The 144,179-nt window shown below is 41.1% G+C and overlaps 4 protein-coding genes across 14 annotated transcripts; 1 reads left to right on the top strand and 3 right to left on the bottom strand.

Moving 5' to 3' along the window:
* Window positions 1-51,534: 51,534 nt before the first annotated feature.
* Window positions 51,535-71,425, bottom strand: LOC115853383 (putative methyltransferase-like protein 21E). 2 transcript variants are annotated; one of them, XM_060287925.2, is made up of 5 exons: window positions 65,214-65,276; window positions 58,209-58,305; window positions 56,390-56,556; window positions 55,161-55,278; window positions 51,535-52,374 (listed from the first exon to the last, which is right to left on the bottom strand). In XM_060287925.2, the coding sequence occupies exons 2-5, from the start codon at window positions 58,291-58,293 to the stop codon at window positions 51,971-51,973; spliced, it is 774 nt and encodes a 257-aa protein (XP_060143908.1). In that variant the 5' UTR covers window positions 58,294-58,305; window positions 65,214-65,276; the 3' UTR covers window positions 51,535-51,970. The 2 variants fall into 2 exon arrangements, with proteins under 2 accessions (XP_060143908.1, XP_060143909.1); XM_060287926.1 differs by lacking the exons at window positions 58,209-58,305; window positions 65,214-65,276 and adding an exon at window positions 71,012-71,425.
* A 579-nt stretch (window positions 71,426-72,004) lies between these two features.
* On the bottom strand, window positions 72,005-100,963 carry ERCC5 (ERCC excision repair 5, endonuclease). The gene is made up of 15 exons (XM_030856778.2): window positions 100,443-100,963; window positions 93,419-93,594; window positions 92,394-92,509; window positions 91,890-91,976; window positions 90,773-90,833; window positions 88,307-88,450; window positions 86,143-86,350; window positions 84,690-85,805; window positions 82,643-82,890; window positions 82,167-82,286; window positions 81,779-81,992; window positions 79,693-79,837; window positions 75,638-75,838; window positions 74,403-74,487; window positions 72,005-72,713 (listed from the first exon to the last, which is right to left on the bottom strand). The coding sequence occupies exons 1-15, from the start codon at window positions 100,528-100,530 to the stop codon at window positions 72,123-72,125; spliced, it is 3,600 nt and encodes a 1,199-aa protein (XP_030712638.2). The 5' UTR covers window positions 100,531-100,963; the 3' UTR covers window positions 72,005-72,122.
* A 2,949-nt stretch (window positions 100,964-103,912) lies between these two features.
* BIVM (basic, immunoglobulin-like variable motif containing) lies at window positions 103,913-131,109 on the bottom strand. Of its 8 annotated transcripts, none has more exons than XM_060287781.1 (11): window positions 130,714-131,109; window positions 127,250-127,850; window positions 120,948-121,077; window positions 117,201-117,296; window positions 116,802-116,906; window positions 116,489-116,583; window positions 109,513-109,669; window positions 107,521-107,607; window positions 106,474-106,570; window positions 105,532-105,620; window positions 103,913-104,244 (listed from the first exon to the last, which is right to left on the bottom strand). In XM_060287781.1, the coding sequence occupies exons 2-11, from the start codon at window positions 127,725-127,727 to the stop codon at window positions 104,196-104,198; spliced, it is 1,383 nt and encodes a 460-aa protein (XP_060143764.1). In that variant the 5' UTR covers window positions 127,728-127,850; window positions 130,714-131,109; the 3' UTR covers window positions 103,913-104,195. The 8 variants fall into 8 exon arrangements, with proteins under 8 accessions (XP_060143764.1, XP_060143760.1, XP_060143761.1 ...); XM_060287777.2 differs by lacking the exon at window positions 130,714-131,109 and adding exons at window positions 128,349-128,441; window positions 129,568-130,657 and having other exon boundaries at window positions 103,913-105,620; XM_060287778.2 differs by lacking the exon at window positions 130,714-131,109 and adding exons at window positions 128,349-128,383; window positions 129,568-130,657 and having other exon boundaries at window positions 103,913-105,620.
* A 112-nt stretch (window positions 131,110-131,221) lies between these two features.
* POGLUT2 (protein O-glucosyltransferase 2) lies at window positions 131,222-142,463 on the top strand. 3 transcript variants are annotated; one of them, XM_030856788.2, is made up of 10 exons: window positions 131,222-131,738; window positions 132,972-133,177; window positions 134,913-135,118; window positions 135,294-135,371; window positions 136,415-136,587; window positions 136,707-136,944; window positions 138,316-138,525; window positions 139,227-139,316; window positions 140,481-140,588; window positions 142,242-142,463. In XM_030856788.2, exons 1-10 carry the CDS (start codon window positions 131,557-131,559, stop codon window positions 142,257-142,259), a joined length of 1,509 nt encoding a protein of 502 aa, XP_030712648.1. In that variant the 5' UTR covers window positions 131,222-131,556; the 3' UTR covers window positions 142,260-142,463. The 3 variants fall into 3 exon arrangements, 2 of the variants coding, with proteins under 2 accessions (XP_030712648.1, XP_060144072.1); XR_009559793.1 differs by lacking the exon at window positions 142,242-142,463 and having other exon boundaries at window positions 138,316-138,530; XM_060288089.1 differs by having other exon boundaries at window positions 140,481-142,463.
* The last annotated feature ends 1,716 nt before the right edge of the window (window positions 142,464-144,179 follow it).

The following is a 144,179-nucleotide window of genomic DNA, read 5'->3' as shown; positions in this document are numbered from 1 at the left end:
TGGAAAAGATGAACGTTTGAATCAGCAGACTGAGGAAAGATTATCCACACCGGTACGGGGGGGCATCACCCAATTCGTTGAGGCCCCAGGCAGACTAGGACTGAGACTCACACCACCAGCTTTCCTCATTCTCCAACTTGCAGACAGCATGTCGCGGGACTTCTCAGCCCCCGTGAGCGTGTGAGCCAATACCTATAATAACACCCTTTCAGCTCGTTTAAACTTCCCGTCTCATTGTTCCACTCTTCCTCCGCTGATGAAGTGATGCCCCTCAGGCATCACTGAGCACCAGCTAAACTGAAATGCTTTCTGTTCAGTAAACACTCATCACACAACCCCAACCTCCAGCTTTCATCCACAGTGTTGTCCAGGGAAAAGGCTCTTCCTTCATAATACATGCTTCAAAACCTACTCATCATGGTCTGACTCCAACTCCTTCCTTAAGGCCCTGAACAGAGGAATGCCTCACCTCTGTGTCCACAGAGCACCTGTCTGCCCCTCTCTTACGGCTCCTGCAATGTCATCCACCTGTATATATTCTCTCGCCCATTGGTCCAAAGGCTTTTCAAGGACAGAGACCATGTCTTACTCTTCATGGTAGAACCCACTCTGTTGAGCCCTGTACCTTAGGTATGAGGTATTCAAAAATGTTTGAACTGAGTTAAATTCACATTTTTAAACTTTTATAAATGTTGATATATTTTCTACTTCTATTAATTCTTTTAAACTACCCCACCCCCAAGACATAACATACAAGATATTATGACACTTTTTTTTGAGAGTGCTACCTTAGTAGTTGCATTTTAAAGACAAAAGAATCGAAAAAGACACTATAGGCAGCATTGGATTTACATTGCCTTGCACGTAAGTCACTCAATAATCATGTTGAATGAATAAATGTGGTCGTTTAACTGTTTAACCTGTCATTAGTACCTACATAGATTTACAGCGAAGGTCAGCGAAAGTCACTTCTGATAATAACACAGAAGAGTGATGTTTTGCAAAGGATCTTCTGGATGTGGTGTCAACTTTGATCTCCTCTTTAAATACAGGACATTAGTTTTAGTCTTTAAAGTGTACTTTGAAATCCTCTGATCTTCTCTAATGAGCCACTTGATTATACAAGCTTTGCTTCATGTTTCAGAAATGAACCCGCTGTGTTCATGTTCACCAGAGATGGACTCGGGATATTTGAGTAGTGGAGCAGACTATTAACAAGCAGTTATTCTTGTTTTACTTTTGTTACCACAAAACAATTCACTTCAGCAGTTTTTACCTACTAAAAAAAATTACACAAATTAGAGCGTGTCTTTAAAAATGAATCGCTTCTAAGTAAACCTTAGATGCAGTTAGAATTATGATACTTATTATGAAGAGCTGTGTCGCCTTCCATTTGGCGCTAGTGACAAAGGTTAAAAATGCCCTCCTATAAAATACTGCATAATTAAACAGAGCAATTTTGTAATTACCCACTACAGAACTGGATAAATTCCAAGTTTCATAATTATTTCAACCTACGGATGAGCCACTTGTGCAAAAAAAAAGTCCAAAAGATAAAAGAACAGCATTTCTCTTCAGTACAATTTAGTTTCCTTCCCATTTCTCTCAATTTGTTCAGCTACTCTTCTAAAAAACTTAAAGTAACTAAGAGCAAACAGTTTTCTGCTCCTTGTGTCTCACTCCTCCAGTAACGATGCATAGTTATGGGTATAGAATATCAGTGTTTCTGCGTGAGAATTGCTGAAACCCAACACGAGAAATGAGACGTAGAAGTGGTGCGTGGTCTATTGAAAAACTCAACCCCCGCCATCAACAGGTGCAAGAATGATGCCTAAGGAGATGTTGAGGGAACTCATTATAGTAACCTGATAGAGACAAAACTCTGTTAAAGGCAAACCCCTGTTTCCCAGTCGGATCAAATTACACACCAGACAGGCAAATTCCCACCACGCCACCTTCCTTGTGTTGAGCTTCTGAAAATTTCAATCTAAGATACACACTATCCCCTCAACTTCCTGAAGTGCCAAGGGGACAGGCTCTCTCACCAAGCTCCAAATATATGTCCAGCTAACTCAGGGTCCAGCCCCACTTCCCCTGTCAATGGAGGACATTGCCTGTGGGTAATTCTATAGAGGGAATCCATTACACACAATCCAACACACCCTGAGGTGACCAAGAAAAAATCTTTTTTAGAAACCCTCAGAATTTCCAGGTCACTGAATGAATTTTAAAATCACAGTGATGATCAAGTACTTTCATCAAATACCTATGATATACCTTAGGCATTTTGCTGAGTACCAATGCTAATACCTTGGCCAAATTTCACCTTGAGAAGGTACCCTTGTTTATTATTCAGTCGTTTTACTCTGAAAGTAGTATTCTTGCTTTAGCTGCAGACCACTGAATAAATGTTCCCAGATGCCAAGAGGCTGGGTGGAGTTACTATAAATGAAAAATCTAAAAAGTGATGACACCTGTTGAAGTTGGATTCAGATCTCACTATTAGAGCATGATAATCACCTTCCCAGGAGGTCACGTTTACCTTCTAGAAAAGTGCAAAACAGAATACGTTAAGCAATGATTCACAAAGTCCAAGTTCAACGTCCTTTAGGGACTCACCTCAGCCTGAGCATTCAGACCAAGGGAGAACAAGGGTCATTACATGAATATAGTGGTCCAGGCAAAGTGCCCTGGATTTGTCTTTCAGCCTCCTCTCTTTCTGAGTTTTTGTATAAAAATATAGGACTAGGGGGCTTCCCTGGTGGCGCAGTGGTTGAGAATCTGCCTGCTAATGCAGGGGACACGGGTTTGAGCCCTGGTCTAGGAGGATCCCTAGTTGCCGCGTAGCAACTAAGCACGTGAGCCACAATTACTGAGCCTGCGCGTCTGGAGCCTGCGCTCCGCAACAAGAGAGGCCGCGATAGTGAGAGGCCCGCGCACTGCGATGAAGAGTGGCCCCCGCTTGCCACAACCAGAGAAAGCCCTCGCACAGAAACGAAGACTCAACACAGCAAAAATTAATTAATTAATTAATAAACTCCTACCCCCAACATCTTCTTTAAAAATATATATATGGGACTAAATGATCTGATCGCTACACAAATTGAACACCCAGTATAAGTTTCAACTGCAAACCACTTGGAGCAATTTTAGATTTAGATGCTATCTGTACGAGAGCGTGCGTACGCTTAGTATGCCACACACCTTTCTAGGGGTTTTATAAAAAGTTATCATTTTTAATCCCTATGACAAGTCTTTGTTTTTTTGTTTTTTTTTTTCATGAGAAGGCTGAGGTTCTAAGAATTTAAGTGACTTTGTCAAGGTCACCCAATAAGGAAGCAATATAACTGAGCATCTGTCTCCACAGCCCATGGTCCTTCTACTAAGTCATGTTACCTCCATGGATTTTAAGTTCAAAATGCTGAGTTTATGTTTCTTAACCTCTAAACCTTATTTTCTTATTTGTAAAATGGTAACATTCCCAGTCACACACGGCTGATAACTGGCAATGAATGATGGGATTTGATTTTTCTGTCTCTTTCCAACATACCACATTCAAAAGAAACCAAACATTTGGCCTTCCTCTGCCACTACTTTTCTTCCTCCGGTCTCCTCCTTCTCAAAATTTGGGGATCATCTTGAAGGCATGTTTCCTCTCAGTGACATACATCTTGCACTTCAAAGAGACCTGGTAATTCTACCTTCAAAATATTACTCAAAACCATCACTTCTCTCCACCCCCAGCCCTACCCCTAGTACTGGTTGCCATCATCTGCGGCTGAGGTTAAGTGACCTCCTCCATCACTCAAACCCTCCAACAGAGTCAGAGGGACCTTTTGGAAAAAGAAATGCAGGCCAGGGGCTTCCCTGGTGGCGCAGTGGTTGAGAGTCCGCCTGCCGATGCAGGGGACGCGGGTTCGTGCCCCGGTCCGGGAAGATCCCACATGCCGCGGAGCGGCTGGGCCCGTGAGCCATGGCCGCTGAGCCTGCGCATCCGAAGCCTGTGCTCTGCAACGGGAGAGGCCACGACAGTGAGAGGCCCGCGTACCGCAAAAAAAAAAAAAAAGAAAGAAAAGAAAAAAAAAGAAATCAGGCAGTATTACCTCAGTACTTAAAACACTTTGGAGACTTCCTATTTCAAGATCACTGTGATCTTGACTCCCAGACTCTCTCCTAGGCTTCTCATTCATTCATTCTGTTTTTCAGATGTATCAAGTCCTTTCCCACTTTGGGGACAGCATACATGCTGTTCCTTCCGCCCTGAGCACTCTCTTTCATCATCCCACTTCGTAGAGACTGCCTCGCTGGAGACGATTTCCTTGCCCCTCCACTCCCGTTTAAATTGAGCTCCCCTCTTACCTCTTTCAGAGTTCCCCACATTCTTTCAGCTGCAATAACAAAGAGATCCAAAGAAACAACAGCTGAAACAAGGTGGGAGTTCATTTTCTCTGTCACATTAGTTCAAAGCTATAAGGAGATTCTGTCATCCTCAAAATGCAGCTTCCATCTTGAGGTCCAAGGCTGCCATTTCAGTTCTCATTATCTTCCAGCAGGAAATAGGAAAGGGCCAGAGGAAAGATTTCTCTTCAGGACTCCAGAAACGGTAAAAGTCAGTTCTGTTCATATCCCGTCGGCCAGAACTTAGTTATTCGGACAAGCTATAAGAGATAACAGGCGTTTGCTGGTGTTTCCCCAAAAAAACTCAGGCATTCTATCATTATGTGTTCTCTTCACAGGATTTATTTCAGTTAATAATTACTTATTTACTTGGTTCGTGATTTGTTCAGCGTCGCTCTCCCCCTGTTAACCAATGTTACTTCTGGCTTCCTAACCAGAGAGGCAAGTCATCCTTCTTTCATTCCTCAGCCACGATGATATCAATCCCTTCTTTCATTCCACAATTATTTGAACATCCACTCTCTTTACTCTGCTGGCCACCAAGAATACAAAAATATATAATATAATCTTGTTTCCCGAAGAAATTTCAAAGTCTATTTGGGAAACAGGCTAGAAAATAAACAATTCGAATGCAGCAGAACAGGTGCTATAAAACAGATATGCTTAGAAAACTACAGGAACACATTTATTGAACACCTGTTGTTACCTCATTGCATCTGATACTATTATCATCAGATCATCTGAACTTTAAAGACAAGGAAGTTGAGGCTTAGAGAGTTAAAGTAATTTGCCCAAAGTCAGACATCTTGAAAGTGAGAAAGTAGAATTGCAACTCAAGACTATCTGATAACGAACTCATTCTCTTTCCCATCAACGAGCACTAATGCAATTCTACTTTATATTCTAATGCAAGTTCTTCTCTTAAGGTGGTTCCCAGCTCTGCCTCTGCTTGTCCACAAGCACCCAGCTCCAGTCAGGCCCCTACAGTGTCCTCAATACTTTAATGTAATGGTCTCCTATGCTCTTTGCCTCAGTGGAGGAACCCTGTCACTGTGGAAGGTAGACAGCACAGAGAAAGAACACCTGTGTTTGCTGGTGTTCCAGTTACACATTGCTGCAAACTACCCCATAACGCTGTGGGTTAAAACAACTAGGTATTATTTTCTCTCATGGTTCTGAGGGTTGACTGGGCTCAGCTGGGTGGTTCTTCCTCAGGGTCGCTCATGCAATTGCAGTCAGGTGCTGGCTGGGCCTGGAATCATCAGAAGGCACCCTCGCTCACCTTTCTGGTGCCTGGACTAACGTGGCTGGAACAAGTGGGAACTGGGCAGACCTGTCCTTGTGGTTTGCTCTTGCCACCTCACAGCATGGCAGACTCAGGGTAGTGCTGGGCTTGCCACGTGGCAGCTGGCTTCTGCAAAAACATGCTTTCTAAGAGGCCAGGGAGAAAGCTTTAGGATTCTTTTGATCTAGCCTTGTAAATTCCAGAATGTCACTTCTGCTCAATTCAGATAAATCGAATAAAGTCGAAAGCACTAGTCCAGATTCCAGGGAAGGCAAATTAAACTCTACTTCTCAATGAAAGAAGTAGCAAAAAATCGGTGACTTTCTTAACTAACCTCATGTGGAATGAGACAGATCTCTGTTCAAATCTCACCTTTGCCACTTACCAGCTGTGTGGCCTTAAACCAGTTACTTAACCTCTCTGAAAACAGTGTTCTTATCTGTAAAATATTGAAAAGAGTATCTATCTCATTGGGTTGCTGTGAGAATCTAATGAAATCCAGTGTGTAAAGAACCAGGTACCAGGCAGGTAGGTGCTCCGTAAATGTTAGTATTCTTTCCCCATCATGATCCACCCTCGCTCCCCAGCAGGTGGCAGAATAATTTCCATAAGCGTTTGTTAAATGAATGAACAAATGAAACTATGCAATTCATAGAGCTTCCAAAGTAACCTTCCAACACTATTTGTCATGTCACTCTTGTACTTAAGAATGTAGAGGACCTTTCAGTTGCTGCATGGAGTTACCCAAAGTCCCCTGCTGTGCATTTAGGACTCTGGGACCTCGCAACCTCTGCTGTCCTGTGACAGGCCTCCCAGCCCTCTTGCTGGCACAGAGCACAGCACAACATGGTCCTTACAAGTACCCCTCACAAGTACCCCTCACTGGAGCAACTGAAAGAGCCCCCAGTGGGCAAAGTTAAAGCAATCCCAGCAACAAAATGAATAAAGTATCAATGCTACTGGGTTATAACCCAAATTATAAAATAAATATTCATGCAACCTTACAGACATAAAATAAACCATTGAATAAATTAATAACGGGGGAGAAGAGACAAATATCTTGTGCAGAAGAATTCCAAATAATTTATGTAAATATTCCTCCCTCAAAAAATAGAGCATAACTCCCCGCTCCTTAACTATGGGCTGCACGTGGTGACTGCCTTCCGAAGAGTACAATATGGAAAGGGAGAAACCTGGCAATCACCACCACAGCCAGGTAATCAAGGTCAACGTCAACAGCTGTAAGTCATGTTGATGGTATGTACCCTTGCTGTGATGTGATGGGAACAGTGCTTCACTTCTCTGATCTTCGCCAAATCCATAAACCCCGTCTAACCGTGAGAAAAACATCATACAAATCCTGAGGAATGAGCACTTGATGAATACTCCTCAACACTCTCAAGGTCGTCAATTATAAGGAACGCCTGAGAAACTGTCACAACCAAGAGGAGTCTAAGGAGACATGACAACTAAATATGATGTGGTGTCCTGGGTGAGATCCTGGCACAGAAAAAGGACATTAGATTTTTTTTTAAAACTGAGGAAATCTGAATAAACTATGGACTTTAGTAATACTAATGCATTAACACTGGTTCATTCATTGGAACAAAGGTATCACAGTAATCTAAGGTGTTAATAATAGGAGGAACCAGGCGACGAGTCAGATCTCCCTCGACTCACAATGGGGTTACATCCCAACAAACCCCTCCTCAGTTGAAAACATTGTAAGTGAAAAATGTATTTAACGCATCTAACCTACCAAACATCACAGGTGAGCCTAGCCTACCTTAAACGTGCTCAGAACACTTACATTAGCCTACAGTTGGGCAAAATCATCTAACACAAAGCCTACTTTATAATAAAGTGTTCAATATCTCATGTAATTTAGTGAACACTGTACTGAAAGGGAAAATCGGAATGGCTGGCTGGGTGCAGAACGGTTGTAAGCGTATTGGTTGTTGACCCTCGTGATCGCGTGGCTGACTGCGATCCAGGGCTCACTACCGCTGCCCAGCATCATGAGAGAGGGTTGGATCGCATGTCGCTAGCCTGGGAAAAGATCAAACTTCAAAATTCAAAGTATGGTTTCTACTGAATGTGTATTGTTTTTGCACCATCGTTAAGTTGAAAAATCCTAAGTGGAACCATCATCTGTATCTGGAAAATCGGTGTATTTTCTTCTCAATTTTCTGTAAATCTAAACTTACTCTAAAACCTAAGTTTCCATTGGAAAAAACAACAAAAACTAGCCCTTGCTGGACAATGTCCTCCTACCCATTGCACAGAAAAGACTGATGTTTTCTGTGGCTCTAACATAGTGGTCACAGCAGGGGAGGCTCAGATCCCGGAAGCTGACCTGTCTTTGTATCTGGGTTGAGGTGGAGTATGGTCTACATAAATGGGCATCACGTCTTCATGCTAAACCAGCCCAATTCCTTCCTTTTGTTCATGCCACAAGCATCTCCCAGTTCCCCAAGTTCAAGACTTCAGAGTCAGCCTCTCCTTTTTTTGTCCCATTTTCTAAGCCCCGTCGCTTCTAACTCATCATTTTATCTCAAATCCAGTACATCAACTCAACACCATGGTCTAGTTCAGGCCCTCAGCATCGATCATCCACACACTTTTATAATTCTCCGTGCCCCCAGCCTCTCTCCAGTTTCAATCTGTCCTCCAACGTCACCGGAGTTAGCTTCTCCAAACAGGTATTTGATGGTGCCAACCCTGCTTAAACGTTTCCCACTCCTTTCAGATAGAATGCACACCTACGAGCACTCACAGAAGATTCTGTACTCTCTGACCCCAACCCACATTTCCACTTCCTTTCCCAACCCCTCCCTCTGATACACCTTAAACTGAAGTCACACCAGGTTGCCACTGCACTTCACAAATACATTTTGGATGCCCAGGACTTCGAGCCTTCGCATGTCCTTAGAGCTCCGACAGGAATGCTCACGGCAGAGGATACCTCTGCTCACAGCTTTCTCTCACTCCCCCAGACAGGGACTCTCCCTTACAGCGCCACCCACGTGATTATTCCGATTTCCACAAGAAGAATCTCGCACATGTGCGGACCACCTGCCACCCACCTGTGTCCTCCACACCTACAACAATGCCTTTCCATGATGGGAACCCAATTCACGTGCGTGCACGCTTCCACTCAGCAGCTCCCCGCAGCCCCGCTGGGCCACACTCCCTGGGTCCCCTTGTCGTCACCACCCTCCACCTCCCACCCCCATCAGAACCTTCTTTCTGAGATGACCACACCCCTGCTCACTCTGCTGAGGGTCAACCAGGACTGTCTGCAGCAGAATTACAAAAGAGGTGGCACCTTGAGCTTAGCCACAAGGCAAAAGCACAGGAGGCAACACAACTGGTGACTGCCTCTCTCCTTAGTAAAATATATTTCCTTGTGTCGCTGACTTGTGTCCTTTGTATCCGGCTGACGAGATGAAGCAGCTGCAGCCCTCAAGGGGACAAGGGAAACCATCTGCTTTTCCTAATAACTCTAGCATTCCCGTGCTTCCTCTCCGACTAATGAAAGCTACAGATTCCAACAGAGAGCACAGGAGTGGTCGGTCCCTGCCCAGCCCCAAGCCCAGAGGCTGGTGCCCCACTAGCCTGGCTGACGTGTCAAAGTCTCCTCCTGGCCCTCAGAATCGATGAAACACTCCCCCAAAGCAGACAGAGATACCATCAGATCACAGGTCAAAGAAAGGAGTAATGAATTGCTTAGAAACCAAATTCATAAGAGAGGAAATTATAAAATGAATTTCCTCAAATAAGTCATACAGAAAGTCAAACATGTTCACACAAATTGGTTTTAAAAACTAAGCTTAAAAATTGGGCCCTGGGGGGCTTCCCTGGTGGCGCAGTGGTTGAGAGTCCGCCTGCCGATTCAGGGGACACGGGTTCGTGCCCCGGTCCGGGAAGATCCCACATGCCGCGGAGCCGCTGGGCCCGGGAGCCATGGCCGCTGAGCCTGCGCGTCCGGAGCCTGTGCTCCGCGGCGGGAGAGGCCACAACATTGAGAGGCCCGCGTACCGAAGGAAAAAAAAAATTGGGCCCTGGGGAAGATGGCGGAAGAGTAAGACGCAGAGATCACCTTCCTGCCCACAGATACACCAGAAATACATCTACACGTGGAACAACTCCTACAGAACACCTACTGAACGCTGGCGGAAGACCTCAGACCTCCCAAAAGGCAAGAAACCCACACACACACATACCTGGGTAGGGGAAAAGAAAAAAGAATAAACAGAGACAAAAGAATAGGGACGGTACCTGCACCAGTGGGAGGGAGCCGTGAAGGATGAAAGATTTCCACACACTAGGAAGCCCCTTCGCGGGCGGAGACTGCGGGTGGTGGAGGGGGAAAGCTTCGGCGCCGCGGAGGAGACCACAGCCCCAGGGGTGCGGAGGGCAAAGCAGAGAGATTCCCACACAGAGGATCAGGGCCGACCAGCAGTCACCAGCCCGAGAGGCTTGTCTGCTCACCCGCCGGGGCGGGCGGGGCTGGGAGCTGAGGCTTGGGCTTCGGTCGGAGCGCAGGGAGAGGACTGGGGTTGGCGGCGTGAACACAGCCTGCAGGGGGTTAGTGCACCACGGCTAGCCGGGAGGGAGTCCCGGAAAAAGTCTGGACCTGCCGAAGAGGCAAGAAACTTTTTCTTACCTCTTTGTTTCCTGGTGCGCGAGGAGAGGGGATTGAGAGAGCGGCTTAAAGGAGCTCCAGAGACGGCACGAGCCGCGGCTAATAGCGCGGACCCCAGAGACGGACATGAGACGCTAAGGCTGCTGCTGCCGCGACCAGGAACCCTGTGTGCGAGCACAGGTCACTCTCCACACCCCCTTCCGGGAAGCCTGTGCAGCTCGCGACTGCCAGGGTCACGGGATCCAGGGCCAACTCCTCTGGGAGAACGCACGGCGCGCCTCCGGTTGGTGCAACGTCACGCCGGCGCAACGTCACGCCGGCCTCTGCCGCCGCAGGCCCGCCCCAAACTCCATGCTCCTCCCACCCCCCCGCCCCCCGGCCTGAGTGAGCCAGAGCCTCCGACTCAGCGGCTCCTTTAACCCTGTCCTGTCTGAGCGAAAAACAGACGCCCTTCAGCGACCTACACGCAGAGACGGAGCCAAATCCAAAGCTGAGCCCCTGGGAGCTGTGAAAACAAAGAAGAGAAAGGGAAATCTCTCCCAGCAGCCTCGGAAGCAGCAGATTAAAGCTCCACAATCAACTTGTACCCTGCATCTGTGGAATACATGAATAGACAACAAATCCTCCCAAATTAAAGAGATGGTCTTTGAGAGCAAGATTTATGATTTTTTTCCCCTTTTCCTCTTTTTGTGAGTGTATATGTGTATGCTTCCGTGTGAGATTTTGTCTGTATAGCTTTGCTTCCAACATTTGTCCTAGAGTTCTATCCGTCCGTTTTTTCTTTCTTTTTTAAAATGTTTTTCTTTTATTTTTTCTCCTAATAATTATTTTTTACTTTAATAACTTTATTATATATTATCTTATTTTATTTTACTTTATCTTCTTTCATTCTTTTTTCTTCCTTCCCTCCTTCCTCCCTCCCTCCCTCCCTCGTTTCTTTCTTTCTTTCTTTTTCTTTCTTCTTTCTTCCTTCCTTCCTTCCTTTCTTTCTTTCTTTCTTTCTTCTTCTAATTCTTTCTTTCTACTTTTTCTCCCTTTTCTTCTGAGCCATGTGGCTGAAAGGCTCTTGGTGCTGCAGCCAGGAGTCAGTGCTGTGCCTCTGAGGTGGGAGAGCCAACTTTAGGACACTGGTCCACAAGAGACCTCCCAGCTCCACATAATATCAAATGGCGAAAATCTCCCAGAGATCTCAATTTCAACACCAGCATCCAGCTTCACTCAACGACCAGCAAGCTCCAGTGCTGGACATCCTATGCCAAACAACTAGCAAGACAGGAACACAACCCCACCCATTAGCAGAGAGGCTGCCTAGAATAATAAGAAGTCCACAGACACCCCAAAACACACCACCAGACGTGGACCTACCCACCAGAAAGACAAGATACAACCTCATCCACCAGAACACAGGCACTAGACCCCTCCACCAGGAAGCCTACACAACCCACTGAACCAACCTTAGCCACTGGGGACAGACACCAAAAACAACGGGAACTACGAACCTGCAGCCTGCAAAAAGGAGACCCCAAACACAGTAAGATAAGCAAAATGAGAAGACAGAAGAACACACAGCAGATGAAGGAGCAAGATAAAAACCCACCAGACCTAACAAATGAAGAGGAAATAGGCAGTCTACCTGAAAAAGAATTCAGAATAATGATAGTAAAGATGATCCAAAATCTTGGAAATAGAATAGACAAAATGCAAGAAACATTTAACAAGGACCTAGAAGAACTTAAGATGAAACAAACAACGATGAACAACACAATAAATGAAATTAAAAATACTCTAGATGGGATCAATAGCAGAATAACTGAGGCAGAAGAACGGATAAGTGACCTGGAAGATAAAATAGTGGAAATAACTACTGCAGAGCAGAATAAAGAAAAAAGAATAAAAAGAACTGAGAACAGTCTCAGAGACCTCTGGGACAACATCAAACGCACCAACATTCGAATCATAGGGGTTCCAGAAGAAGAAGAGAAAAAGAAAGGGACTGAGAAAATATTTGAAGAGATTATGGTTGAAAACTTCCCTAATATGGGAAAGGAAATAGTTAATCAAGTCCAGGAAGCACAGAGAGTCCCATACAGGATAAATCCAAGGAGAAATACGCCAAGACACATATTACTCAAACTGTCAAAAATTAAACACAAAGAAAACATATTAAAAGCAGCAAGGGAAAAACAACAAATAACACACAAGGGAATCCCCGTAAGGTTAACAGCTGATCTTTCAGCAGAAACTCTGCAAGCCAGAAGGGACTGGCAGGACATATTTAAAGGGATGAAGGAGAAAAACCTGCAACCAAGATTACACTACCCAGCAAGGATCTCATTCAGATTTGATGGAGAATTTAAAACCTTTACAGACAAGCAAAAGCTGAGAGAGTTCAGCACCACCAAACCAGTTTTACAACAACTGCTAAAGGAACTCCTCCAGGCAAGAAACACAAGAGAAGGAAAAGACCTACAATAACGAACCCAAAACAATTAAGAAAATGGGAATAGGAACATACATATCGATAATTACCTTAAATGTAAGTGGACTAAATGCTCCCTCCAAAAGACACAGATTGGCTGAATGGATACAAAAACAAGACCCATATATTTGCTGTCTACAAGAGACCCATTTCAGACCTAGAGACACATACAGACTGAAAGTAAGGGGATGGAAAAAGATATTTCATGCAAATGGAAACCAAAAGAAAGCTGGAGTAGCAATTCTCATATCAGACAAAATAGACTTTAAAATAAAGACTATTAGAAGAGACAAAGAAGGACACTACATAATGATCAAGGGATTGATCCAAGAAGAAGATATAACAATTGTAAATATTTATGCACCCAACATATGAGCACCTCAATACATAAGGCAAATACTAACAGCCATAAAAGGGGAAATCGACAGTAACACATTCATAGTAGGGGACTTTAACACCCCACTTTCACCAATGGAGAAATCATTCAAAATGAAAATAAATGAGGAGACACAAGCTTTAAATGATACATTAAACAAGATGGACTTAATTGATATTTATAGGACATTCCATCCAAAAATAACAGAATACACATTTTTCTCAAGTGCTCATGGAACATTCTCCAGGATAGATCATATCTTGGGTCACAAATCAAGCCTTGGTAAATTTAAGAAAATTGAAATTGTATCAAGTATCTTTTCCGACAACAACGCTATGAGACTAGATATCAATTACAGGAAAAGATCTGTAAAAAACACAAACACATGGAGGCTAAACAATACACTACTTAATAATGAAGTGATCACTGAAGAAATCAAAGAGGAAATCAAAAAATACCTAGAAACAAATGACAATGAAAACACAATGACCAAAAACCTATGGGATGCAGCAAAAGCAGTTCTAAGAGGGAGTTTATAGCTATATAATCCTACCTTAAGAAACAAGAAACACCTCAAATAAACAATCTAATCTTACACCTAAAGCAATTAGGGAAAGAAGAACAAAAAACCCCCAAAGTTAGCAGAAGGAAAGAAATCATAAAAATCAAATCAGAAATAAATGAAAAAGAAATGAAGGAAACGATAGCAAAGATCAATAAAACTAAAAGCTGGTTCTTTGAGAAGATAAACAAAATTGATAAACCATTAGCCAGACTTATCAAGAAAAAAAGGGAGAAGACTCAAATCAATAGAATTAGAAATGAAAAAGGAGAAGTAACAACTGACACTGCAGAAACACAAAGGACGATGAGCGATTACTACAAGCAACTCTATGCCAATAAAATGGACGACCTGGAAGAAATGGACAAATTCTTAGAAATGCGCAACCTTCTGAGACTGAACCAGGAAGAAACAGAAAATATAAACAGACCAATCACAAGCACTGAAATTGAAACTGTGATTAAAAATCTTCCAAAAAACAAAAGCCCAGGACCAGATGGCTTCACAGGCGAATTCTATCAAACATTTAGAGAAGAGCTAACACCTATCCTTTTCAAACTCTTCCAAAATATAGCAGAGGAAGCAACACTCCCAAACTCATTCTACGAGGCCACCATCACCCTGATACCAAAGCCAGACAAGGATGTCACAAAGAAAGAAAACTACAGGCCAATATCACTGATGAACATAGATGCAAAATCCTCAACAAAATACTAGCAAACAGAATCCAACAGCACATTAAATGGATCATACACCATGATCAAGTGGGGTTTATTCCAGGAATGCAAGGGTTCTTCAATATACGCAAATCAATCAACGTGATACACCATATTAACAAATTGAAGGAGAAAAACCATATGATCATCTCAATAGATGCAGAGAAAGCTTTCGACAAAATTCAACACCCATTTATGATAAAAACCCTGCAGAAAGTAGGCATAGAGGGAACTTTCCTCAACATAATAAAGGCCATATATGACAAACCCACAGCCAACATCGTCCTCAATGGTGAAAAACTGAAAGCATTTCCACTAAGATCAGGAAAAAGACAAGGTTGCCCACTCTCACCACTCTTATTCAACATAGTTTTGGAAATTTTAACCACAGCAATCAAAGAAGAAAAGGAAATAAAAGGAATCCAAATCGGAAAAGAAGAAGGAAAGCTATCACTGTTTGCAGATGACATGATACTATACATAGAGAATCCTAAAGATGCTACCAGAAAACTACTAGAGCTAATCAATGAATTTGGTAAAGTAGCAGGATACAAAATTAATGCACAGAAATCTCTGGCATTCCTATACACTAATGACGAAAAATCTGAAAGTGAAATAAAGAAAACACTCCCATTTACCATTGCAACAAAAAGAATAAAATATCTAGGAATAAACCTACCTAAGGAGACAAAAGACTTGTATGTAGAAAATTATAAGACATTGATGAAAGAAATTAAAGATAATACAAATAGATGGAAAGATATACCATGTTCTTGGATTGGAAGAATCAACATTGTGAAAATGACTCTACTACCCAAAGCAATCTACAAATTCAATGCAACCCCTATCAAACTACCACTGGCATTTTCACAGAACTAGAACAAAAACTTTCACAATTTGTATGGAAACACAAAAGACCCCGAATATCCAAAGCAATCTTGAGAACGAAAAACGGAGCTGGAGGAATCAGGCGCCCTCACTTTAGACTATACTAAAAAGCTACAGTAATCAAGACAGTATGGTACTGGCACAAAAAACAGAAATATAGATCAATGAAACAGGATAGAAAGCCCAGAGATAAACCCATGCACATATGGTCACCTTATCTTTGATAAAGGAGGCAGGAATGTACAGTGGAGAAAGGACAGCCTCTTCAATAAGTGGTGCTGGGAAAACTGGACAGGTACATGTAAAAATATGAGATTAGATCACTCCCTAACACCATACACAAAAATAAGCTCAAAATGGATTAAAGACCTAAATGTAAGGCCAGAAACTATCAAACTCTTAGAGGAAAACATAGGCAGGACACTCTATGACATAAATCACAGCAAGATCCTTCTTGACCCATCTCCTAGAGAAATGGAAATAAAAACAAAAATAAACAAATGGGACCTAATGAAACATCAAAGCTTTTGCACAGCAAAGGAAACCATAAACAAGACCAAAAGACAACCCTCAGAACGGGAGAAAATATTTGCAAATGAAGCAACTGACAAAGGATTAATCTCCAAAATTTATAAGCAGCTCATGCAGCTCAATAACAAAAAAACAAACAACCCAATCCAAAAATGGGCAGAAGTCCTAAATAGACATTTCTCCAAAGAAGATATACAGACTGCCAACAAACACATGAAAGAATGCTCAACATCATTAATCATTAGAGAAATGCAAATGAGAACTACAATGAGATATCATCTTATACCAGTCAGAATGGCCATCATCAAAACATCTACAAACAATAAATGCTGGAGAGGGTGTGGAGAAAAGGGAAAGCTCTTGCACTGTTGGTGGGAATGTAAATTGATACAACCACTGTGGAGAATAGTATGGAGGTTCCTTAAAAAACTACAAATAGAACTACCATATGACCCAGCAATCCCACTACTGGGCATATACCCTGAGAAAACCATAATTCAAGAAGAGTCATGTACTAAAATGTTCATTGCAGCTCTATTTACAATAGCCCAGAGATGGAAACAACCTAAGTGTCCATCATCGGATGAATGGATAAAGAAGATGTGGCACATATATACAGTGGAATATTACTCAGCCATAAAAAGAAACGAAATTGAGCTATTTGTAATGAGGTGGATGGACCTAGAGTCTGTCATACAGAGTGAAGTAAGTCAGAAAGAGAAAGACAAATACCGTATGCTAACACATATATATGGAATTTAAGAAAAAAAAATGTCATGAAGAATCTAGGGGTAAGACAGGAATAAAGACACAGACCTACTAGAGGATGGACTTGAGGATATGGGGAGGGGGAAGGGTAAGCTGTGACAAAGCGAGAGAGTGGCATGGATATATATAAACTACCAAACGTAAGGTAGATAGCTAGTGGGAAGCAGCCGCATAGCACAGGGAGATCAGCTCGGTGCTTTGTGACTGCCTGGAGGGGTGGGATAGGGAGGGTGGGAGGGAGGGAGACGCAAGAGGGAAGAGATATGGGAACATATGTATATGTATAACTGATTCACTTTGTTATAAAGCAGAAATTAACGCACCATTGTAAAGCAATTATACTCCAATAAAGATGTAAAAAAAAAAATTGTGCCCTGGACCACTGAATACCAAGGGGGTATTCAGTAAAGCCCTTTCTTTGTTTTCGTACAATTTGTCTAATAATTTGAATTATAAAGCACTTGAGTTTTTTCCTCTAGTTTCCTGTTTGTTTTTCACATATATTATCTCTTCTCCTAAATAGTAATTCTTCTTATCCTTCAAAACACATCAGGCTAATGATTCAGTGTGGAGGGGTGGAGTTTGGCACAAAATTACTAGAGACCAGTGCTTACAGGTGGGGCCCAAGTCTGCTTTATATCAGTAAAATTCCGAGTGGCATGGACATCTACACACTACCAAGCACAAAATAGATCGCTAGTGGGAAGCAGCCGCATAGCACAGCGAGATCAGCTCGGTGCTTTGCGACCACCTAGAGGGGTGAGATAGGGAGGGTGGGAGGGAGGGAGACGCAAGAGGGAAGAGATATGGGAACATATGTATAACTGATTCACTTTGTTATAAAGCAGAAATTAACACACCATTGTAAAGCAATTATACTGCAATAAAGATGTTTAAAAAAATAAAATTCCTCCCTTGCTGAAAAGAACTAAATTTTTTCCCCTGGGACCTAAACCAGTCCCGCATGATCCTGATAAGACCTGATGTGGTTCTATACCCAAAGTAGAAATTCAGTGAATGTTAAAAGGCTAGCATTGTTTTAGGCTACAATTTTCTTAAAATTTTTTAAGCAAATTTTATAAATAAGTTTGCCAATGTCAAGAGCAACAAATATCGTAATAAGAATCAAAATCAGAAATACCGTAGTTTCTTATTTCAGCAGGTTCTACATTTGATCATTAGAAAGCAGTAATGTAAAATGCTTCTCTTCTTTTTTGCTCTCCAAACTGATATTTGCATCAGAGTTAGCAGCTGATAACAGAAAGGTTATGAAACTTCTGGCTAAAATTAAAGTGCCAAAACTGAATCTTCTGGATAATGAGAAACTGATTGCCTCTATTACTGAAGAGGAAATGAAAACAGCAATAGAGAAATTTGTAAGTAGCAAGCCTCCCATGATGATGAGTACCAATTGGAAGAGGATAAAGCTTTTGAGGGAGAATCAAAAGACCTGTTGTGCAAGATTTATGAGGACTGTCTACTTATAAGACCCATGAAAGCCCCAACGCAAGAGCATTTGTTCTTGTAATCTGTCAAAAGTTCCAACATTTGTCCTGTTTGCTTAATTAATTGCACTGGAAAAAAACAAAAAAAGCCCTCCAGGTAGGAACTGGATGAAATAATTCAGCTTGAGATGGGCGGCAGTTTTTTGCATGGCTGCACTTACTGTACGTGCAAAATTTCTAATTTGCAAGTGCCAGCAAAGAGATCAGACCTCCCTTCTATAGCAACTTTTGAATTTGCACAGAAGCCTTTATCATGTAGAAGAGAGGTATTTGCAAAAGCTTTTAAACTAATTTCATTTTCAAGAACTGTAGTAAATGAAATATAAAACATGAGCCCCTTTGTTACTACATCAGTTACCAGTAAGGGTGCTTCCTTCTCCCTGGGAAGAAACATGTGGTACCTAGATGCCTTTTCACTTCATTTCATCTGTTGACAAAAGAAGTTTATGTTCAATTCAATAGTGAAGTGATTCAAGGTAAAAGTTAAAAGTCAACCATCCTTGGTAACTGTGTACTTCATTTCACAGTAATGTGTTCATTCCACTTTTCAAATTACTTTTAAAACCTGGCCTCATCAAAGCCAGCAGAATCTGCAATTAAACACTTAACAGAAAAAAAGACAAAGACAAAAACTAACTGCTTAGCAAGTCGCAAAGAATAAAATCCAAATCTCTTCAGCTAAAGGCAACTTTTCTGACAGACTGTCTTCAAGTAATCTTTACAAACTTTGCAGTTGATCGTTTATTTATTCCCTTCGGTTTTTCTCAGAAGATAGCCCCATACTCACTCACAAAGGAAAAGAGAAAATTCCATGTTATTTCAGTTGCTTCTGAAATCACCCTACCAGACAACACAAGCACACTTCACATCGTTCACCTGAGAAGAACTTGACTATGGTGACATCAGAATCTCCCCACACTCCCATCTCTCAGCACCTTTTGTTTCGATTTGACCTGAAAAGCCCTTAATACAGATGAATGGCTCAGAGGGCAGGTTCTCCTTAAGGCAAGATTTTCCAGCCTGGGAGCTTATTTGACTCAAAATATTTATTTCCTTTCCTTCGTATACAATTATTAAGAAATTTTATTTCCCAATGAAGTAAAAGGTTAACTATAGCATATTAGAGAGTGAGGAATTGTACCCCCATGTTCACTGCAGTATTATTTACAATAGCCAAGATATGGAACCTAAGTGTCCATTGATGGATGAACGGGTAAAGAAAATGTGGCATATAGCATTAAAAAAGAGACAATCATGCCTTTTGTGACAACCTGGATATACCTTAAGGGCATTATACTATATGAAGTTAAGTCAGACAGAGAAAGACAAATGCCGTATGATCTCACTTATATGTGGAACGTAAAAACAAACAAACAAACCAAAGCTCGTAGATACACAGAACAGATAGTCAGTTGCCAGAAACACGGAGTAGGAGTGAAATGGGTAAAGGGAGTCAAAAAGTACGAACTCCTAGCCATAAAATAAATAAACATGGCAACTACAGTTAATAATACCGAAGTGTATATTTGAAAGACGCTAAGAGAGTAGTTCTTGTACGTTCTCATCACAAGAAAAAAAATGTGTAACTGTGTGGCGATGGACGTTAACTAGATTTATTGTGGTGATCATTTTGCAATATATTCAGACAAGGAATCACTGTGTTTTACACCTGAAACTAATAGTGTTATACATCAATTATATCTCAATAAAACAAAAGAATCAGGAATTAGTAAACCTAGGTATACTTAAGGGTACTTATGGAAAGAATCTTTTAAAACATTAACAACTTTGTTATAATACACATTTGATTTATAAACTGATTTTTTGACATTTTCTTATCCTCTGTTTGCATGTGAAATTAATATCTCTACTTTTCAAATATCAAAACCAGGCTAACTAAAGAACTATTGTAGAGTTTTATGGTTATAGGAATATATTGTTATTGCACTTTGCCAAAACTATTACACATTACTGGAGACGTCATAACAAGAAACAAATTGCTGGGGAAGGTATTAACTATTTAGTATTTCTAGCCCATATGGAAATACTAATATTATGTATTCATGAAGATATGATAGGTATGTTTAGTACGAAATTAATATTCTCTCCATGGAATGGTTGGGTTTTTTTGGTTTCGCTTTTGTTTTTAGCATTTTGGCCAAATGCTCATAAGTACCAATGTCTTTCAAAGTTAGCACAGGTAGGTCTTCCTCATGATATAATGTATTGGGGAGACTGCATTCCAGAACAATTTATTATGGTTATGAGAGCTATTTCAACAGATTGGCTGACCCATCAAAGAAGGAGTATGCCAAGCACAGAATGGTAACGAGGCATTGCTCAAGGGGTGGCCAGCTTTCGAGAAATTCTCTAGGGTTTCATTAGGGGCCACACACTTACCACTCAGAATTATCAGACTCCAAGGCCTGTTGAGCCAGTCCTCAAACCTAGATGCAGCCTGAAAGAACGCAAAGCAGGCTGAAGGGCCATGCTCGAATGGGAAGCATTGGTGTCTGTGTGTGTTTGTGTGTGTGTGTGTGTGTGTGTGTGTGTGTGTGTACAGCATCTGTGCCTACATTTGCCAGAAGGTAGAAAGAATCAGAAGAGGTGACAAGTGAGCTACATCTTGAACAGTGACTCAGAGGATGTCTTATGAATAAGGAGGGAAAAGCCCTCCTGTAAGGGGGGAGTGAGTAGCGCGCAAATGCACAGCGGTCTGAGCAAATCCGCTGCGTTAAAGGACAGCAAGATGTTCACAGCGGCTGGATTGTAACGTGAAGGGGAAAGGTGTGGTGTAATGTCCGTTTCTCCCGGGAGAGCTGACGATTCTGGAGGACCATCCTCCAGGACTGGCTTAGAGATACCAGCCAGGGCACGTGACCCTTTAGGGCCCAGAAGGATGGCCTGGGAGGGGCAGAACGGTATAATGTCGGCAGAGACTGTGGCCCAGATTCTGGAGCAGATTGCCTGGCTCTGCCCCTTTCTGGCTTTGTGACCTTAGGTGTTTTACTTACTCATCTGTAAAATGGGAATAGTCAGAGCATCTGTCGTAGGGTTTTTATGAGGATTAAATGAGTTAATTATTTGTAAGGCATTTTGCAGGCATCAGGCAAAGAGTAAGCATTACTTAAGTGCCTGGTAAATAAAACAGTGCTTGCGGCAATTAAAACATCAGCCCTGGGCTTCCCTGGTGGCGCCGTGGTTGAGAGTCTGCCTGCCGATGCAGGGGACACGGGTTCGTGCCCCGGTCTGGGAAGATCCCACATGCCGCGGAGCGGCTGGGCCCGTGAGCCATGGCTGCTGAGCCTGCGCGTCCAGAGCTTGTGCTCCGCAACGGGAGAGGCCACAACAGTGAAAGGCCCGCGTACCGCAAAAAATAAATAAATAAACAACAACAAAAAATCAGCTTTTTATCAAGAGTACTTGCTCTGGATTCCAGGCTTGAAGAGAGCCTGGAATTTTTTACAAAAAGATACTTCAAGGATCACTGAGGTCTCCTCAGTCTAGAATCTTAACCCAATAACTTGCTCAAGGAAGAATTCCAGTCCTGACCCATGTATTTAATTGAACTGAACCTTACGCAAGAAGTTATGGGTTGTATCCTAAAGGTGGTAAGTACTGAGCTCCTCAACAGAAATTGAATATGAGTCTCTTGGCTTTAGGAGACAGGTTAGGAAAAAGACATTAGATGGATGGGTCCCAGGCAGAGCCAGGAGAAAAGCTGCTTCCCTCAGGACTCTCTGATTATCCTTTTCCTCTTTGAAAAGAAATCATTCCTTTTTATAGGTTCTTCAGAAAGAAATACAAGGTTATTAAGAACATTTTTTAATTCACATAGCCCAGATATTTTGGGGTAACTGTGTCATATTACTGAGTTATGTGTCCAGATTGTATATTTAAAAAATTGCTGTATATATATGAGCAAATGAAAAATGAACTGTGAAATTCCTTATAATTGCAGCTGCAGTCTCCTAAATGGAGCATTAAAAATTTTACAGGAACCTCTGGGTGGCACTTTGTCTTCAACTTAAGCCTGTGTGGCATGAGAGTCACACAAACCTCATTGAGACAAATAGAAATGGGGGACAGTTTCCTAAATTGTTTGAGATTTCTATGGCAATCTACTGTCCTCTACTCAAAATAATGAAAAAGACAATATGCCAATTTCATCACATTAAAAGAAATGCATATATACATGTATGTGACACAAAATTCTGACTTTTAAATTCAGTCATACTAATGAAAAATATGTCAGGACCAGCGTCTGTTAAAAATTAATTACTGCAGTTAACAATTTTAGAATAAAAATCTCTTTCCAATGTTTACAACTTAGAGACTTAACATTTCCTTAAAATGCAAATTAATTTGAATGTCTCAGCCTATCTCTCTGCCACCACAACATCATTCTTCCCTAAATAAAACTTTACCTATAAAAATAATGGGTGAGAAAACCTGGATAAAAGATAACTTATATGTATTGATAACTTGGGCTGGATGGAAACCATGATGGATTTTCCTATGTGATTTCTGGAAAAAACAAATACATCCAAAGATGCTCCATTTAACTAAATAATAAAATTTCTTTTGAAAAACAATAAGAAAATGAAGTCAGGAAAATAAAAAGAAGAATGCTTTCTATAAGAGACTAACAAAAGATGTCTCATGTCACAAGTTATATTACCTTTCAATACAACTGTGCTCCCTAGTGGGGACTTCTGAAAGGTTTCGTTTAAATTTTTTAGAAGTTCGTTTCATGTAAGCATCACCACATATGCCAAATGATCCATTAAGGATACTCCATTATAGCTTAAAGAGTTTTCAGTTAAACACACAGGGTATCGTGGCCTAAGATGCTAAGAAAATACACAGCTCATTTCCATTTGATGTAACTCTGCAGGAAGATATTATCCACAGAACATCTGCTGCATTAAGGCAAGCATTTATACAATGCCTTCAGAACAATTTTGAAGATTCTGACCTCCCTGGACCAAAGTCTGTCTGTCTTAAGGTTTTGGAAAGTTGGTCAATTCTCATTTTCACACGTGAGATCTGTGTATACAGAGGGTGCATTGCAAACATGCCTAAGGATTTAAATTATATCCTTGTGTTTCCTCGAGAACTTTCTACCACCAAGCCAACCCACCCTTCTGACCCACACCTCCAAGACCTTCTGTCTCGGGTCTCTCTCAAGCTGGGAATGTCAGAGATTAGAGTATGGACTGTCTGAACTTCTCTCTGACTTATTCTGCTCTCTATGTGCCATCCCACTGAGAGTCAAGGGTCCTGAAAACACCTTTGAGTCCAGATTACATAAGGAGTGTCTGCATGCTTGGAAAGAAAACCAATAGCTGCAATTCACTGAGAACATCCTAGACTCCAGACACTAAGCCTACCCTGAGAATGTTCTGCCACGTGAGCCCCTGAAGCCTGTTCAAAGTCAGTGGTGCAAAAATATCCCCAGGGGATCTTGAACAAGTGCAAAGCCAAAGATGCAAAAGGAAGTTTAGACAGCTTACTTCTGGAAAGTAGAGTTCTCCTTCATGGTCCTTTATGTTTTGCTTTCTTTCCACTCATTTGCTCTCGCCATAAATCACCAAACTCAGTTACACAGGATGGAAAGAATGCCAAGAACCCAACTAGTCTGAGAGAGATCGGGAGTGATGTGAGGGGGCTATAAGGACCAGGGAGGACGTGAGCCCTTATCTTTAGGATTTTCCATAAAAGTGGAGGCAGGGAAGGAAGGCATTCTAAGTGGGTGATGGCAGGATGAACAAATCTGAAAGACAGGAATTGCCACGAAGTATTCAAGCAACAGAGAGCACACCTGCTTCACCAGGTGGAAGGTCTGTGTCGGGGATCATTGGGGTGGTTGAGGCCAGATAGAAAAGGTTCTTGAATGTCAGCCTAAGGGAGCTGGAATTTAGCACACAGAAATGAGAAGTCATTAAAGGCTTTTGAGATCATGAAAACCACATTTCAGGAAGGCTTATCTGATAATGATGTGCAGAAGAGATTTGGAGGGACAGGGTGGATTGAGGAAAACTGGAAAATAGGAAGTATCAACGTGCCCTCAGCCAAACCTCTGCCTTTAGCTCCGTTTGGTGACTTGGTGTCAGAGGGAGAAACCCAAGCAGGGGATAAATAAAGAACTTCCCCCATCCGTCTCACTGTCTCCCCGCTCCCCAGGGCTAATCCCACCCCATCCCCTAGCACAAACACCCCTGGGAGAATCCCAAGTCCAGCTCTGTACTCCTCCTCTCTTTATTCACTTGCTGAAGACGTACAACTAGATAAAGAGAAGCCTTTCCTTTTAAGGGCACTGGATTCTGCTTAGCTGATAAGGACCCTTTAAGATCAGCAAGTCCTCACCTGGGACAGGGCCAACTAAATAGATCTGAATTGCCCTGGATAAAAGGCCTCAGTCTACAGAGCCTCCTTATCAAAGCTACTAATCTTTCTGAGTATTCTTCAAGCTGTACTCAGCCCTACTGAAGTTTTCTCCCACCTGCTTGTCAAGTTTGAGGTCAAGTTTGAGGTCCACAATGTTGCCAAATGCCAGGTCAGACGTGCCAGTCTCATTCTAAGGACAGCACACCTCTCTTTCCAGCGAGACCTGTGCTGACCTCAGCTTGCTTGACCTTAACTTGTCTCTCTAGCACTGCGGGTTTCCAGTGACCATAATGGACCTGACCCACCTTCTCATACTGGTGCGGTCACCTAAGGAAGTTGCAGCCATCCAGTCATAGGTGGGAAGGTCTGACACACATTGAGAGCAATGGAAGGAAAAAGGAAGCTTCCATCAAAGCATCCTCGACTTCTCCTATCATACCATAGTGAAAGGGCTAGAGTCAAATCATTCTAGAAGATAAAATGGACAGATCATTTCCACGGGGTCTTGTGAAAGTCAGAATCATGTCAGTGGAATTCAATCTTAAAATGCCTTTGTGGCACTGGTATTAGGTAAAAGGCCTAGAAACTCATAGTGATTATGTGCACAGGCAAAAAAAAAAAAAAAAAGAGAGACAGAATGAAAAAGAGACTTCTTTGCTTTTCCTCTTTCAAAGAGATGTAAATTGGGTCATTGAAGAAAAACTCAGAATGCTGGCCCTCAAGAAATCTTCATCACTAAATTCAGGTCGATTCATTTCTTTCCTGTTGTACAAATCTGGAATTTTTTTAATAAAATATTTACATCCTAAATGAAGTTGAGAGAAGGCAAAGAACAGAAAAATGGAATTGTTAATGAAAGGCAGTGGAAGATAACAAAGGTACTGAGGGACTTTGTTCTATTTAGGCACCTACATAAAATACTACAGCCTAAAAGTAAGATATCTATAAGCAAACACAACCCAAAGTCCTGAAAATGCAGATGTGTCTGACAGTGATACCCAGGGATGTATGATGGAAGGTCTGAGTTTGTTCTTTCATTAAACAGTTATACCTTTAATAACAGGAACTTATTAAAGTTTAAGGAGAGATAATTGAGATCAGTCTTGAGGACCAGAATGAGTTTGGCAAGTGGAATAAAAGAAGAGAACATTTCTCATAGAGAGAAGAGAACGAATTAAGGCCTAGAAGCATAAAGGGGCAGGAAGCCACTTACAACTCTTCTTAGCCTGTGTTCATTCCAATGGAGGTAAATGACATTTGAAAAGTATAAAGAAATGAACAAATGTAAGGAATTTTATAATTGCTTTTATCCTTTGGAAGCTGAATTTGTACAACTGTATTTCATTCTAGAGATACCAAAAATAGTATAGCATATAAGTGAAACAAGTCAGAGAAAGACAAATACTGTATGTTATTACTTATATGTGAAATCTAAAAAATAATACAAACTACTGTATATTCAAAACAGAAACAAACTCACAAATATAGAAAACAAACTAGTGGTTACCAAAGGGGAGAGGGCTGGCGGGGAGGGGCAAATTAGGGATATAGGATTAACAGGTACAAACTACTAGGTATAAAATACATAAACAAGGAAGAATCAACATTGTGAAAATGACCATACTACCCAAAGCAATCAACAGATTCAATGCAATCCCTATCAAACTACCAATGGAATTTTTCACAGAACTAGAACAAAAAAATTCACAATTTGTATGGAAACACAAAAGACCCCAAAAAGCCAAAGCAATCTTGAGAAAGAAAAAGAGAGCAGGAGGAATCAGGCTCCCTGACTTCAGACTATACTACAAAGCTACAGTAATCAAGACAGTATGGTACTGGCACAAAAACAGAAATATAGATCAATAGAACAGGATAGAAAGCCCAGAGATAAACCCATGCACATATGGTCACCTTATCTTTGATAAAGGAGGCAAGAATATACAATGGAGAAAAGACAGCCTCTTCAATAAGTGGTGCTGGGAAAGCTGGACAGCTACATGTAAAAGAATGAAATTAGAACACTTCCTAACACCATACACAAAAATAAAGTCAAAATGGATTAAAGACCTAAATGTAAGGCCAGAATTATAAAACTCTTAGAGGAAAACATAGGCAGGACACTCTATGACATAAATCACAGCAAGATCCTTCTTGACCCACCTCCTAGAGAAATGGAAATAAAAACAAAAATAAACAAATGGGACCTAATGAAACTTCAAAGCTTTTGCACAGCAAAGGAAACCATAAACAAGACAAAAAGAAAACCCTCAGAATGGGAGAAAATATTTGCAAATGAAGCAACTGACAAAGGATTAATATCCAAAATATACAAGCAGCTCATGCAGCTCAATATTCAAAGAAACAAAACCCCAATCCAAAAATGGGCAGAAGACCTAAATAGATATTTCTCCAGAGAAGATATACAGATTGCCAACAAGCACATGAAAGAATGCTCAACATCACTAATCATTAGAGAAATGCAGTTCAAAACTACAATGAAGTATCACCTCACACCAGTCAGAATGGCCATCATCAAAAAATCTACAAACAGTGAATGCTGGAGAGGGTGTAGAGAAAAGGGTACCCTCTTGCACTGTTGGTGGGAATGTAAATTGATACAGCCACTATGGAGAACAGTATGGAGTTTCCTCAAAAAACTAAAAATAGAACTACCATACAACACAGCATTCCCACTACTGGGCATATACCCTGAGAAAACCATAATTCAAAAAGAGTCATGTACCACAGTGTTCACTGCAGCTCTATTTACAATAGCCAGGACATGGAAGCGACCTAAGTGTCCATCAACAGATGAATGGATAAAGAAGATGTGGCACATATATACAATGGAATATTACTCAGCCATAAAAAGAAACGAAATTGAGTTATTTGTAGCGAGGTGGATGGACCTAGAGACTGTCATACAGAGTGAAGTAAGTCAGAAAGAGAAGAACAAATACCGTATGCTAACACATATATATGGAATCTAAAAAAAAAAAAGAAAAGAAAAAGGTTCTGAAGAACCTAGGGGCAGGACAGGAATAAAGATGCAGACGTAGAGAATGGACTTGAGGACACAGGGAGGGGGAAGGGTAAGCTGGGACGAAGTGAGAGAGTGGTATGGACATACATACACTACCAAATGTAAAACAGATAGCTAGTGGGAAGCAGCCGCATAGCACAGGGAGATCAGCTCAGTGCTTTGTGACCACCTAGAGGGGTGGGATAGGGAGGGTAGGAGGGAGACGCAAGAGGGAGGGGATATGGAGATATATGTATATGTATAGCTGATTCACTTTGTTATAAAGCAGAAACTAACACACCATTGTAAAGCAATTATACTCCAATAAAGATGTTAAATAAATAAATAAATAAATAAATAAATAAATAATCTTACTATCTTCTCACCTGTGAGGTCTGTTCTGATCTTCCAGGCAAGCAATGGTAGTATAGTAGTTCTGCCTTCTCCCTTCTTATAATTTTTGTTATCTTCAAGCAGTGATCACTCCTCTCACATCTTCTTGTTCTGAGGAGGTTAATTTAGAAATAACTCTTGACCTCTTTTTCCTTTTCCACAAGCATTCTTTCATTCTGGGCTTAATCCTCTTAGCCACTATTCTTTGTCTGTTATGGCTATTCAATAAATATTTGTAAATTTTTTAAAAAATTTAATAAATTAAATAAGATAGATAATCAACAAGGATATATTGTACAGCACAAGGAATTATAGCTGTTATCTTGTAATAACTTTTAATGGAGTATAATCTGCAAAAATACTAAATCACTATGCTGTGCAACTGAAACTAACATAATATTATAACTCAACTATACTTTAATTTAAAAAATAGTAGGCATATTAGGGGCATTATCCCTTTGGTAGACCATAGAAAAACTTAGTACCCAGGTATTTGCTCCTGAACAAAAAGAATAAAACAGTGGAAACTTCTCCTTCTTCTGCTCTTTCACCAAGTCATAAATTGCTCCTTAACTGAGCTCAGGGTCTCTACAGAGAAAAATGGAGAACCACAAAGGAAGAGTAGAAATGCAAAAGAGAAATCTAATAATTTCTTGAAACATTTTATCTACTACTATCCCCTCCCCTCTGTTCAGTGGTTCTTAATGTTGCTAGGTTCTGGATTCTTCCAAGAACCGATGAAAGCTGTGGACCCCCTCCCCAGAAAATTGCACATGTTGGTCAAAGTTCAACCCAAAGAACAGAATCCACTTGGGAATTGTATTTTGTATTTTTCACCCACGACAGAACAGAAAGGCTCCCTGGATGGCAGAAAGTAAGTTAAAAAGCATAGAAAAAGAGTAAACAGAAAACAAGCACAAAAATATCTGCACACATGTAGCCTATCCAAGGGCTCCCAGCTCAAAACTTCGCCATAGAAATAGAGACCTTAAAACAACAAGCCCAGGATGAGATAAGACAGGGAACAAAGCACTCTGCATTAAGCACCAAAGAATGGTTATTCTTTCATGTCAACCTGTCCACCCTGCAAAAGCTGAATTGTACAAGCCACCCTGCAAAAGCTGAATTGTAAAACCAACAGGAGAATACAATCATGTGACTTGATCTTCAATTTCCTCATCTGCAAAGTGGGTACAATAATAAAATCGTACCCTATCTACCTGCTGGCATGGCTGTGAAGGTCACCATAGAGAACATATGTGCAAGAGTTCAGAAGCTCTCAAGTGGCTATTATTATTATGTCTGATCCAAGATATAGATCACCTTTACGGAATCGATAGATACTTCTATAATCCACTTGAAAGGAAAGGCTATTACTACTGAAGTGCTCTAATCAATTAATAGTAAATAGTGCATTCTAAAATTAGCTGCCTCAACATAAGTCCACTAAATAATATCTGACTGATCAAGTAGCATTTCCACGAACAAATATCTATTAAACACGGGTGAATCTGCAGCAATGTTATTATTGAACCAGTATATATGGAACGCCAGATGCTCCAGAATATTACTCACAGGAAACAAGCACAGGGAGCTGAAGTTCAGCCTCCTACTGGAAACGCACTTTCAACTCAAGAGAGCCCATTGGAACTCACCACCCTCCCCTCAGCCCAAACTCCCTCCTCTCTCCTTTTCATTCTCACCATCCATAGCATCCCTGTCCACCTGGGCTTTCATCACTTTCCATTCCACTTTCCCCTCCTTCAACCCCCATATTCAGTTAAGCAGCAAATCCTGTCATTCAACCACCAGTTGAATGACACGTGGCTAAAGGCAGTGGTGTCCCAGACTGGAAGAAACCTGGATTGCTGAGTCATCACTACAAGGACAATCACCCTGAAATTTCAGGATTTACCTTAGCATAATCAAATGCATAATTAAGGTCCAAAGATAATCAGTATATCTAACCTTAGATGATCTTAGAATAATTTAAGTTCAGACACCCCCTTCCCATCTTACACAACTATGCATCCTGACTTTACCACCCTTCAAATTCATGGCTATTTTTCTTGTCCTCCTCCTACTTACCCACATGATTGCCGTTCTTTCTTACATCTCATGCCTTTCTTCTGGGTTCAATCTTCTTTTTCCCAAAGTAAATTTATACTGATGTTTTTAATCAGGAGTTTTGTTGGTGGAAAACTACTCAGGCTTTCTTTATCTCTAAACCTCTTTATTTTGCCCTGCCTCTTGAGATATAGTTTAACTGAGTATAGAATTTTTACTAACTATTGCTTTCCCTTGGCACTTTGAAAATATTATTCCATTACATTCTAGCATCTATTTTTGCTGACGATAAGTTTTATGTTAGTTTAACAGTTATTCTTTTGTAGCTGAGCTATATCTTTTTCTCTGGTTGCTTTTAAGATCTGTGTGCCTTCGGTGTTTTGAAGTTTCATCAGGATGTGTTTAGGTGTGGGCTTATTTATTCAACTCAGGATACACTGAATTTCCTAATCTGAAGACATATGCCTATAATCAATTTTTTCAAAGTTTCAGTCACTAAGTCTTCCAGTATTTCGCTTTCCCCTCCTTCTCTTCTTTCACTCTGGAACTTCTACTAGAAATATGTTGGACCTTCTAATTCTATTGTCCACATCTCTAAACTTCTCTTTGTTATATTTCTATCTCAATCTTTCTGTACTGTATTCTTGACAATTTTTTTTAGATCAATCTTCCAGTTCACTAATTCTCTCTTCATCTGTTCACTAAAACTGTAGCTCTATCTGGACTTTATCTTACCCTCTGAGAATTTTATTTCAAAATCTTTTTTTTTTAATTTCTAGAAATTCTATTTTGTTCTCTGTCAGATACATCTGGGCTACTCTGATAGTCTTGTTCTCATTTTGATAACTTATGCATTTAATTGTGCTGTAGTCACTGTCTGATACTTCTATCACCTGGCCTGCTTGGAGCCGAAGCCCGTTGTTTGTCTTCCTTGCTGACTCCTTCAGGAAGAACTGTTTTCTACCAGCTTTGAGTCTCAGTTCCACAACTGAATAGGCATGATATCTTGGGTAAATTACCTAACTAAATTCAGTTTCCTAGTCTGTAAAATGGAATTAGGGACTAATTCCTGTTTCGGAGTATTGCTGCAAGTGTTAAATGAGGTCATATGTCCATAGCCCTTAGCATAGAGACTCAGCTCTAAAAACATCACTTCTGTTACCAGTGCTCGGCTCTGGATTCTCTCTAGTACCTACCACAATGCCTGCTACTTGTTGGTGCTCAGTGAACATCTGATGAAAAAAACAAAAAAGTAGATGAAAAAACTGAAAGTTAAATCAGTTATGGCAAACCTTGCTATAAAGAATTATCCAAATACTAGTACTCCTCGGGCTACAAATGCCTAACTTATAAATACCTCAAACATTCATTCATTCATTCTCTATACAAGAACGACCACTGTTCTAGTGATGCGATAAATGACAATGAATGATACAAAGCGCCTGCTCCCATGGGGTTTGCATTCCAGTGGGGAGGATCTGACACTAGATGGAGCATTTATTAGATAATTGATTGATAGATAGATACATAGGAAGCAAAAGGGGAGGAAGGAAGGAAATAGATAATGATTAAGGCTTAGTCAGAGAATTAAACTAAAGTGATGCACTGGGAAGTAGTTGGGTTAATACTTTAGATCTGAATGGATTTACGCTATAGTAACACTGAGCTGAGATCTGAAGGATAAGAGAGGACCAGCCATTTGAAAAGACGAATCAAAGCATCCAGGCAAATGCGACAATGAATGCAAAGGCTTTTAGGGAGCAGGCTTTGCTCTTTCAAAAATCACAAAGGCTAGTGTGTCTAGAATGCAGCCACATTAGGGGACGATGGTCTAAGACAAGGTCAGGGAAGTAGACATGGGCCATATTATGCAGGGCTCTGTAAACCAGGGTAAGGAATCCGGAGTTTATGTCACCAGTGCTGGGAAGCCATTGGAGAGTTTTGAACAAGAAAATATCATCTGAGTTCCATTTCCAAAATACCACATACCGATTGATGCTTGAGATGGAGAACTGTTTGAGCAGATGCAACAAAACAAAACAAAACAAAAAAACAAACAACAACAAAAAAATGAAAGCTGGGCAGTTGCATCCTTTTTTCCTGACCCCCAATCTACCCTGAAACTGCTGTCACTGCCACCACTACTTTACCATCACCACCAGTGTCCACACACAAAGCTCTGGTCTCATAAGGCCATCTGGTGACCAGATTCGGAAGTGTTTGATCCTGTAGCCTCTGAAAACACCCACATCTTCCCAGAAAAATCCCCCAAAGTCTTCTAACTTCTCAAATCAAACTCTTTCCAGTCCTACATTTAAAAACATCTGTTATTCAATTTAGTTATTTTCTTTCTTTTTTTTTTTTTTTACAAATAGAGAGCAATAGGATCTTTTATTATTTTTCACTGTAAGTAAAACAAAGTCTGGACTAGGCTCTAATGTCATAATCTTATAAGGCTATAATTTTATTAGTGAAATTTAGTATTAATCATAGTAGGTTTCATGGGGGGGACAAAATGAGCCTGAAGTTATTCCTCCCCTTACAAACCACTTACAAACACTTCTAGAACATAACTAAGGGGTAACCAAGATAATTTATGATGTTGCTTTACTAAAAAGGTTCGAAGTCAATCTCCTGTGTGTATTTTTAGTTCAGAACGTGGTCCACATGTGTAATCATAACATCTGGAACAGCTGGTATGTGCCGAAAGAAGTTCATGATATTTTTTTTTCTTTGCTTAAGATAGTAGCAGTTTGAAAGATGAAGCTTTGTTTCAAAGAGGAAAGCTATTTATAACTGGCAGTTGGCAATTGTTAAAGCTAGTTCTGGCTAAAATATATATATGAAACGAACTGCCCTTTTCAGCGGTGTAACGGTCAAATCAGAAAACTCTCAACTTTCTCCTGGCTAATACAAAGCAGCTCTTTTTACATTCATTTAAAAATATTACACCAGGGCCACCAATCCCCTTTTGAGAGTATTTTTCCACTTGCAATAATGTGGCTAATTGCAATGATATAAGGAGACCTACTTTGCTACACTGATATTTTCTTGTCCATCAAATTGAAAGATTTTAAAAGCGATGCTTACTCACTCAACTTTATTCAGGAAACTTTGACACATTATAGCAAGTCTGTTAAAAATTTATCTCCCTGGGCATAAAGAGCTCCTGCTGCTTTGCTAGGCGGAGCTGGAGCAATGAATTTTTACTCCAGACATGACTAGTTGACTCTTACTTTGGGGATGCTTTTGGGTCTTCCCACATCAAAGCGAGATCTGGAAAAGAAGTAGTAAAATTCCTCTTTGTGGGAAAATTAATTAACATGTGATTTTCAGTATCTGTTAGTGGATGAAAATAAGACAGGTCTGTTGAAAAGCACTGCACTCTTGGTAAAGACTTCTTTCTCCCAGCTCAGCCTTCTTGCTATCTTATCCCAAAGTACCTCCTCTCATGGGAATACTCTACATGAAATGAGTTAGGGGTCTTAGCCCTCTTCTTAGCAGACACTTGTCACAGAATCTTTCACCACTATCAGCAGCAATTAGCACTAACTGGTACCCTAGACAGCAGTGGAACAGGAAGGTCAGTGATGGAGTGAGCAGGCCGAACGAATTACCCTGTCGCCCCTGGAAGTGAACTTATCAGTTCTGTGCGGAGGTGCTCTGTTCCTGCTACCACTGCCGGGCCTGCGAGGTGGATGAAGGAGGAATTTATTCTCTGAGGCTGTCCAACAAGAGTACTGGGGAAGGTCAGGTCACGGAGTGGGTCAAACAAAGCTGTTGAATTATGACCACTAAGCAGCCATCACCCCAAATTACCTCACCTCTTCCCGTCTCTCCCTGTCGCTTGAAGTTTCTTCCTATAATGTTATAAATCCAGTCAAAGCAAGTGCTCTGTCAGCATTTTTCTCTCCCATCCCAGAGACCACACTGTTTATACTCATCGCTGTACAACAAGATCACTCGGAGGTTGGGAAGAGACGTCATCATTTGTCTTAGCTTTGCTTCCCTGTACATTCATCCTCCCTCCTTTCAGGAGACACAAGGGGGGATGGTGTGAAAATAAGGAAAAGAAGACCTGTGCAAAACTTTCCCTTTGTAGAATAGTCATTCCACTAAGTGCCCTTGTGTTTTGTCATTCTAATACCTTCACCATAGCTACTTTAAGTCAATGGTTTGAGAAATCCTTGAGCGAATTGTCAGGGAGTAATTAATAACTCTTTCCTCGGCTACAAGTAGCCACCAGATGACTTGGCACCACTCATAAGACAGCAGAAGGCAAAGGAATGTTGGCATCCTGCCACCTCATGAAAGTCACTCCCCCCTTCCACTTAACTCAGATGCCAGCACTTTCCTGAAGGCTGAGAAGAGAGGAACAGAAAAGGGAGTGGGCATTTGATTAACAACATAACAAATAAACCAGAGCACCAGCGAATAAGTCAGTGCCCTCCCGTCCTCCTAAAAAGAACAATACATTTGAAACTCAACCAAAACTATTCACTTTCCACCTTTGCGTTACCTAGAAAACACTTCTTATCTGAGTTTTTAAGCATTCACTTGGAGAAAAGAACCAAGAAGAAATGGCTGACCTAGAAATAATTCAGCCTTGCGGGGATGCCGGAGCCCAGACATTAACCAAAGCCAAGAGGGACCTTTCAGGACCATTTATAACCAGATCAATATGTCAACTAGTCTTGCCCTCAACTCACTCAAGCTTTTGTTGGAATTGAAAGATTAGCCCAGAAAAGAACCTGCCAGAACAAATGTGCAGGAGACAAATTTGTTCTGCTTAGTGTTCATTTGCCTTCCTCAGAGGGATCCAGGATGAAGTTAATGAGGTATCTGGCCTGGACATCTTTTATTCTCATCCACTGACAAAACACCTGACAATAGAAAATGTTCCGCAGCATTTGTGGAATGAAAGAATGGGTAAATACCTGGATGGTCATGTACAGGTTAGTAAAGGAATAAACTTTATAGCAATTAACCGAGCTCATTCCATTCAGCCAAACTGATGCTCTTGGCTAAAGCCCAGAATTAAAGTGCCTGGAGCAAAATGAAAAAGGTGTAACACTAGCTAGAGGGTGACGTTCTTTCATTTATTCAATCAACAAACATTTATCAACAGTTAGGATGTGTCAGCCCCTGCACTAGGCACTTGGGCACAAAGATAAAAAGCATCGACTCTGTGTCAGGCAGAGTTCAGTTTAGTTGAGAGGGTGGAGATGAGAACAAAGAATGACAAAGCAGTGGGGAATAGCTCTCCTCGGTTACATCAGGAGGGTCCCGGGGAAGGGGGCTACCAGCCCTGGGAAGGTGATTGAGGAGGGACATTTGAGCTGGGCCTTTGGAGGGTGAGCAGGAAACCAAGATGGAAAAGGAGGATAGTGTTCCAGGCTGAGGGGGCAGGCGGAAGAGAAGGGGCTCCTCGGGAAGAGAGAGTGGTTGAGTGTCCAGTTCATAAGGAAAATGAACAGGGTAGAGAAAAAAGGAGGCAGAAAAGGTGGAAAGAGGGGAAGAAAAGTTGTAGGGACTAAGAAAGCATGTGGGGTGGAGTGTGGGTGACCAGGGCCTGTGTGCTAGCGAGAAAGAAGTTTGGACTTGAGTCTACAGGCCACAGGGTACCACAGAGGAGTAAAGTAGGGGAGTTAGCAGCTCAGATCAGCTGGAGGACCATTTACCTAATTCGGTTGGCTGGGTCAGTATCCCTTTGTTCCTGTTCACTTCCTGGGTGTCCTTCTGGAAGTTTGAATGAGTGAATGTTCGCAGAGAGATTCTGTTTTTTTTAAAAAACAACACAGTGTGGAAAATAGGTTGGAGTAGAAGAAAAAGTCAAAAAGACCGCTTATGGCTATTTCAAGGGCAACACTTAGGAGGTAAAACGGATAAGCCTTGATGACTAAACGATCTACGAATTAAGAGAGAAAATAGACTTGAAGATGACTCAGAGGTTCTAGCGCAGTACTGAAATGGTTGAAGAAATGCTTATCAGAAGAAGACTAGAACCTCTATTTTTCACTCCAAATAAGAGGCACTGGGCTCTCAACATAGATTCAAAATTTTCATCACTGTGTTGAACTATTACATGCTTAAAGGCATAGGCCAATGGCAGGTTTCCCACCTGTGCCAGAAAACAGCAAGAAATACTTTGATCCTGACAAGCCTTACAGAGATCAAGGAAAGTATTATCTTAAAATACTGCAGTTTAGCAAAGGTATAGTTTTTGTTTTCTGTGCCTATGGTGCATGAGGAAGCAAAGGCGACGTTTGGAATTAAGGATGAAAATGCATTTCAGTGATAAAGCCCCATGTTCATTCATTGCTAAATTCCTGATTTTAAATGCAATCTCAATTTTACCTCCCCTGAGAAAAGCACGCATTTTGTTTCTGTACTAAAGTTAGAGCTCAAAAACCTGTGCGAGGTCCAGAAACAACGGACAATGATAGAAAAGTGAACCATGTTTCGTATGAATATGAGACAGACAGCGGCAGTGGCTTGTCTGGGCCAGGGTGGCCCCTCCCTCGGTCCTCCTCTGGCCCAGGCCTTGGGGACCCAGACCTGGGCATTATTCATTTTGCCTTTGGCACCCAGAGCACAGGCTTTCAAATATGCAGACAAATGGATGGACATAGCTATGCAAATAGCCTCTTCCCTGTTGCGAAATGTACCTGAAAATCACATTTTCCCAAGCTTGCCCTCAGGCATTTTAAATACTCAAAACCAGGTAAATGTTTCAATTTATGCTGAAGTTTGCAAGTACTCCACTATGTAGAACTTTTACTCAACTCCAAAAGGAGAAGGTTTTGGCTTCTTCTAATTATAAGCCAATTAAGTATAGTTTTGCACAATAAGGTATTTCATTTGGTTTTTGTTCTGTATCAAAGTGACACAGGAAAATTATTACTACTTCCTAGCTGGTTCTAGCCATTGGTTTTATTTTTTGTTCTTCCTCTTTCTTTTCTCTTACAAACCCCGGGAATCAAGGGTAAAACACGTTTTAATAATATTTATGTTACAAATGTAAACACAGGGAAGTCAGAAAATATTTTAATAAGGTTTTCAAAGTCATTATAACTCATCCAAGCTGTTCTCATGCTAAATCCTATATTCTTGTCCTGTTTTCTAACTACATAGTTTACTGAGGAAAGGATAAGTGTGGGTAACCCCTGTTTGCAAAGAGAATCTTCATTTTTAACTTCTGTTGACTCACATTTGTAACCCAGATAAAACGAATGACTGAATTGTTTTACTTATACTCACAGGGAAGGCTTCATTTTTCTTACTCTATTACTTGGTAACACCTATCAAGATAGCTAATTGAATTGACTATTCATAATCTACTCTACCTCCTCAAAGCCATGTTCTACTTCCCCTTTGGTTTACTATCTGAAACATACCAAAGATGACCTGAAGCATGAGTGAATTTAAATCCCATATGAATTGTGCCAGCTTTTGTATTTTGCCTTTACATTCAAGAAGAGCTTTTTTCTTTTTTTTTCAACTCCCAGGCCACCAAACCCTTTTATTAATAAGCTGCAATAGAGTGAGATTAGTAACAATGATAATCACAAACATCTCTGTTTATTGAATACAACTTGGTAAGCAATGGTGTCAGCACTTTTTATCCACTTACCTCGATTAACCTTCACAGGAAATGAAAGGTTCACTGCTCTTTCTCCATTTTTAGCCTGGTGGACCTGGGTCTGGGCTTGGGATAGAAACCTGCCCACTTCCATCCAGTGAATAACTGGTAGATTCCCTCAGGTGAGGGGTTCAGAAGGCCCCCTGAGTGTCACGAGGACTGACTGACAGACTTCACATGATGTCAGTGGAAAGGGGTAAACTGCAGACTCCAAGCTGGGGATGTTTCCCAGTTTCTGTGAAATCGAAGGGGGTAGGAGGGGTCAAAGTGTTGGAATGTTCTAGAAATTATAAAAGCCCAGCACTCCCCCTTCCCCCTGAGTAGAGGGGACCTCCTCTGTCCAACTCCACACAGAGCCTGTTTGCTCAGGGGACATACTGGGAGACAAGGAGGAGGGAGCTCATGTGCACAGAGGTGCCAGCCTTCCCACCCAATTTGGGGCCTGCAGGACTCCTGGGGTCTGGTGAGAAGGCTGGATTTGGCATTTCTGCCCTGTTCTGATTGCCTGTTTCATGACCTTGTTTGCTGCCCAGGTCGGAGCAGCTCCCTGAGCCCATCATGGGGTTGTCCTTCCTGCTTCTCCAGTCACACGATCCCAAGTGACATTCCAAAACATTGCTCCAGGGTCTCTGCTTGGGTTGGGGGAAGGGCTGGCATAGTTCTGTGCATTCAGTTCCCTCTCCTAGCATGAAATGACGGCAGCCCTCTCTTTCTGCAGCCCACCAACATCACCTCTCCGGGAAACTGGAGCCTGGTTACAATGCTGGGACACACTTCCAATGGGATCAGCAAAAATCAAGTAATCCTTCTCTAATTCCTCTGTGCTATTTTGGACAAACTGACTAACCCCAATGCATAGAGTTCCCTTGTTGCATCTCTGGATCCATCGAAGCACCCAGGAATGCTGGGGGGCGACACATCCTGGGTTACAGAGGAGGATCCTGACTCCTCTGGTCTTCCCAGACATGACAGCTGATGGGAGGCCTTAGGGACCAGTCCCCTGCAGAGGCGTTAAGAAGAGCTTTTTTCTGACTTCTCATATAGAGACGGAAGAAAACAAAAAGATGGGCCAAACTAAGCCGCCTGCAGAGCGCCCTCTAGTGAAAGAACGAGGATGCTGCCTTCCAACCCGGGTCCTGCCCTGACAGGATTTGTTAGGGGAAAACCACCTCGTCTTCCTGAACCCTGCACAAAACATTTTAAGGATCTAACTCCCAATGCAACAGATATCTTGACATCTAATCACAGCTGCCTGGTTGTATTACTGTTACTCTATTAAAATTCCAAATCAGCTTATTAGTGTATGCATTTCTTCCGTGAATAAAAACAGGAATTCTAACAGAACTCTCCTTAAGTCGGTAACAAAGCCGGAAACCATCAAGATGATAAGGCACTAAAACCTGGAGAATTCATCTTTAAATTGCTATCAAAGGAAAGAAAAACCAAAAGTGTGGCAGTCATTCAATGTAGCAACAGCCTCTCCTAATAAAAACCAAAATGCCATGGGTGCAGATATTGACTAAGACAAAGGAGCAAAGTTATGTCTATTAAAGATTATTCATCTAAGTGGCCATTTGACAAACCTTAGCATTGTGAGAACGTTAGGTACATTTAAGGTTTCACTTTGTATGGCCTGTTTCCACAAAAGATTTGAAATAGTTCAAAACAAGATAGTACGGTAAGATGATCTATTGAGAGAAATAATTTCTCTAGAAGGAATTGAAGTTAGAAAATAAAAGCTTTTCCCCAATGACATTGGGAGGCACTACGTGCTGCTTTAAAGCTGCATTGTCAATGGAAATATGGCTATGAGTGGTGTCTACAAAGAACTAGACACAGAGCGCAGACCCCTGGGAACACTGGCAAGGGCTTCTATGACCCCCTAGGAGAGGCAGTCACTTCCACAATCCAGCAGGAGAAGCAAAGCCCCACAGATGGTGAAAAAGCACTGTATACTTAAGTAGTAACAGTATCAGCTGCCCTGGAACAAAAACTCTTCCCACTTTTTCCAGACCAAGCAACTCTGGAGTTCTTGAACAATATATAGAGTAGAGCCATCCTAAGATTAATACAATGTTCTTCCGCTAACCCTAAAGATTGAGAATACCGGTGTGTTCTTAATCTATTTTTAAAGTGAGAAGTATCATTTTTTTCACACCGATATTGTGGTTCATGTCTGTCTTCATAGTAAAATATAAACAGACCTAGGAAATTCAACTCAAATAAAAACTGGACTAAATATGCCAACTCTAGTGGTCAAAATGGCTGTCTTTGGCTCGATGCTATTTTGAAATGATCAGGTTGCATTGAACGGTAAGTAGGATTTCTTTTAAAAGGGAAAGTTCCAAAGCAGGTTTATTACTGTGACTTAACTTGAGCTTTCTGAAGAAAACATAAATGGTTTTAAGAAAATATTGAATGTGGCTTTCAAATCCCCTAAATGAATCTACATATATAGGAAAAATGTCTAACGTCAGATAGGAAGATCACATTCCTTCTTGACCCTTCAGCTAGGAGCCAAGTTCAGGTAGGTACTTATAATTTCCCATCTCCTTCAGGTGGATGACCACTCCCTACCTATTACTCAACCCTAGCATGGGCTTGAGTAATTTCATCAGTTAGCAAAAGGGAAACATTGGACTCTGACCTCGCAAAGCAAATAATTCTTTGAGTTTATGGCGGATAGGAATTTCCGCAGGAAATCCCATACTCTCCCTGGGTGGGCCCAGACATGTACAGCAATGCATTTCACTACTGCATTTCCTGTAGACCTGAAGTCTAAAGTCAGATTCCTAGAAGCAAGATTTCTTGATTCCTTCCATATCTATGAAGTACAGCCACTGCCTGCATTCCATTGTTAAAGTATTATGTTCAGAAAAAGTGCTTTCCATCTAGGTCAGACCACCTCTGTAGCACTGCCTCAAGCCTGGAAGACCACAATTTAAGAGGAGATATTGAGTAATTGGAGTATGTCCAAGGAATATAATCAAGATTCTCAAAGTAATGTCAAATGGCATATGATTGAAAAAGAACTGGAAATGTCTGCCTTGAAAAGGACAGACTGTCTCATGCTTCTCTCATTGCAGCTTTATAGAAAAGCCTTGTTTTGTATAGAGAGGCTTATTTTTTGTTAGATCTAAAAGGCAAGCAAATTTCAGTTCCATATAAGAAAGTACTTTCTCATAATTAGAATATACTGCATTTTCAGAAGATGATTTCACACTAAATAAGAGGTTGGACTCCTAACCTTGAAATTCCAGGTTCCTAATAGTCTATATAGCTGGTTAGTTCTTTTTAAAAAAATATATATTTTTTTGGCATGAGAATTCTGAATCATTTCTGGAGTCAATAGTTTCTTCTAAAGCAGCTCAGTCAGACGAAAACACTTGATTTGATGCCAGTAGGTACGATTCCCATCACCTTACAGATGGGGTAGTAGGTAAAACCAAGAAAGCATGGACTTCAACGTTTGACTTAAGTTCAAATCCTACTCCACCATTTGTAGCCTGTTGTGACCTAGGTTACCTAGCTTAACCTCACTAAGCTTTCATTTCCTCATCTGTAAAATGGGATAATACTATTTAGGTACAAGATCCTCGTAAGAATTAAATGAGATAATGAATATAGGGAGCTTAGCGAAGTCCCTGTGGCTCAAAGAAACTCTTCAATAGAGGGCAGCTGTGATATCAGACAATTCACAGCCCTTCATTGCCCCTGCACCCCAAGCACTGCACTGTTTGAAGATTTTCCACATGCATCCTAGACATCCACATACAGAGGAAGGTGGGTGGGGAAAGGGAAGGACAAAAAGTTTTGTATGCCTCATCCATATACAAATAAATACCTCTGAACGCACACACATTTCTTCTTAAAAACTTTTTTTGGTGTAACTGTGGATTCACGTGCAGTAGTAAGAAATAATACAGAGACATCTGATGTAGTCTTTATACGTTATACGCCTTTTAATGTCATGTTATTTTCTTATGATGTTAGGCATTGTTGTCTGGTATTTTCCCTCCATCCAACGTATTGACGCAAAAAGTGGAAATAACAAATGTTGCTGAAAGCACTGAGAACCTGGGTGAGTCTGTGAGTCACTGTTTGGGGCCTGTGAGTCACTGTTTTTCCCTTCTCTCGACACATCTAGCCCCCGGTTGGGTCTTCCTGTCTAGGTAACACCTGCCCACTGCTTTGTGGACAGCACAATCCCTGTTCTAGGACACTGAACTTCCTGGGTTCCTGGAAAATGGTGTTTTTTGTGGCTTGTTGAGCAAAGGGTGTGGTTTGTGTTGAACATGGTAATATTCCGATTTCTCTTGATTAATCAATTAATATTCCAGTGCTGAGGTGAGGTAGTATGTTTTCTTTCTTCCCACAACAATTAATTAATCTGTATTGGCTGAGCCCCAGAGAAAATGTATCCTAGGATATATCTGGGGTTGGTTTCAATACAGTTGGGGGCTTTCAGGTGGAAAATTCTCCATTTAGCAATTACATGCAATGAGAAAACTCGGAATTCATAAGTGATTCAGTAACTCACAAGCCACGGAGTGCAATAAAAGCCACAGAGGGACAACCTGAGCTGGATTCGTCACCTACACCAAACCAGTACTTCTCCCAAAACGGCTAATGAACAGGATCTTGTAGGGAGATTTTTAAAAGTACAGATTCCTGTACCAAAATGCACCCCTACCAACCCCTGAAGGTTCTAATCCAGTGGGTAAAGGCAGGGCCAGGGAAACAGTATTTTCTCTAAAGTTTCACAGGGGTTCTGAGTGCCAGCCAGGGTTGAGAACCACCGCTCTGAGCCAGCAGATCAACACGATGCCTGTGCACTCGTATTAGGAAAGAGAAAAGGAATGCTTCCCTCCAACCCCACTTTCAGAATATTCCAGTTGCTTTTATTTTTAATTATTTTTTACAGTGATGATGAGGAGTTCCAGTTTTTCAAATTACTTCACAGAGATCATCTAGTTGGAGGTATGATTAGGCCAGTTTCATGGAAGAATGTGGCTCTAGTTCATCACAAATTTGAAAAGAGAAAAAAATGCTACACCCCATTGCCAGAATATTTCACTAGTGGCAAAAAAAAAAAAAAAAAAAAATCTCACCAATGCCAACATCTTCTAGCTTATTGGGCAGGTGGGGAAGGTAGGTGACAAATGGGGTGCTTGCCCAGATACCTACCTACTGCGGTGAAACCAACAACTCCCGCACCCCAGGCCTGACAAACTCCTTTGCACCACAACAAATCCTACCCCAAATGCTGTCACTCTTGTGTATATGAGAACTTTCCCTCTAAAAAGACAATACAAGAGTTGGGAGCCAAATCTCTGGTGCTAGGAGCATCTACACATATTTTAATTAAGAGCCCATTTGAATATGGAGCTATTACACACTGTAGCAATAAAATTAAACACTGTCACTGTCTGTTCTTTAATAGCTTACAAGCATTTTATATTCAGAGTCCCCAAGCTAGAGTTTCAAGAAATATCCCTTTAGTTTTTGACTGTGAAACAATCTCCATATAATTTTTCATACTTCCTTTTCACTTCACAGACTATTTATAACCACACTTAATGAGCTAGACTCAAAATGAACATAAATGGTACATCAACATAAAAGAACATTAAGGGCAAGCAAAAAGGTTAGTCTGTATCATACCATGCTGATAAAGTTGTCTTCCCAACAACTTAGAAAGGATAGAGCCTACGGGAATATATGTAGGGGGTTCATGGAAGGTCCCACGGGGTAAAGTGTTCATTCGAGGAAGAGGGTGCATTTTAAGATGTGAATGATCGGACACAGAATAGGGGAAAGGGCGCATCTTCTTGATATGCCAAAATGCCCTCGTTTCAAATGATTAACACTCAAGGTTGAAGTGTCATGTATGACAACAGCGGTTCTCAAAGTGTGGTCCCCAGGCCAGAGAACCTGTTAGCGATGCACATTCTCAGGCCCCACTCCAGATCTGCTGAATCAGAAACTCTGGGGTTGGGACCCATCTAGATGTGTTTACCAAGCTCTCCAGGTGATTCTGAGCCACGCTCAGGTTTGAGAACCACTGTATTACAAGAAATGAAAATATGGCCAGATATTTATAGTCTTCCCTCTCCTCCCCTCCCCTCCCCCTCACACACGTACACAAACACACACACATGCAGCCAGGAGCACGCATACAGTGTTCAAATAACTGGAAACCAGCCCTTGTTTTCCCTTTCCTGGGAGACTTTATTTCCTTTCGTGTGCACAGCGCTGAGGCGGGGGTGGAACTTAAACAATCCCTAAAGAAGGCAGACGGCACCACGTATTTATCACATTTTACTGTGCTGTATTTACCCCTTACCGCTTTGGGTCCATTTGCATATAATCTTTCATAATTCAATTCACTTGTTTGAATCATTTCTTTTATTTTCACTTATTTATTCAGATAGGGAAGTTCATTTTACAGATCACTGGGGCCTCCCAGTGGCAATGTTTGGTAATTTCAGACTCGGATTTAATTCCCCGAGTTTTGCGGGAATGGTATCCAAATCCCTAGCCTTTCACCTAGTTGGTAGAAGCAAAAGATAGAATCAATGCACGCTTTTTATCTGAAGTGGATTTTATGGGCATTCGAGCTGACATGTCCTCAGATGCTGGCTTCCACTTCTTGCACGTATCAGACTCCACGTTCAGGCACTTGCTGAGTAGAGAGGTCGGTCCCCGGGCTTCGGTGTCTGCTGGTCAGTGCACACAGGAATATACGTAATAAAGAAAGAGAGAAACTTATCCTGCGATTCCTTTTCCTCAGTAATCTTGAGGTTTTCTCTCTATAGAGTTTCCTCCCTACCATCCCGCCCTGGAAGTTGTCACTGCCCCGGGTAGCCAAGTCCCGCCGGAAGTTTACATACATCCTTCTCTGTTTTCTGGAACATTCTGTGGTCTGGCTCGCATCGCCATCCAGCGGCAATGACCAGGGTCCTCTGAGCGGGGCCCTCAGGGACAGCCCCTGACAGCTGCCCTGTGCTGGCGTCACGGCAGCAGGCACCGGCCCGGCCCCGCCCGCATCGCCTAACACTCCGTCAGTGGTCCAGGCCTCTCGCTAGGGTGTGAGGCTTACTCAGCAGTATCAGTATCGCCCTCCCGGAACAGCGGGGCCTGTCAACGGATAAACCTCAGGCTGATGGACGCCCTTGGCCGTTTCCACTTAGCCAAGTACTCTGGTGTCCTTCCAGTCTCCCCGGCACAGCCCCGGTGCCCTCTGCTGGGGCTGCAGAAGGCCACGCTGCCTGAGTCAGTTCTGCCTTCACCTGGGAAGATTGCTGAAAAGGTGGTTTCCTGGACTGGGATGCTCCCCTCACCCCGCGGCTTAGCTCCGTGCTGATGCAGAGTGAGCCTTCCCCCCTAGGAACAGCCCTGTAAACAGCCGCGTCACTGACAGATCGGATGAAGTTCTAAAGTCCAGCCCCGCCCCCTTGGCCTTTCCCGCTGAGGAGTCACCTGAGGGCATCCTCTGCCTTCACCTCATTCGGCCTGAGCTGTTTTAAGATCACTACATATCTTTAAATTAATCTTTGTCCGATTTCTTTTTTTTGCAAAGAAAATTTTATTTAAATCTTTGCTTATACACTCATTCTCCTAGTGATTTACTGTTCACAATGCAGATACATAGCAATAGTATCCCACTTACGCTAATTTGTACAAATAAAGACAGCATTCACTAAATTCAGAGCAATTAGTGAATTGCTCCGAATTAGCTAGAATAAAATTCAAATTCAGGATTTTCTTGCAAGGTTCAGAGTGGAAAACGGACACAGGGCAGTTCTCGAAAAGAGCAGAAGCTTTGGTGCCTTAGAGACCGAGGTTCCCATCCCAACCGGACACACATCAGAGAAGCTGCTCAGCCCCACTGAGCCTCAGTTTCTTCATGTGTAAAATGGGCTAATACCTCCAGGGTATTAGAGGTATTCAGTGAGCTCTATGTAAAATATCTAAAACAGAGACCAAAGCTGTGAGTATTCCGTAAATGGAGTTGTTTCAGCAAGGATTATTAGAAGCTACAATTTTTCCAGAGAGTGGTTCAAGGGGGTTACTCTCGGCTTCCCAGAAAGCGCCCCTGTCTCCATCTCCTTTCCCAGCTACAGGTTATTTCTCCAGGAAGTCTTCACTGACGCCCTGGTTGTGGATTAGTTCCCCTCCTATCACCACACCTGACACTGCACTGAAAACATGTCTGTCTCCCCCTCCATGCATTGACTTTGCTGCATCTGCCCATTTGCACTGAACTTGAAGCCTCCAGGAGGACTGCCCCATCCACCTTGTTCACTGTGTGTCTACAGCCCCTGCTTGGGGTTTCAGTAAATACTGAATGAATGAATGACAGCCATTAGATGGCTACCTAGAGAAGAAAAATAAAATATCAAGAAAGTAAAAGGTATTTACATTAGTTATTTTGCATTCTTATAATTGCCTTTAAGTCTCCTTGAATTACCTTCAAAAAAATATGAAATCTGTTCCCAGCCGCTCTAGCACTTTGCTCCCCCCACCCCAAGAATGCTGCACATTCTTATTATATATTATATTTATTAGAATAATTGTATAATTATTCCAACTAATTATAATCATATTAGAATTATTCCTCTTTTGAATACATGATTATAAAATATGTTTATCATGTTTGACACCCTTCTCATTCTTAAACTGACGACATATTAATCACAGAGATCCTAAGGAAGAAGGAAATCCTTGCTAGAAAAGTGTTAATAATTTACTAGTTGCAAACTGTACTTTTACCTCTGAACACCAGGTGGGTAAAAAACGTTACTCATGTTTGTTAATCTAAGAATTTCTTACATTTTTATGGCCTGTTCTTTGGGCTTATTTATGATGGTTTGGGACAAAGAGAAAACCTTTACCATTATGATTTATACTCTTCCAACAAAGGAAACACAGAAAGAGATAAGAAACCCAAATTAAACCATGGCATCAGATAAGAAAACCCAAATTAAATCACCACACACACACACACACACACACAATCCACTGAAGGTAAGGGGTGACTGATAATTTAAAATCAAAACAAAGAAGAGTATAGACATACAGACTGTGGACAATGAAAATATGGAAATTTTCAAAAGCCTAAGCTACAAAATCTAGCATTACCAAATAAAAAAATTTCAGATGCCTTGTGTCCTGTATTTGTGGCATTATAAAATAATGCCTAGCCATTAAAGTACTTTTATATGCCTTATTTTAGTTTTAGTCAGTTTGTGCTTTTGTTTAGAAAATCTAACAATACATTTTGGTATGCTAAAGTGTTAGTAATTAGCAGCAGATAGCCAATATTTTCCTATTTTTTTTTTCTGTTAATGCCATTTATCGAAAAATTGACCTGGACATCTGTTTTCATTTTTAGTGATGCTTTTAAATTCCTTGATGGTTGAGTGCCAATTCTAAAACTTGATTGGATTTCAAGGAAAGACAATTGCCTCAGAAACAAAGAAACTGAGAGAAGTGAGAGGAAAAACTCCTGCCTTCAAGCTTTCCCAGTATAAGCACTGTTGATGATAGAGGCCAAAGGTTAGTTCAATAGCACAGGCAGTCAATGGTGTGTGCCCAGCAATCTAACTACAACATATTACGCAATCTGAGTAAATACTCATGTCCAGGCCAGAAACTCTTAGTAAAAGGAGTTAGTATGACCACAGAACTAATTGATGCTACCTAAGGCCACCTAAGACACAACTGTTCCATTAATACAACCATGCAATTATACAGAACACTGTCTTTGATTATGTGTGAAACTTGGAAGCAGAGCACATACTGAAATTGGGCTTGCAGGTAAATATTCTAGACTTAATTTCACATCACAAACTCAAAAATGCCAAAACCTGGATGTGGAAATCATTTGTGAACTATTTCCAGACTCCATAAAGCAGACATGAAGAATTAGGTCCACACACAAACACACCACCAAATATCTATGATTTTTCAATTTTGCTTTGCCCGTATCCCCTACGTTTTGTGAAAGGATTTACCTGCTGCATTCCCAATCTTATTTAGTACTGCCTTATAATTTGGTGGAAAAAATGTACATATTTGACAATTTTTTTACTTCCTTCACATGTAGATTTCCATGAAAATTAAGTTAAAGTGGAATTGAGAAAAGAGGCACAGTATAATTAACTTTCTTCTAAACTTATCACTAAGCTTACTTATCTGATCTACTTAATTTGACTTTAATCCTTTTATTTCTAGAGCCCAAGGTCCCAAGATTGTTTTCAAAATTAGTACATGTAAATATTTTCTTGTATCAAAATCCTACCCAGTGGATATGTTTTACTACCAAAGGATATTCAGAAATTACTTATCTGCTCTCATGCCAACAGCAATGCTTAAAGCAAGTTGGACGTGATCTCTGTGTACAAAGACCAGGCATTCACAGAGAACACCAAGCTGCTGGAATCTGAGGATTTAAAGGAAAAAAAAGGAACATTCCATTCTGTTATGTTTCCTCATCTTCTTTCTTTATTCTATGGCTCCAAATCTCTTAGGAAGTCACCCAATGCCATAATTCTTTATCCAAAAAGAAACCAAATATTAATCTGGCATGAAAACCAATGTTTTAACATTCTGGTAGACAAAAATTGGTACAAATGAAATAGGATAGATCAGTAAATTCTAAGACAGAAGATTTGAGTACAGTATTTAGTTTCCTAAAGTCAGCGGATATGGCCTGGGGCACAAAAACTCTCGTGTTTACATGCATATAACAGAAATTTTAAGCTGCAGAGTATTGCCAGCAAGTTGGTATGTCTGCTGTGAAGCAATAATGATTCTGTGATAACCTCTATTAAAACCTTGACAGTCAGTATTGTTACTCTATTAGAAACCCAGAAAGTTACTGCAAGAAATAGACTAAGGTTTTCAGTAGCGTAGTTTAACCTGTCAGAATGAAAGACAGAAAGAAAGAAAGAGAGAGAGAGAGGGAGGGAGGGAAGGAGGGAGGAAGGAAGGGGAGCAAAGGCAAAATTCACAGTAAATTCTCTTGGGTTAAAGTTAACACATCAATTCCTAGCCATTAAAAAAAAAAAACTGTAAGATAGAAAAAAGCTACTCAAATTACATCTTTTGGAATTCAATTATTGTAAAATTGAATCTAGAAAAGTGTGGAGAAAAGATAGCACAAAGATAAAAGTAGACAAACACGCAGAATGGAGTGAAGCAGGAGAGACACAGGGTATGTGGGTGGGTGCTCCAATTTGCAAGGGAATGCTATAAAACAGAATAAAACAATGGGTGTTGAGCACTGTGTTTGACAGACTGACACTTGGAGAAAGAGGAACTGTTAAGAACCACACAGCTGGCTTGGTTCTAACACAGTCTTTGAAAGAAGGACACTTTAGTCTAACTAAAAATAGCTTAGTAGTGATATACAACCTTTTTTTAGCAGAGGAGCCATTTTTTTCATTTGTTACCCCAAGATTCATGCTGTTTCACCTAAAACCCTCCTAGAAGCCTCTGAGGCAGCTTCTCGGAACCTTGAGACTCTGCTGGCCGGCTCAAAAACCACAGTGGCAGTAAATTCTTTGAGTCAACAGACCCGAATATAATTTGGGGGAAGGAGGGCAGAGCCTCGAAAACATACCTCGGGTCTAGCTGTGTCTGACCTCAGCGCGGCCACCTGGGGGCTCAGTCCTCGTTTCAGCTCCTGTTCACTCTTTTGCTCCCTGCGTGAGCTGTGCAAACGACCTCTCAGCCGATGACTCTGATGTTCTTTGTTCTGTGATGTCCAGCAGCTCGGACCAAACACTCCCGAGTCAGCCTCACACTCATACTCAACATGGAGAGAAGGTCGGTGGGCATTAGCTTCCAGACTCTTCTAGAAACGACCCCTTCTCGCCACCTCCGGGCACAGTCCCTGCGGGGGCCCGGGCTGCCATCCCCACCACAGCCTCCCCGCTGGTCCCTCCGCCCTGCGTAGTATCCTAGGAACATCAGCCGGAGTGGTCCTTACACGGAGGGGTAACTGCTTCACTCCTCCACTCCAAACCATCCCGCGATCCTCCGCTTCACCGGAGGAAGAGCCAAGGTCCTCGCAATGGCCTTGAGGTTGCAGCTGCCCTGATGTGCTGCTCAGACCCCTCAGGAGGACTCATCGCCTCCACGCGGGCAGCGCTGCTGGCCGGCGGCCCTGGGCTGTCAACGTCCGCGGGCATCGCCTCACCCGACCCCCCGGCGTAAGTCACCTCGCCCAAGGTCACAGCCTTCCCGGGCCACTTGCGTCCAGTGACTGTGCGACACGGGTTATCAAGGCTCAGCAGTCTCAGCGCCCCCCATCCCCGCCCCCAGGTCCACAGCCCCATGGGGGTGGGTCGGCTGAGGCCGTGCACGGCAGCTCCACCTTGCCCCGCTTCCTTCTGCCCCTTCCACAGGTCTTGATCCCCACGACACTCCCTAAAAATGGCCTGCACATCAAATGCCGCCTCCTGGCCTGCTTCCGGAGAACCCAGCCTGCCACGAAGGCCCCGTCCCGCCGCCGATACTGAAGCTTCCTAGCCTCCCCGCTCGCCCTGCTCCGAGCTCACTGGCCTCCGATGTTTCCTCCTGAGGACCGGTGGGCTCCGGCTTTAAGGTCTGGCAGAGATGTTCCTTCTGCCTGGGACACACCTCCCCAGATACCTGCACTGCTGCTTCCCTCACCTCCTTCCAGCTTTGCTTAAATGTCACCTTCTAAATGAGCCTCCCTGACACCAGAGAAAAAGATTCTCATCTTCTCCTGATGCATTTGCTTACCTTTCCAGGTACTGATTTCACTTGAAAGAAATGACTTCACTCACTTACAAGAGTTGGAAAATTACTGTTTTAAATACATAAAGGCAGAGCAATGGTTAAAAAAAAAAAAAACACGGGCTCTGGACTCAGACCTGGGCCTGAGTGCCTAGCGCTGCCACTCTGCAGCTGTGTGGCTCCACCCCTGGTGGCCTCGGCTCCTTTACCTGTGCAGTGGGGATACTGATATTACATAGACTCTTAGAATGGTTGTGAGGATTAGTTGACTTTATGTACACAGCAGGCTGTGAAAACTATAAAGGGGCGTATAAATACTGGTAATTATTGAGAGATGACCCCAGGAACCGTGCATACCAAAAAACCCACTGAGAGTACATTTGCATCCTGGCTTAAGGTCAGAGTCCTAGGAAATAAACTTTTCAGCTCTGTTCAACCCTGAGTAGACTGAGAACTTCCAGCAAAGCAGAAAGGGCTGGGCAAGGACCACCCCGAGGGCACAGAGCCTGCCTAGCCAACATCACCGAGAACCCGGAAGAGTTACCAACCGCTAGTCTTCTTATGTGGTACAAAATCCTAATATTTTGCTCTTCTTGCACTGACTTTACTTACTTCAGACTTTATTCTAATCTCTAAGGTCCTTGTGAAAAAAAAAAAGCACATAGGATTTCAAATATCTAGGTCTCTATATGTTTATCAGAAGAGCTTTAAACTTTAAAACCAGCCATATGTCTGGTTATTTGAGATTAGAGACTGAAATCTTTTCATGTGTATTTTTATACACACGAAAAGTCTTTATATTTATTTCTCTTTCTGTGATGCAGAATAACTGTACTTGGCCTAAAAATAAAACAATGGCTCCTCCAAAATCTCAACTGATTTTATGTCTTCTTCCATTCATTTTTCATTTACTGGAGTGAAATGTCCTTGCCTGTAACCTCGAATCCACCAGCTTGACTGATTTCAGAGGGTGTGCTGGAGACCCACCCTGCCAAGCAGAGAAGACAGACCACCAATAAGCTGGCACTAATGAAGCCACAATAATCTAACATTGACCATTACCTTCTCTGTCTGCCTAGTCAGATTTATTTGTAGAGCCCACTATAGTCCATTTCATTATTTCTAAAGAGAGAATCACATAAGCTTATGTTTAAAACATTTTAGACATACTATTATTAAAAACCATCATTCTACAGTTATACATTAACAATAATTGCACCATTTATTAAGATGATAATAATTATAAATAGTACTATAGAAAGATAAGGAAAGCAGACATTGTCCTAACCAATTACCACACAGAATGGCTTTGCCATCCTATACACCTGTGTGCTATATCTGGGAAAATCCCTGTCTGGGGCAAGGTGCGTGTGCACGTGTGTGTGTGTGCGCGTGCGTGTGTGTGTGTGTGTGTGTGTGTGTGTCCCCTTGGGAAAGTCAGCTATATCAGATCATCCAGGTTTTTTGTTAAAGCAATAATAATCACTAGAAATTGCCTTCCCTTTCCAAGTCCTCCTCTGAGGATATCATGCACTCCTCCAATTTTTCTTCATAGCTTTATACAACTTAATATTCAGGCTAGGGAAACTGGAAATCTCCTCCAGGTTAAACAACTCCTTAAATCTATCTACAAATTTATCTTCCTTCTCCAACCTGAATTTCATGACCCAGAGGATGACGGTGGTTTCTTTGCACAGATGGTCAAAAGTAATGAGGAGTTCTTCCAGAAATGGATGAGCATAGACAACATCGGCCGCCAGGATGTAGTCAAAGTTGCTGGAAGCCTTGGGAAAGTTCTTGTCTAAAGCTACACCCCAGGAGAGCTCTTTAACCTGAGGCAAATGCTTACATTTCATTTTGGTGTTTTGGGAAATATTATATTGCAGGTTTCCAAGTAACTCAGGTAAATCTGTGGCAGTCACATGTGCACCTGGGAAACAAAGGACAGTAGGAAAAGTAACCTTCATGGGATAAGGTAAAGCAATTAGGTTTCAAGCCACCATGCACTTTACAATTCTGCACAAATGCTAACCTCATGTCAAGGACTGGTCAGTACACACAGGAGGGAAATCCCTTCAAAATGGATGCTAAGGCACCTTTATGCCTCTCCTTACAAACAATTAGATTCCCCAGGCACTTCTGCACTCTGCTGCGTTTTTCTGTTCTCCTGGTTTTTTGTCTGTCTTGTTTTGTTATTGTTGCTGTTATTTTCTATTTATCTACTTAAAAAATCAAGAGAAAGGGAAATTCAAAGTATTTGGTACCCTCATTGGAACAATCAGATGTCACAATTGAAAGATGAAAGGGTTCTTCACTAAAAGAAGTCTGAGCCCCAGTCATGTGAGACCAAACGGGTGTATATAACACTGGGCATCGTTATCGTTGACCAGGAAGTGCTCAAGTGTGAGAAATGGAGGGAGGAGAGAAAACTTTTCAATGTCATTACATGGAAAGTATCAGGACACCCATGTTCATGCCCACATGTAGTGCTCATACAACCAAAGATCAGCTGGACCCCATTATAAGTCTATTCAGCTGGACCCCATTATAAGTCTGTCTCTTCCCATTAAGAGATGTTAAAACCTAGCTACAACCCACATATAGTGCTCATACAACCAAAGATCATAGACACAGGACAGAATGCTCAGATGAAGAAGAGATAAACAATCCCCAAGGTAAAAGTGAATACTGGTGGTCATTGTCAGGAAGAAATCAGAAAGCAAAAACCAATAAAATTTGGCCCTTAAAGTGAACTTTGAGCAGTAGCAGAGCCTGAAAACAATGTGTAAATAAGCCTAGGATTGGCTGTTTCTACATCATCAGACATGAAAGAAGAAATGGAAGGGAAGTCTAGTTCAGCCCAGACTGGTTTACAGCCCATTCTTCACCCAAGATGGCAAGTTTCTCTGGCCACTGACTGTATTTTCTGGAACATATTAAAATGGGAGGAAAATAAGCATTTCATTGGTAGAATCACAGAGATATGAATCTCTACATTCTAGTGGGGTGGGTGGGTCTATCATTTTTCATAAATCTTTTTAAAATCCCAAGATAAGGAAGGACCCCCTCTGTCCCCCGACCCTGCCCATAGGAATAGAATCTATCTGACTATTAAGATCTTTGTGTCTAGAGAGGTAAATATCATCACTGACTAAACAAAGTTTCCACCTTTTGATATTTGTTTCAAGTTATAGGAGCAGACCAAAAGGATCAAACCATAATTCAAAAAGACACATGCACCCCAATGTTCATTGCAGCACCATTTACAATAACCTAGGTGTCCACTGACAGATGAATGGATAAAGAAGATGTGGTACATATGTACAATGTAATATTACTCAGCCATAAAAAGGAATGACACCGGGTCATTTGTAGAGATGTGAATGGACCTAGAGTCTGTCATACAGAGTGAAGTAAGCAAGAAAGGGAAAAACAAATATCGTATATTAACACGATGTATTATGTATGTGGAATCTAGAAAAACGGTACAGGTGAACCTGTACCGTTCCAGGGCAGGAATAGAGAAACAGACGTAGAGAACAGACATGTGGACACAGTGGGGAAGGGGAGGGTGGGATGAATTTGGGGATTAGGTTTGACATAAATACACTACCATGTGTAAAATAAATAGTGGGAACCTGCACTATAGCACAGGGAGCTCAGCTCAGTGCTCTGTGATGACCTAGATGGGTGGGATGGGGGGCAGGGAGGTCCAAGAGGGAGAAGATATATGTATACATACAGCTGATTCACTTTGTTGTACAGCAGAAACTAACACACTGTAAAGCAATTATACTCCAATAAAAAAATATTTTTTAATTATGAATGAACAACTTCCCAAAACACAAATTCTGCTCTTAAATGAGGAAGCCTTCAGGAATAAATCCAATGTGCCTCTGACACTGTCCATACTAAATGGAATGGTGACTTTAGAAAGCAATATCAAGACAGAGCAATCTAAAAATTATATTTGGAGAGGACTTCAAGGGTCTTATATTTCCCCAGTGTTTAGAAAGTTGTAAACTGCTAAATCTTGAATTCCTCTCAAGATTTTAGAGTGGCAGGTGTGCACTTCTGAAGATGAAGGAAATCAGGACAGATGTGGGCAGCACACATCAGAGAAGGCAGCTAAATTAAGGCCATGAAATAGATAACAGCAACAAAAAAGACTGAACTGAAGCAGGCTCAGGCTTACATATAGACAATCACTTTTAGTTGGAAAAGAAGATGCTGGTGGAAGAACAAGGGATTGCAAAAGAAAAATGGAAATAACTGAGAAAATTGATGGACAAACGCCTAAACTTAGAAGCAGACGTGATTTCTCATACTTTTTCTCTATTCTAACAGATGCTTTTTCATAAAAGCATAGGACTTCAACACCCAAAAGGAATATACAAGTACATGGGAATGTTGAAATGGGGTTAAAATTTAAATAAAGATCGTCTGAGTCCGCATAGTCAGCTCTGCCTATGCCTAGTATTTCACACGTCCTCCAGCAGTCAGGATGCTGAGGTGCACATCCCAGTTAGCCAGGATAAAAATCCAGCTTCCCAGAAAACCAAATGGGTGACTTTAACATCAGTTTCCTGATAAAGCCCATTAACAAATTAAGGGGTTAAAATTGGCCCAGGTCATAGTAAACTGGATAGTAAAAGCAACTAATGATACAGGATCATGGAATTCGCCGATCCCACTCAATCAAAAACACCTGCTTACCAAGTAAACTTGCCACGATGGAGACTAACCCTGTTCCAGCTCCAATTTCAATCACATTTTTGTCAACCATGTTATACTGCTTTACATTTGTTTCCAGAAAATAGCATAGAACAAGGGCCTATGAAAATTCAAAAAAAAGAAAAAAGTAGTGCTTGGCAAGTAATCACAGAAAGTAAAATTAAACTCTATTAGATAAATACCCCACGAACGCTATGATATGTATGTGAGCCCATGTGAGTGCATGTGTGCATCCATACACATCACTATAGAAAATTATCCACAGAAGTACATCCTTCAGTAGGTTCAACACTTAGGATAGGAAAAGTCCTTGGGGATTGTTGGGGAGAAAAGAGAACTAAGAATATAGAGTTCAGTTACTTAGGCTTGATTATCCTTAAAAGCAGCAACTTCTAATAATAACAGTCATTTTAAAGAAGTGTGTGGGGTTTCCCTGGTGGCGCAGTGGTTAAGAATCCGCCTGCCAATGCAGGGGACACAGGTTCAAGCCCTGGTCCGGGAAGATTCCACATGCCGCGGAACAACTAAGCCCATGCGCCACAACTACTGAGCCTGCGCTCTAGAGCCCGTGAGCCACAACCACTGAGCCCGCGTGCCGCAACTACTGAAGCCCACATGCCTAGAGCCCGTGCTCTGCAACAAGAGAAGCCACCACAATGAGAAGCCCATGCACGGCAACAAAGAGTAGCCCCCGCTCACCACAACTAGAGAAAGCCTGTGCACAGCAACGAAGACCCAATGCAGCCAAAAATAAATAAATTTATAAAAGAGAAAAAAAAGAAGTGTGTGTTTGGGATTGAGGCAGACAGTGGGGGGAGGGGGTCTGCACCCTTCATAGGACAATTGATAAATAAGTGGTGGTCTTTTAGAATATTCTGCGTGTTGAGACTGAAATGGATTTCATTATAATTGTTTAACTCAAATGGAACCAGTTAAATGGGAAATTAAAATGTTTACTATTCTAAACTTCTGTGACTTATAGTCACAAAAAACTGAAGATGTAAACAACACTCTTTATTAACGCTACAAATCAGAAATAGAATTCATTGGTAAAAGCATCTTCCCTATTTCGTGATTTCTAAATTTTAGTGTTGTTTGAGGTCACAAAAGAGAACCATGGAGCCTCCTTTCTCCTTCCAAACAGTATATAATAACGAACAACATCGGATGAGAACTCATTGAAATGCAGCAAACTTTGTATGAATTCATACCGATGGCCAAACAACAGCACCGTAACAATCCATGGCTTCAGTAATCCGAATCTCATGACCAACGAAATGAAATCCCTCCCAGGAGATGGCTGTTACTAAAGTTGGAACGAAACACCTCTGCATGATCTCTGCAACCACTTTCCTGTCATCATCGGCTTCTCTGTTCTCTGAAAGGAGGGGGATAAAAAAACAACAAGGCAGTGGTTGTGGTACTAAACCATAGCGAAGGAGAACCTGATGGAGGTGCAGCATCTCTACTTATGCTAAGTTGCTTTTGAATAGGCACTGATTTTAGGTGCAACATAATAATAGTAAGGTAAGCTATTTGAAAATAACTCAACAGAAGCTAATATTTCATACATCAGGATAGCAACATCCTTCTGAATTTCACTGAGGTTGAAATCACCAATAGACATTTCTGAAATGCTATGTGAAATAAACAATAACTGATATACTTTTTTAAAAAGCAATGTATTTTAAAGGCTACCAATCTATTCACAGAGCAAAAGAAAGATTGGTGATGGAATCTAAGATCTCAACTATTCGTACTGGCTACACAGTGCGATGCCAGTTATTTGAATAATGGAATAGTAGCAGATCTTTTATGACCTGCCTTTATCCAGACAAAAGACATTTGATACCACCCAACAATATACCCTTATATTATTTCATTATTACTTATTTTATATTATTATTTGGTGACAACTCATGGCATCTTAACATCCACAATATCACATATGTTTCATAAGCAACATCAACCACCAATTACTGAGCACATACTTCACAGGCCAGACCATGATAAATATGTATATAATATTTCTCGTAATTTTTGCAACAACTTGTGAGGTAGGCATTATTATTTGCACTTTTACAGATAATGAAACTAAGACTCAGAGGGCTTTGTCAGCTTGACCAAGTTCATGCAAATTGTAAATGAAGGAGCCAAAATTTGAGCTCCTTTTTGGTTGCTCCAAAGCCCCTCTCTGCACTATTAAAAAGCTATGATATAATTTTTAAAAATCCAGTTGTCTCTAAGAATTCAGAAACTAGTTATGGGGCTTCCCTGGTGGCGCAGTGGTTGAGAGTCCACCTGCCAATGCAGGGGACACGGGTTCGTGCCCCGGTCTGGGAAGATCCCACATGCCGCGGAGCGGCTGGGCCCGTGAGCCATGGCCGCTGAGCCAGCGCGTCCGGAGCCTGTGCTCCGCAAAGGGAGAGGCCCGCGTACCGCAAAAAAAAAAAAAAAACTAGTTATGGAGCAAGATACACATCTCTCTCTAAGCCTCCATTTCCCTGTTTATAAAATGTGAAAGATAAAAGAACCTACATCAAATAGTGTTGGAAGATTTAAATGAGATGATGTATATAATGTGCTTAGCACTTTGTTACATAGAGTTCAATAAATTATTTTAATTATTGTCATTGTAACTGTTATTATATTTTGGTCATGAAACTAAATGATAAAACAAGATCACCACATAAACAAAAATATTGGATTGTGTGGTACTTGATTGAAAATTCTATAGTTACTTGTAGAAGCAGTGAGTAGAATGGTGGTTACCAGGGGCAGGGGGTGGGGGAAATGTGGAGATGTAGGTCAAAGGGTACAAAGTTTGTAAGATGAATAAGTGCTGGAGATCTAATGTACAGCACCATGACTACAGTTAATAATAATGTGCTGTATACTTGAAATTTGCTAAAAGAGTAGATCTTAAATGTTCTCTCACACACAAAAAAAAATTAAAGAAAATGGTAACAATGTGATGTGGAGTCTATGTATCTATACGTGGAGGATAAATTATAGATTAGAGGTATTTACCGCAGAATGGTGACATCACTGTGAACTGAGAAAGTAAGATTGTTACTCCAAAGAAGGGACTGGGAGCTTTAAGATGAAGAGGCATCTTTGAACAGCCCTGGTTGGGGAATAATCCAGGAAACAGATGAGGTTATACATTAGAACACTCTGGCACATTTTCCCATGTCTTCCTCCTTTTCTAGTCCCTTACTAGCTTCTCCTTGCAAGACAGGAGAAGCCATTCATCTGATTAGCAGCTTAAAATGTGGATTGGACCACGGTTTTTCCTAGTGTGAGGGGTAGCTGTGCCTTAAAATGTCAGCCCTCATGTGCTGATACCCCCTTCCCACCTCCCTTCATGAGGTAGGCTGAGCTGGGCAAAGCCCTGCCTCAGAGAGAACTTAACCAATAAGAGTATCTAGGGCTGCAGTCCTTTATTTTCAAGTAGAATAGAATCATTGCTTACATGTAGATGACATGTTAAATGTCTGCCATTCTAAACACGTCTTTCAAAATTCTTGTACACACCTCAAGGCTGAAATTACATTCAGCAGTCCCAAATTCATACTTGCTGTTTTGAAATATTTTTTAGTACAAGATATAAAAGATGATATGAATAAATGGAGAGAGGCTCTATACACAAATGGGGTGACTTATACTATAAAAATGTCATATATATTCAATACAAAATCAATCATAATTCCAGTTAGCTTTTTTAAGAAACTTGATATACTCACTCCAAAACTTAAATGGAAGAATAAACATCCATAAAGAGTTAACTTTGTAAAAGAAGAATAAGAGGTAGGAGAATATCTGCTTTATTAGATATTTAGGTATACCACAAAGCCATAGTAACAAAAACAGTATGGTATTGTTGCAAGAGATAAATGGACCAGTGGGCAAAATAGGGATCTCAGAGACAAACCCATGTAGATAGAGGGGGTGGGTTAGCTGCCACATTATATGGAGAAAAATAAAACTGGATCTCTACGTAAAATCTTTCATAAAGGCAGATTCCAGAGGGATTAAAGACCAAATGTAAGAGGAAAAAAAAATTTAATCGTATAAGATGATATCTTTGTGAAAGTAGGGAGGAGAGAAACTTCTTAAAATCTGCAATACCCAAAAGTGATGAATATTCTTATATCAAAAGTGAAGATTTCTATTCTGTGAATGAAGATTAAAAGTGTGGATGAGATTAAAAGATGACAGATGAGAAAAGATCTTCTACAATGTCTAAGACTGAAAAGAGATAATATCTCGAATATACAAGAAATCTGTATAACCTCCAAATTGACAAGGAGGAAGATAGTAACCACAATGAAAAATAAGCAAAGGAGATAAACTGGCAGATTACAGAAGATGAAACCAAAAAAGCCACAAAGCAACATGGAAATGTTCCAACTCAGATATAGACAAATTAAAACAAGCTATCTCTTATACTCATTAAACTAACAAAAATTAGAAGCTGGACAGTGCTGAGTGATAGGGGGCTTGTGGGAATGGCAGAACCTCAGGTACCACTGGTGAGAATACAGAATGTTGCAGTGATTCTGGAGAGCAATCTAAGGTATTTTGTTAATCTAAGGTATTTTGTAGGACATTTTGTATAATGTCCTACAATCCAGTAATCCTGCCCCCACTCCCAAATTTTTACACAAGTCCTTAAATGGATATGCATGAAAATATTTATCAAAGATACATATCAAACACACTAGAATGGTTGCCAGGAGGGAGGTGGAAAAGGAAAGGAAGTAGGAAATGCGTAAAAGAAGAATAGATGAATGGATGAATGAATGAATGAGACAAAATACAGAGAGATATACATACATCAGTGGGGCCTTTCTGAGATGATGAACATGCACCATGTAAGAAAGTGAAGGCCTCAAGAGACTTTCCAATTTCTCCACGGCACTGAGGCAAGAACGAGAGTGAGGGGTCTTGAGTCTCTGAGTCCTAAGGGAAGATGTAGTTGTCAAACTGTCCTATGAGCTCCAATAACATCATTTCCTAGCATTCGAGGAATATAGTGGAAAGATGGAGGTAAATTAAGTTTGCCTTGTTGGAAAACTCCTTCAGTGGCCATAATCCAGCAGGGACATTCAGCCAAGATGATTTCCAGTCCTAAATTCTGTGATCCCTTCACAGAGCCCTGTCTAGGATCCAGACAGAACCAAGCATTCTCCAAAGAACTCTAATCTCACTGCGTGCCACAGAGGGGCCCCCCTCTACCACCCACTCTATCACCACCACAAACACTGACCTTTGGCAGAGATGCAGAGAAAACAAAGAGATGAAAAACGGATAGTCTTCAGCATGAGTCACCTCTTCTAATATATTTCACTATATTTCTCCTTAAACTACGGCATGTATTCACATTCACAGGAAGAGCTCTAAGAACCAAATAATATTGGTAATATGTTGTATTTGAACTTTAACTTTCACTTCACTAGATTCACTTGCCTTGCTAAGATGGGGCGTGGAGGGGCAGCTTTTGCTCTGGAAGTTCTTTAGGGAAAAGCAGAGAACATTAATTGCTCCCTTGACCTTTAGCTGAATGTGCCCTCTTGGGCCTCCTTGCAAACCCCTTGTAAATGCAGCACTTCTTTGACAAGTCACCTAACGTATCAGGGATTAATAGATGTTAGAGTACACTAAATCCCAGGAGCGTCTCCTAAAGTTCCAATCATTGTTCTAAAAACTTTGCCAGTGAATATCTACAGCTACCACACTGACATCTACGACTTTGCACTTTCTTTTAAAGGTTAGTTGACCAGATCAGTGCTGCTGTCCCAACAACTACAGTGTAATAACAAATGATTCCTGTTTTTTCACTATCTTTCTAAATAAACAGAGCTAGTCATTTTTTTTTAAAGAATAGCATCTTTACTTCTATATAGAAATGAGATTAAAAATATATATGTGAATATATTGCATAATCAAAAATGACTTACACCCCTCCAAAATAATCTTCCAAGAGATTTCATGAAACAACAGTAACCACTATTAATTGCACATACACCCTAAAAGAACACAATTCTATCCATCGTACATGGTCATTTGAAATTAGTCATACACCTAGGATGACCACATATCCTTTAGAAAACATTATCAAGCTGAAGAAAATTTAACTGACAGTGTTTTAGTATTCTCTTTGGCATTTAAAGACTATGTAACTACCACTCATTCTGTAAGAAGAGACACTCATAAAAAATAGCATAATTTATAGCAGGAAACCAAAATATACTGAACTTGGCTACTTGAAATAATTTGTCTAGATGTAATACATTGGATTTTAAAAGCAAATGTACACACATGAACAATTATGTCCATCTTAAAACTTTGCTGTTTTTCAGCATTAACTTCTATTTAAAGATTGTGAGGTAAGAATTTTTTTTTGGCTGTGCCTCACAGCTTGCAGGGTCTTAATTCCCCGACCAGGGATTGAACCCCGGCCCACCGCAGTGAAAGCACCAACTCCTAACCACCGGACCGCCAGGCAACTCCCTGAGGTAACAATTTTAACCGTAGTTATTCATTTAAATCAAAAGACAAGTTTAGTGTTTTAGCAATATCACCACCCATTTCAAGGTTGATGACAAGAACCGTTGGACAGGAATCTAACGCAAAGAGCTGCACTATTACAAAGGTGTCCCTAATGTCACCTTGTTGTAATAACAGGGGGACATCTATGCTCCAAACATAATACACAAAGAGTGGGCCCCTCGAAGTGCATGCTTAGTTATTTGTTGATTATGGGATTGAATCTTGAGAAGGTTAATGAATGAGTAGATATTCTTTGGTTTTTAGGTAAGATTTGTACAGCAACTTTCCCCAAAAATTAACAGCATTATCACACAACGGAATTCTGATTTACACTTCTGAAGAATAATTTTTCCATACATATTCTCTGCTTGTTATCTAGTACTTAGGGCTCAGGATAAATAACTAAAATGAGGAAATGTTACACAAAATGTTGGATTTGGTTTCCCGGTATGAAAATCAGAAAACTTCTGATATCTATACCATTAGATAAGAGCTATCTACTAGAATCTTAGAGTATTATTTTATTAATGAATTTAATACTGAACACAAATATTAAAACAGATTGTAAATAAAACATAATCAAGAAAGTATTACATTTATGTTGCTCTCTTAGGCTTATCTATTTTAATGCTTTTTTATACATAAAAAGGCTTAACACCATTTTCCTGCTATTAAATCTTTGCTGATAGTGAATAAAATCTACCAGGTGCTCTTGTTCTCCAGAGAATTAAAGGGGTTTCAAGTATGAAGTAAAAATTAGCAAGATTCTGCCCTTCACGATGATATTTTTCTTAAGAGGAAAATTCGACAGTGAATTGATTTCCAAGGCTGGATTGTAAGAAGCCTTCAAAAATAGAGGCTCTGTCTGTATTCTTCTCTTTTATACTTTTAAGGTCAATAACAGCAATAATAAATGGAAGGGTCAAATCACAGAAATAGATGAAAAGAAAAAAAATTCTTTAATAGCTATGACAAGTGAATTCAAGCTTCCATTTGAGGGCTGTCACAGAAACCTGTCTGTGAAATTTAAAGTAAAAACCCCTCAACGAAATGAAAGACACTGTCATTCAATCGAATCTTCTATTCAAAGATGAATGTCATGTGCTTCTTAGAAATACCTACAGAATTTTTTTTAAAGATGTTAAAGATATTTTCAGATTAGTGAATGGTCACAGGTAAACCTGAAAGCTACACTTCTGAATGCCTCAGCAATGTCAAGGTCTCGGGCCCTTATGTTGAAACTAATTCTTGAGACATTTTCACAAATGTTTTTTGTCTGGATGTCCACGTACTTTCAAGAATAAAGAGAAGCTGTAACTTTCATCACGTGGCTCAAATGATAGCTACAATTACCAAAGAAAGAAAATTCATTTTTTTACTGACACTGCTCAGGATGCAAGTGGGAAAAAAACAGAACCAAATCTAATTGTACTCAGAGCCTACTGCTGGGATCGTACCGGGGAGAGACAATTAAACAGATGCCAATGAAGTGTGATAAGTGGAATAAAAGAAATATTTCTGAGGTGCTATGGGAAGCACCGCTGCTTGGTCAAATCAGGAGAAGCATCCTCAAGGAGGAGACACTTGAGTTGAGGTGGAGGGAAGGGGAAGGCTGCCAGGCGGAGAAGGAAGGAAGCAAGGTCAAGGGAGACGCAACACTGCCAGGGTGTGGAGGCCAGCTTGAGAGCCTGGAAGGACCGGGGAGCTGGTGTACAAGCTGGTGCAGAAAATAAGCCTGAAGAAGGGCTGGGATCAGACCTGTGGGCAATGTTGACCTTTCTTCTACAAGGTGAACAGGAGCCAATAAAAATCATTAGGACAAGAACTGACACAATCAAAATTGGTATTTGAGAATCGACTTCTGGCAGCAGCAGCTGAGGCTACGTTAGAAGCTAATGGGAAGACGTAATAATCTAGACAAAAGATGCAAGAGTCTGAAGTGAGGCAGCAGCCCTGGGTCTGGGAGCCAAGCGTGAATTTGTGAGTTCTTGAGGCAGTGGTAGACGCCCCATCGAGGGCAATAAGTGACGTTCAAACTTGACATTCTGCCCTGAGTTTTGAAGATATCTGAGGCAGATAATCATGTTTGAGTTATTTTTATTCAATACGTGGAACATTTATTAGTCTTATCTAGCAGATACTTATTCAGGTTACTTTTTAAACATGTAAAACATGTCGATGGATGATTTTCACATTAATAATTATGCGGCTATAGTACTCCAACTAGTATATTAATATATTAACTCAAGACTCTAGTTTGGTGTGTTTCTTAAGCAGCAATAGAATTACTCAAACTTCCTTCTTCCTCTATTGAGGCAATGTTGCTTATAAAGGCCATATTTTCCATTAATCCAACTCTGTAAAGATTTATGAAGATCCTTGTGAAAGACTTAGTGCTATCCCTAAGTAATACATTGTACCTGGTCCTGAAAAGAGTCAACTGACTAGTGGCTAGAAATACAAGCTCATCCCTAATGAGCAGATTTTAAGTCCAGCCATTAGGCCTCAGTTATAGCTAATTCATTCGTTCCCTCATTTACTGAGTACATGGGCACTGTGAATACAAAGATAGAGCAACATATAAGTGGTCGAATAGAGACTTAACTAGTTAACTCAAAAACAGAAAGAGAAAGCTCCATGCCTCAGAGAGCTCAGCAAAGAATGACCTGAGACTCGATGACTATGGGTTTGTAAGTCAGATAAGAGAAGGCAAGATACGCCGTACGTAGGCATCTACATGTGCAGAAGCCCACTGGCAAAAGACTCTTGACCAATTTTCTAATTTAGGAAACTCTGAGAACTTGAATATAGGATAAGTGGTGGTCATAGCATGAGATAAAACACTGTGTGCCATGCTAAGAAGTCTCGATTTTATCCTATAGGAAACACTGAGGCACTGAAGAATTTTAGGGAGGAGGAGAATGTGACAAGATGTTAATTTTTAAAAAGATCATGCATCTGTGGATAAAGAAAGGGAGCCAGCCCAGGGTTGGGGAGGCCAGTTAGAAGGCAGTTACAACAGTCAAGAGAAGAAATAAGCAAGATGATGCCACAAACAGGGCGTGAGGGGTAGAGAAACATATTAGGAGGTAAAGATCAACAGGATGTGATGGTGACGGGTGTGGGGAAAGGGGAAAGACTGGCATGATTCCAGGTTTCGGGATAGCCGGAGAAATGACGTTGCCATAAACTGAGATAGAAAATACAGGCGGAGGGGCAAATCTGCAAAAGCAAAATTATTTTTTAATGCATCTGGATCCGCCATCTGGCACGCTGGCTACAGAGGTGTGCTGCTTGCATTAAGAGAACGTGCTGCAGCAGGTTCACCTGGCTCCTCGGAGGCCAGGCTTCCCCTGGGCTGCCTCTAAGCCGGCCCCTCTCCCGCTGCAGAGGACGTTCGTCCAGGGGGCAGCTCTGTGGGGTGACTCCCTGTGGGCCTGCCCAAGACTTTCTCAGAGCTGTGATGCGGCCTCTGCTCACCTGGACCTGCAGTGATGCGAAGGCTCTCCCGGCCTTCTTCTGCTCCTTCCTCCTTTACCCTCCACAGACATTTCCTCCAATAAATCTCGCGCATGTTAAATCCCATTCTGGCATCTGCTTCCTGAAGGAACCGAACTAACACAAGGCAGAATGGAGGACGTCAAGTAAGCAGCTGGAAGGACAGATCTGGGAGTCACTGTGCGTGGGAATCACTGCGCCTCTGGTTAGTACGAACCTGTTCCAAGGCTGCAGACCCTGAGGAGTGTTCTTTATAACACACTGCTACTTGTGCTAACAGCCGGAGAGCCGCCGCTGGCAAGAGTAGGCAACCTAAGAGATTCGGAATAGTTAACGTGGATGAGGTTTTAGACGGTTTAGATTATAATGCAACATTAGAAACCATAGACAGAGGAATTTTTAGCATCCACTACAGTCCTAACTTTAATCTGTGCATAACTAAGTGACATCCTATAATTCTTTGGATCTTCAGGCCAGTGTTGAAATCCAAGAACTGGGCTGTGGGTTTGCTCCATCCTTTCCAAGCACAAGATGACTAAGTATAAACAGTTAGGACAGGAAAAGTCACTACCCTACAGTACTTGAGAACTGAGTGTTCTACTGGTTAGTGGGAGCCTTTCCAACAAAATGCAATCTGACTCTGTCCCAGTGGCACACACTTCATCCCCTTAGCACTGTGCCTATGAATGTATTTTTAAAGCTTCAGCTGACAATGTAGGTGATTATGGGCTGCGTCTGTTCATGTTGTAAACTATTTTCTTGTTAATTCTGTCTCCACCTTACCTTGAACTTCTTCCATAGCCTTTGTAATTTGCCAAATTATCATATGCAAAGTTGAAAGCAAGCATTATGGTAATGATAATGATGACATTTTATTCATAAACTGCAGAGAAACTGCATCTTCATTCAAATCATCTAAATGGCTGGATTCTCTAAGTGATTATGACTTTAAATGTTTAGATTTGCAAAAATTACTACAGCAAAACCGTACATGTTTAAGCCACATAGGCTGCCAACACTGGGCATACACCCAGCTCTCTTGGCCTAAAGACATGCTCACCTAGGTAGAGGCCACCTGGTATGCCTAAAAAAGGCGAAGAAAACAGGACTCTAGTCCTTAGAAAATATCCACAGTGTAAAGGAGAAAAAGAAAGAAGCCAGGACAATTAAATTTGTACTACAACTGTTCCACAAAACCATGGTAATAATTCTTCTAGTCTATGTCAAGAGCATATGTCTGCACTTTTTATCTCAAGACAGTGGGGATAGTTGTATTACGTAATCTATGCAAAGTCATACTTGATATTTAGGATGATGTAAAAAACAGTGGGTCAATTCCAAATAATTCCACTGGTGGTAGAATTCAACCTTAAATTCTCCTTACCACAAGAGGTCAAAATACATTATTATTTGCCTCTAATGAATACATCAGAGGGACCATAAGCACAGTCTAGAAATATTTTATAGTCTAAAATCATTTTTCATGGAAGCATTTGTAAAAAACCTTTAGTTTTACATAAAACTATTTTATCTCTCTTGCAATCTTCCTATCTGAAAAGAAATAACCACAAAATCACAATCATATATTTAGTGTACAGCACTTGTATTCCACTTTTCCAGATTAAAAAAAAAAACTCTAAATACCTAGCAAGTCTATATATTTGATTTATTATCTGTCAAAATTATCTCTAACATATCATCAGGCCCACAGGTATAGCAGGGGACATTAAACATTATTAGAGATAGTTACAGGTTAGCAAACACAAGCCAAGATATAATATGCAATTGATAAAAGTCCTAGCTCTCTTTATGACATCAGCGAACACTGCAAAGGTAAACATTTACATTCTGTTGTCTTCTTAGAATTGGCCAAATTACATAAAGAAACATAAAATAATTTACCTTTTTGAGCTTTGAGATCCATTAAGCGATGAACTAAGGGATGGCTATATATTGATGCTTTCTTGATCATTTCTTGAAAACTAGGCAAATAATACATTAAAATATCAAATGGTAATAATTAATTCAAAATGTGTGTTAAGTGCTTTCATATTTACCTAATAAAGTTTAACATCAGATACAGCAGAGAAAATTATATTAAAATATCTTATTAATAAATCATGATTTTAAAAAGAGTGCACTGAAATGCAATCTATCTAGTACAACCAAAATTCAGGGTCAGAAATTTTAGAAGCTCCTGGAAAAAGAAAACATGTTCTTCACCAGAGACCACCTCAGCTATCATGAAGCAAGGCATCATCTTTATACTGACTAGTCGGAGAGCGATCCTAAAACTTAAGAGGTGATTGAAACATTGGGAGAGAATGGGTTTCATTCAGTGTAGTGAAAACCATAGCATTAATCTAAAACAAAGCTTCCCACATAGTAATAGATGCAGAGTCGCTCTCATCCGTGGTCATCAGCATGTACCCAGGGGCAAAGAGCCCAACCACCAGATGGTTTTTTTAAGTAGCTTCTTCTTTAAAAAGAAATCCATACAATCTCAGCAAACACATTTAAAATTAAAGAAATTCAAGTATTTTATGCCTCTCAAGCAGAGCATATCATGTGAATAAGCTTAAATAAGCTGTAATTCCAACTTTGGAAAACAACAATTTGATGTTCTAGGTATCAGGTTTTGAATCATTTAATAATCACTGTACTACCATGAACTTATATTCATTCCTTTCTTCTAAGGCTCCCAAAACACATTTCATAATCAACACGTTTTTCTTTACAATATGCTCAGTAAATTAGGAGACAAACTGTTTTCCCTACAGTTTACAAACGAGAAAAATCAAAGGTTACATGGCTAAACAGTAGCCCAAGTGGTCACCCACTTTGTTCCCAATTTAGTTTCTCTTCCATTAAAGAAAGCAGTCTTTATGACACGTGCCTACCTGAAGGTCAACATTTATTAAATGTTAAGTCTGGACATACCTATATATATGAGTTAGCTGAGTTTCTAGACGGTTAAAAAGTATCATCCACCACTTTTGCTTTGCTGATGAGACCTCTGATGGTGCCTGAAAGGCGAGCACCAAAGCACGCAGTTTACTACTGTACACACTGGCAGCGAGTCCTCACAGAGAACTAATCCTGACAGCTGTAGCTTCACAGCCTCTGATCATACAGCAGTGAGGTTGGAACGCCCATAAATAAGGGGGTTGAAAAATGTAAGTAGGCACATTCCACGTGAGTGTCTCGTGAACAGAGCAAGAGCCAACAGGTAAGTAAAAACATTCCTGCAAGTGAGTGAAGGCTATCAGGGCAAAGCGATTATTTTTAACTTTGATGCCAGGAGTTATTTAAGAGTCCACAGCTATGACGTCCTGTGAAACGGAGGCCATGTGTTTTTCAGGTCACCTGTCTGGGTACAAACACTATTTTTAGAATCAGACAACCACACCAGAATGTTTGAGAGTGTGTGTGCAGCAGTGATCTGGACGCAGGAATTATATTTCCACAGTTCCTTCCTACTCAGAGTGAATAGGAAGGCTGAGGGTGTATGTCGCCTGTGCACCTGCTCATGTGCATTTAGGGCTGCATCTCAGAGCACAAATTAATTCCCCCGATCACTGAAAATAGCCTGAATAAGAAGTTATTACAGGTAATGAAATCGAGCAATATTGTAAAGTTAAACTTAGGAGTGTGGGTACAGCTTCTAAGAAATACTTCACATACCATGATAGACGGAGGTCACGTTAATGTATCGGACAGGACTAGTGGTCTGGGAGCCTGATTTTAGTCATTCCTGTCCATAATTAGTCTGTGATTTTTAGGCATTGACTCAGTGTGTTTCTTGGCTTCCTCATCTATAAAGCAGAGACATAAAAAGTACATAATATCTATTTGTGAAATGAATATGGTAGGTAAAAAACATCCTGGAAACTGCAAAATCCTAAATGATGAAAACAATTATTCATAGGCAGCTAATTCTGGGCAGAGGACACACTCCCTTTTTTGGGTCTTTTTAAAACAAGAATTAAGAATTATTTGGAACATAAAAACCACCTGTCTTCTCCCACAAGTTATTTAAAAGATCAAGAAACCTCAGTGCTGGATTCCCTAAGAGGCAGAATATCTAAATGAATCATCTAAACCGACATGATGACAATGATTATTTGTTTCATTGAACGGTTAAAAAGAAGTACACAGAGACTTCTGCCTCCCAGTATAACTAGAAAAGCACATTTTACACACACACACACACACACACACACACACACACACACATACCTGTTACAAGGCATCAGACAGCTTCCAAGGCAGCCAAGAATTCCATGCTTTTGCTGATTATTGGTGTAAAGGGGCTGAGAAGCCCAAGAGAGGAACACAAGAAAGGACACCAGCAGAGCTTTAGCTAGGGAGACAAGTGAACTAGGGAGACAAGGGAATAGTGTTTGGAGCTGGCGAGGCTGCCAGGAATTGGGAGCCCAAGATCCCAGAAAGAAGGGACAGAGAAGTAAGCCTGACACTCAGCACTGACTTTTCATTCAAGGTATTTGCACAGTAAGATGTTTAGGGCAAGATGCTAATTTTCCAAGCATAATGTGGCTAAAAACAGAGCAAAGCTCAAAAGACGAGAGAAACACCCCAGCAGACAGTTAGTATCCCTGGAAAACTACTTTTTAGGAATGGGAGGAAACTAGGAGATGGAGTCTTACAAAGACTAGCCTTGCATCCACTCGGTCCTGATTGAAGTAAAATAACGTTCCCCTCTGCTGCCTGCCAGAATACCTTCTGGAATCCTCTCCAGAGGAAGATGCACAAGATCCACAATCTTCTCTACGTAACGTCCAGCATTCATTCAAAGTTTACTAGTCAACTACTAGGAAACAAACCCACACGTAACCCAGATATTGGAGCTTTCTGACACAGACTTTAAAGTAATTGTGATTAAGATATTATAAAAAATAGATGACAAGAATTACACCAGAGAACTGGAATCTACAAGTCAAATAGAACTGAAAATAGAATAAGTGAAATGAAGAGCTCCACAGATGAGTATAACAGCAAATATAAAGAAAGCAAAAGAAAAGATTAATAAGCTGAAAGATAATTTTATAGAAAAAGTATATGATGGTCACCATCCTAAGTAAGTTACAGGTGTCCCACTTACTTTGAATAATGATAAATTTGCTTTGCTGCTGTTTGTCTTTAACAGGCAGCCTATTTTCTAGGTAATATAAGCACCCTGAATTTTGAATTAGAAGATTAGAGTTCAGGTCACAATTGTTTCCTACTAGTTGGGTGAATTTGGTAAAGTCAGTTAACATCTGTAAACTTGTATCTTCCCTTGTAAAAGGATATACCTTGGTTGCAGGGTTAAGAGAAAAAAAAGGTATAGTATAAAACAGTTCTGTAAATACTGTATTTATGGCATAAGCTACTAATGATTTTTTTCCAGACTTCTATCTTTATTAGCGTACGGACGAGTAAACAGGCTTTTTTGCAAACATATCTAGGTCTTCTATTAATGGATCCGAATATCTATTTTTCCTCTCTTTCTGGATACACAGCCCATGTAGAGATTACTTTTCTGAGTGCTCCTAGTATATGGTCAGTTCAGTTCAACAGGATGGGAGCTGAAGTGATTTTTCTAGTCACCCTTAACATAAGACATTCGGCTCACCCAAGGACTCTGGTTCTTTCCTCTTCCAGCAGGTTGAAACGCAGATGTAGCCGTGACCCGGTATAGACCACTGAAGCAGTACAGCAGCCTAGGGGATGGCTGAACCTGGGACCCTGAATGACATCAAGGTGCACAACTGCCTTACCAGCTCAGACTGGCCAGACTGTTGACTGAGAGGTAACGTTCCAGCGTTTAGGCCACTGCATGTGAACATCTCTTTGCTACAGCAGCTTAGCCTTCACCCCAGCTACTGCAGTGCAGGACAAATGTCAATTACCTATGAAAGGCAACAAAATTAAATTTTAGAAAAACTACTGCTTTTCTACCTACAAACACATATGCAGAAAACTCCCAATTATAAGTAGCTTTGAGAAATGAGAATAACAAGAAAAAGTTAATGTCTCTCTCCCCAACCCTTCCCCAAAAGCGTTCTGCTTTAAATACCTCCAGAGAAAAGAAGCATTAAGAAAAGACTTGAGTTTATGTGGAAGTCAGTGTTGATTTTAGTAGAAAGCTGTCAGAGAAGACTGAAGCAGAAGACATTTCAAATTAGGAAGGAATAAATAACGAGCAAAAAAAAGCAGCAGCTGTAGTCCAAGTATTTGAGAAGTTGGACTGAAATGTAAATATAAATGAATATAAATATATTTATATAAATAAAATGAATATAAATATATTTTCTTCTCGTCTAGGTCGGAAAGTCAGAGGAAATGCACATTGAGTGAGTACTGATCAACAGAAATCCTTTTTCCCTTTTTAATGTTGTCAGAAAGCATCAGATGTTGTATAATAATAGAAACATGAGGCTTCCCTGGTGGCGCAGTGGTTGAGAGTCTGCCTGCCGATGCAGGGGACGCGGGTTCATGCCCCGGTCCGGGAGGATCCCACGTGCCGCAGAGCAGCTGGGCCCATGAGCCACGATCGCTGAGCCTGCGCGTCCGGAGCCTGTGCTCCGCAAGGGGAGAGGCCACAGCACTGAGAGGCCCGCGTACCGCAAAAAAAATAAAAATAATAATAATAATAGAAACATGAACAGACAAAGCCTGTAAATACAAGGAAATATTCAATGAAGTGGAAAACACTAGAAAAAGGTAATATATTTAAAAATAAATGTCGAGTTTAACGTCCACATTTTTAAAAACCACACAACAAAGACTGTGCAAATACTCTGAATTTTATTATTTCCTCACAACAAATTCATGACGAAATGTTAAGCTGTACCCAGTTAGAGAGAATACATGTGTATTTAGGTGTCTTTAGATTTTCCTCTTCCTTCCTCTCGTACTTCTCCGTTTCCCCTTTTTCTTCCCAAACACAGACCTGGCGGTCACCAGGACGGGCTCTGCCTTCTCTCCGTCATCATCGCTGGAGCTGCCTGTGGTGGCACCTCCGTCTCTCCTGGGAGCAGGCTGCACTGTGCTCTGTGCATCTGAAGAGCTGACTTTTGACTCTACAGCTGCTTTTCCCCTTTGCATGTTCGCTACAGGGAAATATTCCTCATCCTCACTTGAAGAGGCATCAGATGACTGCGAGAGGTAGGCCTCCCCCAAAAACCCACCACATTCATGCCCCCGTTTAGAATCCGAAAGCCTCTTTCTTTTCAGGCTGGATGACTCTTTCCATCTATTTGTTGTGCCTCTCTTCTGGGTTTTTCCTTCTGCCTTATCGAGGAACTCAGAGTCTTTCTCCATGGCAACAGAAACTGCTTCTATTTCACTGGCTGCTTCTTCTCTTTCTTTTCTCAGCATACATGTCACAGCTCTGTTAAGTCTCTGGCTCTTAATACCCTTAGCCTCCTGTTTCTCCTGTTGAGCTAATCTAAAGAAAGAATCAATTCGGAGCTGCGTCTAAAAAAATGAAATAAAATAATAATAACTCAGACAAGTAAGTAAACTTTCTAAAGCAAATCAAAGAAATCCACCCTGATTACTGGCATTGGATGACTCTTTCAGAAAATACTAATTCATTCTCTCTCAAAAGCCGATCTCCCCCAAATGAATGACTGGCAGCAAATTTTACTTTCAAGATCGTACTTAAAGCAGTACATGTACCACCTCCGTCAACTAAGCCCTCCGCCCACATACCAAGTAGGAAATCCCTTCCTTGGCATTGAAAGAGAGTTAAATATTTTTCAGGGGCCAAATATATCATCTTCTTTTAGAGCAACACAACTTCATGGGGTCTGTTTCTAAATTCTACTCTTCCCTTCTTTTAAAAACATTGTCATCATATGATACCTTCAGGAAGAAACTTCACAGTATTATATATTAGGAGTCGTAAGAAATATTCTTGACTTCTGTTCAGCAAATCCACTTTCAGGAAGACATTCTTTAAAAATAGTTACATTTGAGAAAAGTCACATGCCTGATGTTCACCACAGCATTATATACGAAAACCTGAAAATTCAAGGTCTACTAAGTGAAGTGAACCAAGTTAAATCTCTGACAAAATGTAATCTGGCCATCTGAAACAATGAAGGCCATGCAATACACAGAAAAAAAACTTACCTTCACCAGTGAATGGGGGCTTTATTTATAACAAATTGCACTTATGTCTGATAATAAATATATGTGGGACGGAGGGGAAAAATAAGAGAAAATGGACGTAAATGTTAACATCCATATTAAAGGAAGCAAACAATGAGTTAATTCATTTTTTTCACTTTCTAATTTTGGGGAAATAAACTTATATTAACGTCTACAATGAAAAGGGAGAATAGTATTACCACAAAACTTATCTGAAATTAAGGAGTAATCAGTCACTATGCCAACTAGCTTTCCTGGTCGGTGGGCGTACAATGTTTCCAGTACAGAAAGTCGTCAAACAACGCGAAAGTTTCTGGAAAGGTGGTCTACCTCAGTTTTTTGTTTGTTTGTTTGTTTTTCCAAAATCAACCCAATCTAATGGAAAAGGATTTAACTTGAACATGTATCTTGCAGGATCTGGTCTGAATTCCACTGAATGGTTTCCCTGTATGTATGTTTTGTGGGCTGCCTCTGGGGTGGGAGGAGGTCTCTGTGTGGGCAGGAACACACTCAGGGATAAAGCGAGATGCTGTTACCTACCTAAGGGAACTGAGGGTCATCTCTCCTGCCAGTACACTATGACTGAATTAGTACCTTTGATGATTCATTTACAGAATTTAAGAATATTAGTACTTGAAGACACTTAATAATCAGAACTGCTTTGGACTGGGCACTTCTTAAACTTTTTAAAAATGAAAATAGCTCTAAAAGGGTAAAATATTTAACCATAAACACCTTAGTACGCAATCCATTATTAGATTGTTTTTCTCGAAGTCAGAGTGAATACAAAAGGATATCAAAGTTCAGCCCTAAGAGTGAAAGTGGAAAATGAAGACAAAGTCCAGCTTTCCCGTTTTCTGTTTTCCTCTGTTCTCTTACTGAAGTACAATAATTTTTAAATGTATGTTACGTGCTCTAAAATAAAAGTAACTAGTCTTTAACAGCTGGCCCTCACAGCCTTCCTAACTTTACTCTCTATCCTGAACTTAGGAAAAGAGCTGCCATGATTACCTGCTGGACATTCAGTTGCTTTAATACAGGAAACAGAAATTCATCTGTCTTCGTCCTGTTCCAGCCAAAATACCGCTGACAAAATATGAAGGCAGTTAAGACTCATACATGTTTTTAAAGACATTTAAACAAGTGATAAATAAAAAGGTCCAAAGAAGCCACCCTTGATTCCATTCCCCATGTCTCCAAAGATTTTCTTATTTATAAAGATTAAAATGATAAAAGAAAAGAATAACAAAGCAAATTATTCCAACATAATCATCTGGCACGATGTTCTTATAAATATCCTCTAAGATAAAAGATATTCAACTCTCATTTTAGGACATCAAAGACTCATGACTATGAAAAAAGGTTAATCTAGAATAAAAACAAATTTCTGATATCATATATATTTCTTTTTTCTTTGTGAAAAGATGTAGTTAGAGTAATACTATGGCAAACTTTTAAACATCTATCCAAATGATTATTTAAATATGCAGAAAGGAACAGTAATAGAAAGAATAAAACTAATAATCTTTTCTATTCTTTCAGAATGAATACTTAAGTATGTAGTGTATCTATGAATGCTTATCACTACTTACTTGAAATAAAGATTCTCTTTAAAACTAAAAAGATGATTCACAGTAACTAAAACATGGAAGCAACTCAAGTGTCCATCAACAGATGAATGGATAAGCAAAATACGACATTACATACAATGGAACAGTATTCAGCCTTAAAAAGGAAGGAAATTCTGACACATGCTACAACTTGGATGAAACTTGAAGACATTATGCTAAGTGAAGTAAGCCAGTCACAAAAAGACCTAAACTGTATGGTTCCACTTATATGAGGAACATAGTCAGAGTAGTCAACATCACAGGGACAGAAAGTAGAATGGTGGTGGCCAGTGGCTGGGGGAGGGGAACGGGGGAGTTAGTGTTTAACAGGGATAGAGTTTCAGTTTCACAAGATGAAAAGAATATGGGGATGAATGGTGGTGACAGTGACACAACAATGTGAATGTATTTAATAACCACTGAATGGTATGTTTAAAATGGTTCAGATGGTGAATCGTATGTTATGTGTATTTTACCACAAAAAAAAAAAATTGAGAGAGAGAAAGGAACAGAAAGGAGCATCTTAGCTCACGGAATATTTAAAAAAAAACTGATCCAAGTTCATGTCCCGTAAGTTTTATACCAAAACACATATTTGACTTGATATTCCTGAGGTTTGAGGAAGGGAAAGGATATTCTCTAATCTTCTCGAGATCAGGTTTGCCCCACAGAAACGACCCCTTGGACTCATCCACCACAGGCTTGAGGTAAGCGTCTGCCACGGCCGGGTTAGGGAAGCCAGGCGTGAGCTGCAACTTGCGTAACTTTTTTTTCACTTTGGTGTCATAAGGATTAGGTCTTATCTTCTTATTCTTTTGAGCTCCATGCCACCACTCGCTACAAGGCAAAGGAAACAAACCTTCGTGAAGCAGTAAGACCTTATGGCAGATGCACCACAGACAAAGGGCTAAACGTAAAGTTCAGAGACGTAAACTCAAGTCCCACCCAACTCCAGAACAAAGCCTATGACTTACAGAATGACAATGGTGTCTTTCTCGTGTTATTAACACAGTATACAATGAGGCAATCACTGACTGACACCTTCCTCTGGGCTTGGCACTGTGTTAACTGCTCTACAGGCCCCATCATCACACGAGCACAGTCCTGCCACTGTCCTCACCTCACAGACAAGGAAACTAGACTCAAACAGAAGCCACTTGCTCAAGATTTCACAGCTGGGACTGGTACAATCTCCCTCCAGAGCCCACACTCATAGAAAAGTCACAGTTCCTCTCCTTCCCAGTGGTAAAATGAAGTAATATCAATGTATCCGTATTATTTACCTCCCGTCAACTATAATCAGGAGCCAAGAATATTTAATAAAATGTAAAAATGCCAAGAAGATGTTAAATTTTTTAAATGCATAATATAACTCTACATCAAGTGTGATCCCAATACTGGGGAAAAAAATGTATATATGTGGAGAAAGAAAGAAAAAGTAAACAGGGATATTTAAAATAATAAAAAACACTAACAACTGTTATTTTACCGTGCGCTAGGCAATGTTCTAAGCGAGGATACAGCGGTTAATTTTCTTGATGTTTTATTCCTTTTTCAATTTTTCCTTTGTGAGTATAAATCACTATGGTGGGTTAAAGCCCATTCTTGGACCCTCCTCCCAACAAGAAGTGTTGGGGTCCATGTCCCTTACCCTTGAGTCGGGCAGGCTCCGTGGCTGAGGCAGGGACATTGTGCCAGGCCTTTAAAGACTGCAGCTTCCACTTCCTGTCTCTTAGAATATTCGCCTTGCAAGCAGCCAACATGCTGTGAGGAAGCTCCAGCTCGTGAGGAGGCCCAGATGGAGAGGGTCCAGGCGCCCCGGGCCACGTGCTGGCCGACAGCACTGCTCACCAGCCACGAGCGAGACACCTCACGGGGCCCCTCTAGCCCAGCTGAGACGCCCCCGACACACCTGGCACCAGGCGAGGCAGCCCCACCCCGAGCAGCCTGATTGAACTGCGGATTCACGAGCAAAATCTCTGACTGTTGCTGTTGGAAGTCACTGAGGTTTATGGTAGTTTGTAATGTGGCAACGGACAACCAGAAAAATTTACACAATTAGGATAAATAAATGGCATAAAAGTTAAAAACATAAATATAACCCTCTCCCATCTACGCACTAACAGAACCTAAAAAACCCTACATCCACTGCTTCACGTACTCATTGGTCTCAGGACCTGACTCACAGGCGTGGTCTCCACCAGTGCCGCACCTCACCAAGGCAGGAGTGCCATCTGGTGTTCTAACTTCAGTCTTCGTGCAGGATCAAAATGCAGAAAGGAGAAAAGGATCTATCTTCACCAGTTTTAAAATACTGTTCAAGAGGGCGCTGGGAGAACACCTACAATTCTCCCCTACTCTCTTGTGAATCTTCACCTTTGAAATAGTACTCATGATTGCCAGCACAACACACTGTAAGCTCATCAAATCAAAAGGACCAACCCCTCCTTCAAGCAAGAGGGCCAGGCACTTGAGGGTGGAAGACGGCATCTGCCCATCAGCTGAGCTCGGGGGACACAAGACGGGGCAGCAGCGACTGTGATAAAGTGGAAGGGTTTGTGCCCTGACCAAGTCAGTGGGGTGGAATTGCTGTCCTCTGTTTCTGGGCTATTTGGGAATTGGGGCTCAGTATTTTCAGATGTCATTTCCCCCCAGGAAAATCCAAAATTTTCTGTGAAATCTCCCCCAATTTAAAGGTTGGTAGCCCACTCAAAATTAAAGAACATACTGTGTAGGCCAAAGCAAACACAGCTGGGCTGAACTCAGCCTGCAGACTCAGAGCTGCTCTGCTTTAAAGGGGGGCCGGCCGGCCAGGGTCTGGTTAGGAAAAGGGAGAGCAGAGAAGAAAGCAAGGTGACAGACACTCCCAGTCTTACTGCTCTTCCACTGTCTCCGCGCCCTGTAACTGCACCCATCCTAGCCCTGCAGAGCCAGCCAGGCAGGGGCAGCTCCTATCTGCCATCAGGGAGCTAAAAGACCAAGGCAGAAATTGCTAGAGCTGACTAAAAACATAACCATTCAAACAGCAACAAACGAGCAAAAACTGTTGAGAGAACAAAAACGGCATAAACAGGCATTCACTAGATCAGCATGGCAAACTGTCAACAAACATGAAAAAAAATTACTCTCACCAATAACCAGGACACCAAGTCTAAAAGTTAGATACCATTTTCACTTATCCTAAAATAATAATCAGATAAGAACTCAAAGACATGTATATAAAGTCACTCAAGGCAGTATTTGTTTAGACTTAAAAAAAAAACAGAAATAACAACAGGCATTTGATTAAATTAGTTATTCATGATACATCAAAAGACTCCTATGGAGTCATTAAAAACAGCAATGTAAATCTATACGTCGTTGATAATATGCCCTGTTCTATCATCAAATGAGTTGCAGGCAACATAAAAAGTATACAGCATTGTCCCATGCTTGTAAAAAAAAAAAAATAATAACAGACTTATATGAGTATACTTGTGCGTGTATGTGATTATATATAAAATGCATGTGTATATTGTGCATAGAAAAGACTAACACTGTATAAACCAAAATGTTACCTGTAATCTTTATAATTCATATTTTGTCATTTTTCTAATGTGTGTTTGTTATTTGTATAAAAGTTACTTGTACTTTTGCAAGTTATTTACATACCATGACTTACAAGCAACCTAACAACGTACCTCCAGTATATACATTTCCTCAACAATAAGAAAATTATGAAGAGATGACGAAAACAAAAAATAAAATACAACACTACGTGTGCTAAGGCTGGAGGACAGCAATCATTCAAACAACTTTGTATTTAATTCCAATCACCGAATCTTCAGACCAGAACATCCCGAAATTTTTCAAACCAGGAGCTACGACTGGAGAGAACACTAAAGAATCATTAAATCAGCTACTGCCAAATAGTATCCCATGTCAAACTGATGATTTTAAAAGATGCCATCACAACCTGTGACTAGACGAAAAACCACTGAATTGTACTTTAAAAGAGTAAAATTTATGCTGTGCGAATTATATATATTTTTTTGAAAAATGCCACCAAGGAGCAACCTTAAGAAAGAACTACTTTCACAGACAACCTCGTAACTAGCGCCATCTCAGAATCTCCAAAAACAAAGAGTGTACCCCAAGTACAGCACGACTCTGGGTTCCGGACAGAAGGAGACGCCACCACTGAATACATCAGTCTACACGCAGAGAGAAAACGTTCCTGGCATATAGCTCCATGCCCCTGTCTGGCCGACCTCCCTCAGAACACTTGGCACACAGAAGTACAAGCATGTGGATGCTTCTCCCTCGCCCCCAGGGTGTGGCAGCTCCTTGAGGACACAGCCTGGGGCTCAGTCACCTCCCCTATTCCAGCCTAGCACACTGTCTAGCACATAGTAGCTGCTCAGGAAATATTTGAATGAATGAAACGGTAACCTCTACACTCCCAGGAATTCCCACTGGACTGGCTATGTATCCTCAAACTCGGATAAGCGTGGCACCTCTAAAAATAATTGCCTATGATTTCATCAAACTCTAGAAAAGGGAAAACAAACTTTAGTAACCCCAACCATTACCTCCTCCTGTTTTCTCAGGGGACAATGATTTGTGACAGTTCACGATGTAAGGAATAGTTCTGTTTAATTTGGGTATTTATATATAAACACTTGAATTAAAGAAATTAAGAAAGGACTTACGAGAATCTTAGGAGAGGTTCCAGGCCATGTCCAGGGAATTCATTGAGAATTTCCATGGCTGTAACACAACCTACAGTTGGTATTCCTTCCGTATAATCACTTCCAAGCAAATAGGCCAAATTTATTAATTTGTTGCGGTCCAATCCTATAAGAGTAAAAGTTATTATATACTTTTCCACTTTTTATTTTATAAACATTTATTACATAACATTTATAAACACTTCATTATATAGATAATATACATGTATATATCCTTATCCAATATCCAAAGGTATCTCTCTTTTGCTATTTGAAATAGATTCCTTTTTTTTTTTTTGCGGTACACGGGCCTCTCACTGTTGTGGCCTCTCCCGTTGTGGAGTACAGGCTCCGGACGTGCAGGCTTAATGGCCATGGCTCACGGGCCCAGCCGCTCCGCGGCATGTGGGATCTTCCTGGACTGGGGCACGAACCCGTGTCCCCTGCATCGGCAGGCAGACTCCCAACCACTGCGCCACCAGGGAAGCCCTAGATTCCTTTTTTTAAATGGCATTGTGCTTCGATTTTTCAAGTTTCACACATCCTTGCAGTTTTAAATGCCATATAACCTCTGACCCCCAAATTCGGCGCTCTCACCGGGACCTCTCCTCTGAAAGACAGTCACGCACACTCAACTGGCACCTTAACGTCTCCGTGGAGATGTCTAAGCGGCACCTCAGAGACAACACATCCAGACCTGGGTCTTCACTCCCGCAACACCCGCACCTGCTCCTTCCCCGTTCCGCCATCTCACCAAGGCCAGTCCACTCCATGCGCTGCTGCGGGGGATGGGGGGTGTTATTCCTGACTTCTCCTTCTCTCACGTCCCAGCCCAGTCTACCTGCAGAGCCTCTCCACCACACTCTGGACTCTCCTCCTTCCTCTCTGACCTCACCTCTTGCCATCCTTCTCCTCATTCTCTCACACTGGCCCCTGAAGTCGTTTCCCGGGCCTGCCATAACAAAGTGCTCAGACTGAGGGCCTTACACAAAGGATTCATTTCCTCACAGTTCTGGGGACTAGAAGCCTGACCTCACGGTGTTGGCACGGTTGGTCCCTTCTGAGCCTCTCTCCTTGGCTGGCAGATGGCCGGCTCTCCACGTGTCTGCACGTGGTCTTCCCTCTGTGTCCTAATCTCTCCTTCTTACAAGGACACCAGTCGGACTGGATTAGGGTCCACCCTAATGACCTCATTTGACCTTAGTCACCTCTTTAAAGAACCTATCTTCAAACACAGTCATACTCTGCGGTACCAGAGTTTAGGACTACAATACATGAATTTGCAGGAGATACAATTCAGCCCGTAACTATCTCCATGCTTCCCTAGAACACACCAAGCAGGCTTCTGTCTCAGGGCCTTTGCACATGCCAGTCCCTTTGTCTGACATGCTCATCCCCACGGTATCCATAGCACGAGCTTCCTCTCTACTTTAGGCTCCAGCCCAAAAGGTGCCTATTAGTAAAGCCTTTTCTGACCACAAAGGACATGCACTTCCTGCGACTGCAGGTCACTCTCGCCTCTTTTACTGCTGTTTTTCTATATGGCTCATACCACTGTCAAATTACGATTTATGTATTTTTTTTACCATCTGTTTCTCCTGCTAGACTGTTTTATTCTCTGCTGTTTCCCCACTTCCCATTGCCAAGAACAACAACTGGCATATAGGAATCGCTCAGTGTGTATTTGCTGAATCAACGGGAGGATGAAGGATCACTGCCAGAAACAACAAGGACCATGAGCCTCATGATTCCAGCAGGAGTGACCCCCACCTGTCTCCCCACTCTACCACCTGTGGTTTACTCTGGAGAGCTCAGGTAACCAGTCACAGCGTAACCAGGCCTGATGATTAAAACTGCAGAAAATGTCTGAACATTACTAGGGTTTTAATTTCTTAGTTCCAAATTAAAAATCGTATTCTGCTACAGAAACAAAAGATCGTTTACATGAAAACTTGTACAGATCTACCATTTCCATTAATGCACCAAATTAGCTCCTTGGAAAGAAAGAATTCATACTACAAAATTCTGAAGGTAAATTTCAGAAAGCAATCGTACTCTGAAGTCTTACCTAATTGGTTGTGAAAGTCCACATACTGGTAATATTCTACAAACTTGTTTTTATTAAAAAAGTTTTTATAGACGTGCCGTGCTCCGAACAGCCAAATGTCACTGTCATCAGTGATCGTTCCAGAAGTTTGATCAGTCAGATCCAGGATGGCGCACTGAGCTTCTGCTTCCATGGGAGCCTCAACGTAGGGGATGCCGAACAGGCGAAGAAGTTCCTGAAGAGGTACAGACACACGATGACCCCTGCTGAAATGCAGGACCTGGCCTCCACCCGGAAGTGGGAGCAGTGCTTCAACAGGTAACTTAATGCATGTGCCCTCGGGGAGTCTGATTAAGGAAAGACATCGGTAGGTAGGTATTGTTCGAGGACACCCAAACTGTCCACCTACCTGGCTTTCCTGGAACATCTGTCCTGTCACAGTAGCCGCGACCCGTTCTTGCTGCTGTTTTTGAGCTTTCAGTGACTCCTGCTGTGTTAAAAGGTTGCTCTCCAGCGTCTCCAGCTCCTCCTATAAGATAATTTCGCCTGTGGGTAATTATATTAATAACCCAATTAAGTTCATTGGTAATAAAAAGCTTGTACTTAGTCTGACTGAAGTTACCAATAAGCTTTTTCTCCTTATGCAGGTTTCCACTTGGATTTCTGAGCGAGTTTGTAATAGCTTTAGAGTTCCCTCACTAACCCACACGGGAAGTGGACACTATCCCGGCCAGGAACCTCCACAAGAAAGGAGCCATGTCAGCAGGAGTAAGAAAATGGGTGCAAAGAGCTATTATGTCTTCCTCCATCAGCTCCTTAAAAACTCAGAAGCTACTTAACTTGGCTTCCTCAGCAATGAGTAAAAACATGATGTCACGTTATTACCAGGTCAACATCTTGCCATTCGTTGAGCAAATCATCTGCATCTTTTTCAGTTTCTTCAGGTGGCTCAGTGCCCACGGCCTCCCTCTCAGAGTTGTCTCTCGGAAGGCCCTGGGGGTCACCTGTGGCTTCTTGTGTCTCAGTTCCTACTGGTTCCTCTTCACCTTGTTCAGAGGGAGGTCTGGAAGCTTCGTATAACTCAGCTTGAAGTTCATCGCTACTATTTATACTCTGCACTTCAATGAAACTTCCTGTACCAAAATAATAAGATCGTTTTGTCTATAACTAAAACATTTAAATTACCCTGAAATCATCAAGAGCTTTCCAAAGTATCCTGAAAAATGTTTTACCCTAAAAAGAAGAGATTTAAATGTCTTAGAAAACATGTAATAGTAGTATATTGTTATTAAATAAATTTATTAATAAGTGCCTGTAACTTCAAAATAAGCCTTTTCAATTAGATACACTGCCACTGTCTTTGAAATTAGGAACCATGCTCTCAAACATTTGCATATTTGCTTATAAAAAAACGTCCTCTAGGGCTTCCCTGGTGGTACAGTGGTTGAAAGTCCGCCTGCCGATGCAGGGTCCCCTGGTCCCTGGTCCCTGGTCCCACGGGTTCGTGCCCTGGTCTGGGAGGATCCCACATGCTGCGGAGCGGCTGGGCCCGTGAGCCATGGCCGCTGTACCTGCACATCCGGAGCCTGTGCTCCACAACGGGAGAGGCCACAACAGTGAGAGGCCCGTGTACAGCAAAAAAAAAAAAAAAAAAAATGTCCTCTAAGTTAACTAAGAACTACCAAGGTATGTACACAATCATGGAGTTTTAAAAAAATGTTTGTATGCTATTTCACTATGAACACAGCAAAGAATAACACTGTGACGCAGAAGAGAGAACCCTGGATAAGGACACGGAAGAAACAGCTCTTCCTCTCCCACCTCCTTCCTTCCTCTCTTGATGTCCTTTCTTCTCTTTGAAAAGCATTTATTGATTCCCTTCCTTCACTTCAGGGGGAGGAGTCTGGATCTGAGGACACACTCAGGACGGAGGGGCTGGGACCAAGGGGACAGCCAGGACCAAGGAGGAGGCCAGTGATATCGGGAGCTGGTTACAAACAGAGAATGAGCAAGTAAGCAAATACACTGAAGATAACAGAAGGTCCCTCACTGTTAGACAGGGAAATTATAAAGAAGGCAGAGTGTAGAATGAGATCTGGGATGCTGGAGAAGAACTGCAGATACGAGCGTGAGCTCATGGGTGTATACACAGCCCCACGAACAGGTGCCAGGCAGGGTTGGGATTCAAACCCCATCCAATGGCCCCAGAGCCAGAGCTGCTTGGTCTACACTGCACTGCTCTCTCCCGTCTCCACCCTCTGGTCACCTCTGCAGGGGAGCTGAACCAAGAAGGCCAAGTGTCCCCCTGGCTCAACCTCACCTGGGAACGGCGTGGCAACTCAAGTTTCTGGCCGTTCTACACATGTCCACAAACGACCACAAAGACACTACCATGAGGACTGATTCTGGGGTTAGATATAAATTTTAGTGAGTAGGCAATTTTACAGATTTGAAATCTGTGAAAAATGAGGATTGACTGTACGTAAGCGTACACAGATATAGACATATAATATATATGTGTACACATACAGAGCGAGAGAGACAGAGAGAGATATGATAAAGCCAATGTGGTAAAATGCCAGCCACTGAGGTCCTAGGTGAGGGAAATAGAATGCTTTAAGATACTTTTTCAACTTTTTAAAATTTGTAATTATTTCAAAATAAAAAGTTAAAAAATTAAAGGGAAACTCACCTTTACCTTCTCCAACTAGGGCACTCCCTCTCTTTAAAAACAAAAATGAAAAGAGCAGCCAAACAGCAAAGGTCAAGATTCCATTACTAGCTGTGTGTCCTTGGCAAAGTCACTTGTCCTTTCTGGGCCTCTAGTTCACCACCTGAACAATGTGGATCTGGACTACACTAAAGCATCTCTCGGTTCCTGCAGATGCGAGATCCTACTTTTCTTTATCTCTAAATGAGCACAAGCACTTACCATCAGATTCACTTTCTTCAGAGCCTGTTTCCTTCGGTTCCATGGATGCTGGAACTGAAATTAAACCCTGGCCTGCAGATTCAATGGTCTCATGTTCTTGGATGGTTTTCAAGAAATTCTCATGCTCTTTGGCATTAACAGATGCCACATTTCCTAAGTCACTTATTGTCTCTAAAGGGACACTTAGCGTATCACTCGATTCTTGCAAACTGACGGTGCCTTCAGGAGCAGGGTTTTTTTCAGATTCTGTTGCATCATGACTTGAAAGGACAGAGGTGTCATATTTACTCTCTGGTGGAAGAAGACCTTGCTGTAGCTCAAGCACTTTGGTTCCACTCCTTGATACGGAACTCGGACTTGTCGGAGGTGTCGGTGTCCACTCTGGTCCTCTCTGGAGCCCAGGTGCATCCCTGGGTAGCACCACAATGTTTTCCAAAGGAACTGGATCTTTTCCATCCTTAAGTGCAGTCTCATCGTTTGTCTGAAAGGCTTCCTTCACCGGGGGAATAAACGACATCTGCTCTTTTGGAACGCCAGAGTCGCTGCCTTGACAAAAGACAGTCCTCAGTAGGTGAGCCGATTCTGTCCGCTCTTCGTCGGCATCCGCGCTGGTTACAGGCTCCTCTGCGAGGTTCATACTGGCTGCGTGAGACGCTGCTGCCAACGGCACTCCTTCACCATCTCTCATTTTAGGTCCTTCCTCAGTCTCCTCGTCAGAACTGCTCTGGAGCGGTTTCGGTTTTCTCGCGCCTGCCCCTCCTGTCTGCACGTCGCTCCTGGCACGCACTTTCACGTCTTCATCATCGTCATCGAGAGCTCTCTGCATGGCCAAGAGAGTCAGTGGCGACACAGAACCTGCACGTGCGGTGGCGGGCGCGTGCGTCACATGGCACAGCCTGCGGGTCTCACTCTCCAGCTCATCTTCTGAGCTGCCGCCCAGCAGGGCCGCCTGCAGGGCCAGTAAGGTTCTCGGGGAAGGAGGGGAGGCGTCAGGCTCTTCCTTTGGCTCCAGCTTTTCACACGGAGATGACTTCATGTCAGAAGACCTGCTGTGCATTTCACTGCATGAAGGAAGAGACTCTGAATCCACTTCTGCAACTTTCTTAGCTTGAATACCTTGAGAAAAATTAAATATTCTCACTATGTAGCTTTACAGTGTGACAACATGCTTCTAGTTAGATGAATAAGAGCATACCGGTTCTCATAAATGAATTTATAAATTCTCATTTAATCAGCAACTAAGAGTTAATTTGTTAGTTAATTTTAAAGTGGGTTGGTATGATACTACTTAATACATTAAAATCTATATACATTTATTATTGCATTAATAATAATTATAGTCAATAAATTAAGTAGGACTTCATTCACATTATCTGGGGGTGGTAGCTTATAGAATTCAGAGACATGACATATTTTTGGTTTTTAACCGTCAAATAAGTGATGGTACCTGTACCTTTAATCAAGATGTAATGTGAAGTATCTTCAGAGACCACCCTCCTTGACTCTACCTCCTTCAAAAAGCCTCCTTCATCTTCATATTGCCTTTGGATTTGTCCTGAATGTTGTTGATTCATTTCCTTTTGGACATTTTCTATGTGTTGGTTTAGATAGTTTTTTTTAAGCAAGCCTTTGAGCTGGTACTGTGAAAAGTCATTGGACTCCTAAGGCAAAATAAATAAACAAAATTTATCTTATATTAAATACAGATAGTATTCTCATATTTCCATCCTTTTCCCCCAAAGGGGATAAAGAACAAGTGATTTTTTCCATTGGTGGTACTTTCATACTAAAAAAGTAAAATTTGAATAGTAGGAAAATGCTATAATTGCTTTGTTAAAGGATAATCTTTCAAACAAAAAGAACTGGGCAAAAGAAAGGAAATCATGCATACTGTTTATGATTCCATCATTTACTCAAAAAACATTTATTGAGCATGTGATGCATGCCAGGCACTGTGACATGTTGATTCTGGCTTAATGGACAATCTTTTAGAATGCAAGTAAAGTGCCCAGCACAGTTCCTGGTCCATAAAAGACACACAATAAATCATTGCAATCACAGTTATTAGTAATACTTAACATTTATAAAGCACTTCCTGAGTAAGACATTCTTCTAAGCGTTTTTAAATATATCATACCATTTTATTCTCAACCACCGATGAGGCAGACGTCATTATCTCCATTCCACAAATGAAGAAACTGAGACTTAAACAGCTTGAGTAACCTCTCTAGAGCCGCATGGCTAGTAAGTGGTAGATCTGGGGTCAAAAGCAAGCTACCAGAGCTTCCCTGGTGGCACAGTGGTTAAGAATCCGCCTGCCAGTTCAGGGGACACAGGTTTGAGCCCTGGTCTGGGAAGATCCCACATGCCGCGGAGCAACTAAGCCTGTGCGCCACAACTACTGAGCCTGTGCTCTAGAGCCCGTGAGCCACAACTACTAAGCCCACGTGCCACAACTACTGAAGCCCGCGTGCCTAGAGCCCGTGTTCCACAACAAGAGAAGCCACCGCAATGAGAAGTGTGCGCACCACAACGAAGAGTAGCCCCTGCTCGCCGCAACTAGAGAAAGCTCGCATGCAGCAACGAAGACCCAGCGCAGCCAAAAACAAATAAATAAAATAATAAATTTATTTAAAAAAAAACAAAAAAGCAGGTTGCCAAGCCTTATACTAAATTGTTCCTATTACTATTAAGATTATTACTCTTATTACTTACCAATACTACTATTATCAATTTTGCATTTGCCCAATGTTCAGACAATGCAAAGGTCCAGTCTGTATGACTTAGAACTTCCCTTAGCTACCAGAAGGACGGATCCAACGAGCTGTGCACCATCCTACCCTGGCCTACCCATCCCAGAGGCTCTGTGGTGGCAGAAAGAGAAAAAATGGAGCAAACCATCAGGACTGCCTCTTTCTCCCATCCTTCCCACTGTTGTTTACATAATCCAAATTCTATCTCCTCAAAGACCAGCCAGAGATCCATTTACACTCAAGAAACAAAATGCAGGATGGATAGACTGAACCTGGATGTTTCCCCTGAAACAAAAATAAATTTACTTCTGTCCTTTGAATATCATTTCTGTACATCTTAGCATTTTCCTATGTTCACGTACTTCGTGGAAAAGCAGATAGGAGTGATGGGAAAAGAAACAGCTCCTGCCTTTTTCATATTTTTGGTATCAAAATATGCTAATATTCTACAATGTATATTATGGGTTAAAATAACTTTTATGAACTAACCTAAGAATTGAACCACTAAGCGTACACTAGGCACTTACTATGTGAAAGATACTGAGCTGAGTGCTAAAAATACAGAGGTGAGCAAGGTAGGCACATTTGGGTGCTAAAAATCTAAAGAGACACTACAGGGTGCTGTGAGAACACAGAGCAGGAGACAAGACCTGGTCTTGGTGGAAAGTCAAGAAAAGCTTCCCTGAGTAAGTATTTATAAGTTCAAACTTATAAATGCATGTTTCATAGTATCTCGGAGATACACAAATGCCATTTACTGTAAACGTATATTGTACAAGTAATGCTTATCAATTTTCTTTTTCTAATGAAAAATTTTGCTGATATTCTTAATTCTAAGCATTAATGCGCTGTTGTATAGTTTACCTCTGGCATTGCTTCAAATAATGTTCTTCTTCGCTTGGTAAATTCTTTCATATCAGTCAAGATTTCATGCTTTATTTCAGGGGGCAGGCTGCTAAAGTCTTCAGACTCAATATCTACTGCATTAGGATTCTGAAAGAACTCCTCCTGTAAAGAGTAAAACGTAACACCATGAAATTTACACTTTATACACTTAATTCTATTCACCGTGACAGATTTTTTTCGGTGCTTGTATCATAAACAGAGTTCTGCATATTCTACAATAGGCTAAACACAGTTGTACATTATGTGCAATAGGCATCAAAGTGAATAGGCAGATTAGGGAATGTATCCATTCACTCATTCATTCATTCAAAACAAAAAAAATACTTGGCAGGCACTGTTCTAGGTGCTAAGGAACTACAGAGATCATGCCAGGTAAGGTCCCTACTCTTAGGAGCAGAAGACACAGGATAAAAAAATAAATGAACAAGATAACAATGAGAAAACAATGCAGGTTAATCTGATAGGAGAGTTAATTAGAAGAACAGAAAGAGAAAAAATATTATCTGATAGAGAGGACCCCACCAGAAATAATGACCTGCAAGCAGGGACACAAAAGACACCCAAAAACCTGCTCTGGGACAGAGCATCTCAGGCTGAGGGAACAGCAAGTCCAAAGACCCTGAGGCAGAGATAAGCCTTATGAATTTGAACAATATTTACAGTCCCCTTAGTTAGATAAGTTCTGTCTTGCTCTTAACTTAAAATCAAAAGTAGTCATTAGTGGGCTTCCCTGGTGGCGCAGTGGTTAAGAGTCCGCCTGCCGATGCAGGGGACACGGGTTTGTGCGCTAGTTCGGGAGTATCCCACATGCCGCGGAGCGGCTGGGCCCGTGAGCCATGGCCGCTGAGCCTGCGCGTCCAGAGCCTGTGCTCCGCAACAGGAGAGGCCACAACAGTGAGAGGCCCGCGTACCACAAAAACAAACAAACAAAAAAACGTAGCCATTAGTAAAGATAAAATAATACAATTTGCTCTCTTGTATGTATGCATGTTGTGTGTGTATAAACCAGCAAGCACTTAGGACAGGCCAGTCATTTCACTCAGAGCTTCCCATGTTTTCCCTCAGGAATGCTCCCATCGTCCCTACGAGGAAAGCATCAATATTATTGTTTTTTTTAAAAAAAAAGGAAATAAAGCCTTGGAGAAGTTGATTTGTCTAAGATCGCACAGCTAGTAAGCTGTAGAGTCTGGACTTAACTGCAAGTCTTTCTGCCCACAGGGTCCATGGTCTTCATCAAGACTGTGCTCACTTGCTGCATTAATAATGCAGGACCTTCATAAGCTGAAGAATCTTGCAGTTTCAGCTCAAAAGTCTTCTACCAGACATACCAGAATAACATGAACATACAAGAAACGGTGAGCTTGGGAATCAAAGAATGTTACCCGCTCTTCTGAGAAATGTGGAAAAAATTTCAAAAACTTGTATATGCAGCACAACCTCAACTTGTAAGCAAGTTGTGCATTAAAATATGCGTGGTGGTGGCTCTGCAACCTGTGCACGGTTCTCTGACCCTCTTCTCACCTAGTTCCCCTCCCATTAAGTGGGGGCTGGCCCTAACCAGCTGCCAGTGAACAGAGCGCCATGGAAGGAAGGCTGTGCACCTCCCACAGCTGGCCAGAAAGGGCAGCGCGGGCCCTGCTGGCACTGCCTCTTGGGCTCCTGCCCCGGAACACAGCGGCAAGCTGTGCCAGAGCTCAGGCCACACGGAGAGGCCACAGGCGGGGGTTCTGGCTTACAGGTAACGTCAGTTGCCGGGCACGCGGGGGAGGAGGTCTTTGAGGGGCTCCAGCCCCAGCTACCGTCTGACTGCACCTACACGGGAGACGCTGAGAGGGAACTGCCTCGCTGAGCTCATCAAGCCCCAGAACAGAGAAGATGATGATGATAAAAGACTGTTTTCACAGCACTAAGTTACGCAGCAATAGGTAACCACAGCCTGTGCATGAACATACATCTTCATAAATATATACATACACACATACCCTTGATACACATACACATACCCAAACACACACACACACACACACACACACACACACACACACAGGTATTCAACTACACGGGGGCGGGAGGGGTACTAATATACAGCAAAATGTTACTAGAAGTTATTCATGGGTGATAGGCTTCCCGTATTTTTATACAAGCATTTATTGTTATTTCTATTTATTTATTGGTTGGTTGTAAAAGAAAGATGGCTTATTGTGGATATCTAGATAGGCATAATTCCATACATATGTTTATGAGTCTGTGTATATTTTATATGTATGTACATTCACATGCACACATATATACATACAGTAAAGAAGGTTTCTGTATTTTTTACCAAGAACATTCATAAATCCATACTACCTCATTAAAATTATTCATTTGCATGTTATTCATTTCAAATAGAATAAATCCTGAATTCAAAAATTATTTAAATACCTGTAGTGCTTGTTTTTGATTCATTCTCTCTTGCCATGCTTTTTCATCCTCCTCTTCTGAACTGAAAGTCAAACACACGTTTATAATATCTATGATTTAATGACTACTTACAAAAATATTTCTTGAGTGCAAGATGCTGCTAGTTACGGGAGCTGCAACAGTAAGACGGCCTCAGTCTCACAGTGTGATGGGGACGCCTGTAAGCGAGCGATCGTAACATGACCTAATATCTCCCATCACCAGGGCAGAGCAGGTTGCCGAAGCTGCAATTAGGGGTCACTTCACCCCAGGAGCTTTGTGAAATCTCCTGCAGTTACACTGCCTGATTAAGGGGTTGAAGTTTTATCCTAGAGAAGGAAGAATCTAGGAAGTGCTTTAAGCGAGGAAATGACAACATCAGATTTGGGTTTAGCAGGTTCTACACTACCAGCCAGACACTGGGCTTGGCAGGGAGGGGTTCCCTCAGAAGGGTACGATCAGAGATGGAGACACAGACAGAAGTGTGGAAGCCAGGACGGTAACCTCGAGACACGATGATGGCCGCAGCGGTAACTCACAAGCTGTGTGGCCTCACAGGAGCCCCGGGAAAGGAGTGGGGGAAGGACAAGCTGGCCCTCCACCTGCACGTCAACCAAAGAAGCCGCTGAGGACTAACATCCAGCCGGAGGGAAGAGTGCACAGGGGTGCCCGAGGAAGAGTGGCCAGAGAGGGTCCCAGACATCGGGCTGAGAAATGCAAAGCAGCCACTGGATTTATCAGGGAGGACGTAGTGTGCGGACTTTAGTGATGGCGTGAGAGAGAAAACACCGGGCTGAGAAGCAGGTAGAGACAGCTGGCGTCAGTGAAGTGTAAGAAAAACCAGAATACATGTCTCCACAAATTCTAAATGAACAGTGCTAGCGCAGGCTCCAGAGAATGAAAAAAGAAAACCGCCACAAACCACCAAAACACAAAGATAGTAAATAAAAAGTTTGGTCTTAAAAAATATTCTAAAAGGTGTCGAGAATGCGTATTTCAGATGCATTAATTCCCACATGCCTTATTATGTAGATAAAATAGAAAGGTTTAAATCTGTCTGAATACAGCAATAACATTTTTAAGTAGTTAAAACATTTACCTATCTTTCTCTGCCTCTTGTAAAGGTGGCAAAACATAGATGTCATCTTCTCTTTGAACTTGAGTAAGACTGGGAAGTGCTTCCTCCCTGAAAAGTACACAGAGACTTCAACAGAGATCACAGGAAACAGTATTCTGAGAGTCAATAATACTCCCCAGTGATCACACAAACGCTGACGAGGAGGTGAAAAGGGGAAACCCAGGGGCGATAGGTTCGGCCCCTGCTGGCCTGGCTGCGGGGCTGCTGGACAAGAGAGCAGCCCCCAGAAAGAGGGGACCTGGTTTCGGCGTGAAGAAAAGTGTTCTGAGAGTAAAACGTGCAAAAGCAACGCGGCAGCTTTCCTTTCTCGTGATCACAGCTGATTCTCACAGAACAGAGTTTTCACAACTTCAACTAGGTCAAATGGACACCCCATTTATTCCTCTCATTAGGGAAAGGCAGCCACAAGAATCTGATGCAAAAATTTTAAATTAATCTTTAAAATTAATGTAATTCCCCTCTTGCCTTTTGCTTTTTAAGGCAGTTTTGATAACTTGTCTTTTCAAAAATGTTTTCAAAAGCTTCTCGGTAGTTTTTTTGGAGTCATTGGTTGCCAAGTCCTTTCTCTGCCTTCTTTTAGCCTGTGAAAAAAAAGGATACAGGATTTTATTTCAAGGTATTAGTATATCAAAAACACTTCTGTGGGTTTTTTCCCTAGAGAATTTGGTTTGTCTGAGTTTTCGGACTATGGTTGTTTTGGTATCTTCTTCTAATTACCGTATGAGTGAATACCTTCAGGTTTTTGCTGTGGAAAGGACACCCAGAGTTTCCAACTAACGAGTACTTAATGGGCTGGCTATCACACAATATATTTGAGAAGCTATTAATTTACTTTCAATTTCTTTTAAACATCCTTTAATGTCCTTAAGTAGCCTAAAACTTGATATACAAGTAAGTAAATGCTTCCCTAAAGGGATTATTATATTAATTAATTTCTTCTTTAAAATGCCACTGTTAAGCCAAAACCAATTCCCGATATTAGTTTTTATAAAAATACATTACTGGTATGTAACTGTCCTTCCACATCCAAGATTATGTCATAAGAAATCCTAAAATGTATAGAAATATCTTGTAAGAAATGTCCAAAACAGGGAAAAATGGAATAGTCTCGGTGCTTACAGTTTACTACAAGGCAGAAATATCAAAACATTCTTTCATTTCCTCTTTTTTAACTGAGATAAACCGCCATATAACGTTGTGTAAGTTTAACTGCAGAACACCTAAGACACTCTAAGGGGAAAACTCTCTACTGTAACTTTAGTAGTTTTATTAAAAGTTAAATATTATTGCTCCTGTGATATACTTTCAGAAACAAACCTCTTTTAAAAGAAAAAGTGTTTGTTCAAGATAAATTTTTAAAAGTTGAATTAAACTAGATATATGTCAAAGTTAAGTCTTGATTTCCAAAATTCTAAGGAGAAAATTTAAATTTTATGTGAACTTTTCCTTCTTTCTAAGAATGCATAAAGAAAAAAACAGATGACTCTTACCAGAGTCTGTTTCTTCAATAGTGGAGCATCCCCATCAAACACAAAAATAGGGCGAATTCGAAAAAATAAGAGTTTGCAGAGCCGATGGAACAAAGTAAGAAGATGAGCATTTTCTATTGAGTTCCCATGGCGATCCCGAACTCCTTTAAGTGCTTGGTTTAACCAAATGCTAATATCTAGAAGGATTGTTAATGGAAAACACTTTGCAATTTCTTCCCTCACCCTCACAATTTCAAATTCCTAATGTCTGATATCATCCAAACATTAAAACTGAGCACCCATCACAACTTACTTGAAACTGAAAAATGGTTAGCCCTGATGGAATCTACCTAAAATCAGTTAACTGTATTTGGGCCCTGTTATCACTATTCACATTCTGAATTTTTAAATCTTACATAGACATATGTCTCCTTTAAAAAGTGTAATCGCAAAGAAGTGCTTCTTTAAAAAAAAAAAAAACTAATGATCTGTATGGAATTTTAGTAAATTAACACAACTTTTTTGGAGAACAATTTGGCAATTCATAGCAAAAAACTTTAAAACTTGCATTCTATTTTATGTAAGAATTCCACTTCCAGACATTTATCCTCAAGAAATCATCATAGACTTACAATAAGAGTTACTTATAAGACGGCTTGTTTATAATAATGAAAATACTAAGAATAAAAGTTTTCCAACAGGTCTTTTTTTAAATTAGATTATGATATAGTGATTTGCTGGAATCCAAGGGTCTCTTAAAAATGGAAGTCGCAGAAGCACATGAGGCAGAGAGTCACAAAATATTATTAAAGGAAGTAAAACGGTTACAAAAGTATGGAAAATATAATTCCATTTTGTAACATATGCAATATGCTAAATATTAAAAAAAAGACTCGAAGTTCAGACATCAAAATATTAAGAGTAGTTGTCTTCTGCTGTGATTACCTAATTTTTCCTTCTTGGAGTCTTCTTATATTTTTAAACTTTACTAAAGAATGCTTTTTAACAGATTGTTTTCTATTTGTTCATAAGAGAGGGACACAGCCCTCTGCCCGCTCCTCCGACCCACCATTAAAGTGCTGACTTCAGCAGTGATGGCCCGCAGGCCCTCCCCTTTCCTCCTGTCTGCACTGGCTACCCAGGTGACGTCCGCCCCCCATACTACAGCCCATAGAGCACAGAGCTCCACACACGCGCGTCTGCCCCAGAGCGCTCTCCCAACCCCAGGTCGGACGGCCTCGTTGACATCTCTACCTGATGCCTCAGCCGCTTCAAACTTACCATGATCAAAACTGCACTCCGTGCCTTCTCAGCAGGCTACTCACGCCCCCATTTCAGTGGATGTCACTCCCATCCACCCAAGCCAGAACCCTGAGCGCCATCCCACGTACGCCTCCACCCAGCCATTGCCAGGTCCTATCAGTTCTACCTTTTTAGCTATCTTGAAACTGTTATGTTAGATTTCACCGACAGACCTGTAGTGAAAACTACAGTGGAAAGCTCCCACTGCCTTTAGAATAATATCCAAAAGTCCTTCCCACGGCCTACAAACCCTGAATGATCTGTCCTCTGTTCACCTCTCCTGGCTCACGTCGAGCCACTGGGCTTCTCTCAAACCCTGGAAGTCACTAAGCTCCTTCCTGCCTCCAGGGTCTAGACCCTCCTTGCTCCTTCCCCAGCCTGAAAGAGCCCCTCCCTCTCTGAGCCTAGAGATTCCCTACCCTTAGGTGTCAGTCTAGGGGTCACGCCCTCAGCCGAGATTAAGACCTCCAGTTACACACTCCTATTCAAAAACACCTTGCTTATTTCATGGCAGAAATGTTTCTATGCACTGGGGATACAGTACTGGACAAAACAAAGCGTTTGCCCTAATGGAGTTTACAACCAGTGCAGGGGGAATCCAGACTGTGAGCTCCATGACATGTGTAAACCACACTGCTGGGCACTGCTCTCCCTCTCAGAGCACATAGGAGGCAACAAAGACCTGCTTTCAAATGAGATGAACGGTTAAATATTTAAATGAATGTACATTACCTACTTACTACCATAAAAAATTAGGCCCATCAACAATTAACTTAATAAACATTACATAAGAAATAACTAGTGGAGAGCAAGCTATTACTAGATTCATTCCTATGATATTTGAGGGCTACTAGGTGCCAGGTATATCCAAGATCCTAGGGATAGAACAGTGAACAATACAGCTATGAACAAAACAGATAGGGCCCCTACCCCTGAGAAACTTGCATTCTAATGGGGAAGACAATGAAAATCAAGTACAGACGTCTAATACATCAGGTTGCTGGTAAGTGCCAAGAAAGAAATAGAGCAGAGTAAAAGGACAAAAGTGTGATTGGTGGTCAATAGCTCTTTAGTTAGGGAAGTCCTATCGGAAGAAGTAACGGAGGCCTGAACGAACGAAGAGGAACGAGGGAGAAAACAGTGGGGCAGGAGGTACAGCAAATGCAAACGCCCTGGGACAGAAGCAGGCTTCCGTTTAAGGACAACATGGCAGGTGCACGGCCAGAGGAGCAGTAAGAGGAAGTGATGGGTGTATATAGTCACTGGAAGGTTTCCAGAATGTGACTGAAGGATCACCCCAGTGGACACGTGAGGAATAAACTATAAGGAAGCTAGCTTTAAACTAGTTACAACAGCCCGAGGGAAAGCAGAACGCAGTGGCGAGGATGATGAGAAGTGGTCAGAAAAGGATCCATCCTGGAAGTAGGATCTGGCATTGGCTTAGCTCTGTATTGGGTCAATGGTGTTGTTATTGGGTAAATATTTCTAATTGGCTTGTTTCTGGTTGCTACACCGTTGTATCAGATGGAATAAGTTTCTACTTAGCCCATTCCTTTAAATGTTATAATCAATGAGAAAAATATAATTTCAGATCAGTAGCTCTCAACTCTGCTGTCCTTTGGAACCAGATATGAAGCTTTTGAAACACAGATTGCTAAACATAGGTACACCTAAAATTCTAAATCATAGAGATTGAGATCGGATTTTTTTTTTTTTAATTAATCACAGGTAGTGCCAATTCTCAGCCAGGTTGAGCTTAAAATTCTTTTTTTTTTTTTTACACTCTTTGACATAAACCACAGCAAGATCTTTTTTGACCCACCTCCTAGAGTAATGGAAATAAAAACAAATATAAACAAATGGGACTTAAAAGATTTGCACAGCAAAGGAAACCATAAACAAGACAAAAAGAAAACCCTCAGAATAGGAGAAAATATTTGCAAATGGAACAACAGACAAAGGATTAATCTCCAAAATATACAAACAGCTCATGGAGCTCAATATCAAAGGACATTTCATCAAGGAAGACCTACAGATGGCCAGGAGGCACATGAAAAGATGCTCAACATCACTAATTATTAGAGAAATGAAAATCAAAACTACAATGAGGTATCATCTGACACCGGTCGGAATGGCCATTATCAAAAAATCTACAAACAATAAATGCTGGAGAGGGTGTGGTGAAAAGGGAACCCTCCTGCACTGTTGGTGGAAATGTACATTGATACAACCACTATGGAAAACAGTATGAAGGTTCCTTCAAAAACTAAAAATAGGGCTTCCCTGGTGGCGCAGTGGATGGGAGGCCGCCTGCCGATGCAGGGGACACGGGTTCGTGCCCCGGTCCAGGAAGATCCCACATGCCGCGGAGCGGCTGGGCCCGTGAGCCATGGCTGCTGAGCCTGCGTGTCCGGAGCCTGTGCTCTGCAACGGGAGAGGCCACAACAGTGAGAGGCCCACGAACGGCAAAAAAGCAAAAAAAAAAAAAAAAAAAAACTAAAAACTAAAAATAGAACTACCGTATGACCCAGCAATCCCACGACTGGGCATATACCCTGAGAAAACCATAATTCAAGAAGAGTCATGTACCATAATGTTCATTGCAGCTCTATTTACAATAGCCAGGACATGGAAGCAACCTAAGTGTCCATCAACAGATGAATGGATAAAGATGTGGCACATATATACAATGGAATATTACTCAGCCATAAAAAGAAATGAAATAGACTTATTTGTAGTGAGATGGATGGACTCAGACTCTGTCATACAGAGTGAAGTAAGTCAGAAAGATAAAAACAAATACCGTATGCTGACATGGAATCTTAAAAAAAAAAATGGTACTGATGAATCCAGTTTCAGGGCAGGAATAAAGAGGTAGACATAGAAAATGGACTTGAAGACATGGGGTGGGAGGGCGAATTTGGGGCAAAATGAGAATAGCATCGACACATATACACTACCAAATGCAAAACAGTTGGCTGGTGGGAAGCAGCAGCACAGCACAGGGAGATCGGCTCTGTGCTTTGTGATGACCTAGAGGGGTGGGATAGGGAGGGTGGGAGGGAGATGCAAGAGGGAGGGGATACGGGCACATGTGTATGCAAATGGCTGATTTGCTTTGTTGTGCAAGAGAAACTAACACACCAATGTAAAGCAATTATACGCCAATAAAGATATACTATTAAAAATTTTTTTTTAATTTTATTTATTTTTGGATGTGCAGTGCAGCGTGTGGGATCTTAGTTCCCCGACCAGGGACTGAACCCTCGCCCTCTGCAGTGAAAGCGCAGAGTCCTAACCACTAGTCCGCCAGGGAATTCCCACAGCTTGAAATTCTTAAAAAAGAAATATGCAGAATTAGGCAAGCTGAAAATATTTCCATAATTTAATTTGTCTAATTTCAATAAGTTTATAAAAGGCAACATTAAATTTATCCCAGGACTGGAAAAGTTAAATGTGCAGCCAAGCCAAAAACCATTTTACAGATGAGACTCAAAAGACCAGTAACATTTTGAAACAAAAAATAAATTACTTTAGTTCTATTGTTAGGCGATGTAAAATTTAATTAACCCCTATTAGTATGCAAAGCCTAAAGAGACTGTAAGATTTTGTTAATAAAGTTAAATGTATTTTACAAATGTTAAGGTCCATAAGAGACAAAAGTTTAATTATTAATTCTTTATTATTTGACACAAACACTTAGATTGCATAAGTAAACAAGACACTCATCTAGAAATGGTAAAAAGACCAAATTATTTTAGGGATCCAAGAATAAATTATGAAACTCGTATGTCATGAGTAATTTTATTAACAAATAAAACCAAAAAACCTGAATATATTTCAGATATTTGACTTGGAATTCCCATGAAAATGAAACAAAGCAAAATCAATTAGAGAACAGCAACCAGCTAGTCTCCTTTTACATATACGTATATATGCATATATATATACATATATATGAAGTTACCATTATAACTACAGTACCTTTGACAGTCTTCTTTTAATAATTCATTCTTTCAGAAAAGCCTAATAACCCCATGAATATGACTTCATGTCCCAAAAAAGTTTCTGAGTCATCTGAAAATAGATGATCTAAATTAAATTCTTTACATTTATTTTGGACAACTTTCTAAAAAATCAGAATGCTGAACTTCACATCACATCTCAATTGTTTTACAAATTATTAATTCTTCATACGGGCTGCAACGTAAACTGATCTAAATCTTTGCTGAAGTCTTAAGGGTTCCTGACACTGAAAAATGCTTTCATTCACATGTACAATATATACTGATAGTTCTATGAAGAAAATCTTCAGAAAGCAGTAATTTGAGAAACCACTAGAGGGCAGCAATAGCACGTGTGCCTTATAAAAACTTTCCCACAAGCTACCTGGCATAAAACTTTTAAGTCACAATTCATTACGGATGTATTTCAAGATGACTCACATTGCAAAAAACACAATCATCATCATCATGTTACTTTATTTAAAAAATTATCAATGCTCCATTATGTATAAGTTGTCTCTATACGAAAGTCAACAGCTCCTTTCACTGAATCCCCACATCCTCTGACAGTGCATTTACCACGGGACAGCAATTATTACATGACTGTCTCCTCCACTCCGAGTGGAGATCCTAGGCTCATAGGTTCCCACTTAGGGAACTGGTGTAAGGTACCACCAGCTTCTTGAACACAACAGACACTCAGAAAAAGAAAGAAAAGAAGAAGAAAATGAAGACTGCTTAATGAATAAAAAGATAAAAATGTCAGAAACAGCTTCACATGTTTTGGTAATGAAGAAAAACATTAAACTCCAAAGGCACAAACAAAACCAGCCAAACATGCACACAATCAACAGTCCTTAAAATGTCCATCATAGAGGCTGGGAAGAAAATAATTCACTGTAGACCTTTTGAAATCTTTTCAGTGTTGTACTATATGAATTTCCTATTCCAAAACACATAACAAAAGATAATAAAAGTTACTTTTTTAAAAAAAAAAAAGGTCAAACACTTGCCCACACTTTTCTTCCTCTAACAAACATAAATAAAGCAAGACTCAGGACAGCAGGCAAAACTACTGGTCGGAAGTCCACTTCGTTTTCTCCATGCTGACCTCCCTGTCGGGATAACAGATTTACAATTTACCATACTAGCAGCGACAGACACTATTCTAAGCTTCTTTCATTTAAATAACCCCTTCATTCCTCACACCAACCCTGTGTGCAAAGACTATTCACCTCCACTTCCCGGATGAGAGAACTGACGGATAAGAGAACTGACGCATACACTTAGGCGCCCCTAAGTGATTAAAACAAGACTCCAATCCAAAGCTGTGTGACTTGCAAAGCCAGAACTGGGAGATTGGGATTGACATATACACACTACTACATATAAAACAGATAACTAATAAGGACCTACTGTAGAGCACAGGGAACGCTACTCAATACACTGTAATGACCTATACGGGAAAAGAATCTAAAACAGAGTAGATATATGTATACATATAACTGATTCACTTTACTGTACAGCAGAAACTAACACAACATTGTAAATCAACTCTACTCCAATAAAAATTAATTTTAAAAAGAAAAGAAAGGAAACATCCCAAAGAAGACCCTATAGCTACCCGCCTGGGTGAGACTTTCAGCCTAACAACGCCCCTCTGCGCCCCCTGGAGAACCTGAGAGCAAAATCCTGGCACCCATCGTGCATCCCTGGCACCGACACCCGGAAAAGGATACCCACGGCAAGGACCTTCCCCTCCAGCGTCTCCGGGTTGACCTGCCGCCCGGAGCACTCCAGCAGCTTCCAGAGCCCCTGGACTCCCATGAACGAGGTGTGCCCTCGGAGCGCGTCTCACGGGCGGGATCGCGGGAGACCTTTCACTCCAAGTCTTCCACAAGAGGCTGCACCAACGCCCCGGACCCCGAGAAGAGCTCCCCAAGCTCCCACCCGGAGAAGACGGAAAACAACCAGGAGCGCACAGCTTTCAAGGGAAAACCGGCCCCGGCGAAAACCGCACTTCCCAGAACCTGACACGGCCTCGCGTTAGAAAGACGGGCCCAGAGAAAGTCGGAGGCACAGAGTAGCAGGTCCTCGTCTCGCCCAGCGCTTTGGCCCAAACTTCTGCACTCCTAACAGATGACCAGGGTGAGGGGACAGCTCAGGCGAGATAACAGCCAAAACACGTCCCTCAGGCAACCCGTGTCTCCTCTAGGGGGGCCGTAAGCTCACACGAAATGGAGCCGCCCGGCTTCCGTTTAATGCGTCGCGCAGGGCGGAAGTCCCGCCTCCCCACGTGATGTATATCCGCTGCGCCGTTACACTCCGGAAGTGAGGGGGTGTTTCGGTCTTCGTGTTTGTATTGTGTCGGCGCCCTGCTTCCTCCACATTGGCATCTTGTTGCTGTTAAATGTTGAAACCATACGCAAAGCGTCTGCCTTCAGAGGTTGCGGTTTTCTAGGTGCTTTACCGGTATCAGTTTCTTCCCACTGAGCCGCCACTTGTGAAAACTCTTAATACTAAATATTGTTTTACATGTGAAAGATGGACCCTTTGGTTGGTGTTTGTAATTAGTATTTATTTGTCCGGTAACTTGTGGTAACTAGGTGGTAACACGATTTAAAATCTTAACCCTTGAAATATAGTCTTCTCCGGCCTGTAAAATTTGGGAATCCACGGCATGTAGGTCAAATAACAAGAAACTAATTGCCAGATTAGCACCTGGGTAGACGGTGGCTCGGACCCTCGGGCTGAGATTCACACCCCGACCGAGCTACGTTATGATGTTTATCGTTGTTCAAGTCGCATTTGTTCAGGGTTCGTCTCTTCATCTGTAAACTGAGCGGGCATAAAGCCAATCTTGCAGACGGTTTTAAGCAAGGATCAGAGGTAATGTTTGCAAAGTACTTAACCACTCGGAGTTAATAAATGATAGCCTTATCGTACATATTGGTTCAAATTTGGACTACTGAAACTAGATTCAAAATCAGTGAAAAGATTGATTAGAAATCAGTTTTTAGCAAAGCTATGTTCTTGCCCAAACAGATGGGTTCCCAGTAGCCAAGTTTACTTGGCCTAGTCACAACTAATTTTCTGTCAGGGATAATCCTGACAAAGTACTTATTTTCATTTCCTCAGTGTGTAAAGTAATCCCCAGAACTGTTGTTCTGAAATGTATTTTGCCGGAATTAATATAATCGCCTGTTCAATTTTTGTCTCCCCGCCTCCAGTAGTTTACAGTAGACTGTAAACTTATTGAAATCAAGAACTATTTTGTTGACTTACATACCCCATTCCTGATATTTAGCAGGAATCCTATAAATATTGCCTAAATGACCACTTTGCCAGCGTCAAGTCTAAATCTCTGCAGGGCATCTTGCACCCTGTTGAAAGAGAACTTCCTCAAGCCAGGCAGATGTTAGTTCAGATCCCATCTGAGCCATGTCATAACCCTGAGTTATGGGCTGAATTGTGTCCCCTTCCAAAATTCATATGTTGAAGCCCTAATCCCCAATACCTCAGAATGTAACTGTTTGGAGATAGGGCCATTTCAAAGTTAAGTTAAAAGGAGGCCATTAGGGTGAGTTAATCAATCTGACTGATGTCCTTATAAGAGGGAATTTGGACACCCAGACACTAAGGATGATTGCACAGAGGAAAAACCATGTGAGGACACAGGGAGAAGGGGGCCAGCTGCAAGCCAAGGAGAATTCAAGAGAAACCAAACCTGTCAACACCTTGATCTTGGACTTCTATCCTCTGGAGCTATGAGAAAATAAATGTGTTGTTTAAACCACCAATCTGGTATTTCGTTATGGCAGCCCTAGCAAACTGAGACATCCTAGGATCCTAGGCAAGTTTCTTCACCATTGAGAATCTGAATAAAATGGAGATGCCACTTCTCTTGTGGTTGCTCTGAGATCAGTGACTTTACATGAAACACATAGTGGGTAATGGTGCTCAAATTAGTTTGTTGAGTGAATGAGGGGGAGAACTCTGTGGGTAAAATTGAAATACAGAGTGTGACTGGATTGTAGATCACCTTGCCTGAGCCCCTCCAGTGTCTGGGAGAAGGCAAGTTGGGAAGTATTACAGCTGCTGCACCAGCTCGGCCTGATGATGGGGCTTAGTAGCGGGAAAAGTAACAGTTTCAGGATTTGATCATTTTTTTTATGACCTGAGAGCTGGGTAAAAACAAATAGCCAATGTGAACATTTCAGTACTACAAGTGCTTGTAAAACCAGAGCAACATTTCTTGAATACAAAATATTTTTTTAAGGAACAGCAACTAAGGAGTGTACATTTGATTTGTAAGAAATTGTTTCCTTTAGATGCTGTTTAAAGGGCTCTCCATCAAGATTCTCACAGGAAAATACACATCGTTTAGGCCAATAATAATAGCAAGCACTTAAAGAGCAATTCCTATCTACAAAGCACTGTTCTAAACACTTTACATGTATTAACTTATTTATTCTTCAAAACAATTCATAAAATAGATACTATTTATCCCCCTTTTACCAATGAGGAAATATGCACAGGAAAAATAATCTCAACTCGCCCAAGGTGATACAGCTAGTTAGTGGAGAGCCAGTAATATGAACTTTCATTGCTTCTATGGAGACTTCTAAGAAAAACTGACCAAGAAATTAAATATGACAGGAATGTTACTAATCTTGAAAGAGAAAGGTGCAGTCACTTGCTTACACATTCTGGAAAAGCAGTCCCTGTAAGTCTCAGTGTGCTCTTGATAAATGCCAAACTTGTAAGCCAAGTTATTAAGTGATTGGATATATTAAGACATTTATAAAAGTTGATTATGCCAATAAGCAATACGTATAAACTCATCCTCTTTTCCTAGATGTCACTATATTCTCTATTTTATGTTGCATTCATCTCCTTTCTTTACCAATCTCTTCTCTGAAATATTTGGCTGAACTATATGCAATTGCTGATATTCAACCATATTTGACCTACAAAAATTACAGTTTAATTTGGTTCAAGCTAAAGAATTAAGTTTTCTATTTCCTCTTATAAAGTCTAAACAAAAATCTAAAATTATAGATATATGCATATTGTCTCACTGATTATAAAAGTCAGATAGAAGATGTTTCTTGTACTACTTACACAGAATTGACAAATTGTCATGTACTTCAAACAAGATTATAAGGGTACTCCCTTCTTAAAACAAAGGTTCAAAACATTCTCATGATTAAAAGTAGAAAACAAAACTTTATTGATGAAAACTTCTTAAAAGTTCCAGTATGAAGTAACAAAATCAACAACCTACAAATCTTTCAGTCCTTTGCATTTCAAGCAAAATATTCTCTTCAGAAAAATGCCCATGTCATAATATATATCCCCTTCTGTAGGCTAGGCATGTCTGAGTGGATAAATGGATATAAAATTCAAAAGAGAAGAAAATGAAAATATTTTAAAAAATAAAAATCTGAACCTTCTCCTTGAGGTGTATTACGATGTGGTTACCAACATATTCAGCACCTTGTAATAATCAAGTTACTGATTTGAGTCCCAGAACAGCCCCTGAAATGAAAGAACAAGAGATCCTAGTTGTTTGTGAGTCACAGGTTGGCAGCAGAAGAAAAACTGACAGCAACTGGAGAGGAGCTTAAATACATGAAATCCACACTTTCTGAACTATTTCACACTCACTTCAAGCAGCTAATTGTCTACATGTTTTTAAAAAGGAAAGAGCTCAGAGTCTGGAATACGGATAGTTGCCCTCTGAGTGATGGGGTATTCCTAACGCGTCCTTAATTCTGTTACCAACATATGACGCCATACTGGGGGACCAGTCAAATATCAGATCTCATCTCACAGGTTACCTTGGGTATAGAAACTTCAGATGCCACTTGTTCTTTTACTCTACCCCTAAAGCAAGGTTTATTGTAGACTTATGAGTCTTTCAAGACCTAAAGTTCTTGTCAGCATTTGACAGCAACATACCAAGAAAGTCAAGAGTACCTGAATCGATGCACTAAGTCACCCATCTGCACCAATAGAAAAGATCAGTATCTTGAGTCTTTTCTCTTTTGCCTCTTTATTGAGAATCCTGAGAAAGTTGATCAGGAAAAAAATGAGGCAGGCAAGATACCACTACACGTAAAAGAATTTCTAGACTCACTAAGTCATTTTAAATGAGCTTTAACCGCTAGAGAAAAACTAGAAATCAACAGCCCCAATTTTGGGGGGCAGATACTTAGTACCTTACATTTTGAGCTTGGGAACAAAACTGCAACAAATATCTGGGGGTCAAGTCATAAGAAATCACTTCATGCGTAAGTATTTCAAATCGTGATGCTATTGAGTGAAATTGTGTTTGATTTGTTTATGTGTAATTTTATTGGACTTTGTGAAACTGCCCAGAATGTTTATATACTCTTAACTTTTAAAAGGACAAAAAAACTCTGTGCTTATCTGTTTATATACCGGAAATCACCCATCATAATCATATACAAGCTTATTTACTGGAGAAACTACAAGGTTATGTGTTGTACCACAAGATATGTTCCTATTTAATAAAGACTTAAGATCTTGTACTGCCTTAATGCAGTCCTGTATAGACCAGCTGCGTGAATAACACAAGTCGTCAGTACGCAGCATGGTCAGTCATTCCCATCGTAATCACTGTAACCCTGGTAACCACTGTTCCTTCTCTCATGGATACTTGACATCTTTTTCCATGTCAAGTCCTGATGGAAACTAGCGCTAAAAGACCGGCCCAGACGCCCATGCTGCTTCTTGGAGATATTGTCCTCACTCTCAGATTTGGCAATTCCCTGGGCATGTGTTGAAGGTTGTGATTCTTGCCTAATGGTTCCAAATGGAAAGTTCCAAAGGCCAAATCTTTGCCAGTTAAGTCTCTGGAACGCTATGATGCAATGCAAATTTCCTCCAACCTGAGGAAAAAAAAAAATGTTGGGTTCAGAAAATGATAGGAAATTAATTATACTAACATGTGGGTTCCCATGAATTCCCTTATTTTTCCCCCTTCACCTGCATCAAAACAGTGCTGATCCTTTGATTCATAATCAGATCACATTATCCTGCATCTTTCCTGACCAGCTGCCTTTACAAAAATATAACAATGCCCACAGGAGGCAAAACCCCTTCCCCCCATATGCCTGTCTACCACTCACACACGCTGTACCCGCCCAAGTTGACTACTCCAAACACCAAGATCATTCCTCTTCCTCTCCCTCCTACGCAGTCTTCATATGATAGTAGGATAATATGGATGGGATGTCTACTCAATCCACAGAACATACCATTCCCTGAGAACCACCCCCAGCAGCCTTGTTGGTACACATGGTTCTGCCCCATGGCCACAGTTAATCGCCCTGGGAGTGAACACCTGACCCAAGCTGGGCCAAGTCTACAGAACTGGGCTGGAGGCATGCCAGTCTTAGTCTCGACCGTTCATCTGAAAGGGAGACCTAAGTTGAAAGACGATCTTCGGGAAGTAAATAGACAAATAGACAGCTAAGAACAACACAACTCCCAAGAGAATAAGACAGACTAGCTCCCTGGCCCCTGCTAACATTCTCTTGCGTGGTACCAGTTCCCCCTGAATCCAGGCTAGACTTCTTAACCTTTCCTTTTAAAGATACCCCTGTGTCCTTAAAGTAATTTTCACTTTTCTGTCTAAAATGGTCTGAACTGGGTTTCTGTTATTTACAACTTAGAGTACTGGGTAAAATAACTGCATTTTGGCCAGTTGAGAAATACTTCGAAATACAGTGGTGTTCTTACCTTCTTTGTTTTTCGATACTGCAGACCCCTCTCTAAGTGCCGGATATCTAGATATTCTGGATTTTGAGTGTTTAGATCAGTAACAATATCCGCCCACCTATTGTTAAGGAAGGATAAAGCACCGTTTTATTTAAGTTCAAAATACTATTGTAATGGAACTTTTCACATGAGCAATTTGCTACAAAAGCACCATGGCAATAATTCTCTTATCACAGGATTGTTGCATCCAATAAGCTTTCATAAATCCTTGTTTTTATGACAATTCTGTTTATCCAACTATTGCCAAGGTTAAAAATGGTTACTCTGCATATGAAATAACTATATATCAGTCTGTTAGATGACATTCTGCAGGGTAACATAGAAACATTCGATATTTCCTTTTTAATTGGAGTCAAGTACATTTTCAAAAGATGTATAAGTTAATATGTCTTTACTCACAAACAACATGATTGATTGTATAGAAAATCCAAAGCAATTTGTAACTGCTTTGGATTGCAAAACTATTACTAAAACCAATAAGTGAATTTGGTAAAGATGCAAGATTTAAGGCCTATATAGAAAAATCCATTGTATTTTTGTACACTAACAGAAAATAATTGGGAAATGAAATGTTTTAAAAATCAATTTGCAAGAATAATATTTAATATCTTGTAATAACCTATAATGGGAAATAATCTGAAAAAAAAAAATATATATATATAACTGAATCATTTTGCAGTACACCCAAAACTAACACAACATTGTAAATCAACTATACTTCAATTAAATAAATTTACAATAGCATCAAAAAATATACACACTTAGGGAAAATTTTAACAAAATACATATAAAACTCTATGCTAAAAATACAAAACATTGCTGAAAGAAGTTAAAGCTCTAATTAAGCGGAGATAGAGTCTCTGTTCATAATGGGAAGACTCCATATTGTTCAGATGTAATTCTCCCCAAACTAAACTATGGATTCTGTAGATTCTACTCTAATCAAAATTCCAACAGGCTTTTTAGCAGAAATTGAAAAAAGGGGGGAGAAGGAAGGAGTTAACATACTTTTTGCAGTGAATAGCAGGATGTTTTCTACTTGATTCTCCAATTAAGATCCAATATTCTACTTCTTGTGGTGAGAGGGGGCCCCTGCTAAATAAAAAATACATTCACAGTAAGCTTCATAAAGTCATTCACCTCCTTGAAAATATTGCTTCAATTATACACTGATAAAAGATACACTGAAGTTTATGCCTAGATAGCAGTCACCAACACTAGAATAGATATTGGAGTTTAGGCTTGAACAAATATCTGAAGGCCATTAAAGAGAAAGCATAAATTAAATTTAGGTTTAGAGGGCTTTCCTGGTGGCGCAGTGGTTGAGAGTCCGCTTGCCGATGCAGGGGACACGGGTTCGTGCCCCGGTCCGGGAATATCCCACATGCGGCGGAGCTGCTGGGCCCCTGAGCCATGGCCGCTGAGCCTGTGCATCCGGAGCCTGTGCTCCGCAACGGGAGAGGCCACAACAGTGAGAGGCCCGCATACCGAAAAAAAAAATTTAGGTTTAGATCCCCTCTTACAAAATATAGGGCTAAAAATCCACCTCTCAGCATTTAGGAGGAAAAAAAAAAAATCCTAGCATGCTACCCACCAGTACCCTTAAGCTACACTTCTTCTTTCAGTTTGCATTCAAAAAGTTTCAAAAGGCATCCTAAAAATAAAACCCTAAAGCAGCAATACACCTGTAGAACTTTTAAACATACTGACACCCTAACCCCACCCCTGGAAACTCTAATTCAAGTAGGTGTAGGGTGGAGCACAGGGAAGTATTTACACAGCTGTAAAAGCATCTCAGGTGGTTCTTAGGTTCAGGCAGAGGTGAAGAGCTCTCCTCTAAAGGGGGCCAAGTAGGAGTACCTACTTCTTCACGTTTTACATTTGACAGGTCTCTGGAGTAAGGTGAAGTTGCAGGATCAAACTATAGAAAAAAACCACAATAAACCCCACAGCCAGAGAGATGAATAGGACACTTCAGCATCTGGAGAGACACCGTGGTTTTTCTCTTGCTTCTCGTTCACAAAAATACAACGTCCAGCTTCCCCACCCAAAGGCCACATGGCCTCCAGCCTCAAAGAACACATCCTACCCCAGATGACCAAGCCACGTTCTCCCAGCCTGACCTTCAGCCCTCACTGAGAAAGCAATGCTGCCTGTTCTCCTTCTCATTCACCAATGCCACCCACCCAGATAGAACAAACCAGAACTCAGCTGGGTGAGGATAACTGTGCTTATCAATCAACACTTCTACCCAGAGTACTCATGGCTTCTGTTTTCAACATTCTCAAATAGGACACTTCTTCCTCTGCTTTCAACTACCCTGGCATTATCTCAACCCATCAAAAAGAAAACTTGCTAAGGAGGAAAAAAAGTATTAACATTCAGCCACCCTCTCTTATTTACAGGCTCTCTCTTCTAAAACAATACAAGTTTACCTGGAAGTAGACATACATAGTTAATAAAATAGAAACTTTGGATCAACAAAGGAACAAATATAACCATTAGGGTAACATGGTTCCTGATATTAGAAATAAAAATTGGCTGCAGGCTTCCTGGTAGCCAGGACAAAAGGGGAACCCTGATAAATTTCATGTTATTCACCACAAGAAAGGAAATGCTTTTTAATGTACTCAGTTGCAACAGTCTTCTTGACACTAGATTCCACAGTACATTTTCCCTGTGGGATCCTGGATGAGATCACTGAGACATAATATGTAAAGTCCTTTGCAGCCATTTTATAATAAACATAAAAGTGATTTTTCAAATGGCTTTCTCTTTTCATGACTCTAACAATAGTATCTAAGTGGATAATGTAAAAGCACAATTAACCAAACAATTCTGCAGAAGATTAAGCTACTATGTTTAAAAGACTAGTCTCAGTTGATGTAAGGAAAGCAAATCATGAAGTCTTCCAATGTCTAATCAACCAAATATTTCTTAAATGCTTTCTACAATATATTTTCCTGGTGGAGTATCCACATAAAATACAGAAATGCTTACCTGAATGCTTTATTAGCTTTAACAGGGGTTGCTTCAAAGCCAATTGGACAGAAATAATGATTTTGACAATGGTAGATATAAGCTAACGATTCATCTTTCAATCCATGAGTTAATTTCGACAAGGCCCCAGAAGCTACAAAAAACAAAAACAAACCAACTGAGGGACCATAAAGCACTCTCTATGCTTTATACAAACAACTAGTTAAGGACTCAAAGACAGAAAAGATATTACTTGGAACACATGGACGTTGCTGGGGAAAAACAATGAAAAGCTATCTAAAGGTTAAAAAATAATTAATGGATTTCAGTTTTACCCTTTAGACTGAAATTCAGGCAACCTAAATAGCAAACTAAAAAGCTGAAAGTCCTTGCTTACCCAAACTTTCAAATAGCATACATGCTCGTCTACAAAATTTAATTACCATGTAAAACCTAATACCTAGTGTATATAGCAATTGTCTCAACTCCTCTGGTTGTACACATCTGTCACTTGAAATTTCTGAGTAAGCATGCCCATTATAAGCATGTTTGTTTATAAGCTTTGTACATACACTACTGTACTAATATGTCTTTATAAAAGATACACAAAAAGTAGACATTTTTAATTAGATTAAAATATAAACATTCTTCCCGTACCACAATGATCACCTTGCAGCTGCCATAATGCAGACATCCAAATCTGAAGACCACTGAGGTATATGGATAAATATAAACTCCAAACAAGTTCCAAAAATGAAAACTTTTCCCCACTAACACACACTTCAATCCCTTCTACAGAAGTCACACAAACCAGAGGAAAGACTTTCACAAGCCAAGTGATAAGAACATCTTAAGAGACGGGCTGGTAGTACCACAGCATCCTCTTAATAACTGCTTCTCCTTGTATATTTCCCATGGCTGCATATATTACTTATGAAGTAATTTCAAAAGTATTACCATAAGAAACGAGTTTTCACCAGCACTAAATACTTAAAGCCATTAACTGAGGTTTCATTAACTTGCATCTCCTGGAAGACACTAAATTATTCATGAACAAATAGCCCATTAAAACTGGAAATCCTAAAAATGGTTTAAGTCGATGAAAGCTTGCAAGTTATGGTTTTTCTGATTGACTTTCTGGCCACTGAAATAGCTGAAGACCAAAAATGGCAGGTCAATGGCTGCAGAAGAGCCAAGGAGGCGGGACCCCGCCCCAACTTCTGCAGATACACACAATTTGTGAGTTCCAAGGAGACAGTAATATTTCTGTCTTTAACTCTTTCTCCAAGGTTTCAGCTCAGCCTTCCCCACAGATATTTACTTCATGGCATACCGCCAGAGCATACCTGCACACAAGGCAATCTGTTCTACTAAAATCTCTATTTCATAAGGATAAATAGGTCTTTCTGCTGTTTGGGGTTAATTTCCCCAGATGAGTTAAAAACTGACATCCAAGGGCAGCTCTAAATGAAGAGTGATAAGACCTAAAATTCAGAAGATGGTCAATATTTCATTTCCGTAGTTGAACTTGATTGTAGAGATGTTTCAGGATAGTAAGCGAATGTAAATAGATTTAGACTCCTCATAAATTCAGTAAATACTAAAGATGTTTATACACATAAGTGGTTTAGAAAGAACTCTTGAAATCTTTTTAAAATTGTGAAAATGCCAAGTAAAAAGTTATCCGAAATAACTAAAACTTTTTAATGAAAGAACTTTATTGTAACTTCCTAATGGAAATTTTTAAGTATTTCACACTTTCCTCCTTAAGTCAAATGTAACACGAAACAGCTGGTTACTGTGATTATGAATAGTAGTCACATAAATATACTAGAATATATTCAGGGGCAAATGAGATAGTTATGAACATTTGCTCTCATTAATATTCACAGTATTTCATCTGCTACAAATACTCTATGACCAAGTCCTGGTTTTCTAGAGGACAGAGGTGGTGTTTCTTCTTTGGCGTAATTATCATGCTCCTCAAGAATGTTTCTTCTTCTTACTTCAGGGTTACATGACAACATTCTGATGGATTTAGATTAGGAATCAGCGAACTTTTTCCTAAAGGGCCAGTTAGTAAATGTTGGAGGTTTGTGGATCCTGGGCACATGCACATGGGCACATGGGCACATGCACACTACTCAACTCTGCCACTGTAGCTGAAAGCAGCCACAGACAAAAGCAGCCAAAGGCCATGTGTAAGCAAATGGATATGTCTCTGTGCCAATAAAACTTTATTCACAAAACGGGCTGCCGGCTCATGGGCTGTTGTTTGCAGACCTCTAATTTAGATCAATAATTTTCAAACACATTTTGAGATGGAATCCCTTCTGCAAGGGAAATTTACATGCCAGCCCAGTCCATAACAGGGATCAAAGCAGAGTTGCTGTGGCCAAAGAGGAGGTATAGGGAATCTAGGTGCCCACCCCTTGCCCCCCACCAGCCCGAGGCAAACTCAATTGAGCACAGATTGAAATTTGCGCACTGAATTTCCTATCAATGGAAGACCACACTCTTTATAAAGAAGCTGAATAGCATCTCTTTAGGAAGACTACAGCAGTAGTTCTCAAACTAGCGCACAAAGGGCTTGTTAAATAACAGATTGCTGGTACCTACCCCCTCGGTAACTGACGCAGTAGGTCTGGGGTGGGGACCAAGAATTTGCGTGTCTAACAAGTTATCAGGTGATGATGATATTCATCCAGGGGCCACATTTTGAGAGTCACTGGTCTAAGATTAAGAGGAAAATTTCATTTAACTCAACTCAGGAAGTAAATTATGAGCATCTACTAACTACAACAGCAACCATAGGGAAACAAAAGATAAGGAATGCACAGTACCTCAAGCTGCCCTCGTAAAACAAGTAACTTTGGTATAGGGTGGAAAAGGACAGTGCCACAAAAAAAGGGTGTAATTCAAAGGAGAAAGCGCACATCAGGTTTGAGGAACCAAGAAGGGGGCGGCATCCAAGACAGAACATAATCAAGTGGCAGCATTTCAACAATCCAGACAGAGGAAAGAGCATGAGGAGAAAACAAAACCACTGCAGGGGAGGGATGGAATCAGGGAACAGCGTGTAGCCCAGTTCAGAATGTAGGGCACGATAGTGTGGAGAGGTCTACAGTAGGGCAGCCCCCAGAATTTCAGGATAAGGTCAGAAAAAGATCACCCTCTGAAATAAAAGACTGTAAAGACAATATTTAATACATTAAGCTAGTCATCCAAGAAAGTGATTCTATTTAGGAGAAGACATATAAATGTGTTACAGATGGAAGCTAAATTCAGAACGATGTTGAGTCTAGACCAGAGTATATCGAAAAATCTGAAACTTAAGAGACAAAGCAACCACTACCAAACGCAGAGCCATGATGTGCATGGTGTAGAGAAAGCAGAACAAACTAGAATTATCCAGACTGCTGTACTGTGAAGAACAGTATATGTCCTGAGCGGCCGAGAGAATCCTGGTGCTTTTGATAGTGTATTTCTCACTCTCAGTTAATATATTAACATTCTAACATTTTTTGAGCTTGTTGAGTACAAGTCAGTTTTGAAAAGCCTTATCATCTATAGAAGAACTCCAGAGAACTCTAAAAGAACTCATTAGGATGTATTTTTATACCCTCAAAGACAAGGACCAGATTCTGTAACCCAGCAACATAGTATCATCTTGCAAGGCTCCTACTCCCTTGACATCTTTTAAATCCAACTGGTACATGGAGGACAGCAGGGAAAGACCAATCTGTTCTTGCCTGGAATGATGATAAGGAGTTTACGCTTTAAGCAAGCACTAGAGAGCTCCCAAAGTAAAAAGGGATATATTAGCACCACATGTCGAAAAAATTTATCCAGGCTTGTGTCTAATATGAACTGGAGAAAACCAGAGGACGAGGAAAACAGAATATGAACGCACAGTCCACCCAAGATGCATTAAGACACTGTAGTTAACTGGTAGCAATGGCCAGGGTGTGGGTATACATGAGTTATGTCAGGATAGGGCAGAGGTAGATATTCTTGGCTAAGCAAATATAAGAAGTTACAGTATCTACCAGAAGAATAAAAATGAAATACATGAATATTAGTGTAATTTTCAAGCTAGGTATTAAAAACAAATGAATCTAGACATCCTTGGTAGCTAAGTGAACCAACAGTTTGAAGTTACTCAAATAATAATAATAAAATAATAATAATACAATAATAGGAAGTGAATAATAAGTGAACCAATAGTTTGGAGCTAACATTGGCAACTTCTGGCACAAATTTTTATTATGAGTAATTACATCTCTAAAGAAAATACTTCAACTCATATTCATAGTCAAATCTGTTAATTCTGTCTTTATTCCAGGAGTGAGCTCAGTTTACATTTCCTGAAGGCCCACTGGAAATAAGCATGTCAATCAGCAAATAGGGAGTTACGAAAGAAGCGTAGTCCCCAGGAAAACTTAAAGCCTGTTGTGGGAAACAGGCCTGATATTCCTTAAAAAAAATCTAAACAACAACAAAAGATACAAAGTATTTTTTTTAATGCACACTATCAACTAGCAATGGTTTTCACTACTGAATATCCCAGAGACAAATGAGAAAAGCATATCTCTACAACTCTTTCTTCTACAATGAGAGGGAACAGAAAAGACTTCTGCTTGACACAGGCAATACTCTCCCAACTCTGAACACAATCAGAAGTCCCAGGGTCACACGTGCAAGGTCAGGAGGCATCAAAGGGCTATTGAGGGCACTCCTTACAGTCAAGGAGATGGGCAGACACGTTAAAAAGATGCAATGTAATATAAGGCTGCACACTTCAAATGCTAAACAACAGATGCAAACAATCAGAACTACAGGAATTAAGAGAAATCCGAGCATCAGAGATAAGGCAGGGCTTGCAAGGGACCACTGATTCTTGAAGAGGAAGACAAGAATATTCCAAGGGGGAAGCAGATCAAATATCCTTCAGGAAACACACATAGACAAAGAGACAGCGAGGAGTGAAGGGTTGTAATGGGGACGATGAACACAGGAATCAAACTGGGAAAATATAGTTTGAAATTTATTTAAAGAAATTACAGCAACCATTCCTTTCCCCTCCCAAAAAAGAGGGGGTGGGGGGAGAGAAGAGCTTGTTTATCCTATTACTCGAAGGAAAAACACTGAGGTATGTTGGAAAGTATATTCTTCCTTAGTTTCTAATTGCCTGATCAATTACGGAGAGAGATAGTGTTGACAGCCTCACTGGAAACAAACAAAAAAAAATTACACACCATATAAAGCCGCGCTTCCCACGAAGACAGGCCCCCTGCAAATGCACAGAGTTCAGTTAGGAAGAATAAAAGCTAACATTTATTGAGTCCTTACTCTGTGTCAAGCAAGGTGTCAAGTGTATTACAAATATGTCTCCTTTTATCTTCACAGTGACCCCATGGGGTGGCTCAGTGAGTGAGTGTTTACGTGCCTTGTTCAAGGTCACAAAACCAGTATGTGCAGAAACCAACATATGAACTCCAAGTTTGCCTGACTCACAACCAACTTGATAGACCTGCTAAAGGTCAACAGAAATATACCCTATTCTTTGTTCACTCCTTGATTTTGATAAACCATATACCCTCTCTGCTGACAGACTCCCTGCTTGACCAAACTTCAGTTAGGCATCTCTGAGCCCTCTCCTCAGCTAGGCTGGGATCTTGGGCTTCTGCGTCCATCCTTGCTGAATCCAGTTTTAGCAAAATTCCTGCTGAAATCAGTTTAGAGAGAATCCCCCCACCCTGAATAGCTGATCAAGGTCCTCACCCTTCACCCTTGGCCTGCCTGTTATAAGAATCCTGTTAGGCCAGTTTAGCAATATTCCCCACAGCCCCACCTTGATGTCTCCTCTTAATAACTTTCCATCCACGGAACCGCTCACTTTGGGAGTTGGCTACAAATTCCCAGCTGTCTTTGTTGTATTCAGAGTTGAGCCAGATCTCTCTCCCATATCCCAGTTCTGTGTTACAACAGTCTTCAGTAAAGTCTTCCTTACCCTTTTAACAAGTGTCAGAATAAAATTTTCAAGTATCAGAATAAAATTTTCTTTAAAATTTTCCTTAACACCATATTTATTGTAGGTTTCTGATTGTAAAGTCAAAAGATGACTGTGAAGGGGCTTCCCTGGTGGCGCAGTGGTTGAGAGTCCGCCTGCCAACACAGGGGACACGGGTTCGTGCCCCAGTCCAGGAAGATCCCACATGCCGCGGAGCGGCTGGGCCCATGAGCCATGGCCGCTGAGCCTGCGCGTCCGGAGCCTGCGTGTCCGGAGCCTGTGCTCCGCAACGGGAGAGGCCACAACACTGAGAGGCCCGCGTACCACAAAAAAAAAAAAAGAAGAAAAAGATGACTGTGAAATTTTAAAAATGGAAATTGTCAAATAATTCAAATTATTTAACTAGCGCATAACTAAAACAATCCTTAGGATCGACTCCAAAACTCTCTGTTATAATCAAGACCCTTCTAAAATAGAACTTTGTCCCTTTCATAGTCCATTGTCCTGTTGTTATATGTTATTATGCAGGTCTGACATCAAATATTCTAAAATCCTTGCATTCCCTTTTAGGAAGAGGAACTGCAAATTCCAAGCCGCTTCCTGAAAGGGTTTTAGTAGCAGGCAAGTAAGCACATGCGCACATGCGCGCGCGCGCGCACACACACACACACACACACACACACGAACACCATGGACCCAAACAATACAATGTGTTAAAGTAGTGTTTATGACATGCCTTGAATCTTTTAAAAGTTTTTCATGCAAAGATGAAAAGAGTTAAAATATTGAACTGTATATTGAAAAGTGGCCTACATATTACTATTATCTATTATGGTTTCCCCTTGGATAAAGAGTGATAGACTGTATTTCGTATTTATATCATGTGCCATGAATCAAAACCAATCTTCAAGATGGATCCTAAAGCGTGTGTGTGTGTGTGTGTGTGTGTGTGTGTGTGTGTAAATCTTCTATATGTTTACTTACCAGTTTCTCCAGCTGTTTTATTCTTCCCATGAGGCTTATATAGAACATACGAGCATCCTTTTACGTGGAAGTGGTCGTTAATTTGTCTAAACCATCTGAAAATAACAAGAAGACTCGCTCATAGCAACAGTTCCATAAGAAAGAAGGCACTATTCCAATTCCAGAGAAATTCGGGCAGAGTCCAAGTCTGGCATATCTACCAGAGGTTGGGCCCAAACAGCTGGATGCATGGTTTACTATCAATGCACATCTACAGCATTATTATTTTGCAGAACTAGAAATAAGGTATTGCTTCTAAGAGAGGGCTTCGTACCTCATAAGTGTCGTATTTCCAGTGAAAGGGCCGAACCTAATATCCTCAAACGGGGGTTGAAAACCCAAAATATGTAAAGCTTCTTCTTGGGTGATAGCTGGAAGACTACGAAAGAAATATTGCCTTTCATTTCACAGTTCCAATCATATGCAAATATAACCTGTCTCAGCGTTACTGTGTCTGTCTGATTTGCAAACAATTTTAGTAGTATTTTTCATTTTTATTTTATCAAAAATAATGCAGGCACATATTTTTAGCTAAAAGGCTTAAAACAAAATACGGCAGTTTTTCCCCAATTTATGAAAAATCTGTTCTTAAAAATCTTCCATTATAGAAAAAGCAACACCAAATAACTTTTGAATTTGGAGTTCAGGGATACCACTAAATTAACATACTTACTTTCCAGCTCCCATTGTGCTATATAAGAAATTCCAACAAGAAATTAATGAGGAGATACCACAAGAAGTCTTATACTGTGGTCGGCTTATGCAGTACCTGAGAAAATAAAAGACTGTTTTCACTTGAATGAATACAAAATATGCATACAGAAATAGAACACTCATGGCAACTGAGTGTGTTACATAATGAAAACTTTGATCATTTAAACCACCAATGTAAAATCTTTATTCATTTATTTTCATATTTATTCAACACATTATAAATGCATAATGACAATAAATGATATATTTTAAGAATGATGGCTAAGTATGACTAACTATTAGTTAAAGTGGATGTTACCCAAGCCAATGGAAAAAAATTAAAGATATATAAATTTAGACACCAACAATTAAAATTTCGATGTAAACTCCTAGTTGAGCTACACATATGATTATTTGCAACTTCAGTTGTAGTTCTTTATACAGTCTGGATATTAACCCCTTATCAGATATGTGATCTGCAAATGTTTTCTCCCACCTTGTAGGTTGCCTTTTCACTTTGTTGATTATTTCCTTTGACACACAGAAGTGTTTAAGTTTGATGTAGTCCCATTGGTTTATTTTTTCTTTTGTTACCTGTGCTTTTGGCATCATACCCCAGACATCACTGCCAAATCCAATGTCATGAAGCTTTTCCCCTATGTTTTCTTCTAGGAGTTTTATAGTTTTAGGTCCTACATTTATGTCTTTAATCAATTTTGAGTTATTTTTTGTGTATGATGTGAAGAAAAGGTCTTAAAATACCTTTTAAGAGGTCTTTTAAGGTATCCCTCATTCTTTCACATGTGGGTATCCACTTTTCCCAGCACCATCTTCTGAAGAGACAGTGCCTTCCTCATCCTGTGGTCTGAGCACCCTTGCAGAAGATTATTTGCCTGTTCACATGAATGTCTATTTCTGAGCTCTATTCTGTTCCACTGGTCTATATGCCTGTCTTTATGCCAGTACCACACTGTCTTAGTTACTGTAGCTTTGTAATGTGTTTTGAAATCAGGAAGTCTGTGGCCTGTGTTGCCCTCCTGCAATCACCACCTTCCCTGTAATTCACTAGAGAAAGTGTCCTCAGCTGGTATCTAGGGGATAAGCTGGAACCTTGGTGGCAATCAGCACAATGTTTCCTTCTGCAACCTTCTCTGCATTTCTGTAGTGCTAATCTGGATCTCCACAAAGAACTCAGATTCTTCCCCACTGAATCAACGGCTCATACCCTTAGATCTAACCAAAGAGTCACCAAACAGTTTGGGGTCATCCATGAACTTTAAAGAAACCTGCATTGTTTGAGGCCAGCAGTAATCTGTGAGTTCTTGGCGTCTCCTTTCTGTTAGTCCAGAATGCACAGGATTTGAAAAATATATTAGAGCCTATGGTTTGGGGATGATGCTATTTCTTTGCTTCATGGAAGATAGAGGTTTCCACATTTTTCATTTTGCTGTTATTGTTTACATGGGTTTGAGGGAAGGAGTGGAGTAAAAAGACCTTACTCTGTCATATTTCAATCTCCCTCTTCCATCTGAAACACTTCTTCACAAATCCTTGGGATCAACCCTAGGCACTTATAAGATTTTTCACATTTTTTCATCAATCCAAAATTGTTTACTGGTCTTATTCATGACCAGTTCAAAACTTTTACCGACATTCTACTATCTTCTGTGGGTCTTTCCATTCAATCTCTAATCTTGTAATATACTCTGGGAAATAAGCTTGTGATCCTGGTAACTTTTCCCCCTCGGTTATTTCTCCTATCTGTCCTTCCTCATCCAAGTCTTTATGTCCTCACATATTATACTATTAAATATAATTACTCATATATGTGGTTATAACAAATCTTAAGTCTAAGGGATTCAGAGCAAAATGCACAAAGCCTCACTCCAAAAAAACTGAAATTAATGTTTTTGATTTGTGTCTCTTCTCCAATACACTCTACATACTAACTATTGATACTAACAATTTATCTTTGTAAAATATCCTTTTGTTAAGAAATCATCAATGGCTTATCTCTACTCCAGAAAAAAAAATCTAAATCCTTAGCCTGATATCCAAGAACTAGATCGTGACGTGTGTTACAGAGAAAGAACATGGGGACTTCCCTGGTGGCGCAGTGGTTAAGAATCCGCCTGCCGATGCAGGGGACACGGGTTCAAGCCCTGCTCCAGGAAGATCCCACATGCAGCAGAGCAACTAAGCCTGTGCCCACAACTACTGAGCCTGCGCTCTACAGCCCATGAGCCACAACTACTGAGCCCATGTGCCACAACTACTGAAGCCCGCGTGCCTAGAGCTTGTGCTCTGCAACAAGAGAAGCCGCTGCAATGAGAAGCCCGCGCACTGCAACAAAGAGCAGCCCCCACTCACCACAACTAGAGAAAGCCTGCGTGCAGCAGTGAAGACCCAACACAGCCAAAAATTAATTAATTTAAAAAAAAGAAAGAAAGAAAGAACATGGACTTTGGAGTCCAACTCTCTTCAGTTTCAATATCACACCTGTGTATTTGCTATGTGACGCTGAGTAAGTTTCTTAGCTTCTCTGAGCCTCGCTCCAGACAGGCTGATCTACTCTTCATTACCAACCTGCCAGACACTTTCCCACCATCTGTTCAAAGACCTTTAGACCCTCCATCCCCTCAGATTTCCTCTCTTAAGACCCAGCTCCTCAGTGAAGCCTTTCAGTGATCATTACCGCCTCTCAAGTTGGTTGTTTATTCCCACCCATCATCTGACAAATTTCCTGAGATATTTTACATTTTCCACTGTTCTCAACTAGATTGGAGAACAAACAACCATGTTGTACATCTCTGTATTCTCAGCCCACAGTAAATGGTCCAATATTTATTAAATAAGTGAAAAAAATCTAATATTTCTAAAGCCTCACACAAAAGAATTTTTAAAACCTCAAATTATAGATCAGTAATATTTAAAAGCTATCACAAATTAAACATCTTTTTCTTTAGAATAGGAACTGTACGTTAAGGTCACCAAATGGCCCTGGTTGGTAAGTGAAAGATCTTCTTGTTAAAAGAATTCCAGTTAGTAAAGGCAGAAGAAATGATAGAATTTTGAAATTGCACCATTTTATAATAGGATTCAGGCAGGGGTCATCAATGGGTCTGGCTGAAACCACGAGGTGAAACGTTGATGGTTACCTAGATGTTAACCCAATGACACCATCACCCCACTGATTACTTGGTGGTTCCAGAAGAAAAAAGGGAACTTGCCAATGTGGGCTAAGGCTGTTGCCACCTCCTTAATCCAGTAATCACTCTTAGGATCTCTAATATCAGATGACCAGACACCATGTACCTTCTGATGGGATATCAGGATGAAGGCCACAGGGCCACCTAGGCAGTATTCTTGCCCAAAATGTTCAACCAGAATCTTATCAAGTCTTTATATCTAACTTCTGGTTTATAAGGACTGAGATTATATGAGTAATTTAGACCACCAGCAGGAAAGAAATCACACAGATTGGGGAAGAATCAGATGGGAAATGTTCTAGTTCAGAAGAGATTTATGGGCCACAACAAGCAAACACAATATGTGGTTCACGGTGGGTCCCACTCTGAACAACCAAGTGTGAAGACATTTTTGGAAAAATCTGGGAAATCTGAATTTAGCCTGGAAATGAGATGCGAAGGAAATATTGTTAACTTCATTAGGTATGACAATGGTACTGTGGTTAGGTTAAAAAAAAAGGTCAATTTTTAGAGATTACCATCGTCTGAGGTCTAATACTTTCCGCTGCTTAATATCTTCAAGAGGAGAATACTGAGGCCACTCCCTTTGATGTCTTCTTCCTTTCTTGTCTGAAGTTTTTTTCTTGGAAATTTGCTTCTTTCCATTGCCTAGAATACAAGAGTATAAAATGAAGTCAAATGAAGTAAGATGCCAAGGCAATACAATTAATTATGTAACAAAATATAAAAGTAACTAGGTCTGAAAATGCTATTTGCAAACATATTCAAGAAATACATGTACCTTCAAGAATACATCCCTGCCTTAAAGAGAGGCAGAGAGAATAAAAACACATTTAAACAACCATGAATGTTATTTCCTATCAGGTTCTTATATTCCAATTTCTGAGCTAGTTACTTAGCTAGTAAAATAATCAATCACAAAATGTTTTGCCACATCTAGAAAATAAAATTACCAACAGTAAAATATTTAACTAGACCACTTTCCAGAAAATGAAACCTTTCTATAAAACAATAAAGCCACATTAATGTAACTCTGTTGAGAAAGTAAAAGCAGTAGATCCAGTAATCCGATGATGTGATATTTAAAAATAATTCCAGGCCTACAGAGACCACAAAATGGATTAAGAATGATGCACATGGGCTTCCCTGGTGGCGCAGTGGTTGAGAGTCCACCTGCCGATGCAGGGGACACGGGTTCGTGCCCCGGTCCGGGAAGATCCCACATGCCGCGGAGCGGCTGGGCCCGTGAGCCATGGCCGCTGAGCCTGCGCGTCCGGAGCCTGTGCTCCGCAACGGGAGAGGCCACAACAGGGAGAGGTCCGCGTACCGCAAAAAAAAATAAAAATAAAAAGAATGATGCACATAAGTACATTATTAAAATGCAACTTTAGCACCAGGAGCCAGAATGGAAAACAAAGTCTCCTTTCTGTGTGCAAGTATGTACACATGTGTGGGCACGTGCACACACACACACATCACACACATTCTCCAAAAGACACAGGGGGAGGGGAAATTGGGAGCCACACAAAAGGGGAGGCAAAAATGAAAGTGAGACTTTACACTCTTTAATTTTTATACTTTTTTATTTCCATCTAATTGATCGTCCAGTCAAAAAATTATATAAATTAAAATATTATTAAATAAACTCCAAGCCTCATTTCACTAAAACACCATTAACATTTCAGATAGCTACGTGCACTTTAAAGTCTCTCACACATATCATATTTTAAACAAAATAAATCTGTTACAAAAATTAAATAAAAGCTAATATTTCATTTTTATGAGTTAGTCATAAATTATAAAACATAGATTATATAGATATATGCCTAGAAAACAAACATGGAAAAGGATCCATTTTATTCATTCTACAGTGAAACAATTTAGCGCCCAAAACCAGCTGGAACCAACAAGGACTTACTGTATAGCACATAGAACTATATTTAATATTTTGTAATAACTTACTAAGGGAAAAGAATCTGAAAAAATATATATATATACACACATATGTATAACTGAATCACTGTGCTGTACACCTGAAAGTAGCATGACATAGTAAATCAACTATACTCCAACTTTTAAAAATACATTTAAAAAAACCCAGCTGGACCTCAGAAACTGTTGTTACACAGGGAATTTCTCTAATTTTTGTAAAATGGCGTAATATTGAACACTAGAAAAATCAAGAAACAAGGATTTTCCCCCTTCCCTTTAGTTATTCTTCCTAAGTCTTCACAGAAACGCAAAGTTTCTCCCAGAGCTGAACAACCCCTGGCAAACATGAGCAAAATCTCATTCTGACAAATTTCTTTCACTAATAAAATAAATCTTAGTGGGTGAGAAGATGGAAAATCTACTTTCCACCATTCCTTGAGATGTCTTCACTGTCCAATCGTGACTTAATTCCCTAAGGAGTTTTCCAGCCACTTAGATTTTTAGTGGCTAATGAAGCACGGTAACCTGTGACCTCAGCAGCTCATAGGGTCATCTGTACCCACCTGCAGTCCTCAAAGACTCACCTGAGCCTGCCCTCTGTTCTCTCCTAGCTTACTCCCATGAACCCTGGGATAAAAAAAAGTATATATGGTCTATATGAACATCCTTCATGACATCTCCACACTGCCAAAGAGAGAGCTGGTCCCACAGGCAAAATTCCAGTCAATTTGAGGAAGGAAGCTCTGTCAAAGTGGAAGCCACATTTGAGAGGGGAGCATAAAAGAGCAATGCCTGAACATTTCTATCTCCCCATCATGTCAACTCCACTAACCATTGTCCACTGCCCCTTGTTATTGCCATATTCCTTCTTCCATCCCTCACCCTGCTTACAACATACCCATTTAGCTCCCAAACCAAAAATACACACACACACACACACACACACACACACACACACACACATATCCACCAGACTGGCTTTTAGAGAAAGGTACCAGGATAGCAAATACAATTAGAATACTCACCATCTTTTTGACTTAAATAACCACAGGACAGAGTTCCAGGCAATTACCGTCATTAGAACGTGAGGTTGGGGGGATCCCAGAAATCGGGCCAGAGAAGGGAAGAAGCCAAATTTGACCCAAATCTTAGGCTGACCCTTGAACTGTGCATGCACAGAGCAGAGCCCAAACAGTACAGCTAAGGCTAAAAGAATTGAACTGAGATTTGAGATGTCCTCAGAGGACAGAATTTGCAGCTTTAGTCCAACCAAATTAATTGCTGCTAAAATTTTAAAAACAAACAAACAAATAAAACACTCTTTGGGGGACTATATCAGAATCCAAAATCACCATAACATTTCCACCATCCTGAATACAATCCAAAAGTACTGAACATGTGAGAAAACTGAAATATGTGACACATTCTCAAGAAAAAAGATAAGACCAACTCTGACATGACCAGCAGCTTAAGATTTTAAAGTGGGTATTATAACTATGCTCTATGAGATGGACAAGGTGCTCTAGCAATGAATGAAAAGATAGCAAACCCAGGAAACTATTTTTTTAAATGTAAATTCTAGAACTAAAGTAAACAATATCTGAAATAAACAATTCACTGAATATACTTGACAGCTATCTTTAAGAGACAAACTTTAAATATAAAAAGACACGGTTTGAAAATAAATGGACAGGGCTTCCCTGGTGGCGCAGGGGTTAAGAATCCGCCTGCCAATGCAGGGGACATGGGTTCAAGCCCTGGTCCGGGAAGATCCCACATGCCACGGAGCAGCTAGGCCCGTGAGCCACAACTACCGAGCCTGCGCTCTAGAGCCCGCGAGTCACAACTACTGAGCCCACGAGCCACAACTACTTAAGCCCACGTGCCTAGAGCCCGTGCTTCACAAGAGAAACCACCGCAATGAGAAGCCTGTGCACCGCAACGAAGAGTAGCCCCCGCTCACCGCAACTAGAGAAAGCCCACGTGCAGCAACGAAGATCCAACACAGTCAAAAATAATAAATAAATTAAATAAATAAATTTCTAAAAAAAGAAAATAAACAGACGGAAAAAGATAGACCATGCAAACATTAGTCAAAAGAAAGCTGGAATAGCTATATTAATATCAAACAAAGTAGCTTTCAGAACAAGAAATATTGCCAGGAATAATGTGGGATGTTTCATAATGAGAAAAGGGTTAATTCATCAAGAAGAAATAAAAATCATAAATGCATGTGCACCTTATAACAAGGCTTCAGATTACATGAAACAAAAATCAACACAATTAAATGGAGAAAAGACAGCTCCACAATCATAGTTGGAGACTTTTAACACTTTACGACTTTAAGACTTTAATTGCTTTTCAGCAATTGTTAGAACAAGACAAAAATTAAGTAGCAACATAGAAAATATGAGCAACATTTTCAAACACTTTGATCCAGTAAATATCTTTAGAACACGACACCCCACAACTCCAGAATGCACCTTCTTTTCAGGTGCACGGGGAACATTCAGCAACAGAGACCATATGCTGCCTCGGGAAACAAGTCTCAGTACATTTAAAAAGACTGTGAGCTTAGCACAGGGAGCTATACCCAATACTTTGTAATGACCTATAAGGGAAAAGAATCTGAAAAAGAATATATATATATATATATATATATTCAGATTTTATATATATATATATGAATCACTGTGCTGTACATCTGAAACTAACACCACATTGTAAATTAACTATACTTCAATTAAAAAATAAAACAAGACTGAGGTCATATGTCCTCTGGAACTAAATTAGAAATCAGTACTTAGAAAAACCCTAAATATCTGGAGATAACATAGCATACTTCTAAACAATCATGTATCAAAGAAGAAATAACAAAGGAAATTAGAAAATACTTCAAATTAAATGACAATAAAAATAAAGTGTGTTAAAATTTGTGGACTGCAGCTAAAACAGTACTGAGTGAGCAATTTAGAGCATTAAATACTTCAGTAGAAAAGTCTTGAATCAAGAGGTTAGAAAATGCAGAATAAATAAACCCAAAGTAAGTAGGAGGAATGAAATAATAAAGATCATAAATCAATGAAATAGAAAACAGACAATTCAGAAAATTAGCAAGCTAAAGCTGATTATTTGCAAAAGACAAACAAAACTGATAAACACCCAGGTAGGAAAAAAAGAACATAAACTACCAGCATCAGGTATGAAAAAGGAGTTATCACTAAAGACCGTACAGGTGTTAGAGGGAGAAAACAGACTGTTAGAAACAACTTTACGTCAACACCTTGATAACGTAGATGAAACGGACAAACTAAACTTTGACAGAATTGATGGGAATCAAGACAACTCCATAATCATAATTAGAGATTTTTAATACCCCTCTGAAAACCCCTCAAAAAACAGGAAGAGAGAATACTTCCAAACATGTCTTAGGAGACCTGCACAGACATTATGAAAAAAAAATTGTAGACTGATCACGCACAAATAGAGACACAAAGTGAAATCCCCGGACACCACGAGAATTACAAATTTACATAACATTCTGTAAAACCAGTTGATTTGGCAAATGAATGAGTAGACAGAGGTTTTACAAAACGATCAGAGAAGCCTAGAAGTAAAGTACACACCTGACTTCTGCCTCTTTGTAGCTGTGCAGTTGTGCCCAAGCAACGTATCCCCTCTATGCCTCCATTTCTTCACCCATAAAATGAAGACAACAGTACCTACCTCACAAAATTCCTGTCTTACTGTGAGTTCAAAAGAAAAAAGTGAAGAGCATTAGTATCTGCTCCAGAACCACCACATTGTAATTGTGAAGGTTGTACACTACACCCTCTTAAACTGGGCAGTGCACAACCTACTCAGTGGTCCCTGGAGACCCTGTTGAGTGTTCAAAAATTTTTAACAACAGAAAAGCCGAAATGTTATGTAGTAAAAAAGAAAACTATGGGCTTCCCTGGTGGCGCAGTGGTTGAGAGTCCGCCTGCCGATGCTGGGGACACAGGTTCGTGCCCCGGTCTGGGAGGATCCCACATGCCACGGAGCGGCTGGGCCCGTGAGCCATGGCCGTTCAGCCTGCGGGTCCGGAGCCTGTGCTCTGCAGCGGGAGAGGCCACGGCAGTGAGAGGCCCGCATACCGCAAAAAAAAAAAAAAGAAAGAAAAAGAAAACTAGATTTTTTTTTTTTTTTGGCTGCGTTGGGTCTTCGTTGCTGCGCACGGGCTTTCTCTAGTTGCCGAGAGCGGGGGCTACTCTAGGTTGCGGTGCGCGGGCTTCTCATTGCAGTGGCTTCTCTTGTTGTGGAGCACGAGCTCTAGGCACGCGGGCTTCAGTAGTTGTGGCACGTGGGCTCAGTAGTTGTGCCTCACAGGCTCTAGAGCGCAGGCTCAGTAGTTGTGGCGCACGGGCTTAGTTGCTCCGCGGCATGTGGCATCTTCCTGGACCAGGGCTCGAACCCGTGGCCCTTGCATTGGCAGGCGGATTCTTAACCACTGCGCCACCAGGGAAGCCCCAAAACTAGCTATTTAATTGAGAAATATGATTCATGTCACTGCAAAACCATGAAGTAGTATGTTATTCTAGGCACATCATTAACCATTACTAAACTACTGAGTACTTATCTATAATACTTGTGTTTTACAGCACTCTTAGATTTGTTCAAAGCTCTCAAAATGCAAAGGTTATGTTTGAAGTTTCCAGTGGCAACACATTAGTGAACTAAATGTCCTACGCCCAAGGTTATTTTTTTAACTATGTCAACAAACAACATGATAGCCATGTGCCTTGTTTGGTATCATAAAAAGAAAATCTGTCTGAAGGCAAGTTTAAACAAGATATATTGCTTGTTTTCTCCTTATTTTCACATGAGAACATCATGGCTCCTTCCTTACCTGATTTGTGTTTCAAATTCGTGGTCACTCCGTCAAATTCAGATTTGTCAATTTCCCACGCAAGAGGTAGCTTGCCCAGGCTGTTGGATAAGTTTTCCAAGCTATTTTCTTCATTGTAGATGATTTCCGATGTACTGGTCGGGATGCCAATGTATCTTGAGGAATTATTTCCAGCAGATAAAGAGGTACTATTGGGGAGGCAAGAAGAGCGGGCTGGATTTGGAGTTTTGTAGATTGAGGTCGCCTGGTTGAGAAAGGCATAGTCTGAACAGATGGCATAAATTTTCTCCCGAGTGTGGGTCACTGGACAGCTCCATGGATAATGACCATCTCCTTTGGGACCCAAGGGTTCTCCCGAGGCACGAGTGCAGAAAGATTGTACGGCACCTTGTAGATTCTCTTCAGGAGATCTTCTCTCAGATTTGCACTCACCATTTCCAGAATCATTTGTCCTTTCTGCTTCTGCAACGTTAGGCATTGAATGCAACTATAAAAGTTCTGTTATGAGGAAGAGGTTGCAACTCTTTCTATTTCTTGAAAAACAGCTGTGACAATTGTTTACAGCATTCTACAACAACGTGAGCGCTGCAAAAATGGACTCCTAAGAAAAGAGGGAAGAGAAAGAAAGATCAACAATCCACTAGACACTACAAAAACACTAAAAAATATTTTAAGTGTTTCATATGCCTTCATTCAATAAATATTTATTTTACAACTACTATATGCTTAAGTCATGATCACTGACCATCTGTCTTGTTAAAAATTATTTTAAAGTGATGCTTTAGGATAATAAAAAAGACAAGTAACTCAATTTAAAGATGGGAAAAATATCAGAATAGTCATTTCTCCAAAGACGGTGTAGAAATAGTCAAGAAGCACATAAAAAGATGTTTAGCATCAACAGACATCATGGAAATGCAGACCAAAACCACAATAAGGTACCACCTCACATTGACCAGGGTGACTCGAATCAAACAGATTAACAATAAGGATCAGACAGGATGTGGAGAAACTGGAACCCTCAAACACTGCTGGTGGGAATGCAAAATGGTCAAGTAACTTTGAAAAACATGTCTTTAAACACTATACGTAGAGTTACCATATGATCCAGCAATTTCACTCCTCGGAATATATCTAAGAGAAATGAAGACATATGTCCACAAAATGTTCATAGCAGCACTACTCGGAATAGCTAAAAAATGGAAACAATCCAATGCCCATCAATAGATGACTGGATAAATAAGATGTAGTCTATCCTCCACCTCACTCTCCTCTCCCCATGGACCACCTTTCCTTTCTCTGAATGCTGTCTACTCCTTCTTCTCCACCTTTATTTAGTTAATTCCCATTATCCTTCAGATGTCAGCTCAAATGTCACCTTCTAGGGGGATGATTTCTTTGCTCCTCCAACCAAGCCAGGTCACCCTGTACAGACTCGTACCTCATTCACAGGTCTTTACCAGGGTGCAATTCTACCTTGTGTGTTAGTGTGTTTACATGATGAATGTCTGTCTCCTGCAAGTCTGGTTTTCCTGCCTACTGTATCCCCAGGGCAATTTGTAGAAGTCTCATCAACAGATATTCTTAAGTCCCTGCACCATGCTGGGTATTACTGTAAGCCAGGGATTTGGAGCCTAGATTCAGAAGGCCACCAGGAGTGGCCTTAGCAATCAAGAGCTGGAGTTCTAGCCAAGGGCACTCTTTTTCTCCTTCCTGGCTCTCATCTGTGAGAACTGAGGTTCCCTAATCCAGTAAACGAGGTCATGCTGTATGAAGATTTACTAATAAAAGTGATTGCAGGACCTAAGCTCAATGACTTAATGATTTATTCATAAAATCATATCACAAGCAACAGAAGTACTGTTTAACTCTGTGCAAAAGAAATTTTATAAAATGGCCAGCTTTAAATGCACCGCTGGAGTAACGATTTTTAAGTCCCTGGAAGGAACTGCTCTGTAAAATAAACATTTGTAAATCCAATGTTCATGGCCTGGGTTACACTCTCTTTTCTGGTTAGATTCTTAAATCCTTATTTTTAAGCATCAAGTTTGCTTAGAGAACTAAACATCTTAAAAAGTCTCTTCAGTAAAGCCTTCCACGTATGACAACTATTATGATCTGTATTCTGCACGGAAGGCCGCTTAGACGCAGGGGCAGGTAAGGACTTACTAAGGAGGACTTACTTATTGTCTTTATTACTAAGGAGAATAAGTAATATTCTTCTGAGAGCCAGCCGCACTAAGCCTCATTAGGTCTGATCTCGGTCCTTCCCCTCCAGACCCTTCCCCACGCCCTCCACGCCCCTTCCGCGGTCAGACCTGAGCCCCTTCCCAGGCAGAGGCGCCGGCTTCCGAAGGACACCGGGGGTCCTCCCGCACTCCGGCCAGCGTTGAGCCCAAGCTCCCGGGCAGGCGAGCGGAGGGCTCTCCGCCCTTCTCTGCGAAGCTCGCGGCGCCTGGAGGCCCCCAGGATGGAGGCGACAATCGCGCAGGCCCGTCCCCGCCGCGCGGAGCCGCTGTGTGCGGAGGCGGCGCGGGCGAAGAGGAAGGAACGCGGCTGCGCCCCCTGCCTGCGCCGCTCGGTGGTCCCAGCGCCTTCGAGGGCCGCGCGTCCCCGGGTCCCCGCAGCTAGGCCTCCGGGCCCCTCCTCCCGCCTTCCGCCCGGCGGGAAGCCGGAGTTCTCGGCGACGGGGAGCGGGCAGAGGCCGGCGGGGTGTCAGCCTCCTACCCGCCCGGGGGCCCGGGGACGCTCGCGTGCTCAGGGCGCCCGGGGGGGAATGGGACGTGGGCAGATCACTGCTCCCGGAAGAAGAGGGAGCCCCCGATTCGAACTTTTGAATGCACTAGTTGATAGCATTACTAATGACAATTGCCGAAAAGGAAACTAAAGAAAACCCCCGCCCAGGCCCGCTTTGGCTGGCGGTTCCACCGGCCCATCAGAGTTTGGGGGGTGCAGCTGAAAAGGTCGAGAGAAGGGGGGAAGGGAAGGAGGAGGCTCCCGGTACGATTTCGGAGCTGACCGTGACCCCTCCTGCGACCGCGCTGGCCCCGGGCGGGCGTGCAGGGGCAAGGGGACGGCCGCCGCGCGTTCCGGTCCCGGGCCCTGCCGAGCGTGGCGTGGAGATTGACGCCGGGCGGCAGCCACCGGTATCCCCGCGGCCCCTCCAAATCGGGCTTTGTTCCCGAGAGGACTCGTCCTTTCTCTCGCGGACCCTTCCCGCCACCCTGCGGCCCAGCTCTTCACCCCACTTCTTCCCCGGAGGACGGGTTCCCACGCACTGGCGTACACTCGGATGGCCACCGGGCACCGGAGAGGCCAGGGCCCCCCGGCGCGCAGGCTGCGTTGGCGACGCAGAGAGCAGGTGGGCGGCAGCAGGCCTGGTCCGCGGCGCTCCAGTGCCCGGCGGAAGGCACAGCGCACAGTCGCCGGCGGCCACCTCGGCCCCTGCCCACAGCCCGATGTACCTCTGGCCTGTCCGGTGGGGTCGGGTCGCTGCGGCCGCAGCGGAGCCCGGCACCGGTCCCGGATCACAGCTTCCAGCGCTCGGCCCGCGACGCGCCTCCGGTTACCCTGGGGCTGGCGTCTCTCGTCCCATCGGAGCGCGCGGGGACAGCGCCCTGATGGCTGTGCCGGGCGACCGATCGTCAGATATCATTGACAACACCTTCCTTTCATCGTGTTTTATACCTGCCCTCTGCACGTGCGGGGGACAGAGTGACAATTTTTTAAAAAATCTTAGCTGTGCCTCCAGGCCCACGTGCCCCTCTACTGGGCAGCTACTATTTATTTGTCCGCTGAAAGCGGTGACGGCAAAGTAAATAAGTGAGAGATGGTAAAACCTGGCGGGATTTCCGCTAGTCCTGTCGCGAACTACACGTCCCAGGAAGCCTTGGCGCCGGGACGCGTGTCCACTGCGCCATCCACTTGGAGGAGGCCTTACTCAGTCCGGGCGGACGCGCGGGCCAATCCCCTCGCGGTGCACCTTGGGCTGGAACCTGAGACGCGTTCGCCCTCAATGATGCTCCAGTTACAGAAGCAACGCAAGTTTGTCATTATCCCGAGGAAGAGGAGCGGCGTGGTCCTTGCGCATTTCAGCAGAACTACTGGCACCTTTCAGCTGGACAAGCCAGCGCCCCGGTTGTGACCTTTCCGGGGAGACCACGCGCCTGCCCAGCACAGCAAAGGACCCCACTTGGAGCCGCGTCTGCTGCTGCGATCGGCCGACGTGCCCCTGCCGGAGCCGCGGCTGGTTCCGTCCACCTCTTCCACTTCATTTATCTGTGGATCATTTTGAGTCCATCTTGTAAATGTTTAGCACTTTGCTGCTTTACTGCTTCTTTCTGGGGACAGTTCCAGCACTGGCCGAGACCGGCGGAGAGAGGCGACTGAGCCCGGAGAAGAGCGAAATATGGGGACCCGGGCTCAAAGCAGCTGTGGTCCTTCCCGCGCGCTATTTCTACATCCAGGCGGTGGACACATCAGGAAATAAGTAAGTCGAGCAATGGCTCCCTGACTATTTTGGAATACAGTTAAAACTTACTGGTTTTCCCCTTAAGTTTTGTTCGCCCAAGAACTTGTTTCTGCACAGCAGTTTAAAATCCAGGACATTTGGGTGCTATTCACATCTGGTTGTAACTGTTCCCCCCATCCAATCAATTTTTCTCTGTAGCTTTACAAATAATTTCGAATTAGCTCTTCTCCTGGCTATTTTGATAGGGATTTCCCCATGACTGGGGAACAAACTCCTGTACTTTGCTGAAAGTACTCTTTCTAATTATTTTTGCATAAACTGTTATAAGGAATTTAAACCCAGTTGTTAGAAACTGCTTGGTTGCATCTTCCTCTGTTTTCAGGTGGACCTCTGCAGGTAAGCAGGTTTTGAAACTCAAAAGAAAAATAAAGCACTATTTGAAACTTTAGAGTTGAGGGGGAACGTATCAAAATATGAATCTTCTATGTTTGTTACAACTTTATTTCGTTCCACTGAATTCAACGGTTAAAAGTATACTTGAAATTTATTTGTAGAATTCACTTACTTCTGAAATGATTGTCTTTTTTTTTAATTGGTGGTTGCTGACTGTGTGTATTTTGTAGGCAGAAAATCTTGGGACTAAGAAGTTTCCCAAAGGAAAGGAGAGTTATAAATTTTGTCACTTGTCTATAAATAGTACGATTGGGGAAACTAAATACCATCTTAATCGTAACAGTCAGAGCACTCACTCCAAAAAAAACTTCTGTACAATGTCACTTGGGTGATATACTACCTACTAGCTTTTGCCCGTGGCTGAGCATGATTTATAATACTGATTCTTTAAAAAAAAATCTTTGAGAGAGATTTTTCAGAAAATCATTATCTTTAGAGGCACCGTTTCATCACAAATTTCCAGATGGGCATGAAATAAATAGTAGGTTGATAAGACTATTTTTATATATGAAATGCATAAGTATGTTCTATGTTTACATAAATTAGTTGTCAACATATCTCCTTGCAATTTTCTAATAAAACTGTTTTATGTTATCTTGGCCATTGTAATCCTCTTCTTTTTTTCCTCTCTGATGCATCCTATTCATTCTGGTACTAAAAGCATAAGGAAAAAGAAACAAACATATGTTAGGGGGAGAATGTGGAGGAGAATAGGAAGGTTCACAGACTAGAGAACATAATCTTTGCACGGTTGTTTCTTAAAATAATCTTTATATCTCATTGTTCTTCCCATCACAGATTCACATCTTCTCCGGGTGAAAAGGTGTTCCAGATTAAAATCTCAGCCCCAGATGAGCAATTCACTAGAGTGGGCGTCCAGATTTTAGACCGAAAGGATGGGTCCTTCATAGTAAGATACAGAATGTATGCGAGCTATACAAATCTGAAGATAGAAGTCAAATTCCAAGGTCAACATGTGGCCAAGTCTCCATATATTTTAACAGGTAATTTGGAACATAATTTTAACACAGCAGTATTTGAACACAATAATACATGTCATTTGATCAACAAAAACAAGTTAGCGTGGTATTTTTTTCACTAAAAGAAAAAAATAGACATTTCCTACTTGAAAGCTAAATTGAGAGTCCTGGTAAAAGAGAGAAATGCACGATTCAAATGGAAATTACAATTTGCTAAAGAGGAAAGAACATATTAATAGAGAATTTGCTCCCTAAAGGCACAACATTAGCAAGAACAATCAAGCTATATATGCGGTCATCGATGGCGCTTTCTTAATTAGAGATATATGACTTAAGTACTGATGAGTGTTACTGAAATTTGGTCGGTCACTTCAGGAAGAAAGAGGACTTGATGGGAGAGCGGGGAAATTGACTGTGGGTTTTTGTTTTGTTTCAGTGCTATTTTCCAGAGAAATTCTGTTTTCTTATACAGGATAAGAGTACAACTTTCTTACCTAGAGCCATATCATTCCCTCTCAGCAGAGACAGTACCCTAAAATATTAGAGAAGCAGGGTGTATACAGACACAGGAATCTTCCTTGTCTCCCTGCTCCACGAAAGGCAAACATTTTTCTAGAAAGTGCCTCCATTTCTTCCCCACACTCCACCAGGACCACACAGTACCATATAACCTGCTAACCTTAAAAAGATGTCCCATTGTCTACTACTGCCTGGGTCAGGTGACAATCTGAGACTCATAGAAATAAATGACAGTAAAATCTCAATTCAGATTCTATATTAGGTTAGTATTATTTCTATAAACATGTAATTAATTCATTATAATATTAATGAAATGGGTGTTTTGAGGATTACTTTGCTTCTTTATATTTTCTTTAAAAAAATATATTATACCAAACATAGTATGGGTGTTTTATTTATTTGTATTGGTTTTTTGTGTTTGCTTTTTTGTTTTTGTCTCGCCTCAAGGCTTGCAGTATCTTAGTTCCCCCACCAGGGATCGAACCCAGGCCCCGGCAGTGGAAGCGTGGAGTCCTAACCACTGAACCGCCAGGGAATGCCCATTTGTATTGTTACTTACGATGATTTATCCATTGAGAAAAGTACCTTAGACCCTTTAAGAACTAGTTTGTATAACAGACCACTGAAATATAAATTTCTATCATTTTGTCTTTCATTAAAACAGGTATATTCCTCTGATATCCTTTTACCAATGTTTGGTTATTCTTAAGTACACAAAACATAAAGAGTAATGCTTTGCCATATAGCAGAAGCTAACACAACATTGTAAAGCAATGATACTCCAATAAAAATTAATTTAAAAAAAAAAAGAGTAATGGACTATGGGAACTTCCCTGGTGGTCCAATGGTTAAGACTCTGCAGGAGGCATGGGTTCGATCCCTGGTCAGGGAACTAAGATCCTACAGGCCACACCACCACCAAAAAAAAAAAAAGAGTAATGGACCATGGTAGCCACTTAGTGCAAAAAGTAACACCGTTGGCTTTCTTTTGAACTCGTGCCAAGTGGGCCTGACTGTGAAAATATCATAACACCTATCTGTGAAGAGCAGTCAGAACAGACTTAACTTGAGATACAGCAGGGTAATAAAAATGTTTTCCTTTTTAAAATATGTTTTCCATCAAATTGCCCTCCCCATCTAAATAGGCAAAACTTGTAAAGTCACATTACGAATATTTGTTACATGTTTCAAATGCTGAGTGAAATTATTACTGTATACTTTGTTCCTTGTGTGTAATTAGGGCCAGTTTACCATGAGAATTGTGACTGTCCTTTGGAAGACAGTGCAGCCTGGCTATGGGAGATGAACTGCCCAGAAACCATTACTCAAATTCAGAGAGATCTGGCACATTTCCCTACCATTGATCCAGAAAAGATTGCAACAGAAATCCCGAAAAGATTTGGACAAAGACAGAGCTTGTGTCATTATACCTTGAAGGATAACAAGGTACAATTCATGACTGAGAGTTTCTTGCCTTAGTGATTTTTTATTTTGACCATTTGGCTACAACTAGCTACATAGTTTTATTAAAAATCATTCTGCAGATCATTGTGATAAGATTGATCTCAGTGAAGTCAGTGGTTACTTTTAGACAAACAGTAAACATTCAATTCTCTTCCAGGTTTATATCAAGACTCATGGTGAACATGTAGGTTTTAGAATTTTCATGGATGCCATACTACTTTCTTTGACTAGAAAAGTAAGTATTTCTTTTCTCAGATGTATAATAGACAATTTGAGCCCAGGTTTTACACTATAATTTTTCAAAATAAAAATAATAACAATACCAGGGTTGTTCTATTCTGGACCCTTAAGTGCTATATACTGTTCTGAAGTTTTATGTCAGGTAGTATACTTGTATTAGTCTCCTAGGGATGCTGTAACAAAGTACTATAAACTGGGTGGCTAAAAACAACAACAATTTGTTCTCTCACCATTCTGGAGGCTAGAAGTCTGAAATCAAGGTGTCAGCAGGGCAGTGCTTCCTCTAAACCCTATAGGGGGGATCCTTTCTTGGCTCTTCCTAGTTTCTGGGGGTGCCTGGCAATCCTTGGTGTTCCTGGTTTGCAGCTGCATCACTCCGCTCTGTTGTCACATGGTGTTATCCTTGTGTGTTTTGACATCTTCATCTCTTCTCACGAGAACACCAGTCATACTGGATTAAGGGTCCACCCTAGTCCAGTAGGATCTCATCTTAACTAAATACAACTGCATCAGCCCTATTTCCAAATAAGGTCATTCTGAGATACTGGGGTTTAGGACTTCAGCATATCTTTTGGGGGGACACACTCAACCCCAAACAGTATATTATAGATGAAAATACCTGGGACTTACCTGGTGGTCCAGTGTGTAAGACTCCGCGCTCCCAGTGCAGGCGGCCTGGGTTCGATCCCTGGTTGGGGAACTAGATTCCGCATGTATGCCACAACTAAAAGATCCTGCATGCCGCAATGACGATCCCACGTGCCGCAATGAAGATCCTGCATGCCGCAACTAAGACCCAGTGCAGTCAAAATAATAAATAAATAAGTAAATATTTTTAAGAAAAGAAGATACTTTACAGTAAAATTATTTTGGTACTAAACCTCCTTTGAGCCTAAAGGAGAATTGCCATATGCTGAATCCTGTCCCTGGGTGTAGTGTGCTTTAGCAGGGTTTTAGTGGAGTTTTGACAATGATAGTGAAATGGCTGATATGAAAAACTATACCATCATTTTAACCATCTTGGGTTTCTTTTCCTAGGTGAAGATGCCCGATGTAGAGTTTTTTGTTAATTTGGGAGACTGGCCTTTGGAAAAAAAGAAATCCGATTCAAACATCCATCCGATCTTTTCCTGGTGTGGCTCCACAGATTCCAAGGATATCGTGATGCCTACCTACGACTTGACTGACTCTGTCCTCGAAACCATGGGCCGGTGAGAGACGGGTCCCAGACGACCCAGAGCCTTGGTTTTCTTTCCTTGGTGAGTTCTTTCCCAACAACCCTTGCAATGTGATGGTTTGGGAGAAAAATCTGTTGCACTCTGTTTTCCAGAGTCAGTCTGGATATGATGTCTGTGCAAGCCAACACAGGTCCTCCCTGGGAAAGCAAAAACTCCACAGCTGTCTGGAGAGGGCGAGACAGCCGAAAAGAGAGACTTGAGTTGGTTAAACTCAGCAGAAAACACCCGGAACTCATAGACGCTGCTTTCACCAACTTTTTCTTCTTTAAACACGATGAAAGTCTGTATGGTCCCATCGTGAAACACATTTCATTTTTTGATTTCTTCAAGGTATGACATCATCCGTGGCCAATCCTTTGTGTTTTTCCAAATACCTGCATTTGGGGGCGGGAAATCAAGGGCTGTAAATTACAGGGGTGAGAGAGGTGAGCACAACATTTTAGGAACAGTGAGGAATGGAGCCCCGGGGACTAACCAGTTCCTAGGGGGGCAACCTGGGTTGTACTCAGTACCTAGACCTGATATTAAATATGCACCACAGGAGCTTGGGACCTGGGTAGAGCTATAATTTTTTCCCCAACTGACCCTCAAGAAAAGCATATTTCAGCTCCAAATCCTTTTTTATTAATAAATATGTGTAAGTAATTTTACAAATATTTCTCCCCAGGGCCATAGCATCATAATAGACTAAAGAAGATATATAAACCAGGTGTCTCTTATCAGGCCTTCTGGTAGGGAAATGACTTGGAATCCATCCAAACGTTCTGCCCAGGAACTCTGGGGATGCTACACACTTTCTGTGTCTAGAATGTGGATTGTTCCTGTTTCCCCAGTATGGATCCTTTCTCTGACAAGTCCCCTTTTTCAAGCAGTGGGATGCTGCCCTGATCTCTAGACCACTGAGGGGTTTTGAAGCCCCATGGGGTGAACAGGGAAAAGTGGGCCAAAAAGTAGTCAGCTGTCTCCTGCAGGTGGGAAGGCCAGTGATTAGCTGTCTGTGCTGTAAATGGCCTGATTTTCTTTTGATGGGTTACCTGGTATGAGGAAGACCTAAAGAAGGCCATAAGTTGAATTGTCTGTGTTTCTTCCACATGCATATCACAGAAATTTTGGAAAGAAACGGGAGATTTCATACCAAATCAAATCTGATACCAGCCATCCCTCCTCAGAGGGTGTTTTGTCAGACCTTCGCTTTCTTTCTACCTGTTGAATTTGCTACAGCTAAAGACTGTTGACTACCACAGTGCTATAAATATTTTGACTCATAGGTGTTCTTGCCCCAGAGCTTGTTAATTTCATTAACACTTGCATGTGGCCACCTGATGTTAAAAGGTAACACGGCACAGAATGTGCCATCGTGAGGCGCTCACGTGCCATCAAGAAGGTAGTAAATGGACTACAGAGTCACGATGAATCTATCTTCCCTTACGTTGTAGCCTTAGGACAACAGTTTTATAATTTCATTGGCTGCCCCACCATTAGCCTTGTGGACCCTTTTTGAAACCTGGGGGAACATCAAAATGTGCCCTTAGCTCTAGGTCAGCGTGTTGTATATAATAGCGCTTACTAAGTGGTGGAGGCCATGGGCAAAATCTGGCCAGTTTGTATCTGAGGTTTGATGTGTGGAAAGAGAAGGAGAATAAAGAAGAGTGGGAAAAAGGAAATTTAATGGAGGTTCTTCTACTTTACTGCTCTTTGCAGCATAAGTATCAGATAAACGTCGATGGCACCGTTGCAGCTTATCGCCTACCGTATCTGCTAGTAGGTGACAGTGTGGTGCTGAAGCAGGACTCCATCTACTATGAACACTTTTATAATGAACTGCAGCCCTGGAAACACTACATTCCAGTTAAAAGCAACCTGAGCGATCTCCTAGAAAAACTTAAATGGGCAAAAGATCACGATGAAGAGGTAAGGTCAGTCTCTTTGTACCCCAATTATCATGGGTTCATTTTCAATGTCTTGTGCCTGGAAAGCATTCGGGATGCTTAGATGTAGACCCTTACCTGTAAATGGGAAGCCACCTCCCCGCGGATAGCACAGATCCCTTCAGGGTAGACACAGGCATAGTGGCTTGGATTAGCTGTCCACTCTGCACATGACACAAAAAGCTAAACCTTGGCCTTGATTATGCTCTCTCCTTTAGTCAGTTTGATTTGAGCCCCAAGCACTGCCTCACCTCACCTAGCAATATGAAAATGAAGATGGCCAACCTGGCAGGAGGAAAAACTAACTGTGCTATGGATTAAAATGAGGGATTGCATGAAAGAAGCATCAAACTAATTGTCTGCCGAAAATTGTTAAGGCAGTGCATTAAGCTTCATCTTACATTTACTTTGCAAAGTCATTGTTAGTTCAATTATTGTATGCCTTTTCTCTCCAAGAGAGGCCAATTCTAGAAGGCCCAATATGACTTCTCAAACTTTTGAGTCTTAAAATCGTCCCTTTGATTTGAACAAACATACTCTGTTAAATGTTCCCTTTACCTCACAAGACCCCAAAGATATTTTTTTCACTATTGTCCCACTAAAATGTCCTCTGAAGATCAGTTAGCATATGTCTGTATGGGGAAAAATATGTTTCATTAAAGCATATTATTCTTGTTCCCACAGGCAAAGAAGATAGCAAAAACAGGACAAGAATTTGCAAGAAATAATCTCATGGGTGATGACATATTCTGTTATTATTTTAAACTTTTCCAGGTCAGTATTTTCTAAGAAAATAGACATACTTGTAATTGGTCATGTTAGTAGCAAGTAATATTTCACTTAATTTCTAATAGTATATTCATTAAGGAGATATATGTATACCTCTGTTGTAGGCAAAAATCAGGGATAAATATTAAATAATAATGAAAATAGTAGAAAGCCAAAGATTAGCTAATGGAGAATGCTACCACCTTAAAAGAAAAGTATTAATGTTAGAACCATGCGGTATGTGGTTAGAAAATTGGCTTCTGATCCTACAGAGTTACTGTGCTTGGATTCACATTTCCTCTCTGTACAATATTGCTGCTGCCTTACCATTTCCTTTTCTATACAATGCAAGGTATGTTTGGACCTGTTGTGCTGACCCCATATGGGCCATGACTTTTCTTGGAAATTGTTTTTATGGACCTACCCATTTAGGCATTGTAATTAGAGCATATCTGACAATTTGAAAAGTTCTTTTTTTAAAAAAAATGCAGTAGTAAACAAGTAATTGGCTAATAATAGTACTAGATCTAAGTTAAGATTTTTTAAATTCAGAATTGCAGAATTGCAGATATTGAGCCCCGTGTCTTAGGCTCTGCTGCAGAACAAAGTTGGTCATTCCTGGTCCCTTCCCCCTTTATAACCTTTCCTAGGGGATGGTGAAGTATGTAAACTGAAGAAGGAGCTGGGGGGACGTACTATTTGAATTCCTAAAGAGCCACATTCATTCAACTCACATTTTTCGAGCCTAAGCACCTCGGCCAGAGCTTAGCCCAGAGCAAGCACATGATGAATGAAGATGCGACTGAGGCTGTACCAGCCATGGTGGGTCAGGCAGAAATAGTCTGTCCTCAGATTCTCAGTCTAGGGAAGATGGGAAGCACAATTATTTTCGCTACGTGGCAGAGGTCAAAAAAAAATACCGTACAAGTCATATCAGTGAAGCGTAGACTAAGGAGTGGTCCCTTAGAAATAGGCAGCCAGTGCCCAAAGGTCAGCCGCCTCTCAGAAGCTCTGTTGTTGGGCTTTTAAGGGGAATATGGAGGACCTTGCATATCACAACTTGACACGTGAGTTAAGTGGACTGTGTTCTAGCAGACTCTGGCATATCTAATTTGGTAAGTGGATGTTAAGTGATATATAAGACATGTTTTTGTATTGTTTCCTATACAGGAATATGCCAGTTTACAAGTGGGTGAGCCCCAAATCCGGGAGGGCATGAGGAGGGTAGAACCACAGACCGAGGATGACCTCTTTCCTTGCACGTGCCATACAAAGAAGGTAACCAGAACTCACCTTCTAGCCAGTGTCAGAGTAAGAACTAACAGTGATCCAACTCTTCATTCATTCCTTTCCTCGTTCAGTCAGGCAACAGCTACCTGAATTCCTCCTGGAGCCTCCAAGCAATTCATTCTAGCAGAGGCAGATAAAATAGATCCCCAAAAGGCAAAAGACAAGCACTAAGATGCAGTGAAGAGAGCTCTCAGCAAAGTGGAGGGAAGCCATTTTTACTGTGAGAATTCAGATCACGTGGCATTTGAAGAGATGTTTACAGTTCGAAAAGTGTTTTCACACCTATCATCTAAGAGCTTCATCTCCTTGTGAGATCGTTTCTGCAGAGTTCGTCATCCCAGTTTAGAGATGGAAAAATGTATAACCATCATTATTCACGTTAACAGAGTATTCATTTAAAAGCAATCTCGGTTGATACCACTACATACTGATTTTGTTTATAAAAGGCAGATGCACATATGGACTTGGCAGGCTGAAGAAGACCTGAGAGATCAGTAAATGCCTTCATTTTATAGTTAACAAAACCGAGCCCAAAGAAGAGTTTAGCTCAGAATCATCTATCTGGATTATAGCAAAGCAAGAACCAAAAACCAGTGTATCACCTTCAAATTGTGTGCATAATTGTGCGTAAAGACAGTGTGATGGCTTGGGGGGGGAGCGGTGATTATAGGTATTTTTCATTTGAAGGAATATATACTGTATAAAGTTATTATATGTATTATATGTATATATAAAATATGCTGGCTTGACATTATTTTAAGCAACAGCATCATGTCTCTGAACGGACAAACTCAGAACCGTGGCATTGGAACCAAAGTTGAGAGCGCAGATTTGGCAATTATTACGTCTGCCTCTCAAGCGGTTTTAAAAGGAATAAGAAGACTACCAGCCCCAATGGCGTGATGGAGCCACACCTCATCCAAGTTCACAGACTGTTAAATATTTAGGGATTTTTCACAGTGGTTCAGTTTTGGTAGCTTGGAATCCACGTGGTGGAAGTATTTACACCATGACAACAGTACATGCTACAAATCAGTTTTGGTTGTCTGTTTTTTTTTGGGGGGGGAACTGATTTGCCACCAACTGGCTCTCAGAGGTGGTGCATCATCAGCATTAATTCCTCTCAGTGCTGCAAGGCCATAAAATCAGTGAAAGCCAGTGACAAAACAGAAATTTCCAGACTCGAAACGTGCTCCCACATGGAGTTAGTGATTTGATATCAGAACGCTTCTCTTGGCTCCAAATGAAAGTGGGCACCTCCCTTTCTCCACTCCTCTTTTTAAATTTTTATCTCTAAGTGACTTTGAGGGGTGCCAAATGATTCCCCAGATTCATAGCAGTTAGGGACTAGAATGATAGCTTTATTTTTTGCCCATTGTCTACTCTAGCCGTTCACTGATACCATTCATAACACAAGCCTTTTACCATAATACAGACGCTTAGATGTTCAGGTTCCCCACCAATGTGACTTTACCCTTGGGTGATTCCAAATAATAGTCCTAAAAGCCTCTAGCAATAACTTGGCTTTTTTTTTCCCCCTTCTTTCATCTTTAGGGGAAAATAATTAATAGACTAACATAAGCTTTCTTGACTCGTAGAAGACTTCCTGATGGCTCTAAATATTTTGTTTCTTAATTGCAGACCAAAGATGAACTCTGATACGCAAAATACCTTTCCTTCAAATAATGGTGCTCTGAAGACTCTTCTTAACTGAAAAGAAGAAGAATGTCTTTTAAATATTAATTCCATGGACAATATAAAATCTGCTCTGTGATTGCCTGGATTATGAAGATATGTTTCTTCTTATTATTGCAGTATTCCCATGACTGACCTTTAAAGCACATTTTTAGAATTTTATAATAAAAGCACTTTTATTTTAAAAGGCTGTGTTGTGCTAATTGTTAGTTGTGTTTGGACCATGGAGCCTTAAAAAGAGAGGGTGTCTGGGTCCTGGACTCAGAGTGAAGTATCACAGAAGCCACCACCTACCCACACACAGGGTTTATATAAGAAAGCAATAAACCTCTGTCTTTTTTTTTTCTTAAAGATTTTTTTGATGTGGACCATTTTTAAAGTCTTTATTGAATTTGTTACAATATTGCTTCTGTTCTTTTATGTTTTGGTTTTCTGGCCACGAGGTATGTGGGATCCTAGCTCCCCGACCAAGGATTAAACCCACATCCCCTGCATTGGAAGGCGGACCACCAGGGAAGTCCCTAAACCTCTTATTTACACTATCATTTTGGATAATCAGTCCCTCACAGCCAAACCTAATTCTAACTAATACATCTTCCAAGGCTTTTCTTAATCTGGCTTCTGCCTGTATCTTTAATCAAATCTCTCACAGCTTCCTAATATGTACCCTGTAGTCCAGCAAAATCAATCCCTGTTCCTTCTGTGCCTTGTTCCTTACCTTCCTTGTACGTGCTTCCCCTTGGTCTGGAATGCCATGACCCTCTTCTTCCTCTGGCTTAGATATCCTTCAATGCTCATTGCAGGAATCACTCCCCTGAATCTCTCCATCTGTGTACTTGTATTGTTATCTCTTCCCTGCTATGGGGTCATGATCTAACTTGTAGTCTCTCTCCCTGACCAGATGTTAAGCAACTTGATAACAGAAACCGTGCTCTTCTTCTGTTTCATAGTGTGCCTGAAACTAGAAAGATGCAATAAGTATTGAATGGATAAATGAAACGAAATGAATGACTGAACGAAAATTACCCTGAAATGTGATTAAGAGAATTAAAAAGGAACTTGAAATCCTAACATTGAACAGTAGCATATGGCCCACAAATTCCTTTCCTAATTGTTTCCCTTCTACCCATCTTCCAGTTAAATAATGTGTTATAAATTTTTTAAATCGTGGAATGTTTCACATATACAAAAGTATATAAAACATAAACCTCCAGCTTAAAAATAATTATAAGAACACACTCATGTAACTACTGAAAAAGAATCCTGAACCTTCTTGGCCCATCTGTGCATTTCCTTGTAAAGTCTAGTCTGCTGGCGATTCTTGGTGTTCCCTGGCTTATGGACACATCCCTCCAATCTTTGCCTGTGTCATCACATGGTCTTTCCCTCTGTCTCCATATCTTCTCCTTTTCTGTCTCTTATAAAGACACTCGTCATTGGATTTAGGGCCCACTCTTAAGTCCAAGATGATTTCAGTTTGGGAGTTTCAATTACATATGCAAAGACCCTGTTTCTAAGTAAGGTCACATTTCAAAGTAGTCAGGTTAGGACTTGGACAAATGTTTGGGGGAGCCACTATTTACCCACTACATCTTCTAAAAACATTCCTTTTGAAACTAAGAACAACAAGGATTCCCATCATCACACACTCCATTCCACCTAATGCTGGAAGTCTGAGCTAGCACAGTAAATCTAGAAAAGAAGTAGAAAGTTGAGGATTGAAAAACAATAAAATTATCATTAAAAGCAGATGATACGGGACCTCCCTGGTGGTGCAGTGGTTAAGACGCTATGCTCTCAATGCAGGGGGCCTGGGTTTGGGTTCAATCCCTGGTCAGGGAACTAGATTCCACATGCATGCCACAACTAAGGAGCCCGCCTGCC

Source organism: Globicephala melas, chromosome 18 (genome assembly GCF_963455315.2).
Source record: "Globicephala melas chromosome 18, mGloMel1.2, whole genome shotgun sequence".
NCBI lineage: Eukaryota > Metazoa > Chordata > Mammalia > Artiodactyla > Delphinidae > Globicephala > Globicephala melas.
Note: the sequence above shows the minus strand (reverse complement) of the source record. Positions and strands in the feature narration are given on the sequence as shown.

Bases quoted from the DNA above. Each gene is read 5' to 3' on its own strand.
- LOC115853383 (XM_060287925.2), bottom strand. From the start codon at position 58,293: ATGCCTCTTCATCTTAAAGCTCCCAGTCCCTTCTTTGGAGTAACAATC. The intron at 56,557-58,208 runs GTAAATACCTCT...CCCTCCTTTCAG, and splicing joins AGTGATGTCACCATTCTGCG to AGAACAGAGAAGCCGATGAT. The intron at 52,375-55,160 runs GTAAGCAGGTGT...TTTGTTTCCCAG, and splicing joins CATCGTGGCAAGTTTACTTG to GTGCACATGTGACTGCCACA.
- ERCC5 (XM_030856778.2), bottom strand. From the start codon at position 100,530: ATGGGAGTCCAGGGGCTCTGGAAGCTGCTGGAGTGCTCCGGGCGGCAG. The intron at 82,891-84,689 runs GTAAGTGCTTGT...ATTTTGGTACAG, and splicing joins TGAAGAAAGTGAATCTGATG to GAAGTTTCATTGAAGTGCAG. The intron at 81,993-82,166 runs GTAGGTGGACAG...GTACCTCTTCAG, and splicing joins AGATGTTCCAGGAAAGCCAG to GAACTTCTTCGCCTGTTCGG.
- BIVM (XM_060287775.1), bottom strand. From the start codon at position 127,727: ATGCCTAACGTTGCAGAAGCAGAAAGGACAAATGATTCTGGAAATGGT. The intron at 107,608-109,512 runs GTAAGCATTTCT...TTTTTTATTTAG, and splicing joins AAAGCTAATAAAGCATTCAG to CAGGGGCCCCCTCTCACCAC. The intron at 106,571-107,520 runs GTATGTTAACTC...CCTTAACAATAG, and splicing joins CCTGCTATTCACTGCAAAAA to GTGGGCGGATATTGTTACTG.
- POGLUT2 (XM_060288089.1), top strand. From the start codon at position 131,557: ATGTTTAGCACTTTGCTGCTTTACTGCTTCTTTCTGGGGACAGTTCCA. The intron at 131,739-132,971 runs GTAAGTCGAGCA...TTCCCATCACAG, and splicing joins GTGGACACATCAGGAAATAA to ATTCACATCTTCTCCGGGTG. The intron at 135,119-135,293 runs GTACAATTCATG...ATTCTCTTCCAG, and splicing joins ATACCTTGAAGGATAACAAG to GTTTATATCAAGACTCATGG.